General features: G+C 43.7%; 2 protein-coding genes and 1 pseudogene across 4 annotated transcripts; 2 read left to right on the forward strand and 1 right to left on the reverse strand.

Moving 5' to 3' along the window:
* Positions 1-9,686: 9,686 nt before the first annotated feature.
* On the forward strand, positions 9,687-80,627 carry SIAH3 (siah E3 ubiquitin protein ligase family member 3; the record flags this gene model as incomplete). The annotated part of the gene is made up of 2 exons (XM_084235805.1): positions 9,687-9,836; positions 79,959-80,627. The coding sequence occupies exons 1-2, from the start codon at positions 9,702-9,704 to the stop codon at positions 80,625-80,627; spliced, it is 804 nt and encodes a 267-aa protein (XP_084091931.1). The 5' UTR covers positions 9,687-9,701.
* LOC311172504 (guanine nucleotide-binding protein G(q) subunit alpha-like) lies at positions 53,516-55,320 on the forward strand (annotated as a pseudogene). The gene is made up of 2 exons: positions 53,516-53,914; positions 54,642-55,320. The product of its transcript is annotated as a guanine nucleotide-binding protein G(q) subunit alpha-like (transcript).
* A 49,010-nt stretch (positions 80,628-129,637) lies between the features above and the next one.
* Positions 129,638-140,212, reverse strand: CBY2 (chibby family member 2; the record flags this gene model as incomplete). Of its 2 annotated transcripts, XM_084234728.1 has the most annotated exons (3): positions 129,638-130,858; positions 139,184-139,264; positions 140,138-140,212. In XM_084234728.1, the coding sequence occupies 3 exons, from the start codon at positions 140,210-140,212 to the stop codon at positions 129,638-129,640; spliced, it is 1,377 nt and encodes a 458-aa protein (XP_084090854.1). The 2 variants fall into 2 exon arrangements, with proteins under 2 accessions (XP_084090854.1, XP_084090855.1); XM_084234729.1 differs by lacking the exon at positions 139,184-139,264.
* Positions 140,213-144,179: the final 3,967 nt, after the last annotated feature.

Consider the following 144,179-nt stretch of genomic DNA (forward strand, 5'->3'; position numbering starts at 1 on the left):
GGATTTGTTTTATAAAAACAATGTTATATCTTGTTTTTCCTAATTAAATAAACACTGGACGTTTTTACATGTTATAAAAATTATTTGAAACATGATTTCTCTCTTCCTCCTGTCCCCTCTGGCTATGCAAGCTCTCTGTATCTTTGTAGTATAAATTTTTTTAAAAACCCACATTTTTTCTATGGAGTTTCTTATAATCTGATTCTGTTAGTTGAATGCCCATGTTGTTATTTATGTTCTCCTATCCCCTCAATTTCCTAAAAGTTGGTATCTGAATCTATACATTTGACCTGAGTCATCTTTGTTACTTTCGCAAGAATGTTTTGTTGAGTGACAAGGCAGACTTTCCAAGAACATTTTGTGAGCCATGTATAGATGTTTCAGGAGACACGCACAACACCTGGTTGTCCTTCTATGAGGTCAATGCCACCAATGACCCCTGCCCAGATCATTAGTTGATTTGGAATTTCAGAAAGGAGATATACTTATGTTACCATTATTTCTTCACTGTTTAACTGGAGTACTTCTACAAAGTGAGACTTCTTCTCATTGACTACTTAATTACTGAGATAGTTCATAAAAGAAAGGCAGGATGGATGCCTTAATGTATTCCCTTTATTTGCCAGTTATCAAAATAATGTATTAAGTGCCAAGCATGATCCAAAGGGCACTAATTAGTTTTTTCAGTATCATTTTGAATGCATGAATGTAAGCATATTTGATGTTTTTTAATCCATTGAGTTATTCTTCTTAATTGTGTTCCAACTGTCCCAAATTCAGCCATTGGGTGTCTACATTGCTTTCTGGGTCCTGACAGAAACTTCAGCATTTTTTTCTAGTTTTTTTTTTTTTTAATTACTTCCTCACTTTATGGTGTGATAAGATACTCCAGGGTCATTTCACACATGTCATTTCATACATTTTCTGGAACTAGCTATTTCTTCCAAGAGATCTGGTTGTTTATTTATAATTGGAAGAATTTATATAGAAACCACAATTGGGGTCTTAAGGTACTCATTTTCCAAGGTCTTTTCTGTGGTCAGAACTCAGAAACTTTGCAGTGCATTCCTCCTTGTTCTGCTCATCTGCTTCCTAACATATGATATACTATTGCAATGACTGCCATTCAATTTCAAGACTGCATTATTTTCCTTTAATCTCATCAATCTTACACCAGTGGCTCCATTCTCTCATGCCAATGACACCAATCTAATGAATCATTTGCTTCACGGTACACATACACCTGATTATCACAGAACGCAATGCTTCAAAGTAAACACAAACACTAGTGATATCACAATTTCTACAGACCAGCAAATTAGATGCAGTTTTGCTGCACAGTTCAGGGTTGGTCCCTCACAAGACTGCAGACCAAATGTTAGCATGAGCTGCAGTAATCTGAAGACTTGACTGGGGCTGGAAGATCTACTGTCCAGGGTCCCTACACTATGGCTAGGAGCTGAAGCTGGATGGATGCTGGGTGTTGACTGAGGACTTCCAGTTGATCTTTTTATGAGCCTCTCCCGAGGACTACTGGAGGGTCCTCACCACATGATTTCTGGCTTCCTTGAAAGTGAGTTATTTAAGACAGCAAGGTGTAAACGGCAATGCCTTTGATGATCTAGCCTCAAAAATCACACATTGTCATATCTATCATATTCTATTGTTATAAGTGAATCAGTTTGTCTGGCTCATAATCAAAAATAAGAGAGTAAGTCTCCACTCATTAAAGGGGAATGTCAAAGAATTTTCAGGCACATTTCTTCCTGGAAGTAACTTATTTATATTGTAAATGTAAAACACATTCACACCTTCCAAAAGACTTCCCCACATTCTCATTCTTTTATATCAGCTTGAAGTCCAGGATCTTGTTCCCTAAATCAGGTTCGGGTGTGGAGGAGACTCCTTAGCTTTCCTTGAGTGCAACCCCTTAAGAACAGCTCCTCACAATTTGAAGACCTGTGATCTGAAAAGTTAAAAGTTATTTGCCATCTACACACACACACACACACACACACACACACACACCAAAAAAAAAAAAAAAAAACATAATTGTGGGACAGGCACAACTCCTACCCCCATTCAAAACTGGGGAAAATAGGAAACTCACCGGAGTCTCTGACTCAGTGCAATTTTGAAGTATCTGTCTGGGCCAATGTTGGAAGTTTCTTAATTAGAACTCAAGGTCTGAAAATGAGTCTCTATAGCTCTGTAGCTCTTGAGCTTCCACCCTCTAGGTCATCCTTTCTTTTTCATGAGAGGTAGTCCATGTATTCTGATGAATAATTTTCTCAGCTTGCTTCCTGCCTATACAAGCTTCGTAGTCCAACGGCCTCTTATTTTAACTGATTCTGCACCTTTCAAGCTAAGCTTATGCTATTTTTTGCTGATTTACTTCTCTTAAAATCTTCATGGACCTCTTATGATTCTAGTTATAATCCACTCACAAAAACGCACCCACAAACTCTTCTAAAATAGACTTTTTTTTTTACATTTTAAAAGGACAGGTTTATTAGGAAAAGGAAAGATGATGTTAGCATAGACACAAATGGGCAGAAAGACCTGCTGCTGCTGCTGCTGCTGCTTTGCAAAGGGGAAATGTTTCTGAAAAGAAACACCTGCATAGTCAGAGTCAGGCAGGAGAGCTGCCAAAACAAGACCTTGACCTTTGGCTTCTACTAACAGTCTTTTCAAAGGCCTTCAACCTCTGACCATTGCCAATTCCAAAGCCACTTCTAAATTATAGGAGTTGTTACAGCAGTGCCCTACTCCCAGTACAAATTCTGTATTAGTTATCTATTGTTACATGAAATATCACCCTAAAAATTAGTCGCAAAAGCAACACTAGACATTTATTCTGTTATAGTTTTTATCGATTAGGAATTTGAGAGCAGTTCAGTTGGGTAGTTTCTCATGAAGTTGGGTAGTTTCTCACTAAGGACTTTGGCTGGGGCTGCAGTTTCATCCGAAGGCTTGATCAAGGCTGAAAGATCTGCTTCCAAGGTGTCCATTTATCTGAATGGTAAGTCGGTGTTGGCTGTTGGCAGGATACATTAGTTCTGTTCCCTCCATGGGCCTTTAGGAGGGTTGATGGAATGTCCTCATGGCATGAAGGCTGGCCCCAGAATAGGTGGGCCAACAGAACAATAGGGAAACTGCAATTCCTTTGAAAATCTGGCTTTTAACATACACCATCATTTCTGCATTTTTCACTGGAAGCAAGTCACTAAGCCTGGCTCACATTCAAGGGAAAGAGGATTAGGATCCTTTTTCTTGAAGGTGGTAAAATATTTTCAATCTTCCACAAACATTACCACCAACAAAATAACTACTACAAATAGTTACTTTTTTTTAACTTCTTTTTGCTTTAGAGTATATCTCACTAAATGAAGATTTATAGTCAAATTACAATGTCCCAATGTCACTTGAAATCATCCTTTCTGTGTATATATGCAACCAACGTGCAAAACAGTTGATTTGTTAAATTTTATTTTTTTAAAGATTTATTTATTTTTGTACAAGAACTGGGGTATAGACCAGAGACACAGGAGGGTAAGAGGATTCACCAGAGACAGAGCAGGGAGCAGAACAGGCAGACAGACTGAAATACACTGCTGAGGGGAGCAGCAGGCGAGACAGGAGAGGTCTGCTGCGCCATGTGGGTTTCTCCCTGGCCAGCCGGGAATCGAACCCATGCTGCAGAGGCTATGGACAGCTTCACACAACTGCGCTCAACTGCCTGCGCCACCAGGAGGCCCTAAATTTTAATTTTGACTTTGGGAGATTTCTTTTTGCTTTGTTTTATCTATTCATGAAATACTTTCAAGGTTTCAAAATCAAACTATGGAACAAGATATGTTTGGGGAAGGCTAGCTTCATTTCTGTCCCCTCTACCCTCTTCCCATCTACCCCCTATAAGTAACTTTGTTTTCAGTTTTTTATTTATTCTTTCATTTTTTGAACATAAATAGAAAATATATACATATCTTTCATTCTAAGATAAATATTTGCATGTTAAGTATACTTTTCTTCACATATCATTTTTATATACCAATATAGCTTGAAATTCATTCCAAGGCAGTATTTGAAGAGAATTGTTAATTCTTTTTATGGCTACTTCACACCATTACATAGATGTATAGATTTTATCCCATCAGTTCCTTGTGAATGGATAATGTGGAGGTTTCGTCTCTTACTATTACTGATAGTGCTGCAATGAAAAGCCTTATGCATATGTCTTTCTAATTCTTTTCCAGAAACACATTTTTCTAGCTATAATTTTGTCCATATAAGGACAGATGTAACTTAAATCATTGAAATCTATTTCTATTGTGGACACATAGGATTTTCCTATTTTTTCCAGTAGTACAAACGATACAACAATGAACGTCCGTGTACTTAAATCTCTGAACACAATTCTAGTTAAAAGTCAGAACAGAATCCTACAAATATAGTTAATAGGTCAAAGTTTAAGAACCTTTATAGGCTGTGGATACAAATTATCAGACTATTTTCAAGGGAAGGATACAACAAGTTTACACTACCAGAGGCAGTAAGTCTCAATGTTTGGCACTGGTGAGATCTGGGTTCAAGTTCTATATTTCCCATTTGCTATTTGAATGAATACACCAGTAAATTTTCCTGAACCACGGCTTTCTCCTCTAGAAATGGGGAGAATAATACTTATGGGGTTATTGTGAAGAGAAAAATTAGATATTTGACTTGTGCTCAAGTACATATTGAGTACACTGGCCAATATTTAATATAGTGCATGACATATACCAAACATTAAAATGTTTGTTATCACTGTTCATATCACCAACAAATGTGGATGTCAGTTTCATAGTACAGTCAGCATCACAGGATATTATTGTTTAAAAATAAAAAGTGTTCGTTTGACAAGCAAAAGGTGCTATGTTGTTTTAATTTTCATTTCTTTGATTTCTAGTTCTGAAAATTATTTTTTCTTTTTCTATGTACTCTGTTTATATACTATGTCTATTTTTATATATAATTTTAGTTATTTAAAACACATATACAAGAGTTCTTTATTAGGAATACAAATCTTTTGTTGTCATTATTGCTGCAAACATATCCCCAATATTTTGGCTTTTTGTCAGTTTCACTCATTACACATTATATTAACATGCAAGCTTAATATTTTATGAAATCAGGTATTTCCCTTTCTGATTATTTCAATATACTTTTGAAATCTAATGAAGTGATTCACTTTTCAGAAGTTTCAAAAGGCCTTCCAGGTGGCGCAGCAGGTTGAGCACAGCGCTGTGAAGCTGTCCGCAGCCTCTGCAGGGCAGGTTCGATTTCTGGCCGGCCAGGGAGATACCCACATGGCACGGCAGACCTCTCCTGTCTAACCCGCTGCTCCCCTCAGCAGTGTATTTCAGTCAGTCTGCCTGTACTGCTCCCCACTCTGTCGCTGGTGAATCCTCTCACCCTCCTGCACCTCTGGCCTGTACCCCAGCTATTGTGTAAATAAATGTTTAATATAAAATAAAAATTCAAAAAAAAGTTTCAAAATGCAACTCTGTGCTTGTTAATACTATGCTAGTATTATTTGGGACCTATATCTTAATACAGAAAAGTATGCTGATCATAAGTTCACAATCTGATGAATTTCCACAAAATGGTTATTTTTATTGTATTCCTTTACCAGGACTGCCATAACAGAACACCACAACTTGGTGGTTTAAACAACAGCAATCTTGTCTCACAGTTCTGGAGGCTTCAAGAAGTCTTAGATCAATATCTGAAGGTTGGTTCCTTCTGAAGACTATGGGGGAGAGTTTGCTCCATGTCATTCCCCTAGCTGCTGGTGTGCTGGCCATCTTTGGTGTTTCTGTTAATGTGTTGTCCCAAGTTCTGCCTTCATGTTCATGTAACATTCACATGTGCATGACTCTCTATCTGCATTCCCCCTTTTTATAAGAACACCAGAGCTCACACTAATGACCACATTTTAGCTTGATCACTACTGAGCTAACCCAATTTCCAAATAAGGTCAAATTCTGAGGTACTAATGGTTAGGACTTCAGCATATCTGTTTGGGAGAAAGCAATTCAACCCACAACACTCATGAAACTACAACACAGATCAAGAAAAAAAAATCTACCTTTCTAAAAACCTATCTCCCTTCCCCTTCAATCTTCACCCCTTGACAAGGTTACCATTCTTTCTTGTGATTTCCCGCACCATAGATGACATTTTCCCTGTCCCTGAATGCACAACATGGATCCTTCAATGTCTGGTTTCTCTGCCTAAAAATTCTACCTGTGAGATCCATCCACATTACTGCACTGTTGCATTTAGCGTAGCTTATTCTTCTCATTTCTATGTACTTTTAACAAAAGGAGGAAAAATAATTTTACTGTTGATACTTAGATTGTTTCCAGTTTGTAACTACTGTGAATACACTACTATGAAAATCCCAGCACAAGTTTTTGATGAACATATACTCATATTTCCACTGGGCACATGGAACAGTCAAAGTGACTTCATGTTTAGCTTTACCAGATGCTCCTACACATGTTTTCAACATAGCTTCCAGCTGTGTATGAGAGTTTTGCTTGTTCCATGTCCTCATCAGCATTTCATGTTGACTTAAACAAAAATATTTTTGATGATAAGAAGAAAGAAAATTAAGGAAGGAGGAAAGAGAAAGAAGCAGAAGGAGATGAAGACGAAGAAAAGGAAGAAGAGGAAGAAGAAATCTTCCTGCTAAAGTTACTATGAAAACCAGACATTGGGCTGGTAATTTTACCTATATTATATAATCTCATTTAAACTTGTAAATACCCTCCAAGGGAGTTACTAGCGTCCTTTTACAAACGAGAAAACTAATTATCAGCGTGATTAAGTAATTTGCCCAAAGACACAGTACATAGCAAGGTCAGGTTTGATCCAAATTTGTCTGATTAGCAAAACCAGAAACTTTCCAGTCCAGATAAATATAAATCTGGTTGCTGTGGAAGTGAGTGAAGACCTAGGCATCATGTTATAACACGGGGGGGATTCGTGTGGCTATTGCATGACCACTTTAGTGATAAGAGGTGGACACAGCTGTAAATCTCTACCTGCAGGCTGGTTTGCTCCATCCTATTTTCCCTTTAACGTTAAACAGGAACATTTGTTATTAGGTTCTGCTCCAAATATTGCCCAGTGAATGATTATTTTGAAGACTGACTCTGAGAACAAATGGGTGTTCTTAATATTCTAAAGAAGATATAAACCAGCCCTGAAGTAGTGAAAAAAGCAAGGGGTCAGGTCTGGGGCCAAGGAAAAGCAACCCTAATAGACCGCCTGGCGCCGCTCTCACCACTAATGCTCACCAGCACTCCTGAGCCTTCAGCCACACTCCCAGGCCCTGTCTCTAGGTAACAACACCAGGAGCATGGACCCTTAAGAATAAAGCAGGAGCCAAGTTCACTTGTATTACAAACTCTGCTGCATCACCCTCGATGGTAGAGTGAATATCAGGGAGGGTAAAATGCTTTATGGAGCAGGAAGGTCAAAACATGTTGCCAAATCATCCTCTGCCCAAGATACTCAGTGGACTCAGCAGTGGGAGGCTGCGCTGAGACAGGCACTGGGCTATATCTCCAGCTACAACATGTTAGTTTTCACAAATTCCCTGAGAGAAATAAATTTCTGTGCTCTCATTATGACAAGTGTGCCTAAGTGAGGTTAGAAAACCTATTGGAGGCTACACAAAGGGAGAAAGAAACAACATGACAGCTCCAAAGGATGAAGAAAAGGGGAAATGTGGACTTTTCTGAATTATGAATTGTGTTGTTAAGGAACCTGAGGGAGTAGAGGGGGTATACGCTCACTTTTTTTTTTTTTTTTAATGTAAGGCAATAAAAAAACACCAAATAGTTTCCTGTTGAACTGCTGAAAGTTTGTTCTGGAATATGAAAACTTTAGAAAGTGAATTCTGGTGTCGTGAGCCAACAACCCTTATTTATGAACCATATAATGATTGGGTCCAGGGACTCATCTCCTATAAAAGTATTCCATTGATGAGGTTCTAATCAGTTTCAATATTGTTACTTTCTAGTTTTGTGCCAGTGCAATGATTTTAGAAAATACAAAATTTTCATTAATTTGCTGCTTGGCTTATTTGTCTCTTAAAACACTGGTTTGATTTTAAATTCAAGTTAAACTGCGTTCTGAGTTCAAAAAATCCGTGTACTTTTTCCCCTCCCTCTATATTTAAATCTGTTGGTTTATTTGACTGATCAGGTCACAGACATAAGCGTCCCAGCAGTGATTATGCGAGCATACATTACAATGGAAGCCCTGTAGTCAGAGCAGGGCAAGAGCCATTCAGGAAGGAGCAATGGGCTGACACTGGGTGCAACTGACACGGAGGCACCTTCCCCAGGCACACTGGACCTGGACTGAGGTCTCAATTTAAAAAACAAAAAATTAAAACAAACAAAGAAGAGAGACTCATTCACTTTCGCTGTTATAGTCAGAAGGCTCAGTCATCAGAGCTCCTCCCAAGACTTTCCAAACACAGCTCAGGAGCCTTTCTTCCTAGCCAGTGGGTGGGCTTGGAGGAACCCCAGTCCCATTCTGGAGACAGGGGGAGTGCAGTCTGAGGACTGAAATGCCCTCTGCCTGCTCCAGCACACAAATGTGCTTCTGGCAATCACAGAGACAAGCAAATGGTGTGGTATGGGTGCTCTTAATCTCTATTTTATCGTCTCCAACAATTTAGTGGTTAATTAGCAATTTGCTGCCCACCGATATGCAAATGAGTGACAAGCAAAGGCCCTCAGCATCTGTAATTATTTTGCTGATTTACAAGCCACTTTCCTCTCTTTGTAGGTTTTTCTGTGTGTGCATTCATGCATCAAGGATTTCATTATTTTTAGAAGCATACTCTGCGCATTTTATGCTTTAATATTTTCAAGCATCAGTAATTACAGTAGTATGGATATATATTTTTGCTCTCAATTCCAAACGCATTTTATTTCTCTGGAATACTTTTCTTTTGATGAAGAGGGGAGAGTAAGATTTATCAAGGGGCTGAAATCCAAATTGCCGAAAGAGAAAAATCAGAGCGCAAGATTGAAAGATGCACATTTCTGCAGCTGCCAAATCCTTATCTGGAATCGGAGTCGTCTTGTAATATTTGATTTTCTCCCAAGCAGCTCCTGCAAGTCGAGCCACGATCTGCGTTATCCATCTGCCTACTTTGGAGCAGGGTGTTTTACTATTTGGCGGTTTAAATGCTTTACGTTTTCGCCAGCGCATTAAGAAAGGCTCTCATGTTAAATTAAGTCAATTAATAAATGGAGACACATTAAGCAATCAATTTTGTCAGCCTATCTCCCCAGCATTATGTATGGTTGGCTGTAATCACAAGATAAATGCAATGTGCTGATCTATGGTAATGTTCAATAATACATTCTCCGCCAGGCTCAATTCATCAGGGAGTTTCGGTAGGGGAGGCATTTGTTATTGGCTGTCTCTGCACCTCAAGGATAACATTTCTGTCCTTTTGATTGGCCGCCTCACTGCTGCAAGATTCTAACCGTCTTATTTTGATGATGAATATGAAGGCACGCTAAGCCGGCTGGAGCGGAGTGTCTCAGAGGCTGCGCTCCTTCCACAGCCCAGGGGCTCATCGCTTCCTCCCGCTGCCTTCCTGTGCCCACAACCCCCCAAAAGTTGTGATGCTTTTCTTTACCCAGTGCTTTGGGGCTGTGTTAGATCTCATTCACCTCCGCTTCCAGCACTACAAGGCTAAACGGGTTTTCTCCGCTGCTGGGCAACTTGTCTGCGTCGTAAACCCCACACACAACCTAAAGGTGAGTTGTTCTCTGTCGTTTGATGTTCGGGCTGCTGGGGCTCCAGTCCTTGCGTCTCCGCGTCAGCGACCCTCCGTGCACGGGAGCTCCTGGCAAAAGCTCGTTCGCGGTTGCTAGGAAGGTGTTTGTACCCAGAGATGGTGCCTCCGCTCGTTCTAGCTCGCGGTGACTGTGTTGTTTCCCTGACTGGCAAAAACAACTGGAGTGATAGTCTGATTCCCTTTCCTCGCTGTCAGCCCCAGTCTCCGGTGGGGGTCAGAAAGGACAGCAGCAGGGGGCTGGCGGCAGCAGGGGGCGTCCCCTTCTCTTTCCCAAATATTTGTGGACAAGTGTTAGGAAACACTCAAGTGCTGAAAAGTTACCCAATTTGCATTCTGTCCCATGTGTTTGGGAAAACAGGCAAGCTCATGGATTTTTGGAAGCTGCCAGCTACCACTGAAGTAGTTACCCTTGAGGAAGCCAGACCTGGGAGATAGCTAGGGGCCTCTTTCTGGAAAGTGTTTTTCCTTATGTGAGTGTGTGTGTGTGTGTGTGTGTGTGTGTTTGAGAGAGAGAGAGAGAGAGAGAGAGAGAAAGAGGGGGGGGGGGATGTGAGGAGTTTGTCTTCTTTTCTTTTTGCTAGCTAGATGTGCCCCTTGCACTGAAGACAGGAAGAGGTAGATTTGTTTTAATTGTATAATAATGAAACCCTCCCGGAGCTGTTTTGCCTGAATCACTGCAGGTGGCTGTGGGTGCTGAGTTGCCTGAGGCTGCTGAGTTGCGCATCTGGCATCACTGACTCTGTTTTTGTGCCTCCAGGTCAATGCCTTTTAAGAGAATAGCCAAAATATGAGGTGGGGGGAGGAGAGATACACACACCGCCAAGACTGATGTGAAATGAATGAAGTGACCTGCTAGGAGTGGTGGGGGAGAGAGAAGGCAGTGTGGCAGGGTAAGGGATGGTTGGAGGACCCACTGAACTCCCCAGATGTGAAATGAGCCAGCTTAGCTCTGTACTAAAACAAAGGACAGCCTCCTTGGGACTTGCTTTCCTTACTATACTCAGGGCTTGGTGACGGGGAAGGGCAGGTCTGCTGTGTAAGTGCTGGAACAAATCTCTGAGAATAAATCTGTCCTCTTGTTTGGGGACAGGAGGAGTGTTACTGGTTGCTCATCACTTTATAAACTATAGTCAGACTCTTTCAGCCTGATCCCTGTTGGTCAGTACTGATAGGTGCCCCAAAACCCCCATTCCCAGAAGTTCTCAGGAGGGAAAGCTGCCTGGGCTCCTGGGGCAGCCAGATTACGTGGTGATGAACTGCCCTGGAACCCCTACAGTGTACCTGAGCCGGGAACTGGCTTTCCTTGTACCCAAGCTGTGACCAACACCTTCACACTCAACAGCTTTCTTGCTCCCTTTTCTCTCACGCTCTCTTCCTGTCTCTCCCTTCATGCCGCTCTTTCTTTTTTCCTTCATGGTTTAGTTCTATAAATGAAAATTCACCACCAGCCATCCTTAGCACAGTGAGTATATGGTATACATATTAAACTATGATTTTGAATTCCATTTTATGGGCACTTTTGAGCCCACATTCAAACTTCCATTATTTTGTCACTTTACATTAGTTAGTTCCCTGTGGCAAGAAATTTTGTTTATTCCTGTTTTGCATTTTAATACCTTTAAAAATTGTTTATGAGACTTAGCATTTCCAAAGTTTGAATTTATATGGTTCATTGACTGCAGCTGATTATGCAAGAAGGGATGCTAAGATCTTGGAGTGAATGGGGTGAAAAACATCTGTGTGTACTTCCCAATATCCGCCTGGATATTGACAAAAAGTCCTGCTGCCTGGACACAGGAGTCCAAAGTAAGGGCTGAAGATCCTGGCTCCTTTCTGGCCAGCTGTGTGACCGCCAATGACAAGCCTCTCTGAGCCTTCTCTTCTTCACTTTCAGAATGGACTTAGAAATGTTTATCCTGCCTCCTCCACTACTGTGTGAGGCTGAGAAGGGATATGAGAAGTGGATGTGCTTTATAACACTCTCCTCAAATTAAAAAAAAAACAAAAACAACATGTATTGCACATCATTTTGTAAGGTTGCATTTAGGAACTTCCAAAGTTGTCACATAAAACCTTTAGCCAACTTAGAAATCATATAAGCAGTAAAATAAAAATAGGTGACATAGCTTTAAGAGGCTATTTTCCATGGTTCACATTTTCACATATATTCTCATCTGACTTTTCATTTCCCATAAAAAACCACTTAGAGATTTTGCTCAGGGGAGCATCACCACAGGTAAACAAAGCATTCGGAGTGCTGCTAATGCTACCAGGGGGCGGGCAGAGCACACAGGATTCACAGAGGCTGCGCCAGGCAGGGAGAGGTCTCTGCAGCCCAGGCCTCCTCTGTGGAGCTCTCAACAAGCATCATGTGCTCATCCAGGGTCCAGCTGGTCTATCGGGTGAGTTTTACCTGCTCCTCAAATCTGAGGGCTAGCAGCCATTTGCAGAGCTTGAAAGGAACAATTCCATAAGAGCATTGCTAACCTCATCACTTATATTAAAAAGTGTATAAAACCTCAAAAGAAAAGTGCTCCATCTAAGCATTAATCTCCATAGACAGACCACAGAAGCACGCCTTGGATGTAATAAGCTGTGATCCACATAGGGGGGAAATTCTTTTTTAAAAGCAAAAAAAAAAAAAAAAAAAAAAAAAAGCTGTGGCCACGTTAACCCAGAATAACTATTGATCTGTGGTGCTTTCCTGCACTGTGTATGACAGGCTGGTACATGAAATGGTGACCAAGGACAGAGACTGCAACCTTGCCTCCAATTTTCTAGGTTGTATTTAACTCAAAGAGGGCTGGGAAGCCTGTGTTTTTCTTTGTGGAAGCATTTTTGCACTTTGTCCTTTCCTGGGCTTTCTCCAGAATGCTCATGGTGCTTTAGGTCCTGAGGCAAGCACTGAGTTATCATCAAAATTCACTTATGGAGCAGAGAAAATTGTGTATTTACCATGCTTCTATAGGTCACCTTCATTCTCAATCTTATTATGGCGATTACTCAGTAGCGTGGGGTTCCTGCAAGCAAGCTGATGCGTTTCCTTCTAAATGGAAGGCAGAAGCCTTCCAGGGAATGCAGACATCCTGGTTAAAGCCATTACCCCCCTTCAGCCCTCCATAATTAATAGGGACATTTAGAGTAGCTGGCCTGGAACTTGAGGTACCTCAGCTCTAAAGCAAAGGCCAGGCAGGGGAAGAAGAATACATTGCAGAGCACCTCATTGGAGTATAAGTGTTTTCCTGTGTCTGTCTGTCTGTAGGGATGGCTCCTTGCACAGAGTAAGGCTCCAGATGATGGCCTCCATTTCTCCTTCCCACCCCATAAAAAGGAGCCAGTGTTCCTGGCTGGCTGCCGTCTGCATCTTCATTCACAGAGGTTACTGAAATGTGGCCAGGAAGCATCAGTCTGGCACTGCTGGGGCTCCAGCTCCTTGTCCTGCTGCAGCACTCCCTTCTCCCTGGGGTTCTTTGCTTGTTTCTAAATCAAGAAGGCTGTCTTTTCTGGCTCCTCTTCCAAAGGCCTAACTGCTTCTATGACGCCCAGCCCTGGGCAGGCCTCCCTTCTGTCCAGTCTCGAGAGATGCCCTGTGAGAGGTGGGCTGGCAGTTGGCGCACCCAGGCTTCTCCAGGGAAGAGTCTGTAGGGGTTGTCAGAGACTGTCTGGGTCATTCTCAGCGCCTCCCAGGCTGACTAGCTGAGCTGAGACCGGCTGGGCCACTTCCTCCTCTTAACCACAGTCCTTGATAAATGAGTTTCTGAAAGAAGACCAGCAAGATGCTTTCTGGCAAACTTCCTCTAGGCCCTTCCCTGTACCAATGTCATTGCTGAGACCCCCAGTGCCCTCCTTGGCATCCAGGCATACGGGTATATATAAGCTCCCCACTTCTCCTGGGAGGTTATCCCTGCCTTCAGCCAGCCAGACCAGAGCCGTTCTCTATTGTAACTGATCAGGCTTGGGCTTACAGACAGAAACACACACACACACACACACAATGGGAGAAGCACATGGGACAATGATGGTTTTAATTTATGTCCCTAACAATTATTAAATCTAAAATTAGAGCACTTTAGTACCACCACATGAAGCATCCAAATGCCTTTCATTCTAAGTCCGTCCTGACCTGTGTGGATGACAGTGGAAGTGACATTGGGGGTGGGGAGCCCTGCCTGGGGGAGGCATCATCAAAGGAGAGGCCCAGGAGAGATGTGTGACAAAACTAAACATCACCTCTACCATTTGTGGGATAATCTTTTGAAATCGGGCCACTGGGGGGCTTTCACTAACTCAGCCTGACACAGCACAGCAGGCAGCTGAATGAAGGCTAAAGACCCAAACGAACATTGTTTTTAGAGATTTAGAGGTGGCCTTGGAGTGCTCAGCCTGAATGCCTATTTGAAAGCAGTTAAAGGCTTCTGACAAGATTGTTTAATAGCTAGTGTGTGGGCTATTCCACACATTGACACAACCACCTCTGAGGTCTCAGCCCGTCTTCGGGAAATTTCCTCATCTTCCTTGTGCTGCCTAGGGTTCTCAGATGGTCCTTAGAGGTACCTTAGAGGGTCCAGGAAAGGATTGGGGCGGGGGTGGGGGGCAGCGAGGCTGGTGATGTTCCTGCCGTGAGCCTTATTCTGAAGGCCTTCCCTGCAGCCCTTCCAGCCCTTCTGATTCTGTGAATGTTGCATGACACTCCACTCTGCTGGCACGGAGCAGCCGTGCGGCTTTTCTGGTTAATGGTGATTGCAAATGAGACTCTCGAGTCACATAACAGGAGCCCCAAACCCCAGCAGTCATTGGGTTAGCCGTGTGCTAGTGTTGGAGTTGGCGAGAAGGCTGAAGCCAGCTCTGAGAGCAGGTGAGCCGATTACCCCTGCATTGCATTTAAGCAGCAGCCCCAGGCCAGTGCTGTGGAGCTCCCTTGACCTCGTCCCTCCAGCTACAGGGACTGTTTGGAAGAAATTAGAAAACAGGTACTAAAAGCTTTCTTTGAAATCTCTAGAGAGGGCAGAGTTATTTGGCTGGCTTCCCTGAGGGAAGGTAGAATATTTTCCTAGCAATTAACAATAAAGAAAAAAATTAACTGTCTGTGAAGGTATTTTACCCTTAGCAAAGTCAGCTCAACTCCACTGACTCTGCTCCCCAAAGGGGACAGTTGACCTGTTTAGACACTGAATGTCATGTGGAATGGGTCAGCTGAGAGAATGGAGACCTGTCCTCTTGTGGGGCTCAGGGCATGAAGGGAGGGTGTCAGAACTGGGAGGTTAAGCCTTATTTTACAGTCAAGAAACAGAAGCCAGGGAGGGGAAGGGACTTATATTTGTTTCCTAGGGCTGCCATACAAATCACCACTAACTGGGCTGCTTAAAACCGGAGAGATGTCTTCTCTCACAGTCAGGAGGCTACAACTCCAAAAGCAGGGTGTCAGCAGAGCCTTGCTCCCTCCAAGGCTCCAGGGAAGAATCTGTTCCTTGCCTCATCCAGCTGCTGAGGGCTCCATGTGTCCCTGGGATGCAGCCACATTACTCTCGTTGCCTCCTTCTGTGCTTCCTGTGCCTCTCCTGGACTGGACTGCATTTAGGGTCACACCTGGATAATGCAGGATAAGCATTCCCTATCCCGCCCCGGTACCTTATTTAATCATACCCTTGCTCCAAGTTATAGGATGTGATTATATCTTTTGGGGGCCACTATCAAATCACTACAGAACTTTTGTTAAGTTAGCCTATTTAGTGACAGATTTGGACCAAAAGTGGGCTTCCTGACCTCAGAACTATATCCCCTGCACTGTCCAGGTTGCCCTCAAGTTGGCCAAAACTAACCTTGCTTGGGTGCACGCTGTGGGAGCAGGAAATTGCAAGGCCCCCTTCCTGTACCCCATCAGCCTGCCCGGGACCAGCAGTCTGACCCCGTGTGCTATGCCATGTACCCTGCCATCTCCCCTGCCCCAGGGGGGGCAAATTCATAGCTCTGCATCATTCATCCTCCCTCATCCCCTCACCCCCTCCATAAATCTTTTTCAAATTAAAAAAAAAAAATACAATTAGTATGACTGCATGTCCATTATATGTTTAAAATCAAGCAATAAAGAGATTGAAAGTCAAACACTTAAAAGCTTCATGTTTTTCCCTTGGTGCATATTTTAAAAATCCACATGATTAATCTGAAGAGAAGCAGCGGAAGGGATAGAGGGGTGCAGAAAAGCAGCACAGGCTTGAGGGAAACAGGCCTGAATTCAATTGCTGACTGCCACTTGCTGCTGTGTGACTTTGAACTAATGACTCAGCCCCTCAGAGGCTCTATTTCCTCTTCTATTAAAAGGAGAAAATAATGCCCACCTCCGATGGTGGCCGCGGGGATGAATGAGCTCACACAGGAAAATGTCTGCCACAGAGGCGAGAGCAAGGAGCCGCAGTTACTGTCAACGCGGTCATTATGTTCATTACAATGAAAGAGGCTCCTTGGAAGCTGGTTCAGCTCCCCACCAGCCCACCTGGTTGTCTTTCTCCGCCTTCCCTCCCCCTCTGCAAGCCTCCTCGGTGCTTGCTGTTACTTGGAATTTGTGAATTGCCCTTGGCCTTGGAGAGAATTTTGAATAGAACAATTTCTTGCCTTATATAAAATCAGATTTGTCCTTAATGCTTAGCTTCAAAGCAAGTGCTGAACTCGGGTGTTGAGCCCTGAAGTCCGAAGGGAGAAGGGCCAGGACTCTGGAGAGCACAGGGCCCACAGTGGGGCCAGAGCTGAACGAGGCAGGGTCCTGTCAGTCACAGAGCCAGGAGCCATGCAGATAAGTCCCCTTCTCCACCCATCCTGAAACTTGCCCTCATGACTAATGCATGACTGCTTTTCATTAGCGGCAGCTGAGGAAGCACACGGGTAAGTGGCTCTGCGAGGGGCACTGGGCTTGGGGTGTGGATCTGAGGCTGAGTGACACAGAGCGATTCAGCAGGGTGGATGGAGGAAGGTGAGCACTCACTGCATGCGGGGGAGGCTGGGCATTTCCTCTTTCAGTTTTTCTGCCTCCAGGAAGGAGCTTCCCTCTGAGCAGGGCAGGGATAAAGGGAGGGGATGCTCTACTGATGCTGCCGCCCCTGGAATCCAGGGGTACTCAGACCTTTCTAAGCAAGAAGGAACTCCTGGATCCCACTGTCATCAGAGAAATTTAAAATGTACTGAGCTATAAAAAAAAAATTAAAAATAAATAAAAATAAAATGTACTGTGCTAGGTTGATAGGCCTGAGTCCCATCACTCCAACCTGAATATCTATATTCACACACACACACACACACACACACACTCTCACATGATGATGAGTCTGTGATACCAGCCTGTTTGGATGCTGCGCGGTCTCTGAGTAGTGGTGCAAAGTCACAGGATGCAGAGCCCAGTGGATGGGAGATCTGGTTCCCAACACTTTGGAAAATAGGGATGAGACAAACAGGAGCCCCTCCCCCTCTGGGGCTGACCACTCCTGTCTCAGAATGAAGACCAGGGGGATGGTAGTGCTGGAAAGGAGAGAGTAAGCCCTGGAGAATGGGTTTTGGAGTTAAGACAGTTTGAATGCAGTGCTGACACTTCCCTGCAGTGACCCCTAGGCCCACAGTTCCTCGCCTGTAAAATGGCTGCCATGGTGGGGAACATGATGTTCATCAGGTGCTCCTCCTGGCACGGGCGCATGCACACTGCTCAGTCAGCGGTGGTCATGACAATGAAGTGGAGCCCTTTGGGGATGTTACCTGATGCACCAGGGGTGACCAAAGCTCTTAGGCTGGGTTTGTTTGTATGGCCAGACGTCTGCTCAAACTGGATGTTTGGAGGGAGAAAGGGGAGAGGCAGCTGTAAAAGACCTATCTGTTGAGTGACCAAGATTTTGAAGCATAGTGCAAACTAAGCACCAGAGTCCTGCTCTAGGCGAGGCTCCAGCACAAGGCCCAAAGCGGCATAAAGGATGTAGCGGCTTGTGCAAGGTCACAGCTGACGAGGGCAAAGTCTGCTCGCCTGCTCTGTATTCCAGGCCACCTAGCATCCTGTGCCATAGCTGTGGGGGTGCAGTGTGGTGAAGCATACCCCCCTCTAACATGGCCCAAGGCAGGCTAGAGGTCTTCCCGGGGGCCCTTGTCCTCAGGACTGCCAGGTTGTAAACAAGCCAGGCAACACTGGGGCATTTAAAAGGCAAACGGTCCCTGTGCCTGCAGTGCTGGCACATCTAGCAAGGGTGGGGATGAGGCTCCAAGTGCCATCACCAGAGCCACAAAATCATAACTCCAGACTTTCAAATAACAGCTGGATCAAGTTCAGCTACAAGAAGCTACATTTTCCTCTTGACTGTGGGCCCAGGATGAAAGTGCCATCAGAAAACAGATCTGAGACTGGCCTAACATGTTTTGCTGAAGAACAGGGTCCTTGTGGATAATTCCGAATGGTAGTCTAACTGGAAATGTCAGTTTCACTTGTAAGACGCTGTATCTCTTAATAATTTCTTGGTCCTTTAATGTATTTTTAATCACGAATCCATGATCAGGAGGAGCAGTATGCCACGGGGCTGTCTCCAGCCCATGCACCAGGAACTCCAGCCAGGAAGGAGTGGCCTGTGGAAGGGACAGGCTGGGTGCCCAGGAAAAATCCCGAGAGCGTCCTGTAGGGAGGAGAAAGGCCACTGCAGGCTGTGTTTGCAGAGGGAAGGTGGGGCAACCTGGCATTACGAAGGCCCCACTGAGATCAAATCCAGATCAATAACAGATTTTCCGAAAGACTGGCCGGCAAGTCTAGCCATCTGCCCAGCTTTGTAGTCAGACACCATGGGGCCTCAGCTCTAAGTCCTAAGCCCTCATCAAGGATGTGCTGTAAGTCTGAGGCCAGTAACCACTCAGAACCTCTGCTGGCCTTTCTCTAAATTAGGATGGGCTTACACTGGGCCCATTGTAATGCGAGCTGGCGACCCTCCTGATGCCTCAGACAACAGTTCTCTACTGTCTCGTTTTGCACACGATAATAATAATAACAACCACAATGGCTACCATTTCTTGAAGGCATGCTATGCTATGTCCAGAGACTGTTAAATACTCCGTATTTAATTCTCACCAGGAGGTGGTATATTATTATCATTCTCTATTATACAAATATTACAGGAGAAGAAAAAAGATGGAAGGACTTGCTCAAAGTTACACAGATCTTTGTGGCAGAGACCTTTTAAATTAAAATCCTGTGCTTCGAAGCACTTCTTGGGATGTCATCCCTTAGTGTCCTTTTCACAACAAACAATTGAGTCAGCTTGCTGGGTCATGGGACTAATAATTGAGTGTGTTATATTGCATTTTAAAATATTCAATGGGGGTCCTGTCATATTTATACTGTATATTATACACCAAAAACACCCAGAGATACAATCAGCTCTTGGGTCAATCTTGGGGGGCATTCTAGAGCCCTGGGGTTCTCTGTGCTGCCCATAGAATCAGTCCCTGTGCCTATGGCAGTGACTTTGCTCACTTCTACCTGCTTCCTGGAATCACCTCCCCCAATAAACTACTACATCCAAGTCCTGGTCTCAGGCTCTACTTTGGGGAACCTCAGTTAAGTTAGCTACTAGCTAACTTTCAAAGTTATTACCTAACTTTTGTTGAGCACTTAGTAAGTGCTAAGCACTGTGCTAAGTGATTTGCCATTTCTTAAATCTTCAGAGCAATGCCATCAGTCTGTCCTCAGTTTACACAGGAGGAAGCTGAGGCCCTGAGAGAATAAGTAACTCATCCAAGGACACTTCGATGAGCAGTGGAGTTTAGTTCATGCTTTTAACCTCCATATTATGCTCTTTCCCTGTTGACCACAGAATTAGTTGCCTACAAGCTTCTACAAAGCTTAACTTCTAAGTCCAGAATACACACATATTAAGATTTGCATAAACTAGCTCAGGGGACACTTTGCAACTTTACCTCAATGCCCAATTCTAAATTATCTTGTAGAAAGGGAAATTTGTGCTCTGTGACCATTGAAAAAAAATGGGTTATATGGTTTGACAGGTAGGCAGAGCATCTAAAACTAACACTGACCCCCAAATCTGGGACATGCAATTATGCTGTCTCTACCTGACCTGCTTATCAATGACAGTTGAAGCTATTTGACCACATCCAAAATGCAAATGCCCCCTAAGTGTGGGGACAGCTCAGACAGGCCGCTTTTTCTCCGAGAAAGAAGAAATCTTTTTATACAAAAGCAGGTGTGCATGTCACACCTGTTCACTAAGAGGTCCACAGGCTTTTGAAATTTCTCATTAGCAACCACACTTTATTATTAAATTTATTTATTTATTCTAAAATCAGAGAGGAACAAAATTTTAATGACTATTTTCTACTTAATATAACCAGCCTGTCCTTGAATTTCTGGTAAGCCCTGCCTCCAACACCCTTCAAACATTCCTCTTTCCAAAACCTCTGTGGGAAGACCCAAGTGAGGAATGTCGACATGAGAGGTGAGTTTATAGGAGGAAAGTAAGGAGCTTGTTTCCAGTGTGGTAGCTGAAGAAACGGGGACCAGGTTTATACTGACTTTGGGGAGCAGGAGGTTTATACCAGCTAGGAGCTATGAAGGGAAATCACCAAACAAGTAATGTGTCCCCAGCCCCAGCCCCCTATGAAGCCTGCTACCATAGTACCCCTCAGGATTATGGGCTGGCAGGCACGGGGTGATGCTAGCACCAGTGCCTGTGTCCTGCCCAGACAGTGCAGGACATAGAAGCAGGCAGGGTGATGAGCACATTATGAAAATGCCTCATTGAAGCCAGAGTGATACATCTGCTTATGGTAACTAAATAAGCACTAGTTGGACCTTCTCGGAGTATTACCGAAGCAAGTGCCAGATACACCAGGTTCTCCAAGAATCCATGAGAAATTAGCAATGGCAAGGAGAGCTGCTAAGGATGGCACTTATCACCCATCCTTGAAAATGATTGGCCATGGAGGTTTCCTTAGAACTAAAGGGGAGGCTTTTATCAATGACCTTGGCTTCTCCCTCTGTTACAGGGCAGGGTGAGGGGTATCCCAGAATCCCCCATACCTGCCTGCTCTAAATAGGTTCTGCCATCTGCTGCATAAAGACAAATCATACTCTATTGCATAAGACCTCCAATACAAAGGGACTTTAATACAATTACTGTGTGATAAAGAGGAGAGAAAGAAGATAGTTAAAATAGTTTCCAATTAAACACCCAAAGTTACCCATCCCATAGTGGGTAAATGCTTAGCCATAGAGGTTGAATCAAAGCAGGTCCCCTGAGGCCTGAAAGCCTGCTTGCAGGGAAGGTGGAGAATGACTCAATGCATATGCCCAAAGCTACGAGTTAGGTCGTTTACATTCACTGAATCTTGTGTTTGTTACCTGGGTGTCCCTCACATATTTCAATTCTCCCAAGGGGCTAGGGGTAGAAAAGGGACTGCTGGAAAGCTGTTTTTCCCACATGAGCTGGAAGACCAGAGACAGGATACTGTTAAGGAGGCCGAGACACAATTCCAGACCTGAAGCTTCACAGCAGCTTCAGGAGCACTAGAAACTTCACAGGAGCACTAGAAACTTCTGCTCCTCCCACCAGACACCAGGACCGCAGATGTATGCATATTTTCCACTAATCAATCAGAAAACAAAGATGACAAATACAATTCTCTTTTACACTCTGAGGTCATATGAATATGTCCAAGCAAGCAGGAGTAGAGTCTGTAGAGAAAACCAGCAAGAATTCCAAGCAAATGGTTGCTGTCAGGGGTGTGTGCCCACAAGAAGCAGCCCATGCTGCCTCCTCTGTGAAGCCCTTCCTGATAACCCCTCTTCCTGGGGAAAATCAAACCCCCCTTGTTCTGCCTCATGGTCCCTGTATTGACTCAACCCAGCCCTCAGACTTACTCTTCAAAGTCACATGCACATCTGTGTCCCCAACCAGACGAGGCATCCCTCAAGGGCTCTGAATCCCCAGGACTAGCATAAATGACTTGAACTTAGTAGGTGCTTAGCAAATACAGGTCTAATCATTCGATGGAAGGCTTAGGACTGTAAGAATAATGCAACATAGGAGAACTGAATGGGTCATCAAGGTAGAGACTCAAGAACAGAGAGAGATGGATCCTGCTTCTTGAGGCAGGCCCTGTCCCTGGAAATTCAGTATGAAGACAGCTAGATCAGGTCAGAGCCAGACAAGCAGTGGGGCTTGGTCCTAAGGCCCCAGATCCCTCCTGCTTGAGGACAGTGTTGGGTTTCTGAGCCTAGAATGAGTCTGGGTTCAGGATCAGGGTCAGTGATACAAGAAAGTGTGATTTGAAGTGTTGGACTGTGAAGCCATACCTCCTGGAGTCAACTCCTGCCTCCTCAGCTGTGACACAGGATGTGAAACTTAGCTTTCTGTGCCAAGGTTTTCTCATCTATAAAATGGGAATAATAGTTCCTGCATCCCAGTGTTGTTCCCATTTCATGGATTTAACTGAATTAGTTAAAATAGTAAAGTGCTTGGAACAGTGCTTGGCACGGAGTACATGCTACATGGGTGTAAGCCTTTACTCCTGCTGCTGCTGGGGTTGCCATCACTGGAAGTGAGGCATGTACACTTAGTTGGCAGGTTGTAATGGTTATGTCTCCAGAAGGCCTAGGTTTGGCTCAATGCACCGGAACGTAAAGCGCCTCTCCCAGCCCAAGGTAGGTTAAGCTGCTGAGTCACAGAAACCCCCACTCAGAATAGTCCAGCCTTTCCTAATAGAAGGAAAGAGGGCTCCAACAGACTCCACTATAGTGCAAGGCTGACTCCAGGCAGCCCAGCTTTGGAAGAGAGGATTAGTGCCCCTCAGACACTGAGGTGAGAATGCAAGGGGACAGGCCCTGTGAGGATGAGCAAACTCACAGCCCTGAGCCCAGAGCTCCCAGAGTGCGGCACTGTAGCCTGAGACCCTTCTCCTGCATCTTCTCCTTGGTTTTCCATCACCTCTCAGATGGCCCCTAGACTCAGAACACGTAGGCTTCAGGCCTGGGGGCCTCCTCCCTCTTCTCCAGGCAAGCAGAGAAAGCTCGAGGGAGCCCCTGGATGTCAGTAAACAGGTCTGTGTGATTGCCGGGCCTTCACAATTGGACAGCCTTTTCTTTCCCCCCGATAGAGATAAATGTTGATAACTCAATGATGATGAAAACATTGTAAAGTGCCAAGCACAGCATGTTTAGTTACAAAAGCCAGGAATCATTGCTTCAGCCTTGCCGCTAAGAAAACTGGTTGTTGAGTCCAGGATAATTCTAGTAAGAAATTGGCATTCTGGGATTAATTGTTTAGAATGTAATGACTGCTACAACCCAAACTAATGAGAACAGAAGGCAGTTTCCAATTTGAAATTCAGGCATGAAATAGGCTTTGCCAGGCTGGTTGATGCAGAAAAAGAGAGTAGAAGGACTTCTTTTTTTTTTTTTTTTTTAACCTCAGTACTGGATAAGCAAAAAATAGCAAAACATTTTGCAAGAACAGCTTCTGAGAAGACCAGCCAAAAGTCTGTACAGAAGCCCCAGGAAAATCCTTGATTGATTATTAAAAGCCTGGCTGAGCTTTTCCTAGAGGCCCTGAGCAGCTTAGGGACAGCAAGGCAAGGGTGAATCATCACCGCACTGGGGGACAAGGAGTGGGGCAGAATCATCCCTGACACTTCATCTCTGACCTTCAGTGAATCACCCACCTCCCCTTTCTGTGTCTGTCCCCTCCTGTAAAACTGGGTTAGGTAGCAATACTTACCCTGCCCACCTCAATGACTTATGGTGAAGATCACATGTGAAAATAGCTGGTAAACTGCTCTACAATCTTTAAATCACAGTGTGGGTAGAGACTATTGTTTGGATAAATTACTCCATTTCTTATCCTTTAATTTGTTTATTTAGCCCTGCCTTGTTCTTAAAAGGATGCAAGGCAACCTGCCTATTTTTTTCTAATTTCTTGCAGAGCTCTAAGTGCCATGAGAACAACTGCTATAGCAAGCAGTGACTCAGTGTCAGAATAGCATGAGATGCAGGATCATTTGTTGGGTCCACTGGACAGCAGCTGGGAAGAGCTGAAGCCTTGCCAGGACTTCATATCAGTGAATGCACTGTGGATAGAGGGGGGTGAGGGGGAAGAAAGAGAAGAAGCTCCAGGTTCTTGTGTCTATTTATTGAGCTCCTTCTGTGAGCATTTATTTATTTATTGAGGGCTTGATATAGGGTGTTGTGTTCTAATGGAGAGATTAAAAGGGCCCTTCAAGACCCAAGTTAATGGTACCGCCTGGGAGAGGTCCCAAGTTCCTCACCAGTTTCCCAGTTCTCACCCACTTGCCTCCTATCTCCATCCCGGCCTTCCAGCTGGCATTGGTATTAGAGATGCCACCTGAATTCTTTCAGCTAACTAGAAGGCCTATTTATCAAGGTTTCCCCAAGAAATGAGGACTCTAGATCACCTGCTAGACTTAAGTGATCACAGGAAGTTCTAAGGGAGGATTTAGACCTGATGCTTTTAGGACAAAGCCAACGTAAACAGAAAGTCACAAGTGTTGCTTGGGGATATGGTGATATTGGAAATCTTGTCCATTGGTTCATATTGATGAGAATATGAAATGGTGCAGCCATTGTGATAAACTAGTATGGTGGTTCTTCAAAGAATTTAAACTGGGATTACCATATGAAAGGGTTCCTGGACCCAATTGCAATATGGGGTCTGTAGAGGCTTCGCCATACCATACTTGGACCTGCTGGTGTCCAAGAATTCAACTTAATTCAGTTCAATTCGACATGATCTACCCAGAGATAGCATCAGACTCCACAGGTAAAGGGCTCAGTCTCCTAAGTCTTCCCTGCACCTCAGATGCCAGTCTCAAGTTCAAGCTGTTACCTGTGCTTCTGACTGAAGCACAGGGAGGTTCCCATGACTCCCACCTCAGGTTTGATTAATTTTCCAAAGTGGCTTACAGAACTCAGGATATCTATTTACCCATAGATCAATGATTTATTACAAAGGATATTATCCAGGAACAGTCAGTTGGCAGAGATGCACAGGGCAAAATATGGGGCAAAGATGCAGACCCCCCAAGCCTTCCAGGAATGCCACTTTTCCAGCACCTTCTCAGTGTCTCTCTGAACACTGTCCTTTTGGGTTTTTATGGAGGCTTCATTACATAGGCATGATTGATTAGCTCATTATCCCTGGAAGACTGATCTCAATCTCCATTCACTTTACCCTCCTCAAAGATCTGGGGATGAAATTATAAGTTCCAGCTCTCTAATAACATGGTTCCACTGGCATTAGCTCCATCTTTGCATACTTCCAAAAGTCACCACATAACAAAAGACAACCTCATCACTCTCAACATTTAGGAAATTTCAGGGCTATTTTGTAGTCATCTGAATGACCAAATATATATTTCTCATGAAATCACAATATTGAACCCCATGGCCCAGCAATTCCACTTTTGCATATATACCACAAAGAATTGGGAACGGAGGCTCAGACAGATTTTGCACATCAATGTTCACAGCAGCATTATTAACAATAACCAAAAGGTCGAAACAACCCTAGCATCCATCGAAAGATGAATCCATAAAGAAAATGATATAAGCATAGAATAGAATATTATTCAGCCATAAAAAGGAATTAAGTTCTGTCACATGTTATAACATGGATGAACCTCGAAAATTTGCTAGGTGAGATAAAGCAGATACAAAAGAACAAATATTACCTGGGTCCAATTATATGAAATATCTCAAGTAAGCAAATACAAAAAGATGAAAAGTGGATTAGAGTTGACCAGGGACAATGTGGAAGTAGAAATGGGGGGCTATTGCTTAATGGTCAGAGTTTCTGTTTGAGGTGATTAAAAAGTTCTGAAAACAGAGGTACTGACTGTACAACATTGTAAATGTAATTAATGCCGCTTATTTTCTCACTTAAAAATACCAAAATGGCAGGAAAGAAGTCCTCACAACCAGGAGAGGGATCATCATGGGTGTGTTTGTCCATCCTGAACATAAAGGCTCTAAATATGCAAGGGAATTGCTACTATAAATAGGGATTTTTTATATATATATAATTTAAATATATAAATATGTTTATATATAAATCATACACTTATATATAAATGTAAATTATATTTATATATCTCAATTATATTTGAATTATAGAGCTTATATTTATGTATTTAAATTATATAATATTTATATGCAATTTAAATGGAATATTTATATAAAATTTAAAATGTTTATATTATAAATTATGTAAATATAAATAAATCACATGTAGTATATATACAATTTATTAGCAGACCTGAGAAAGGCCGTGGTCTTCTCTGAGGTAAAAAATGCAGGAAGGGAAGCAAGACTGTATTGCCTCCAACTAATAGATGGAGCAAGTGGTCAGAAAAGGCATTACCTGGGGAGAGCACCTGACTGGGAAGGGACCTGCTAGAGCCTTGAGGATGCGGGGAGTGTTCTATATCTTGATATAAATGGTTCCTAGGTCATGCATATGTTAAGTGCACCAAGCTGCACACTTTAGATTACTACACTTTGCACATAAGCAGTTTGGACTCAGTCAGCTTGGGCTTGCCAGCTCTGTGCCCTCAAGCAAGTTACTTACCCTTTTAAACCTCAATTTATTCAAAGCATAGTGGGAAAGAGCAACATGTCTGCCTCCAAGCTCTGTAGAGAAGGTGGAAGAAGTTAGTGATTCTCTATTGTCTTAGCTCCATTGGCCACTATCAAATTAGGCATGCAAGCTGTTGCTTATTAAAATGCTTACAAATTTGAAATAGTTATTTATTTAAGGTATAGTTTTTCTGAATGCAGCAAAATGAATTTTTTCTGTCCCAAATGTTCCCCCTTTGTAACTATTGCATCAAGATTGCACGTTTTCAATGACTTCTTTTAAACTGCACTTGCGCTAGGGTGTGGACTTTCCTGCACTGTAAGCAGGTTTCCCTTCACGATCAGGCATTTCAATGGGGCTGGAATTCAATCCTAAGGGAAACCAGAGCACGCTGCTAAAAATGGCTTATTGAAAAAGACCTTTATTGCTCTCGTGGTAGATTTCACTTCGGCCCGATAGAGACCTGGTCCTGCTGTATTTGATTCCTATGGTGATATCCTGCCTCTAATCTAATTCCAACAGAAGTTCAGTAAGGGTGGAGAGGAGATTTAGAGTAGGCTGGAATAGCAGTATTTGAGTCTCACAAAACACACGTCTTCCTTAATATACTGCCATTAAATTATGCTGTTCTCTAAACTTAATTTCAAAGGATGAAGTAGCCTTTGATACCGAGTCCTAGAAACTTCTAGAGTAGTGCTTATACATTCATCAGTCTTTACTTGGTGCCCACAAGTACAGGGGACCATCCAGGTGCCATGAGAGGAAATTAAGAGGATCTTGGCCCTTGGAGAGCTAACTGGCACGCCTCTAAATGAGGCATCGGGAATGTGATCTTCAGCATGGAGATAGGCTCAACTAACCACAGAGACCAAATGCAGACAGGAGAAGCAGAAGAAGGTCCTTGACAGAGGATTTCCAAAGGCCAGCACAGTGGGGGAGATTTTGCTTAATCTCCTTTAGTCCTCCAAACAACCCTGCAAAGCAGTCCTTACATCCTCATTCTACAGATGAGGAAACTGAAGTTCAGAGATGCTGAGACCTGGCCCAAAGTCACAAAATCTGTAAGTGGAGGCCAGGGGGGCTACATCATGTGTGGAGCTCCTTGCAAAGTGAAAATATGGGACCCTGTGTTAAAGAATTCAGAATTTTATGGCAGTGATAGTTGTGCATAAAATCAATCAGGGGGCCTTCTAGGCTTGGGACTCTGTGTAGCTGCTCAAGTTGCATGCCCATGAAGCCAGCCTTGTGTGGAGAAGCTGTGAGAATTAGGGAAGCAGAGAGGCAGGAGGGAAGGAGTAATCTTCATTAGAATGTTGATAAAATGAAGTTAATTGGAAAAAGGATTGTCACTTTGGTTTTGTGTAGTCGAATGCAAAACTACCCTGGAGATGCTTTTAATTAGAACAAGGTATAACCAAGCCACACCCAAAGCCTATGGGACTCACAAATCTGTCCTAGGAGCAAGATGGCTATTTGGAGTTGAGAGAATCCAGTCCTTGGTTTCATTCATTGCTGTCTAGAACTTCCTCGATCCTTTCGAAACTAGTGACCTTCTGGGCCATATCTAGGCCTGGACTAGAAAGGTCTGCATAATCGTTTGTCTTGTAGGAATAAGATTAGTTGCGAAAAACAGAATGATTAAGTGCCAGTGGCTTGAACAAATAGAGGTTTATTTTTCTCTCAAAACAAAGTCTAGGAATAGAGAGTTTCCAGTCTACGTCCAGGTATTGGCCTCACTATGATTCTCTTGACCTTTCCCCCAGGGTGTCACCTCCTCATGGCAAACTACTTACTGCAGCTCTGCCTTCTTGACTATATCCAAGACAAACAGAAGGGGGGATGAAAGGGAAAGTAAGACCTTTCTCAGAATCCCCATCTCCACTGGCCAGGGTTGGGTCATACAACCACCAAGAACTGCCAAGAAGGGGGAGAAAGAAAAAGTAGTGATTGGCTCAGAGCTGGAAGCAGCCACTGAGGTACCATGAACAAAAAGAACTTATGATTAGCCATGGAGGGGAGTAAATAGATGCCAAAACTGTTGGTCACTTTGTGGACTAAACTAGAGCCATGAGTTCCATGTGGATGTCTCCCGGAGAGAGCTGGAGGGATTCCAAGGTCATCGTTATCTGGGTGTCAACCTGGGGTGCCTCTTACCTTACCCCAGAAATGTGAGGAGTTAGCAATCTCTGAAGCCCATGTCCTGTACACTGAGTCACTTACCTCTTCCCTTTAGGGTACTTAAAACCCACACAAAGGGCTTGGGTCTTTCCAAGCATGCCACAAACTCCAAGAGGGCAAATTCGTCTTCAGTTTGAAAAAATGTGCTTAATGTCAGCTGTGTTAGGAGTGCTGATTGTACTACAATCCATTAGTGTATAGCAAAACCTGCAAAACAGGTCTGAGGGGGATGTTAAGAGACAGCACAGAGTGCCTACAATAACAGCTGGCAGAGCCAAGGAGGGCTTGCAGGGGTTATTCATCCATCCATCTACCCATCTGCCATCCATTCATCCATCCATCCATTGATTCAAATATTTTCTTAGCACCTAAGATGTATGAAGCATTGTAGGGTAAGGAAAAATGTCAGGCTTTTCTGCCCTCCCGCCATCAGTATAGATGATGGATCCTTGTGGTCCTGAATGCATGCCTGATGGCGGGCACCTGGAATAGGGTGTGGGCATAGGTAGATGGGATTCACCTGGGCTGAGACTGGGCTTTTAAGGGCGGCATCACGGGGACGCCAGCAGAAGCCGAGAGAGAAGCAAGAGAAGCAGAAGCTGAGAGAAGGCCGGAGGGCCCAGAGCAAACACCTGCTGGGGGCTGGGAGGCCTGCCAGCCTCCCGGCCCCACAGCCTGCCGTGTACCTGGTAATCCCAATAAAAAGCCTGCAAAACCACTGAGGACTCTGACTCCTCCTTCACCCGGTCTGCTGGATCCTAGAAAACCTGCACTGTGGCCAGTTCCTGCCCATACAAGCATTGTCCTAGGTTCTGAGAATGTACTAGTTATTGAGATAAACGGGTCTCTGATCCGATGGGATTTACAATCCAGTCCAAGCAGGAAGAAAAAACACCCAAGTAAATATATCAGGTTAAGGTAAACACTTTCCAGAGAATTAAAAGTGCTTCTCTGGACTGGGTCCTCCAAGAAAGTCCTCTCTAAAAATGTGGCACAGATACCTGACTCTGAAAGAAAAGAACATTCCTGAGAGAAGCCCTGCATGGTTTGGGGAAAATGCATCTGGCTAAGGAAAAAGCAAGAAGCAAAGCAGGAAGGGGTGTCGAGGGCTAGAGGGAGGAAGGCAGGGACCTCTAATTGCAGAGGGTCCTGGATATCTCTCTCTCTCTCTCTCTCTCTCTCTCTCTCTCTCTCTCTCTCTCTCTCTCTCTCTCTCTCTCTCTCTCTCTCCTCTCTCTCTCTCCTTCTACTGGCATCCCCGTGACACCGCCCATAAAAGCACAATCTTAGCTCAGCTGAATCCCATCTACCTATGCCCACACCCTATTCCAGGTGCCCGCCATCAGCCATGCATTCAGGACCGCAAGAATCCATCATCTATCCTGATGGCGGGAGGACAGAAAAGCCTGACATTTTTCCTTTCCCTACAGGAGGCCAGCAGCAGAAAGGCTATCCAATGGACAAAGCAGGGTAATGAGAAAGGCCACAGGCTGTGTAAACTGGGGCACTTGTGACATAAAGGAAGGACAAAGTGCACCCAGATACAAAGGGCCTTCAAAAAGGGCCCCTGCCCTAGTCCCGTGGGAGCTTCCAGGAGGAGGAAGGGGGTGAGTAGGGAAAGACTTCCAGTATGTTAGCAGTGAGGATGGTCTAGTGGAGACACAGATGGAACATCAACATATCCAGAAGAGAACGCCGAGGACCCCACACCACGGAAGGGGCTGTGTGCTGGGAAGCACAGAGTCCATCTGGGAGATCAGTAAGAAGTAAAAGCACAACTGGACTTCCATTTTGGGGTGCCTATCAGGGCCTGCCTGTTGCCTTGCCTGCAGGTGTGCACAAATGATTACCGAATGAACAGACTGTGACTATGCCCGGAAACCAAGACAGCATGAGGGAAAGTAAGTTGCAGCAAGAGAAAGTGCTACCTCCTGCATCACTTTTGCTCCCCAAGATATTTCATTAAAGACAATGACTTTTTCTTACATTACCATCAGCAGGGAGGGTGAACTTAGGGAAGCAGTAAGCTGGAGCCCTGACTTACAAAGGTGAAAAAGGTCAATTCCGATTTAATGCCCACCACCATGAGCTGAAGCTGAGCACATTCCCGCTGAGGCTCCTAGCCCCAATGAAATCCATTTCCCTGCCCCTGTTTTATAGTGAGGAGTGCGGTGAGCAGATCCTCAGAAGCACTACAAACACTTCCCTGCCTTTTCTCCATCACCTACATTCCCATTTATTAATGCGATACTCCCAGAGTCCAGATAATGATTTAAAAGCTCTAATTTTGTTCCATTCTGAAGCCTGTCTGCCATCAAGGCTGATTGTAATGAGATTTGGGAAGGAGCTGGGCTCTTAGCTGAGGTCAATTCATCTCTGGGAGAAAGTGCTACCATCAAAAACGCCCAGGAATTATTAGCACTTAGAGGACAGCTGAAGAGACCTATTAATGTGAGATGCCTGGGGAGTCCTGAAGTGTGAGGTGCAATTATATTTCTTATTTATTTCCCCGATTTCATATTTAAGGGTGAAGAAAAGATAGGTAGGTAAAATCTTGTGAAAATCAATAAATATTTATTATGCACCTATAATACTGTCAAACCACCTTCCCTTCGCATCATGTTTCAGAGCCACGAATATGAACGCATCAGCACACATGTTAGTTCTTTCAGCCCTGGAGGCAGCAGAGGATGTCCTGCTTTCTCTGGTTCTTGTTGTTTAATAAATGAGGACTCTAAGGCACAGTTTCTCTAACTATTGGCAGAGCTGGATTGAAATTTGAATTTTCAGTTCTGTCTTTACAAGTCCATCAACACCACTTTCTAGGTGTACCAGGCTCTTTGTGATGGGGCCTGGGTGACCAGGAGGTGGGCCATAGTCTCTTTTCTCACAATGGTTCTGAATCTGCCTACAAGTCAGGCTCATCTAGGACTCTTCAAAGGAGAAAACAAAATGCCAAGACCTTAGTCCCATCTCCAGAGATTCTGCTCTGGCCAGGCCCAGAGCCTTTGAGCTTAAAGAATGTAAGAGAGAGAAGGAAGACCACGATTAAGAGACAGGTGGGAGCTTCAGGGGCTGGGGAGAGTTGGGTCTTTTTTTTACTAATAGCAAAGCTTTATTGACAGCAACGTGAGGCAGGTTGCCTGCCTGCTTCTGGGCCTGGTCACATTCAATTCTGGTAACAACTTTTTGAGGCAGGAAACATTATTGACACCTTTAGGGAACTTAATGTGGCACAGTGAGAGAAATAAAAGGTTTGGAACTAATAAGAATTGACTTCAAAACCAACTTCTGCCAGTTTCTATTTGTGTGATTTTGAACAAGTCACTTAAATCTCTTCATGTCAATTTGCCTACTTCGTGAGATGGGATGTAAAAACTTGCCTTAAATTCTAGGATGAATTTCAAATACAAGAAGGCATTTAAACTTTGTAGGGGCAACTAGTAAGCTATAGAAACCATCCCATTAAGAACTCATCCCCACCCAGAACCCAGAGGCTAAGAGTCGGCCAGCAATTCCCTAAGGCCAGGCCCAAGTCTTGGTGAGACGGACACCCTCCTTTTGATACAGGTTAGCAGCATACCCTGTTCTGGGGGACCAATAGGACCCAAGCCCCAAATGAACACTTTCTCAGTTGCAACTTGCCTTGAAGCTCTGTGATCTCTGGCCTCTGCCTTAAAGTGGGGGTAGGATAGTGCAGGTTGGAGAGAAATAGGAAAAGCTTCCTGGTATCTTTTGCTAGTACAAGTTTTGGACCAAAATGTTTCCAGTACTGGAGGAATCACAGAATAAGCTCCCTAGAGCCGAAAGTTTACATTCATCTAATTGGAGAATTTTAAAGCTGGAAGGCATATCAATCGTAGGTTTCGTGAAAGCAAGGAAAATTGGAAAAACTCCAGAGGTGGAATGAAACTCAGGGTTTCTAAAGTAGTGGCTATAAAAAGACATGACTGGGAAACTAGGGCAGACTCGCCTTGCCTATAACTATTCTGAGGATCAACTGAAATAGTGGACTCCTGCTTTAAATACGTGGAAGCAGTGGTTCTCCTTGCTGGGGAATTGCCTGGGGATCTTTCACAAAACTCCAGATGGAAGGGGGAGGTGCGGAGGGGGCACCCAGACTGATTAAGTTAGCACTCTAGGGTGGGGCCAGCAGCAAAGGCTCCCAGGCAATTCAATTGTGCAGTTAGGACTGAGAAACCAATACTCTGAAGTGCCATGCAAATAGGAGTTGTAATTAGGTTATTATGCAAGTAGACCCAGGATTATTATGAATTAGAGTGCCCACCTTCAACTGAGGTTCATTTTTAAGTGCTAACAGCTTTCATCTAGAGCAGAAGGGACCAGTTAAAACTAAGGAAGAGCTCTCTGTCTAAAGGGGGAGCCAAGGAGCTCCTATTACGCCTCGCCTCATCTTAAGGCACTAGGGCCGTCTAAGCCCAGACAGCCATGGAGGATCACATGTCCTACAATTTTCATTTGCTCTTTAATAAAGGAAATATATAAATAGAACCACACAGAGATAGAATTTAAGGATGAGGCCAGAGTCCACGGGGGTAGAGGTGGTGTGTGAGAACAAGGCAGCTTTGAAACCAACTCCTCCTGTTTCAGAATAAGAATGAGTTTCTATCTCACAGGCTGACTATGCAGCTCTCACACAATAACTATTTGTCACCTGTCCGAGGACGATGACTTTTACAGTAACACTTGTCTGACTATATCAAAAATACATGTTCATTTTCAAAATTTGGAAATTAAAAAATATAAAAAATTAAAACCAACCATAATTTCATTATTTTTGCCTTTTTTCTAGTCTCTATACATATAATAAATGTATAATACATTTATAAACAATATTCCATTTCTATGTTGAATCAATTTATATATAATTAAGCAATTTTATTATGTATTATGTACTTACATATAAAATATGCAATACAGGCTTCCTCTGCTACTAAACATAGAACACACCTATGAAACCTTTTATAAATTGAAATGACATAAAATGAAGAAGCAGTTGCCATTAATTTATGTGGTAAAAAATAGTCTTTAAAAATTTATTGTTATTTATTTAGGCAAGGGGTGTGGGGGGGGGGTGAGAAGATTCACCAGAGACAGAGTGGGGAGTAGAATGGGTAGATCTACTGAAATACACTGCTGGGGGGAGCAGTGGGTGAGACAGGAGAGGTCTGCTGTGACATGTGGGGGATTGAACTCATGTCGCAGTGGCTGGTGATAGCTTGATCATGCTGAGATTTTTAACCCCTGCACCACCAGGGAGGCTCTCATATGGAAGAATTTTTGAGTACACCCAAATGTTCCAAATAACCTACGAAATCAGACCAAATAGCACACAAAAGCTAAAATAAACTAACACATAGTAAAGCACATGATCAATACATAGCCTGTATAAAGTCGAAACAATACATGTAGGGTTTCACTTACCAGAACTGGAAGACAGGCCAGCACACTGGAGGGCTGAGAGGTGGTGATGAGAGGGTGTTCAGTTGAGTCCTCAGTGGTTGAGGTGGTGGAGGTACAGGAGACTGGGGTGTAGGAGAGAGGATGAACTTCTCATCACTGTCTGAGTCCATCAGAGCAGGCAGGTCACTAAAAGCCACACCTTCTGTGTCTGTCTGTAGCCTCCGTGTCAAAGGTCAGGGTTCACAGTCTACTTAATAGGGCCATGTAGGAGGCTTGATGTATTCAGTTTGCTTGATCACTTAGCCTCAGACATTTTTCTCTCATATGATTCTTTGTAGGCCCCCAAAACATCCTGCAATCCTGCCCTAAACCTACATGCCCTTTCAAAATGAAAGCCACGCATTCTGCTATCACCACAGCACTGTCAAGCGCACATAAGGGCTCATATTTGCAGCCACTCACTTGGGTTGGATTGGGTTTTGATAATGTCCAGTTTTACCTACAAGCTCTCTTGGATTTTTCTGATACTTTAGGACACATTTTGCTAGTGGATATACACTATAAATCGAGATTAAGTACAGATGCTCAAGATACAGTTCAAACCTATGGAGGCTTGATGTTGAGGTGCTGAGTGTAGCTCCCCGGGAAGGGGCTTGGCGGTCGGTGCCACTCTTGCTGCTTGGGTGCACACTGCCTCTGTCACGGCCGCTGCAAAACAAGTGCTGAGTGCCATTTTCATTTTTCACCTTTAGTCCTCAAAGCAAAATCCTCTTTGTTTCTCTTCCAGCATAACCAGGTCTATGGCGAAAGTGAAGTGACATCAGGCGAATTTTCCCAAAGCAGGGGATACCTGTATATAGCATAAGCAGTACATATGACATAATATCTACTTAAAATATAATGCAATTATATGTGTTATAAGTAATATGTGTCAAATATCTATTATGTATATAATTTACTTGGTAATGAAAACTATCTTGCTTTTTCATGGCATTAATCACTCCTGAGTAATAATTCAGAACCAAAGCTTAGATCAGAAATGATTTAAATTCAGGTGCAATTTATTCAGTTGCATGGTAAGTCCTTTTAACTCAATGTGTTTGCACATGATGCAATGTACTGCCAGCTACACTTTTAAAATATAATGAATGATTTAAAATATAACAAATAGGGAAATACTTTACCTACAAGAAATTTATAATGGAACTGAAGAACGAATCCCCAAATCATAAAAAAAAGTCCCTAAATCACATTCCAGAAAGACTGCAACTTTTTGCTTATTGCTCCCAAATCGTGGGAATGGGATGTTACATATTCTGAGTTGAGACCCCCAGTGTTTTCAGAAAGCAGCTGAGCAGAACACGGGGGAGGCAAACTTCTCTGAGACACCCTGGGTCCCCTGTGTCACTTGCAGTGGGGGACACAGAGCCCAAGAGCATGTGTAGTCAAAGCTCGGAACACACGGGAATGATGCATTCCCTGTAACCGCAGCTGATGGCCCTCATAAATCACTCCCAGCTCTTCCCTAGGCCCTCAGCCCTGCTCCATGGAGGGTGGTGCTGGAAGATAAGAAGCAGAAATCAATTTGGCATGTGAAAAAGAACCTCCAGGTATTTCACAGTGAACATTTGTGCCTGTTCACTCCCCTACCCCAACTTCCTGTACAGCAAGCCCTCGCTTCTGTAAATTTCTGCTCACCCTCATTGATTATCAACCCATAAATGAGAACAGTTATTTCCTGGGGGCCATATCTAGGTGATGGTATAATTAAGAGGGCCACAAAGTCATTTAAATAACACTTGCTAGTAATTTGCATCTTTGTTACAGTTAATTAGGACGACAGTTAAAGTTCTCTCCAGAGGATTTCCATCTTGAAGTCTAATTATTACAGCGGTAATATTTTTGGCAGCCTACTATGTGTCAGGCACTGACACTCAAGGAGCTGATGGTTTTGTTGGGGAGACAAGAAATCAAATAAATGGAATACACTGTGACTGGGTGATGAGCACCTATATTCATTTCCAAGGGCTGCAGTGACAATGTGCCACAAATTAGGTGGTTTTAATAACACAAAGTGATTGTCTCACATTTCTGGAGCCTAGAAGTCCCAAATCAAGGTGTCAGCTGGGTTGGTTCCTTCTGAGGGCTGCAAGGAAGAATCTGCTCATTGCCTCTCTCCTAGCTTCCAGAAGAGTCAGGAGTTCCCTGCCTTATAGACGCCATTTTCCCCGTGTCTTCACAGAGTCTCTCCTCTGGATATATCTGTCTCTGCACCCCCACTTCCTCATTTGATAAGAACACCAGTCCTTCTTGGATGAGGGTTGACCCCAATGACCTCATTTTAACTTGATCATCAGCAAAAAACCTATTTCTAAATAGGTCACATTCACAGGTGCTTGAGCTCAGGACTAGAATATTTTTGGAGGGACACCATCAACCCATCTTGGTACACGTTTTTATGTACAAAGCACAGAGACAACCCAGAGGAAGGAGCAACAGGAGGGAGAGTCTGGGAGGAGGGAAAGTGGTCCAGGCAGAACCAGTTCTCTCTGCAGGAGTGTATGTAGGATGTTGGCAGAGGAGGAGGTGATAGTAACAGAGTCATGCTGCTTGGAAGTGCTCTAGGATTACTGGGCACTCTCACCCTGATATCGGTGAGGCTGGGGGGAAATGGAAACTCCCATACCAAATGTCCACACACTTCAAAGTTATAAATCAAGCCAACACACTCTTAGAAAAAGATAGGCTATGTTTGCCTATCGTTGCAAACATAGCCCTATGACAACCTGGAAGGTCAAGATCACATTTACAGCTTCTGAATTCTGAGGAGGTCCTCACCAGGATACAGTGGTATGAGGAGAGCCAGCCTGTGGTACACAGTTCAGAGGCAGGCAGGCAGCCCCACGGTGTAGGGTGACCACCCAGGGCTGTGGGGAACCCGGCTCCACACCACCGTGCCTGGCATAGGGCTTCCTTTCTCAACGTTGTGCTTGCGCAACAACTGGCCCTGGTTTCTGAGCCGTCACATCCACATAGCAGCAGGGAGGGAAGGACAAGGGCTCATGTACTGAAGCTGTTTCTCATTAAAGATCTTTCAACAAAGCCCAACCAACATCTTTCATTTAGATCTCCATGGTCACCCCCAGCCCATCTATATGGCTGGCAAAAAAAACAAACAAACAAACAAACAAAAAACAGCACTGTATAGCTCGGCATGTTATGATCTGCAACAAAACTCAGGCTTTCTTCTGGAGGAAGACAGGGAGAATGGATGCTGAGGAGTCACTGGCAGTCTCTGATATGCTAATGCCCATCGTCAGGATTAGGGACACCTCCTCTGAGAAGGACCCCCATGCCTTGCCCAGGCTCAGTCACATGCCTCTCAATTCTCTCTTCATGGCTTTAGTTCAGCATTTAGTTAGCACCTTGTAAAAGGGGGTTTCTTATGCATCTCTCCTGAGAATATTAGCATTTAGGGGACTAAGATTGTGCTTCATTCATCTCTATGTCCCCACCATCCTAGCACATGACAGGGACTAAATGTAAAACACTTTTTGCTTGGATTACTATCTTAATGTGATTGCATGATAAGGTCCTATCCTAATCCCTGGAATTTGTAAATGTTACTTTACATGGCAAAATCTTTGCAGATATGATTAAGTTAAGGCCCTTGAGATGGGGAGATTATCCTGGATTATTGGGTGAGCCCTAGATATAGTCACATCTACCCTTATAAAAGAAAGGCTGAGGGGGATTTGACACACCGAGGAGAAGGCAATGTGAAGGCAGAGCAGAGATTTGAAGGTGTTGGTTTTGAAGACTAGAGTCTTAGAGTCACAAATTAAGGGATGGCAGCAGCCCCCAAAGCTGGGAGAGGTGTGGACTGGATTCTCCCCTGGCATCTCCAGGCACACGGTCCTGCCAACTCCTTGATTTGAACCATCGATACTCATTTCAGATTTCTGGTCTCCAGAAAAACTGAGAGAGAATAAATTTCTATTGGTGAAGCCATCAAACATGTGGTCAGTTGTTAGAGCAGCCACAGAAAATGAATGCACTTATTTACCCTTTAAAAATTCATTATTTAACACAACCACATAAATAAATAAAAATAAGTATATGTACACCTATCTTAGTCTGGGTTCTCCCAGAAGTGAATCCCATGGGAAGGACATGAAGAAGCGCCCTGAGGAAATGCCAGCAGCAGCGTGAGAACAGGAGACAGAGGGAAATAGCCCTAAGGTGCATGAGGTCCTGGGGCCTGTGGGAGATGAGCTGGACATTCCTCAGAGCCGTCTCCTCAAGGAGGAGAAATTTGGGTTTTTCTCCCCAGTTTCTGCTCATCATGTGTCAGTAGCTATCCCAGGGGCAGGTCACAGGAACTGGCAGGAGGAAGGCAGCTGCATGTTTGGGAACAGCAAGTGCCAGAGGATGGGGGCCGGACACCTACAGCCCTGCTGCAACGTGTGTGACAGCACACAGCTCCCACACATGCAGGGGACAGGGACCAGGACAGAGGCGGAACGCATGGCTGGGGGCTCTGAGGTGGCATTCTCAGCTCTAAACTGGGAAGAGGGATGTTGCCTGACTCACAGGCTAGTTCAGAGGAGTAAAACAAACACACACACACAATTATATTTATGTAGTATATAATTATGTATAAGTTAAATTTTAACATATGTTAAATATATTAAAGTGCTTGCAATGATCCAGACACTATTTTAAGTGCTTTATAAAAATACCTCATTTAATCCTCAGCAAGACTAAAAGGCCGGTGATATTATTCCTATTTGCCTATGAGGAAATTATGGCATAGTTAGTAAGTAGCAGAGACGGGAGTTGCTTCCTAGTGCAAATTCCTAATCATTGTGTCGTGTTGCCTCTTTTCAATGAAATGAAATTACCTGATACTATGAAATAATTACCTGGCTGGTAAAAGGTGCTCTTTGTTACAGTTATTATCATGTTTCTTACTGCTGATCCTATGCTTATTGCATGCACAGCAGAGGCGCTCCTTCCCCACATGGGCTCATCATTCTCTAAGTCCCCTTCCCTCCCTGCGCTGCGCTAGAGTGGGTGAGAAACAGTTAACACCACCCACAGTGAAGGGAGAACCCCTCGCTGGATGCAGTGATGTCAGAGCAGCCCCAGCTAGCCCTCACAAGCCCATTGAGGTGAAACAGGTGGAGGTGAGTGAGGTGCTGTTAGCACTCTGCTTCCAGCGAACATAATTATGGGGTGCGCCCAGAAGTGCTGCTGTCGGAAGGGTTATGTTGACATTTACGTCCGGATAAATGCCATTCCTCAAGGGTTTTATAACTCAACTGTTCTAATTTATACCAAGCCTTTTAAAAATAGATGCATATAGGGCCTCCCCGGTGGCGCAGCGGTTGAGCGCTGGGTTGCGAAGCTGCCTGCAGCCTCTGCAGCCGGTTTGATCCCCGGCTGCTCCCCGGCCACTGGAGGAGGGTCCCACATGGCGAGCAGACCTCTCCTGCCGCCCGCTGCTCCCCTCAGCAGTGTACTTCGGTCCTTCTGCCTGCTCTGCTCCCCGCTCTGGCTCTGGTGAATTCTCTCACCCTCCCGCGCTTCTGACTGTACCCAGTGCATGTATAAACCAACCAAACAAACAAACAATAAATAAATAAATAAGACATGCCTCTAGAAAATTAAAAAAAAAAAAATAGATGCATATACATAATTTTCCAGTCCACATGGTAGTGGAAATAAGTGGCTGTAAAACACCTCTTCTTTTGCTGGGATATTAACAGGTTTTACTGGATAAGTCTGACTACTTCATCTTTTGGGTCCAGCTAGCAGGATTCTAAGGGGAAGAGGTCGGCACACATGGGGATACCAGGTTGCCAGGCTGTGGGCATCATTGCCCTTAGCTTTTGTGAAAGGACGCCCTGAAGTAGGGGCACAAGACAGCACACAAATCAGAGGAAGTTTCGACTTCACCTGCTTCTGGTGTCAGTCAAGGCATAGCAGAGTGGTAAAGCAGAAGGCCTGAGATCCAGCCTGCCTGAGATCCAGCCTGCCTCTCTCCACCTGTGAACCTAAAAGTTTAATTTCTGGGCCTCCCTGGTGGTGCAGGTGGTTGGGCACCGCACTGTGAAGCTGTCCGCAGTCTCTGCAGTGCGGGTTCGATCCCAGCTGGCCGGTGAGAATCCCACATGGTGTGGCAGACCTCTCCTGTCTCACCCGCTGCTCCCCTCAGCAGTGTATTTCAGTCAGTCTGCCTGTTCTGTTCCCCACACTGTCTCTGGTGAATCCTCTCACCCTCCCGTGCATCTGACCTGTACCCCGGTTCTTATATAAATAAATTTTAAAAATATTAAAAAAAAAGTTTAATTTCTCCATCCCTCAGCTTCCTCATCTCTAGAAGAGGCTTGATGATGATTCCTAAGTAACTCATAGCTTTGCTATTAGAATTAAATGAGATGATGAATATAATGAGTCCTGGCTCCTGAAAAATGTTACACAAATCCTATCTGTTGTCATTTTTATTGTAAGGGTCCCCATATTTCCATGTCACCTTAATAGTCTGTTGGTTGTGTGACAGATGAAGAAACCAAATCTCAGAATTTTAATTGACTTGTCTAGACTCCGGAGTCTCATTACAGGCTGAAAAAAATGGAATCTAGGGCTTTTTTTTTTTCTTATCAAGCCCTCTGAGAAAGCAGTGTGAACACCTGTAAGCAGCAGGCCAAGTCAGAAAGCATGGGCTAACCGGGATCTATCTATCCTCTATCTAAAGAGAATGAGGTTTATTTTAAGCACTTAGCTCACCTGATTGTGAGAGCTGGCAAGTCCAGAATCTGTAGAGCAGGCTAGAGACCCAAGAAAGAGCTGATATTGCAACTCTAATCAGAAGGCAGCGTGCAACCAGAATCCCCTCTTCTTCAAATGATTTCATTTTGGTTTCTCTTAAAGCTTTCAACTGATTAGATGAGCCCCACCCACATTTTGGAGGTAATCTGCTCTGATTGTCAGAGGTCTACTCATTTAAATGTAAATCTTATCAAAAAAATACCTTCACATAAACATCTGGATTGGCTTTTGGCCAAATACGGTGTTGGTTTTCCTGTTAAATATCCTTTGGCACTCAGTGCTTCCCTTATGACATGGCACTTATCCTTTGTAATGCTATTACTTAATTATTTGTCACTTTCTCCCACTGAAATGTTAGCTCTTTGGGAACTATTCTCCAAAATTACTTCTAGAATGGAGGGATGGATGTTATGGACTGCATGTGTCCCTCTAAAATCCATATATTGAAACCCTAATCTTCACTGGAATATTAGGAGGAAGAGCCTCAGTTGGGGAGCTCAACCAAGATGAGCTTCTATCAACCAGGAAAAGAGGGAGAGGACTCTCACTAGACACCAAATCTGCTAGTACCTTGCACTTGTGTTAGGGGGAGAGGATGTCCTGAGCTAATCCCATACAGGCTTTGTGGACTCCACCCCCACTCCAGACTAAAGCCATCAAGACATTGGGAAAGACAAATTCCATCACCACCAAGGGAGAGTGGCTGGGACCTGAGGGTGGAGTTAAGCAGCCAGGTTGGATATAAAAACCAAACACGCGGGCCTTGGGCGGGCTCGCTGTCGCTCGCCTCCTGGCTTCACGGCTCCTGGCTTGCAGCCAGCTCTGAGTGCCATTTGGGATTCCAGATCGGCGGATCGGGTAGGACACATTTAAAACTTTGTCTCCCACTTTTTTCCTTGAGCTATACATTTTTTCATTTTCCCTCCCCTTGTAAATAAACCTTTTATTAACCTTTCGCATGTGCCAGCAGTAGAGCATTGATGTCCTTTTAAGTGCGCGGGTGAGGACCCACAGTCAGGCACCCCGTTTTGTATCGGGGCTGCCCTATAATACTTGGACTTCCCCAGCCTGTGGAACTGTGAGAAACATATTTAAACCACCCACTTTATGGCAGTCTGTTATAGCTGCCTATACTGACTAACACATGAATGAATGAAAGAATGAATGAGTGTAAGGTTAGGCAAAGGAGCTTTGCATGTAAGTCCCCAGGAACAACGTTCTCCCTTGTCTTAGTCCACCAGGCTACTATAACAAAATATCCCAGGCTGGGCATCCTGTGAACAACAGGAATTCATTTTTCACAGTTCTGGAGCCTGGAAATCTGAGATCAGGGAGCCGGCATGGTCAGGGGAGGGCCATCTACAGTACTGCAGTCCTCTTGTATCTGCACTTGGTGGGAGGGGAAGGGAGCTCTCTGGTGCCTCTTTTAGAAGGGCACGAATCCCATCCATGATGCTCCACCCTCATGCCTTAAGCACCTCCTCAAGGACCCCCTATGAATACCATCACATTGGGTATTTGGATTTCAACGTATGACTGCAGCGCGAAGACAGACATTCAGACCATAGTACCACGTCTGGGGCTTCTTCTCTTGGGGCCTTCACCTCCATCCTACCCTCTCCTTCTCCCCTTCTCAACTGCAGGAAAGCAACATAGAGTAAAGAGCTGAGGGCAGCAGATGCCAGGTCTCGGTCCAGAGCAGATTCATCATGCTCCCACTGGATGGTGCTGACATCAAGGTCACCATGCCCTCCCACTTCCCAGCAGCACGATAGGAACAAGGAGGACTGACTGGGCCTCTGGACACTGGTCACTTCCTCCTAAAAACAGACTATGTTCTGCGTTTGCCACCCAGGAAGGACCAGAACCTTTCTCTGCTGCCCGCACTGGAGCCCAACTTCCTCTAATGATCTTGGTCCCTATGTGTACCATCTGCAAAGGCTTTTATGCTACTAAAGCATCAGAAAATCCAGGGAATTCCTGCTCACTAGTCCTGGGACCTTGTTCTCATTCAGTGAATGCTGCCTCACCTGGGTACTCTTGGGTATCTATATATAGATATATCTGTCTCCGTATGTGTCACAGAAAAGGATGGCATTAAGGAAACCATACCCTGGGCTCCCAGCGAGTCTGTCATAATAATGATCATTATTATCATTATAATATTAGCCACCCGCTGCTCCAGAATGACTATGAGGATTAATGGGATGCTGTTAACAAAGTACCAAGAGTCCTTGGGGAGAGCTCTTTAGTAGGCACTATTTTTAACCTCCTTCAGGTGAGGGGGAAAAAGGCTAAACTAGGAATGGGACCTCATCCTTGCCACAGCCCTGCATGCCCTACCCCTATAGGTAGGTGACAGGGATCTGGGCAGACCTGGGGTCAGTCTGACTATAGCTTTGTCCATAAAATAGGCTCACAGGGCTGGTTCATGCTCGCCTCTGGGGTTTGGGTGAAGCAGTACTCAGTTCATATAAGTGAATGCCTCTGAAAACTAGAAAGCCTGGGAACATGTTCCCAGCCTTGGCCCTGCATGCTCAACCCTCGGGTCAAATTTCTGAACCAAACAACTTGGGATGCCACTGGCACACTTCCTCAAAAGTCCCTGTGTCTGTTCCAACCTGACGCACTGTTTCTTCTCCTCCACCAGTGTTGCAGGGGGTGTCCTTTCAATGAACAGTTTGGGGCCCTGAAAAGGATTACATGGAGAATCTAGCTCCTTTCCCTGAATGTGTGCTCAACATCCACACCCAGGTGATCCAGCCCTCCTCAATAGATGGTGGAGGAGTCTCTGAGTTTCAGATGGAGCATTCCCACAGGCTTTCAGTGCAGAGTCACACCTGGGCCCTGAACTCTTCTCACAACAGGAACAAGTTAAAAATGCTCTGGGGGCCTCCCCGGTGGCACAGTGGTTGAGCGCTGGGTTGCGAAGTTGCCCGCAGCCTCTGCAGTGCTGGTTCGATCCCTGGCTGCTCCCCGGCCACTGGAGGAGGGTCCCACATGGTGCGCAGACCTCTCCTGCCGCCCGCTGCTACCCTCAGCAGTGTACCTTGGTCCTTCTGCCTGCTCTGCTCCCCGCTCTGGTGAATTCTCTCACCCTCCCGCGCTTCTGACTGTACCCAGTGCTTGTATAAATAAATAAATCAATCTTAATAAATAAATAAATAAATAAATAAAAATGCTCTGGTTCCCAGAAACAGAATCACCTTCCCTTTGGAAGACTGTCTCCAAAATGACCTGCAATCCCTAGGTCAGCAGATGGGAATATACATAAGAAGCAGAAGTTAAATGAGCACAGAAAACTCCAGGAAAGGACAGTCCCAGAGAAATCGGAGTGGGTAACAACACATGCCGTTATCTCCTACCACACATGACTTCCTGAGAGAAAAGGAAACAGCACTGATACGGGTTCATTTGACCGCACTAGAAGAGCTTTTCCAAGATGTCCTATTATCTATCAGCAAAGTCTAATTACAGAGTTTTCAAAATCTAGTTAGGCTGAAAACATTCCTGTCTCTTGGGCAATGCCTTATCATGGAAGAGTACCAACTACTATTCCAACTACTAGTACCAACTACTATGAGCAGCTGAACTGGAACTCAAAACCCAGCTTTTTAAAGCTCATGCTCTTAACTGCTTCCTTATTTTACCTCACGTGGGTGTATTCCCACAGAAGCCACCCAAAAAGATATAGATAGAAACTGCATTCTCTTTCTGACTTTGTGCCTGATTTCAGGAAAGTCTGTCCAGGCCCTTTAAGAGACTATATGTGCAGATATTGTATGTGCCCTTTTAGATACTGTCTGTGGAGACAGAACCAGGGGCCCACGGGATGTCAGTTGTTTCCTATCTCCAGAGCTGCCTGTAACTTAATCAGCAATGACAGTGCACAAATTTTAGCAGTGGAATTAGTTCTAAGCTGTCATTCTTGTAGAGTATCAATTCTAGATTCCCATCAGTCACGAGTTTAGCAGCATATTGTTTCTCTAAGGATTTGCCTCTCTCTCCAAGCCCAGAAGTGGAGAACTGACCAGCTCCAGGCAAATGCACTGAGCTAAAATTCCAGTCCTATACTGGTCCCTGTCGAGGCATTTTTCTATTTCCAGGGTGTGATCTGTTTGATTCCAGGACATCAATACCCCATGTCTAAGCCACCAAACACGGGCAGCTGGTAGCACAGTTGAAAAATGCCTCCTAGATTTAAGTATCCACAGTGGTTTGCAGCAGGCACTACATCAGCCCGACAACACACCAAGAGTTGAGATATATGTGAGCTCCTGGTGCAAACCATTCCTCATCCAGGCCTGGCCTGAAAGCTGGACTCTGGTGCGAAGCAGAAGTTCATCCATCCGCTCAGCCAACTCGCATTATGGAGCACTCCTGTGTGTGACAGATGAGGCTAGGCCTGCTTGTCTCTCACCTCCATTAGAAAGTGGGGGACCCTGGCACTTCTTGGGGGAGAACACAGCTCAGTTTCCCAGGAGGGCTCAGAACATGGATTGCTGGGCACACTGGTTCAAGCTGGAGGATTGTCAGCTACCCTCACTGCACCGCGCATTCAGCTCGTTGCTCCAGACACTGCTCTGGTTTAGGATTTGGGTGCTGTGGATTGGGACTAGCTCAAACTGGGAGCCCTGGGTTGAGTGAAAGTCCTGAGCCAGGACTGCTGACAGAGAATGCCTAAATGGAAGCATTTTTTGTCTTGTTGTTGCTTTTCCCCATTTCTCTCTGTCTCCGTCTCTCTCCTCTACATTATTTTAAAAATAATGTTTACAGAACTAGTATATGCTCTGTACAGATGCTTGCAAGATATTGAAAACTACTAAGAAACAAGTTGCCTTAGAGGTTACTGCAATTAATATTCTGGTGTATGTGCTTGTAGTAAATTTTTAATGCATTATGTGTAATTGTATTTTTTTAATAAGAACAGTATTAAGTAGCATTAGGCATATATACCTTATGTTGCTTTTGTTTTTGTTTTTTTAAAATAATATATTGTAAACATTTTACAAGGTCAGTATGATGGTAGGGTCTTCTTAGGTAAGTGCTTTGGGGACTTTTCAGCCCAATATTCCCTAATTTGAGGTTCAGCCAGGCTAGAGGAAGATGGTCCAAATTACCAATTCTCATGGCTAGAACTTTCCTTTCAGCCATGAAGCCACTAGTTCTGCCTTGATCACATGCCCTAACTGGCAATTTCTCCATGAGACCTAGCTCTCAATCTTCAGGGGGCATATACAATTTATCTGGGGCATTTGTTACAATGTCCAGAGATTCTTATTCCACAGATCTGCAGGCACAAAAACATGTTGAGTACTTGTAATGATTTCTAAACCATAGTCTATAAATTTTCAGGGTAGTCTTAAGTGTAGAACAGAAATTATTGAGTCTATTTAAAGGTCTCAGTTCTATGGCACACCCCACTCCATATCAACATCCCTCCACCCTAACTTCCAGCTGCTCAGCCAATTACCGTAAGGCAGCAGCCACTGAAAGGTCACAGGTTATGCCTGGCAGCCTCAGGATTTATGTCCACTTCAGGACTCATTGAGGTTCATCGACTTCTTTTATGAGTCAGGACCAGGCAGGGATCATTAATATTGTTACAACAGGGTTGGAAGCCCATTTGTTCACCACGTGGAACACAAGAATGAAGGCAGAAATGGAGGGCACCCTGGCCTCAGAGACTCCTTGCTCTTTTACATGAGAAATGAGCAAGAGTCTTAAATATTTCCATAATTGCAACATTAAATCTTAACATTCTGTCTGTATAACTTAATTTTATACACACACACACGTATGTGTGTGTGCCGCACCATGTGGGTATCTCCCTGGCAACCGGGGATGTGTATGTGTGTGTGTGTATAAAGGTTCCCATTCTCTCAAGAATGGAAACTTAATCTTAGTCAAGTTGGAGATTCTCCACTTTTGTCTAGAGTCATGTCCAAGTTTTGGGTTTTTTTGTTTGTTTTTTAAAGACTTATTTATTTATGCATACAGGAACTTGGATATAGGCCAGGGATGCAGAAGAGTGAGAGAATTCACCAGAGACAGAGCAGGGAGCAGAACAGGCAGATGGACCAAAAACACTGCTGAGGGGAGCAGCGGGCGAGACAGGAGAGGTCTGCCGCTCCATGTGGGTATCTCCCTGGCAGACTGGGGATGGAACCAGCACTGCAGAGGCTGTGAACAGCTTCACAGCACTGCACTCAACCCATGCACCACGAGGGAGGCCCATGTCCAAGTTTTGAAAGGTGTATGAAGGGATATTCTAGTAGATGTTTGACAATCAGCTCTCCAGGTGAAAAAATTGCATATAAATATTTGTTTACAGCTTGTTGTAAGTTTTATAGATATAAAGGATGTGTGACAATTCCAAAATAATAATAAAATACCCAATGTTTTTAACATTGTATTCCTTATAGTCACACAAAATGCCTTCATTGGCTTTGCTGGACTTTTGTTCAGACAAATTGAGATTGCAAATCAACCACCATTTGACGAAATTGGATTACAATGACTTTTGATGAATGTGGGTGATTGGGAAATGAATGTTGTTTGATATTATTTATTATGTTAAGATAAATGTGAAACAGTGAGGGTAAATGTCAGAATATCACCCATCAATGATGTGAATGACTTCTTAGCTGAATTAGACAACTTCAGAATACTAAAAAATATTTACTCTATTTTTTTGTCATTTAACACAAGGTTAACAGTTACATATACTTGATACGCTTACATGTAACTTGTCTTAACATTTTTCTCCATCACTTTCTTCAGTCTATACAAGATAATCAACTAAATAGAAAATCAAGCCATTATTTGTAGCATCTGTTAATTTCCTTAGTGAAAATACTCCCAGCATGGCTAATTTCAGGTTATTGATGTGGTTTTATACATGAACTTGGGAAGAGATGCTTACCACTATTTAGTATTTCCACCATACAGATAGTTACAAAGACATATTTATGGATACGCAGATAACTTCAAGAATACATACAATAGTAAAATAATTAGGAAATGATGAGCTTTGAGTACTTAAAGCTTTGCTTTTAATATAATTTGCCTAGTTATCATTTTATCAAATTTAATTTTAATACCGCTTGTGTTAACAGCAGGCTCACAAAATTCCTAAAGCTTTAACAATTCATTTTTGTAAGCAGATACACACTGGGCCTATGTGCTGTCAGTGGCAGTATTTGGTGGATATTCTTTCTCACTATTGTCATCTATCCATACTGACAGCCTAAGAGTTCTTGCTGCCATCTGGCCTCTGGTCTTTGGTCGAGGCAGGTTGCTGCTGTGCCCACCTTCACATACACTAAGTCTTTTCCAGGTCCATAAGTTCTCCCTCAACTCACTTCTCTGCCCCCCTTGATGTATGGCATACAGATTTTAAAGCTCATTAGGAGGGCTGGGATTCTTTTCTCCATGATTATACAGCATCAACTTTCTGCTCTATTAAGTCTAACTAAATAGATCTAAATGTATTGGGGTCTATTCTTGGACTCTTTGTACTGACCCACTGACCTGCTTGGTGATTTCACACTTCAGAATCACACTGTTCTAAACACTGTAGCTTTATTCTGTGTGCTACAATTTGGTCAGATAATTTTTTTCACTCCTATTCACTTTTCAGTAATATCCTGAATATAGTTGTAGGTTTATTTTTTCATGTAAACTTTCAACTCAGCTTGTTTGCATTTTTTCACCGATTGGCATGTTTATTCTAATACTGTTGAATGTCAATATATTTATAGTATTGAACCATACTATTTATGAATAGATTATACTTTTTATTCAATTCTTTGTATTTTCAGTAGTGTTTTAAACTTTTTTCTCATACCATATGTTTCACGTACAAGTAATACCTATTGTTATTAATATGTATAACTACTTCATGTTTGAATATACGAGTTATTAATTTATATTTGCTAAATTTGTGCTGTACTAAATTCTTTAATTTTTATAATAATCTTCCAGTTAATCCTCTCCTTTTCATCTTATATCTTTCTCCTGTCAAACTGCCTTGCTTACTACCTGTAATGTTAAATAATAATAGTACAATGGGGCCTCCCCGGTGGCGCAGTGGTTGAGTGCTGGGTTGCGAAGCTGCACGAAGCCTCTGCAATGCCGGTTCAATCCCCGGCTGCTCCCCGGCCACCGGAGGAAGGCCCCACATGGCGCGCAGACCTCTCCTGCCGCCTGCTGCTCCCTTCAGCAGTGTACTTCGGTCCTTCTGCCTGCTCTGCTGCCCGCTCTGGCTCTGGTGAATTCTCTCACCCTCCCGAGCTTCTGACTGTACCCAGTGCTTGTATGAATAAATAAATAAATAAATAAACAAACAAACAAACAAACAAACAAAACCAAGAGTTCTCCTTTAAAAAAAAAATAATAATAGTACAATGAACATCTTTGACTTATTCCAGATTTCAGTAATGTTTCCAGAGTTTTCCCATTATAAATTAATTATGTCAGTGTACTTCTTAAGAAAGTTCCTATCTAATCCTATTTTTAAAAGCAATTTTATTGAGAGAAAATTCACTTATCTTTTATGGTATATAATTTGATGATTTTTATATCTTCACATACTTGTGAAGCCATCATCACTACCTAATTTTAGACCATTTTTATCACCCCCAAAAGAAATCCCACATCCATTAGCAAGCACTCCATCCTCCACTCTCCCTTCCCCCACCCCAGCCCCTGACAGGCACTAATTTACTTTCTGTCTTTTGTGGATTTGGACATTTCATATAAATGGACATCTCATATAAATGGACTATTCTGGACATTTCATATAAATAGACTCATACAGTGCATATCCATATCCAGGCTTATCCATGTTGTAACATGGATTCATACTTCACTCTTTTTTGTTGACAAATATTCCATTGACTGGATATATACCACAGTTTATTTATCATTCAATGACTATTAGTTTTAGTTGCAGTGTTTGACTCTTATGGATAATACTGGTATGAATATTTGTGTCAATGTTTTTGTGTGGGCACAGCTTTCATTTCTCTTGGGGATGTACCTGGAGTGGGTTTTGTGATAACTCCATAGAATTATCACTGCCAGAAAAGTTTCCAAAGCAGCAATATATGGGGATTCCAGTCTTTCCACAGCCTCACCAACACTTGTTATCTGTCTTATTTATTTTACCCATCCTAGGAGTGGTAACTCATTGGTTGTGAGTTGCATTTCTCTAAGAGCTAGTGGCATTGAGCATCTTTTCATGTGCTTATTGCTCTTTATATAGCTTCTTTCAAGAAATGCATATGCAAATTCTTTAGCCAGTTTAAGATTAGGTTTTTTTGGTTGTTGAGTTGTGAAAATTCTTTATATATTCTACACACAAGTATCCTCTCAAATAGATGATTAACAGATTTTTTCTCTCATTTTTCACCTTATCATATGTCTTTTCAACCTCAAGGAGGATAATTATGTCATTTTTTGCTCTATTTATATGGTGAATAATATTAATAGCTTTCTCAATATTGAACAACCTTTCATTCTGATAGGAAACCTACCTTAGCCAAGGAATATTATTCTTTCAATATGCTGCTGTACTCTGTTACAATTCTATTTAGAATTTTACATCAATATTCATAAGTGAGTTCAGTCTTTATTTTCTTTTTGTGTTGTCTTCATTAAATGTTTTTATTAGTATTATGATGATTTTCTAAAAATAAAATTCTCTTTTGTCTGCTTCACAGTTTAAATTAGATAAGGATCATCTATTTGGTAAAGATCTGGTAGAACTGCTCTGTAAAACCATCTGGATGCTTTGGGGGAGGGCTGTAGGAGAGAAGCAATAATTTTCTCTATTGCTTCTTAGCAATTGTTATGTTTAGATTTTCTATCTTTTCTGAGATTACTTTGGTTAATGCATTTTTGCTAGAGAAATATACATGTATTTGCATAGGCTGAAGCAAATCAGTGTTTTGTAATTTTTACAGAGTTCTCTCTCTGAACTGATTCTCATCTCATATTACTACATTGTCCTTTAGAAATGACTTGGGTTGTTTTTTGGGGGAAGAGAGACCCCATTGTGTGTCCAACCTCTGCATACTATCCCCAGACGAACAATTTAAATATGAAACAAGAAGTTAGATCCTACTCATTAAATCCAGATTCTCCATGCAGGACACTTGGTACATGTTCCACCTCATCCATAGCTATTTCCCTGCCTTCTTGTCATGTTCACTTTAAGTGATTCCCTGATCAAACACATGACAACCAAAACTTAGTAAGTAGCTTATTTCTAAATTTGAATAAGGTCTACAGTTAGGTAAGAGTATTGTAGCAATTCTATTTTCCTGACTTTGATCATTGCAAGATGTTAATTAGCATTAAATGAAGCTGAATTAACAGTAATGAGATATCTCCAGTATTTTTGCAATTTTTCTATAAGTCTACAGTTAGTTAAAAATAAAACATAATTTAGGGCCTCCCCTGGTGGTGCAGGCGGTTCAGCGCCACACTGTGAAGCTGTGCGCAGCCTCTGCAGCGCCAGTTCAATCCCTGCCGGCCCGCGAGGGTCCCACAAGGCGTGGCAGGCAGACCGCTCCTGTCTCGCCTGCTGCTCAGCAGTGTATTTTGTCAGTCTGCCTGTTCTGTTCTCCACTCTGTCTCTGGTGAATCCTCTCACCCTCCCATGCATCTGGCCTGTACCCCGGTTCTTGTATAAATAAATAAATAAATCTTTTTTAAAAATTAAAAAACCCATAATTTAAAAATAACTAATGTTTTACATAAAACTTGAAAGTACAACTTTACAGCTTAAGAGTGTATTTACAATGTAAACGTTATCTTTGCTTTTCAGAGATAGCCTTGTTTGAATTAATTGTATTTATAGTAACAGTGTATTAGTAATAGTAATAATGAACGTGTCTAATGAAAATATAATGTGATTCTATTCTTTTAATGCAATATATGAAACCAGCCTATTTGTAAAATGTTCTAACCACAGCTTACTTTTTTGGAATAAATCTGTTTCAGTTTACAATTGATACAGGGCAGCAAGGGGCACCAAAACTGGCCAAGGACACTGCCCAAATAGTTTTCCAGTCACTGGCTGAGTTCTTTACCCACACATAAAATTGTGAGACTACTCAGCCTCAGGGAACCAAAATAATGAGATTTATTTAACAAACAGGGAAAAAACAGAGTTACTGAGGCCACAAATGGCCTTTACCTCACCCAAAGCCATGTCCAGTGTTTTTCAGTTCTAAACAAAAGAAGCTAAGGCGATGTCTTCCTGCCACCGAGGATGCAGAGCTCCTCTCCCAAACTAGAGGCCACGTGTCCAAGCTGGTGTCTTCCTGCCTCTGCCAACCTGGAGCATGCAGCAGCCAGACTCTAGGCCAGGTTCTGACTCACAAAGACAAGGGAAGATGCAATAGGAGATGCTCCCGGAGCTGCCAGGATGTCTCAGCACAGCACCAGACAAGTGACACTCAAGACAGCAACTGCAGCAGCCCAACGACCCAGCAAATGGCCGCACACACACACTCAGAGAGGCTCTGGCTCTGAGTCTTCGCCTTCTCTGCCAGGCTGTAACCACAGCAAAACTGGCAACAGTTTAAAATTGCAAATTGCAAAGCCCCCGAACTTTTCTTCTCCCAGGTTGGCTGCTGGAGGCCTGCACCTTCAGAGGGGCTGCCAACAGCCTTCTGGAAGATCAGCATGGTGGGGGCTGGAATCTGACCCAAATGTTGACAATGCAAAAAAACCTAAATCCCGAAGACTGAACCTACGCCCCTCCTTTCTGCAGTCACTTATATTTCTTATCACCCCACCCCAAAATGTGATACTTTTTAGCATTTTCCCCTGGAGCTATCTATCCTCACCAGCAACCCTCTCCAAGGGGCATGACCAGTAAGTCTTTTGGCTTCAGCCACCAGTTGCACAATTACTTGCACGGGAGGCGACTGGAGGATCGCACCCTGACTGGGCCGGGCCTTGAAGGGGTGCGCTCTAGCTGGACTGTGGGCACCGCAAGGGTGGAGAGCTCCAGCGAGCTGAACCAGGCAGCAGCGACCAGCCAGTGCACGGAGCAGGGAGAGCCTTTGGGCGGCAGGTAGCCGCGGAGAGCCCGGCTGAGGGGAGCCTCAGCAGCGCCCGAGAAGTGGGGGACCAGAGGGCCTCCAGCTCTGGGGGAAGGAGGCGCGGGCTGAGCGCGGCCGGCTTTTCTCGCGAGCTCCGCCTCCAGCCCGCGCCGCCTCGCTCTCCCCTGCAGCCAGCCGCAGCCGCTGCTCTCACGAGCCCACTGGTGGCCCCGGCCCCCTGCAGCGGTCCCCGTGCTCATCCGGGACGCACGCGTCCCCGTGCTCATCCAGGACGCACGCCGGGGCGGGCGGCGGAGGCGCGGAGGCCAGGGCTGCCGGGGGAGGGCGGGCTGGAGGGGGTGCGCGCGGGCAGGAGGGGGTGCGCGCTGGCAGGAGGGGGTGCGCGCTGGCAGGAGGGTGTGTGCTCAGGCAGGAGGGTGTGCGCTCAGGCAGGAGGTTGTGCGCGCTGGCAGAAGGGTGTGCTTGAGTGTGCCCGCTGGGCGGTAGTGGAGGCACTTGGAAGAATGACTCTGGACTCCATCATGGCCTGCTGCCTGGGCGTGGAGGACAAGGAAAGCCACCAGATCAAGGAAGAGATCGAGTGTCAGCCACGCCTGGACAAGAGGAAAGCCCAGCGGGAGTGTAAGATGCTGCTGCTGGGGCGGGAGAGGGTGGTAAGAGTATATTTATCAAGCAGATGAGAATCATTCACGGGTCAGGATACTCTGATGAAGACAAAAGGGGCTTCACCAAGTTGGTCTATCAGAACATCTTCACAGCCATGCAGGCTATGATCAGAGCCATGGACACACTCAAGATCCCCTACAAGTAGCAGCGCAATGAGGCTCACGCACAATTAGTTGGAGAAGTTGATGTGGAGAAGGTGTCTGCTTTTGAGAATCCATATATAGATGCAATCAAGAGTTTATGGACCTCAGGGAAATGCAAATCAAAACTACCATGAGATACCATCTTACACCAGTGAGAATGGCACATATTAAAAAAACTAGCAACAACAAATGTTGGCGAGGGTGTGGAGAAAAAGGAACTCTTCTGCACTGTTGGTGGGAGTGCAAACTGGTCCAACCACTGTGGAAAGCTGTGTGGAGATTTCTGGACCTACTAAACATAGAGCTTCCATATGATCCAGCAATTCCACTCCTAGGTATTTACCCAAAGGACACAGAAACATCAATTCCAAAGAACACCTGCACCCCTATGTTTATAGCAGCATTGTTTACAATAGCTAAGCTTTGGAAACAACCCAAATGCCCAAAAATAGATGACTGGATCAAGAAGATGTGGTACATATATACCATGGAATATTACTCAGCATTCAAAAAAGATAAACACATGCAATTTGCAGCAACATGGATGGCGCTGGAAGGGATCATGCTCAGCGAAATAAGCCAAAAAGAAAAAGAAAAATACCGGATGGTCTCACTCATAGCAGGAATCTAGAAAACTTAAATAAGGGACCAGGAAAATGAATAACTATAAGATAGTGAAAATCAAAATCAACAAAAAACTATGAACCAGAGACACTTTTAGGGGGGCGGGAGGGGAGGGATTGGGGTCAGAATGACCCCAATTGTATGGGGAATATAACAATAAAATTTATTTAAAATAAATAAATAAATAAATAAAAGAGTTTATGGACCGATCCTGGAATCCAGGAATGCTATGGTAGACTACGACAATATCAGTTATCTGACTCTACCAAATACTATCTTAATGACTTGGACAGTGTTGCTGACCCTGCCTACCTGCCTACACAGCAAGATGTGCTTAGAGTTGGAGTCCCCACCACAGGGATCATAGAATACTTCTTTGACTTAGAAAGTGTTATTTTCAGAATGGTTGATGTAGGGGGCCAAAGATCAGAGAGAAGAAAATGGATACACTGCTTTGAAGATGTCTCCATTCCATGTTTCTAGTAGCACTTAATGAATAAGATCAAGTTCTTGTGGAGTCAGACAATGAGAACCGGATGGAAGAAAGCAAAGCACTCTTTAGAATAATTATTACATACCCCTGGTTCCAGAAGTCTTCACTTGTTCTGTTCTTAAACAAGAAAGATCTTCTAGAGGGAAAAATTATGGATTCCCTCCTAGTTAACTACTTTCCGGAATATGATGGACCCCAGCAAAACACTCAGGCAGCTCGAGAATTCATCCTGGGGATGTTCCTAACCCTGAACCCAGACAGTACCAAACCTGTCTACGCCCACTACACATGCGCCACAGACACCCAATATATCCATGCTGTCTTTGCTGGCATCAAGGACTCCATCTTCTACTCGAACCGGACCGAGTGCACTCTAGTCTAATTGTGCCTCTTCAACACCACCCTTCCTTCCCTGGTGGGCTATTGAAGCTAAACAACAGGGATTGTATTTCTGTGGAAAACAATTTGCATAATACAAATGTATTGCTCTCCTGGACTCTGTGTGAGTATATCCACAGAGTTTGTAGTAAATATTATGATTTTATTTAAACTATTAAGAGGAAAAACAGAATGCTGAAGTATAGTCCCAACACATTTCTTCTCTCTCTTTTTTTTTTTTAGGCAATACCTTGTGATTCTATGTATTTTAAATTTTCAGTCATACATTCACAAAGAGCATGTTTCTCTCTTTTCTATCAAGCAAAATGAAGCTGATTTCACTTTTCCCTAACCATACTGTAACCTGTGGCTGAAGCCAAAGACTGTCACAGGTGGTGCCCCCTGGAGGATAGATAGTCCCAGGGAAAATGCTAAAAAGTATTACATTCTGGGTTGGGGGTCACCTATGAGAAACATCAGTGGCTGCAGAAGAGGGCATGGATGCCTTCAGTCTTCGGGATTCAAGGTTTTTGGAGTTTCATTCAGCATTTGGGGTCAGCAGATTCTGGCCCTCACCCTACCAATCTTCTGGAAGGCTGTTGTGGGCCTCTGAAGGTGGAGGCCTCCAGCAGCCAACCTTGAAAAGGAAAAGTTTCTGAGGTGGAAGCTTTGCAAGTAGGCAAACAACTGAAACTGTTCCTGGTTTTGCTGTGGTTACAGCCTGGCAGAGAAGGTGAAGACCCAGAGCGGGAGCCTCGTTGATCTGCGTGAGTGTGGCCTTTTGTTGGGTCACTGGGTTGCTGCAGCTGCTGACTTGAGTGTCACTTGTCTGGTGCTGTACTGGGGTGTCCCAGCAGCTATAGGAGCAACTCTTGTCGTGTCTTCTGTTGTCTTTGTGAGTCGGAACCTGGCCTAGAGTCTGGCTGCTGCATGCTCCAGGTCGGCAGAGGCAGGAAGACGCCATCTTAGCTGCTTTTGCAGCTATTGTTTGGGAGAGGAGCTCTGCTTCCTCAGTGGCGAGAAGAAGCTAGTCTTAGCTGCTTTTGCTTAGGACTTGAAAAGATTGGACTTGGCTTCAAGTGAGGTAAAGGCCATTTTTGGCCTCAGTAACTCTGTTTTTCCCTGGTTTGTTAAATCCCACTGTTGTTGGGATTTAATTGTGCAATTGTGCGCGCAGGTGAAGAACTCAGACAGTTACCAGTAAACTATTTTTGGGCAGTGTCCTTGGCCAGTTTTGGTGCCCCTTGCTGCCCTGTATCAATACTTCCTGATTTCTCCCAGGTTACAGTGGCCTATCCTAGTTCCATTCTTAGTCAAATTTCTCTTTCAAATGATACCGTCAGGACAATGTCATTCAATTTAAGCCATCAACATCAGCTTAATTTAACAGTCTATAGTTTTTGCTGAAGGATAAGTATTAAAACTATGATTTTAAATGTACTACTCTGGACACACACTTTTTTTTTTCATGTAAATAGACTGTTTTTGCCTCACTTTGGGCTGGGACAATGGAGTACCATCTAACCATTAAGTGTTATTTCTTTTGGATTTCTACTTTCAGCCATACCTTGGTTGCTCAGAGCAATGTGCAGAATTCAGTAAGACAAGGGCAAAGATAAACAGGAGTCCATTCTTTTGAAATACCATGTGCCATTGTCTTTCTTCCATTCCCTTTTTTCACCCTGTTTTTATATTGCAGATGCAAAAATATATGCCAGCAGACACTACACTACCCCAGTGTCTGCTACCCAGCAACTTTTCATAGGTTGTTCTTCATTTTTTCCCTTTGTTCAAACTTTTCCTCTCTATTTCTCTTAGTGTTTGGGCCACAGTTTTAACTTGACTTCTACTAGGGGCATGTGTTGCCAAAGCTGGCTTTTTGTAAATCAAAATGAATAAGAACTTAAACAATCAAAGCTGGTATCTTAAAATAAGAGTAAGACTGAAGCCTAAAATAAATGGCTGAGAATGATCCTGAACAGTTGTCAACTATAAATTTAATTCTTGTGGTTCATTCTTTTCTTTGCTCTTAAGACACATTGTTCAGCATCCACATTCCATGTTGGGTGTTCAAATCACAGGGTAGAAACGTGTCCCGTGTGATACAACATGAACTCTGCTTGTCACTATTAATTCAAAGTCAGTTTTACTCTTCTTTTAAGTTCTTTAAGGTCGAGTAAGTCTGCCAAGATCATTAGTTGATAATATTATCCTGACATCATTAATTTTTTTAATCTGAAGTTACTACTAGTTTACCACCTTTGGGATCTTCGTAAACGGGTGACTGGTTCAATTGGAAGTCTTAAGTCTTAAGGAAGACTTGTGAACTCAAAGTAACCTCAGTGTCCTGGAGAACATGCATTTATGTAACTGAACCTACCAGAAAACATGTTTGGAATTCCCTATGTGCAATGTTTCAACAAATGCAAAAAATATAGTGCATGTATTGATGAACTTCTGTCATTGAAGAAATTTAAGAAAATAAATCATGATTGTTTTAAACCTGCTGGGAAGTTAGAATTAGGCCATAACACTGGTCTCATTTTAACTACAATACTATTTGGCAACAGCCTAAACTTCCATATAAATCACTCTTTTGGAACAACAAAGAGAAAGAAGAAAATTAATGACTTACTAGATGACATACAGAGTTAGTAAATGGTAATGGAATATTCTCATTCTTTATTCTCCCAACCTCAAACTACACAGGTTACTTTTTTTTTCCTTTGCTCAGAAAGCACCTATAATTTAATTAAGAGACAGTCTGTAGGTATAGTGCAATTATGAATGCTATAATCATTGTACATACATCTTGATATTGCAGCATCCATACTGGCTTTGTAATCATTAATATTTTGGCAGATTGGATGTGCTGTATGGGTATATATCTGCATAGTTGTATGTCTTATACCTAATTCATATTTTGAATAATGTTATCTTATTTACTTTTTTAAGAGAGGAGAATGTAAATTTTTCAGTTTATTTCTGCCTAGGGATATTTTTTTTTCATTCAGAAAAGAAAAAAAAAATCTTACTATCATACAGAGCAGTACTAGCATCATGTGATATAAAATCAGTAGAGGTATACGGATTATTAAGACCCAAAGGCAATTTCATAGCAAAATACATAAAATCAGTTGAAGCTTTTATACATAAAATCAGTTGAAGCAAACATGGAAACCAACTTTGTAGAACTTTTGCCATTTGACCTAGGATTGGAATATGAGCTTTTATACAATTCATATTCTTATTTTGCAAATGCACAGCTTAGTATTACCTCTCTGATGGCCTTTATTAGAAAGGTTTCACTTCATCTTAGGGTGCATAAGAAGATCCCTTCTCTTGAGAAAGGAAAAAATTGATCACCCTAGCTGCAGTGATGCACAGAAGCCTAATTGTATCCACACTAGTCAATCGAAACTAAAGGATTTTCTTTTTTGTTTCTTTGGGGTTTTATTGAAGGGGCTGGGGCAGGATAACTTTGTATAAAACTTTGTAGAAAAACAAAGTTTACTCATGCTTTATATTATATTATGATTGCAAGCATTCTAAGCATGTGCCTTTGGACTCCTCTTGTTGATGCTCTAGGTAATGGAAGCCAGAGGCAAGTTTTATGGTGACTTGGGCATGTCTCATTCAAAAACAAAAACCTTTCTTCAGAATACAAAGGCAAGTGGCCATTTCATGACTCACTTAACACTGCAGTGTACCAATTTACAGATGATTTTTTTTCCCTTTTTAGCGTGACAAGGCAGTTTCAACACACAGAGAATTCCTTACTTATAAATTGGAGGTTTGTACTATGCCTTACAGAGCTTAAATTCAGAAGTTTATGCCTCATATCTGACAAAGGGAAATAACCCACCCATTCAAAAGTAAATTAATTCCTTAAAATTTTTGGATTTTTTATGTAATGTACCCATGTAAAGAGCTCTGTTGAATGTCATGAGTAGATTTGGGTGGGGGGAGGTGAATTCTTAGGATTTTATGTATGTTATTTACTAGCAGATGAAGCTAACAAGGGTATTTGAAGAACACCTGAAACTTGAATTTTTTTGTATATTAACTGGTTGGCCTAATAATTTTTTTAAGAAGTTAATTCAGCTAAAGGGCAGTTTACTTTTTGTTCTTCAGGCTATCTTGATTGTCAAGGTGTATGAACTATGATTTTCAGATATATACTGCCACATGATTGTAAATTTTAGTTTCAAGTTAGGAATTGGTAAAAAGCTAATTTATGCTGGATTTGGGCCAAAATGACTAATGTGCAAAAAATAATAATAATGGGAAGAAAGGGCTGCATAACTAGACACTGCAAAACTCAGATCTTGGGTGGAAACAACCTTCAAATTACCTTCAAATTTCCCTTGGTTTTCAGTTTCTCAAAAAGAATGAGCAAAATGAAATATAGCAGAATGTTAAGCCATACAAAAATATAGAGTACCCAAATATTGTTATGTATATTGCTCTATTATTAAAATTAAATAAGGGTTTAAAACCACTTCATTGGTAATTGACAGCATCTCAATTGACACAAATAAGCTGTGCTTGGTATATGTTATTTTCTTCCAAAGATGTTTATTTGGCTAGAAATACATACAAAAAAATAAAACCAATAATGTTGTATGTTTATCAGATTTCCAGATTTCCAGCATATGTAGTGTTACTACATCTGTCTTGGTAACTATGTCTTTGGGATTTCATTTTGGTTCCATCCAACTCAGAGAAGAAATGACTTACCTGTATGTGATTAGCTAGAGATTTTGGAGCCAGACACCTGCTGTTTAGCAGCAACTTTAGTAGAGTCTAAACTTGTCATTTATTCTTCTCACAGAATATCAGACTACTTCCTGCTGTCTGCCCAACTACCACTGCCTTTTCAGTAACACTCCTGCCTCTAGGACCATCTGTTCAAAGTATGCATATATACCTAGCACATAGTAGGTGCTCAAATATTAATTTCCTTCTTACCTCCTCTGTCATGTATTCTCCATTTCCCCATATGATTCCAGCCCAATAGTAAATGACATTTACATGTTACAAAAACATCTATTGGGTAAAATTGGATCTTACTTGGATAAAGGAATTCTAAGATTCATTAAGCCTTGGTAGGCAAAAAACAATAAAAAACAGGGAAAAAGATATACTTTACTATGATATTTTTAAGTTTAGCAAAGAAAAAATGGAAAATTACTATGTAATTTTGTTCAAGTTATTTTAACTGAAATAAGTGGTTTTAGTGGATTTCTTTTCCTCAAAGAACTTCTAAATACAACTTCTTGCTGGATTCCTCCACTTGTCATCATGTTGGGAACCCTTACTAGACCTAAGTATTTAGGAAGTTTTGTCAGAAAACATTTTTAACTTGCAGTATTTAAAAGAATCTTATTTGCTCTTCTTAAAATGTTATTCAAATACATGTATTGTCTATTGTTTGGGGTGGGAACTTGTTTTGCAAAAAACACCTAATGTTGTATAATATTGCACCAATGATCTTGCTGGTTAAAAATACAGTAATTTTGGACAGAAGAATAAAAAAAAATACGTGCATTGCTACAAAAGGGTTGTAAATAATTGAATAAGAATAAGTATATGCTTGCACATGTCTTTGCTTTTTGTCCACGTAAATATCCTTCCCTTCTCCCTACATCCTACCTTTTGCAAAGGTATCCCTCATTTGTCCTTCAAGGTTCAGCTCAGCTTATGCCAACTCCATGAGAGTTTCCTAGCCAGATTTCTCTCATTGACTCTCCAATCAGCACCCTACACTTATTTCTATCATAGCATTGACTGCGCATGTATTATAGATATCACTTTTCCATCTTGTCCCCCACCTAGACTGTACCTTCTTTAGGAGGCAGACACTAGATCTTATTTATCATTTTATCACCGGGATCTATCATAGCTCCTGGAACATGGTTGATAAAGTTTCATAAACAAACTAATCAATAAAGCTAAATTCATACACTCCAGGTTTAGGCACATCAATAAACAAGCATCACCAGATCACCTATTATATACCCATCAGTGGCAGGAATAAAACAGGAGTTGTACAAAGTGCAGCCCTGTAGCCCTCACTTTCAAAGTACTTTATTAGAGTATGTGACTCCTGCCCATACTCTACTGAGCAGATTTTATGGTCTTGGGCTGATTCAATCCAGATCCCCTTATAGCTTACTTCATGCATATAAATTTGTGATGGCAACAAGCTGAAGGCAAAACTGGAGCTAGCTGGGAGCTTGGTCTCTGATGACTGTATTAGAATCTTATATTCCCCAGAGCTTTCCCAACACCTATCCCAAGACACCAGCTGTGTCTCCTCTGACAGCAAATGTGGTTCCCCATCCAGTGTATGAATTTCCTGGCTAGGAGTTATCTTAGTAATCCAGAAGCTTTTCCATTCTTCTTTCTGCCTGGGGACCATACTTCCAAAACCAAAAGAAGGATTAACTCAATATCTCCTTCCCTGCCTCACCCCACCTTGCTTTATATTCTCACCACCCACATTATTGGGTCAGAGTCCAATGTCTGCAAAAACTGGACTCGTATCAGCCTGCCACATTATTGAATTGTCTTACTCTTTGTGCTAATCTTCTGACTCATTTTCTCAGATAATGTCCCAGTCTCTATGAAAAGCACTTTCCCCTCCTGCTACCTAAGTCTTGCAGAGTCAGCATGGATAGACAGAATCTCCATCAAAACTCAGCCTCACTGCACCTTAGTGTCTTCACCAGCTGGTCAGGACTAGTGCCTGGAAAGTAGGCAATAGCAGCCAGGACATTACCCACCAGGTGACAAGCACACCTGACCTTACTATATTCAGGACCACATGAGACACTAGGTATAAAAACACTTTTTAAAATGCTGAAGTGATGGTTTAAGTAATAGTGCTTAATTGGAGAGATGGTATAAGAATAAATAAGGGAATGTGTTATTAAATACCTTGCAAGGCCCCAGTCCCTGCTGTGTGAACAACACATCTGTTGTAATTTTTAGTCACTAATAATAGCAGGTGCATCATATGCAATACAACCTATGTATCATGGCCCTATATCCAGTTTAAGGAGCTAGTCAAAAGTGTGAAAAATCCTCCCATCTTTTCCTCCCATATCTTGCTTTCAAGCTCTGATGACTCTGTTGCCACTTTCTAGCCTATTTCTCATTAATCTGCCCAATCCTTATCAGTCCATGAAAAGACTAGCTCTTCCCCTCACCTAAGCTGTTCCCCACTCTCTAGGATTATTCTCCTCTCACCCCTCTGCCACCCAGCTCCCATCCCTTGTTTCTGGCCCCTTTCAAGGGTCTTCCCCTGCACAAGCTTTTTCCTGCAATTCAAGCCATTTGGTACTGAAGGGCACACAGCCTACATGGCTCCATGCACTCTTCCACTTCAGAAACCTCTGGCTTCACATATGGCAGGTGTCGGTGAGCACCCTGATGGCCAAAACAGCAATGTCTATGGCCACATGTCCCTCAATACATCACCATGTCCAGCACATTCTAGTTACTCTAGATGCTGATTGAGAAGGAACCTGGAAGGAAAAGGCTCTGACTTACAATCAAGAGTGGACACAGGCAGAGTCTGGCAATCCCGCGAGACAGTCATAGAAGTGAGGCACCATCCTCCTCCCTGCCTTGAATAGGCGCCAGGATAGGTCACCCACAAAGACGATGTCTATCTCATTACTAATTCAGTCCCCGTGGAAACCCTTGCCAGGCCCCTTAATTTCTTGTGTTAAAACAACAAACGAGGTGACCCCAGCACAATCTCTAATAGGTAGCATGGGTCAACAATTATTCATTTGTACTAGTGCTTTTCGCATGACGGGCTGAGATGAAAATTTGTCCTCTTCCTGGCAAGAGCTATAAATTAGTTTTATGCTACTGTTAAACCCAGAGGCAAAAAGGGGAAGGGAATGGAAGTGGGGGAGGGCCAGCGAATAAGGCCTGACTGCTCCCGGTGATGGAGCTACTTCTTGAAGCGTTTGGACAAGGGAGGAAGGGGCAGCAGAGGACAATGAGATTGGTTCACAAAAGAATGCAGAAGCCCTAAAAAAAGACAGTAAATTCTCTGAGGATCTGAACTGAATTTTATTTTTCTTTTTACCCCCAATATCTGGCAGCTCTGCTGAATGAATAAATAAATGATTGAATGCAAGCATGAAATGCGTCTTAACTGGGTCTGAATGAAACCAATTATGACTTCTCAAAGGCCAATGGAGCCAATAAAAATGGTGTTAGTCTACAGTTTTTGACATGCATTGTTCCATAAGCTGTTACATGGGGGAGAAAAAGCTTACAAAACTATACATCTAATATTTAGGCATTTATACTAAAAGGCACTGAAGAAAGTATACAGCAAAATGTTCACAGCAGTGCTGCCAGGAGGGTGGCAGTCTGAATTTTCTCCTCTCTTCTTTATGCTGTGCAGAATTTTCTAAATTTGGGGGACGATAATACGTCTCCTCTTATCAGAAAAAATATTTTTAAAAACTCACCATCAACTCCTAGTTATCTGTGCTAGAAAAAGAGAACAGGGGTGTAGATCAACTACAAGATAAGAAAAATCACTCATGCTTGACTTCGGAATATGTTACATACATTTTTTTCTCCCAGAAGATTTATCTTCCTAATTATGCTTTGCTCTTTACTTAGTATTAGGATTAGTTCTAAGTCCCTGAGCTCCCTTGTCAAGTAATGAGCTGAACTAGATGGCAGGGAAAAGTCAGCATGAAATGAAATTAAAAATGAGCTACAGATAATCCACAGGCAGATAATTGAGCAATGACTGCACTTAAAGAGATGGGGTAGGAAGCCCTGGGGGGCTCAGTTCCTGTGCTTCGAGCTCACACTCCCAGGATCATAACCCAGCTCCACTATTGCTTGACCAGCGGTCCTGAGAAAGTCCCTTCTTTCTGTGTTCTACTGGCCCTAAGTGCAAACTGCTGGTCTAATCGGACCCAGACAAGGATTAAATGAGATGATGTGTACCATGTGCTTGGCACAGACCCACTGCAGTGTCAGGTAGGACACGGATGTCCTGGGCATGCCCTCCCAGCATCGACATCCACTCAGTGTTTTCTCCCAAACAGGTTTCTGGATTTCACCATTTAAAACACATTTGAACATATTCCTCATATCCTCTGGAAGGGGGGAGTATCCTCATTCTCATTCTCATTTTACAGTGAGGAAAGCTAAGGCCTGGAAGTAAGAAGAGCTGCTATTAGTTTTGTAAGGCATGGAAGGACAGGGGCCACAGCTCGTTGTCCATGAAGCTTCCTGGCCCTGTGCCCTGCTGCTTCCCCTCAAACAAGCCTGGGCGCACCCCTGTGCCTCAGTTCCCAGGGAAATTTGAATTTCATCCTAAACCCTATTCATAAAGACTGGTGAAGATTTGCCAAGGAATTGTTGCTAAGTGCTTGGCCAAGATCAAAAGATGTGAGAATGCCAAGTTCTAGTAAAGGGGAGAAATTGAAGAGACTCCAGTTCACTTTGACGCCTTGTCATGAAGCTGGTGCATTAGCAGGGCTAGGATCGAGGACTTGTCATTTCTGTATTTTATGGAGGAAGGCTTAGTGCCATTATCAGCTTATCTTCATTTTGAAATATTCTCCAATATTAGATTCATGAAAGAATCTTTTGGCAGTGATGGAATGGGGAAAGAGATGAGAAGGAAGATAAAATCATTTCCAACTCCCTTTCCTTTACAGATAATTTATACAGAAATCAATTGCTTTTAAGACCCTGAGGGTGAATTCTAGCTTTTTCCTCACCTCCCATCCCAGATACCGTCTCTTTCCTCTTACTTTCCCTCCACTCCCACTGTGTTTGACATTGAAAAAGGAGAAATAAGGGCAATTCGTACTCAGATCTCTGCAAGAACTGGACAGGATACCACAGTGCCCACTCTACTGTCTCTTCCTGGCCCAAATCATTTGTTCCCCCTTCTGGAACAGCCAGGTCTGTGAAGATAGGAGCTGGGTTTGCTTTGTTTACCATTTTATTTTAGCACCTCCCACAGCACATGGTAACTGCTCCATAACTATTTGTTGAATGGACAAGTGAGTGAGTGAATGGGTGCATGAGTGAGCAAATTCACTATGTAACAGCAGAAGGACATGGAAATCAATGGACCTTGCTATTTGCTTATGTACTGCTACTTAGAATTAAGAGGAGGGAGCTGCTTCTACATTCTGCACATAAAAACCCAATTAAAATAAATAGGAAATTATGGGCAGCATAAAAAATAGAGAATTTATTAATTAAGGCCAAGCTTTCTCCTTAAAAGAATGAATTTAAATACTGTGAAAAGAAAGAAGATAAACCAACTTTCCATTCTGTGCTTAAAAGTTCCCTCAAAGCTCTACTCCCCACCGGGACCCCAAGGTCTATGTTACCAATATCACCAAACTCCACCAGGTACAGTACTTGACAAATCCAGTTGTTATCTTGCAGAATAAGGCAGTCTATTGCATCCCTTATGAAGATACACTGAACCCTGCAAAGACTTGGAGGTTGTTAAAGATTCAGATTTAAGAGGAATGTCTAAGGTCATTAAGAAGTCACTATCAAAAGAGAGGGGATGCCCAGCAGGATGCCAGTGGACCGGTAATCTCTGGTCTAGCGTTTCAAAGTGTGATCGTGGCCCAGCAGCTTGAGCAGCCTTGGTGGGGACGGACCAGGGACAATATCAGCCCAGGTCCAGATTTGCTAAGTCTCTCTGCAGTTTTCCATGGTGCCCCGGTGATTTACAGACACATTGCAGTGTTTGAGGATAACTGGCCAAGCCTGCTTCCCGTGGAGTCGCAGTGAAAGTTTTGCTGCTTGTGAAACTGTAAGAGATGCTGTGGGATATTTATGTAAGTGTGGGGTATAAAGTCAAAGCTTTGCATAAGTCTTCCTTCTACAACATCCCCTAGAATACAGAGAAGAGCAGAGAGAGGAGGAACAAGTCCTGTCCCTGGAGTGTTCTCAGGGCGACCCAAGCTGCAGGCGCTGTGCAGGCTGCAACAATTCTAGCCTGCAGTTGGCTAAGCCAGAGCCGAGGGACTTTAATCACCTCCCCCTTAGGACAGTAGGAGAGTTAGGAACGCTTGCAGAAAGTAAGCACCCTCCAACAGGGGGATATATGAGCAAAATAGAATGGTTGTTCAAATGTAGCCAGGGTGAATTCTGGAAAGAAATACATTTATGGGGACAATTTCAATTGCTTTGAAGTGCATGGGGCTAATGAGCTTAGTGGACACTAATAAAAGAGTTCCTTAGAGACACAGGGTGACTGTAATAACACGAAGATGAATATTGGATGAATGAGTTATTAGGGATTGGTCAATCTGTTAACCTCCCAAGCCCGGAGGCAGAAATTCTTCCTTCCGCCTTCCTATGCCGTCCCTGAAAGCCTAAGATTTTTATTAAATATGTTCCCAGCTACTGGGAAAGCTTTTGAGTCAATAAAACACCTGCCCCTCTCGCTGATGGGGATTTACTTGGAGCTGTCAGCAGCTATTCATGACACCGTTGTTTCTCAGCTTGGGATGAGGACAGCCTCACAGCAGAGCAGGAAGCCATTTATTCAGCCAGATGCTAACCTCCTCCAACCCCTTGGCACTCTGCAGACTAGTTGCAGCCCTTAACCGTGATCTAGTCTCAGGACCAAAGGACATCACTGCACTGCCCCAGCCAGGGCTGGGTGCACCTGCAATGCCTTTCCCCTGGCGGTCTAGACCCTGCTTGTCCCTGGGAGAGTCAGCCATTCCATCTTCTAAGTCCATGGGCCTCTTAGGAAAGATTTGAGTTCCCCAAGCTTTTGTCAGGCAACCTACTGTGTGTTCAGGCATCATTTGGCCCTCAGGGCATTATCCTGTGTGAACTGGGTTTCTCTGGATCCCAGAGCTTGTCCCTCCTGTGAGTCTCATCCCCATTCTCCAGCTCCCTAACTATTAGTGTCACAGGCAACCCAATGGGAAAATGAGGGGCAGGGGGAAGGCTTTCTAAGGCTCTTCCTGTAGTTCTGTCAAATATGCCCACTTAACAGTCATGTGGAGACAGGGACCACACACACCTACCTCCCCTTTCGTCTTCTTTTTCATGGATAGCATGTCGTGAAGAACAAATATCTTCAATCTTCACTGTATATCTCAGTGAAGTTTTACATATATATAAACATCCATAAAACCATCACTTAGGAGAAGGTCTAAAATATTTCCAGACCCCCAGGGGCTCCCTCATACCCCTTCCCAGCCAATATGCCCCCATGCAAAGTGAACCACAGTTCTAGCCTCTAGCACCACAGATCAGCTCTGCAGTTTTTGAACTTCATACAAATAGAATCATTCAGTATGTATTCTTCTGATCTAGCTTTTCTTTATTCAACACACTTTGAAATGTCTCCACATTGCTCTGAGTAGCCATTGTTCATTGTCCTGTTATGAATTCACACCCATTATGGGAATTCACCAGCACATATCCCTTTAAAGGACGTTTAGCTGGTTTCAAGATTTGGGCTATTATGAACTAATCCGTCTGTGAAAATTCATTTGTATTTTTGAACACTTAAAGCTGAGTTCTGTCAGGTGCTAAACATAACAACAAATAGCCTGAGATTTAAATCTGCTTCGACTTTGAAATCCAGCCTACCTCACTTTCATGGATGCTGGTGACTACACAAGACTCCTGGGCCAGAAACGAAGTGCAGTTTTTACTTACAACAATAGCAGTAGACAGAGTATTCACTCGTTTGCACCAGTTCCCTGAGACCCAGTTCCCACAGGATAATGCCCTGAGGGTCAAATTATGCCTGAACACACAGTAGGTTGCCTGACAAAATCTTGGGGGACTCAAATCTTCATAATGGGCTGTAACTACGTTGCCTTTAGCTCCAGAGAGAAATATGGTCTCTGTGTCCTAGGATGCTAAGCAAACCTGCCCTTCCTTCCAGAGAGAGATGCTGTCTGTATATTTTAAGGCTGTTCACTATAAAAGCATCCTTGAAAACAGACTGGAAATAAGTATATTAAGTACCTTGCTTATAAGATGTGCAAAAGTGCAAAAGATAAATGGGGAATTGTTTTCCAACCAGTATAGTATGTCCAGGATTAGAACTGCCAAGTCAAAGGGGCTAGTATATGTTTAGCTTAATAGATATGCCAAAAGAATTTCCCAAAGTGATGCTACCGATTTACACTCCCATTAGCCATTCATGAAAATTTCCATTGCTCCACATCCTTATCAACACGGGTATGGCTGATGACTTTCGTTTAGGCCATGCTGGATTGTCCATGCCTATATTTTTTTCAGAAACTCTCCCACATAGCAGGGCTGCTCCAATGTTATTTATAACGATGGTTCAAATTATAATATTGCCTTCACTGAATTTTCATTTGCCAACTATATAGCAATAGCCACAGGCCAAGTGAGTGATAGACAGGGTAGGTCTGAGGTTCTGGGCAAACAAAAAGAAACAGGGCAAATCTCTCAAAAACATATTTTAGAGGCCTCTCTGGTGGCAAAGGGATTGAGACACAGCACTGTGAAGTTGTCCACAGCCACTGCAGCACGAGTTCGATCCCCTGCCAAGGAGCTACCCACATGGCACAGCAGACCTCTCCTGACTCGCCTGCTGCATTCCGCAGCAGTGTATTTCAGTAGAGCAGCCAGTTCTGCTTCCCACTCGGTCTCTGGTGAATCCTCTCGCCCCCTGCACCTCTGGCCTGTATCCCAGTTCTTGTATGCATACATAAATCTTTTTTAAATCATATTTTAAAGATAGAGGGTAGGAAGTGATTCCTAAGCAGGGAGAGCTGGTCTTAAGGGAAGTTAAACCATTAGCCATGTATGAAATTTTGGAATGTAAATTGGTATCATCACTTTGGGAAAGTTAAGGGAAGCCTCTGCAATGCTGTCCAGTCCCTGTTACCGTGGATAAGAGGCCTGAAGGGAAAAAAAAGGGGTGTGCTGGTGGGTAAAGTGGAAAGAAATAGCCAGAAATGCTCAGAGAACCGTCTGACTAAAATGCTGTTGCAGTAGGGAAGACAGACAGTACACAGATAAATATATGACCTATACTATGTCTTTAATGTACTGTGCTGGATATAGTATAATATGTATTATAGTTATACAGTATTGATAAGTACTATGAAGGGAAAATAAAGTGGGGTAAGAAGATCAAGTGTTTTTTTAATAGGTACCTGAAGGACAGCTTCAGAGTGGATATAATAAAGACATGTGAATGAAGTCTGAGAATTAGCTACATCAGTATCTGGTAGTGTTCTAAGCAGAGATTCTAAGCAGAATAGACAGTGCAAAGGTCCTGTGGCAGTTTTGTAGACATCATGTTTTAAAACAAACAGCGCAATAGAGCTGACCTACTCAGAGTATCAACACCTGAAGGAGGAAGGTGCTCTGAGGGGTGGGTAGGTGATGGGGAGGGTAGAGAGTTCCAGTACAGAGCTAAATTTGCTGGGTAGCTATCAAGGTGTCTTCAATAAACCAAATAAGGATGGCATGTGACCTGGGGCAGCCTGGCATCCAGAATGTCTTGCCCATGGCACACCTTGCCTACTCACAGCCTGCTGACAAATCTGCTTCTGATCTTTGCTTCTGCACATGAGCCATTTTCAGCAACCTGGAGCTTATGGCACTGACCACTTGCCTTAGTGGGCCCTGTTCCCTAATGGTGGGCAACACCTGCAGTGTTCAGATTGGGTGAGGTTGTGATCCCAGCAATGCTCAGACACTTCCCTTGAGTCACTCCCATGGTCCTGAAGTCTTCCAAAGGAAATACTTATAGTTAATGTGGCTTCAGTCAATTAAATTATAACCTTTAAAGTGCTCACACAGGCCCTAGTTGCACTTTCCAACTGTAGATATAAAAGTCTGACCATGAAAAAGTTGCTTTTAAGAAAAAGCCTTTCATCTACAAGATGCATGAAACTCATTAGCATCCTCCAAACTGCACAGATGAAAGCCAAAGAATAAATGAAGCAGGAGCAGCATCCTCTGACAGTGGTTTGACTACAGACCCACCCCTAACATTTGCAGGACTCAGGGCAAAAGTGTAAATGAAGATCCACATACTGCAGGTCTAAATTCTTAAAAGTAAAAACCAAGGTGTAAGAGACTCTTAAATTATTTTCCACTCTCCTACCTTAATAAGTATCTCTTCATAATGGTCTGGAGGCACAGCCCCCAGTCAGCAACCTGTCTCACTTTTTTCCTAATGGGATTTAATCTTGCATTGTAATGAGCCTTATGCAAAGGCAAGTGGACACCGCAGCCCACATATCCAAGTTCTGCTCACAGCCCCCTTGTATAGTTACCCTTGACCACATGTCACACTCCAAGTAGATGGATCCCAGCTGAACTGAGAACCACTGGGTAGGGCATTCCAAGTGTCCCAGATATCTGGGTTCAGGGATCCGAGGTGGCCACAACCCATTAGCACCTTGGTGGGGGCACAGCTGGAGGAGAACCAATAATTCTTGGTTAAGCTAAAGTTAAACTGAAGTTACTTCCTGTGACTGTTCACAGAAAATGAATAAGGCTGTCTGGGCACTCCAGCCTTTTGTTACATCAGTGGTCATGTGAAGGTGCCCAAAGAGAAAGTGGGTCGTGAGCAACCTAGGAGACCGGCACACTTCCTGGGAGGATCCAACAGACTGCCCTTCCCAGCAAATTGTAAAAAGCAACCTGCTATGAAGAAAGGGAATAACTGAGCCATTGAATAATAACCTCGGTAAAGAGCAAAAGCAGAAAAAGTCCCTGTCTGGCATGAGAAGTTTCTTCTTGAAAGCTTTCAGCCCTCATGGTGGCAGCTCCTGATCAGAGCCCAGTGCATATCCTGTGTCCCATCACTGCTGCCAGGAGAACTGCCTGCTGCGCCCATAGCTATGAACTCGTGTGAACATGTGCAACAGCTGAGAAGGATAAGTAGAGGACAGAAACTTCAGCAAAGACAGACGGTCCTTCTGTGGACATGATGCAGAATAGGGCTTCATTTATGAAGCACTCATTCATTCATTCAAACAACAAATACTTACAGAGAGAGTCCTAGAGCCCAAACATTGCAAAGTGCAGGATTTGCCTATCACCGCACTGAGCAAACTAACACAGCCCCTGCCCCTCAATAACTTCTATCCTCATTAAGGAGAGACACGCTGGGTCTCCTCTGGTGGCGCAGTAGTTGAGTGCTGGGCTGCGAAGCTGCCCGCAGCCTCTGCAGAGCTGGTTCAATCCCCGGCCACAGGCGAGGGTCCCACATGGTGCGCAGACCTCTCCTGCCGCCCGCTGCTCCCCTCAGCAGTGTACTTCTTCAGTCTGCCTGCTCCGCTCCCGCTCTGGCTCTGGTGAATTCTCTCACCCTCCCGCGCTTCTGACTATACCCAGTGCTTGTATAAATAAATAAATAAATCTTTAAAAAAGAGAGAGAGAGAGAGAGAGAGAGACTGGGGGGTGGGGAGGAGGGAGTAGGATCAAAACAAGGGGGGTGGGAATTGTATGGGGAATATAACCAAGATGAAAATGCACACATTGTGCAAAAATGAAAAATGATGTAAAAATATATAAAATTAAAACAAATTCTGAGATATCTGAAAATGTAATGAAATTTTTAGTTGTTTAAAAAGGAAAAAAGGAGAGACCATGAACTATTGATTTTCAATATGAGTTGAAATAGTGAACTGTTATGGACAGATTTTACTGCTGCTTGACTTCTTGGGGCAGAGAGGGAGGTCGTATCCCCATGTTAAAGGGGTGATGGTCTCAAGTGGACACCACCAGCTGGAAACCAGCGTGATCCTCATATGTGAGGCTGCCTCAGTGAATGCTCCAAATATGTGTCCAGTACCTACTGCATGTTCGACATTGTGCTAACAGTGAGGACAGGTGAACAATGAGTTTCCATTCTGAAGGCACTAAACAAGCAGGGATAGGTAGTATATAAACCAACTAATGCTGGGTGGTCAAAATCCTGTACCTAGGAACTAAAGAAGGGCCCTGGGACCTTGAAGACTAAGTCCTAGTTTTTGCTTTCAGAATGTCATCCATATATTCCTTCCCAGCCAGTCCCATAGCCAGGGATGTATTTATAAGAGAACCAGATCCATCAGGAGACTTTTGAGACCATACAGTCAGTATCCATGTAGAAATCTATATGGATCCTTTCTTATCTTTCACTTATGGATTTTGGTTTCAAAATTTTGTCCACCAAAATGTTTATTCTTCTCTTTTCGCAGCAACACTCATTTCCCTCTATTCTAATTGTTTTTTTTTTAAAGATTTATTTTATTTTATTTATTATTTATTTATTCATACAAGCACTGGGTACAGTCAGAAGCGGGGGAGGGTGATAGAATTCACCAGAGCCAGAGCAGGCAGAAGGACCGAAGTACACTGCTGAGGGGAGCAGCGGGCGGCAGGAGAGGTCTGCGCGCCATGTGGGACCCTCCTCCGGTTGGCCGGGGAGCAGCCAGGGATTGAACCGGCGCTGCGGAGGCTGCGGGCAGCTTCGCAACCCAGCGCTCAACCACTGCACCACCGGGGAGGCCCTATTCTAATTGTTAATGACATGTATAGCTACAGATTCGAGGCTCCTGTGCATTTGCTACCACTGCCTTCTAGATCATATTATGTATTTTTCATCACCAATAAATAGACTGTGTATGCAGTGTTATTTCAGAGGTAAGGGTCTGATATTCTAAGAGATGGTACCAACCACTATATGCCCTTGACTCAGTGAGGGTTAGCAATATATAGTGAAGAAACTATCTAAAATACTTTTACCAATCTTCATAACTTGAAAAGCATGAATTTTATCCAGAACAGTCATTTCTAGCCTCTATCATGCTGATTAATAAACTACTAATTTCACCAATGAAAACCTCTGTGGAAATGTTAATTAGCAGCATCTGGTGTGGATCAGAAATATAGATAACAATTGAGGAATTGTACTCATTATCTCTGGAATACAGCCTTTAAGCTAAAATGTTAGGTGATCACCTTGAAGTGTGAATTCCTGATTAGGGAATTGACAGCCTCTCCAGTATAGGTTAAAACGTACACAATTATACCACATTGTCTCTATTAAAGTATTTTGAGAACAATTATGGGCATGACCATGCTGTCCACATGAAGATCTCACCCACCTGCGTACCAGGTATGGTTAAGAACTCTTATCTGGTTTGGGGAGACTTGCCTGAGGCATTTTCTATAGACATGTGCTATTCTGGGTAACAAAAATGCATTGTTGCTTCCTATCTCTGATTAACATATCTCATCGTTGTCTCAGAGTCCTCCTGAGATTTGTGCACTCTGTATAGTCATGCTAGGTTTCAGGGAAGAGAGGTGGGAGGCAGGGCACTCCAGGAAAATGGCATGGGTTGGGCCTCCCTGGTGGCGCAGCAGTTGAACGCTGGGCTGCGAAGCTGCCCGCAGCCTCTGCAGTGCTGGTTCAATCCCCAGCCACCAGATGAGGGTCCCACATGGTGCTCAGATCTCTCCTGCCATGCCCGCTGCTCCCCTCAGCAGTGTACTTCGTCAGTCTGCCTGTTCTGTTCCCCGCTCTGGTAAATTCTCTCACCCTCCCGCACTTCTGACTGTACCCAGTGCTTCTATAAATAAATAAATAAATCTTTTTTTAAAAAAAAATGGCACGGGTTACCATCAGCCTGCAGCCATGACTGTCCTTCCCAGAAACAGTGAGAATGGATCTGGGAGCAGTTACAATTACTCTCCCTTCTCAGCAGACCTGATTCCCAATATGGTGCAGGCCTTGATTTTATGCAGAAATGCAGATACCCCCACTAGGTCTTCCTCCCTGTATGTGAAAAGCATCGATAGCATCACTGCCATTCTTGCTTCAGCCAGCACTGAACACCCCAGTCAATTAACTCACAGACAAGAAAACTCAATGCAGGCTTAAAAATTGGGTGCAAACCCTCCTTTAGCTGAAATGCATCAGCATGCCAGTGTTCCTGGAAGCAGACAGAAGGACAAGGCCATCCTCTAAGTGATGATTTTCCTGAGACAGGTTCTCTCCTTGGATACCAGGGCTTGGAGAAGTGGCCGTTACCAACCATGGCGGTGTGGCTTATCGAATTAAGGCAGGCGGTTTTTAAATTCAATTACACCCTCAGTGGAAATGGTCTCACTAATGCTTGGAGAAAGAATTATACCCAGTCCATAAAGCCTAGCATTTCTAAACCCGATTTTGTGCATTATTCTAAAGGTTAACTCAAGATCTCTCTTCCAAATGGAAAGTTAAATACAGCCAGTGGAAGAAAGGCATCCACTGACTGACTGAAGGCTTTATCAGTCTGTAAGAGTTCATTAGTTTTAATTAGTGCAATCACTAATGTTGCATTAACAGTTTAGTGAAGGAAAGTAATTACTCACGCATCCACTGTATTAGATGGGAAGATTAGAATTCATTTTCCAAAACGATTAGCATTCTGCCAATTAAAAGAATCCCTTCGCCCTGCCAACAGCCCTGTGACCTCGTTCACCCAAGGAAGTTTAAACAAAACATATTTTGCATGAGAAGATGGAGCACAAAGAAATGAAGACTTAAGTCTGTGCTTCTCAGGGCCTTGGCAGGCACCAAGGGGCACCAGTCTCCATGAGTATCCAATGCCTCACTCTATTTGCCTAGTCACTCACTTCACTCTTCAGATTATATTAGAACCCTGGCCACTGTGTTACTCCCACTGCAATTAAAAGCAAAAAGACTAGTGGAAGGTGAAGCCAAAGGAAGCAACGGGGGTGTCTAGGTGGAAGGACCTCGAGCCCAACGGCTGGACACTTGTGGGGACTTGCTGCTAGTCCCACCTTGAGAGCCAGCTTTGACTGCTGGTGGGTTTGGGGTCATACTGCTGCCTGTAGGAGCTCCCTAAACCATGAGCCTGTGCCCCTTGGGCCCTCCTCCTGACTTCCACAAAGCACTAGGTGCCACCTCAGCACCCCAGTTTGGTTTAAGAGACTTGGGCTGTATGGTTCAGCTGCTCTCCAACACAGCATGGCTCACCTCCTCTCCATTCTACCAGGTCCTACATCCACCAGCCACTTGAACGTCTCATTTCTTAAATACCCCATGTACTTTCAGACCCATCCCCTTCAAACCTGCTATTCACGCTGTCTGCAAGTCTTGCTTATTTTGTTAAAAATTTCATCCTTCAGCCTTTTCACAGTGTTCATATAACTTCACAGTGGCTAGAAGAGCTGTCTCCACCACTACATCCTGCATTTTGCATTGTTATAATTTATACATAATCATAGTATCCTACTGAGGCAGGAACAAAGATATTATTTCATTCAGTATTCTCAACCCCTTGCACATGTAGGTGGTATATACATTTTTGTCAAATGGCTTAATGAATATGGATATATATTTACCCCCCTTTTCCCGTCAGCTTCATCAGAGCCCAGCCTAGGAGATCCAAGCCAGGTCTGGTCAGTGAACACTACAGAAGAAGAAACTGAGATATCTACATATAGGTGGACATTCCTGGTCACATGTTCATCTCATTCATCACCATTTCCAAAGGAAGTCAGCCCTTGTTGGGTGCATCTCTGGGCACGCTCTCTTTAGTGTTTGATTGGGATTAGCCAATAGGAGGCACTGACAGGAAGGGGCCTCCCTGGTGGTGCAAGGGGTTGACTCTCAACACTATGAAGCTATTGGCAGCCACTGTAGCAGGAGTTCAATTCCCAGCCAGGGAGCTACCCACATGGCGCAGCAGACCTCTCCTATTTCATCAGCTGCTCCCCTCAGCAGTGTATTTCAGTAGATCCATCTGTTCTGCTCCCTACTCTATCTCTGGTGAATCCTCACATACACACACCCTGTACCTCTGGCCTACACCCCAGTTCTTATACGCATAAACAAATCTTTAAAAAAAATAACGAAGGCACTGACAGGAGACTGGCGCAGAGAAGAAGGTAGGTCAAGGTATTTCTTTTTTTTTTTTTTTTAAGATTTATTTATTTATTTATACAAGCACTGGGTACAGTCAGAGGCACAGGAGGGTGAGAGAATTCACCAGAGCCACAGCGGGGAACAGAACAGGCAGACCGACAAAATACACTGCTGAGGAGAGCAGCGGGCACGGCAGGAGAGGTCTGTGCACCATGTGGGACTCTCGCTGGCGGCTGAGGATCGAACCGGCGCTGCAGAGGCTGTGGGCAGCTTTGCAGCCCAGCACTCACCTGCTGAGCCACCAGGGGAGGCCCGGTCAAGGTATTTCTAACCTACTGTCATTTCACATCTCTGGATGGGAATGTGAGGATGTTCTGTCACTATGGAGCAGCATTGGGACAGAACGCCAAGTACAGTATTAGGGTCTCCAGGTTCCTATGGTGACCTGTGCTGCATCCAGAGTGCTCTCAGGTGTGAAGGTCACCTGACCAGGACGGGTAAACTAAGGCAGAGGCCGCAAAAACTCTTCACCCAAAAATCAAATCTAAGTAACAATGCCCTTTTGATATAATACTTGATATAGTATTAAAGCAGCTCAACAGAATTCTCATTTGATTTGGGATATTTTGCTGATGGAGAAACTTAATCGAGGCTGCTGGATAAGCAAACAATGAAACAGACCAGAGTATGCTGACATCAAGCCTGTAATCTTCCCAGCTTATGAGCTATGTCACTTCTAACTGAGCTAGGCACCATACTCAGCTTCATCTCTTAAGAGCTGCGTGACTTTGGGCAAATAACTCAACTTCTTTGCATGTCAGGTTGCACAAGAAGCCCAGGATTCACAGACTCCATCCTGAAGTGTGTGAGTCCCCCATGGGATGAGAGGGACCCTCCCCCAACACACACCCTTTGACTAAATGGACATGCCACCAGCAGGAAGAGGGAAAATAGTCAGATTTAATATTACCTTTTTTTTTTTTTTAAACAATCTCACACCTGTGAGAATGGCCCATTTTTTTTTTAAGATTTATTTATTTATTTATACAAGCACTGGGTACAGTCAGAAGCACGAGAGTGTGAGAGAATTCACCAGAGCCAGAGCGGGGAGCAGAGCAGGCAGAAGGACCGAAGTACACTGCTGAGGGGAGCAGTGGGTGGCAGGAGAGGTCTGCGCGCCATGCGGGACCCTCCTCCGGTAGCCGGGGAGCAGCCGGGGATCGAACCGGCGCCGTAGAGTCTGTGGGCAGCTTCGCAACCCAGCGCTCAACCGCTGCGTCACCGGGGAGGCCCTAATATTACCTTTTAAGTAATGAAATTGATCTTTCCTGTGAAGGACTGAATGAAATAATGATGCAGGGGGAAGAAAGATCTACTTCCCACAGTTCCCAACACAATGCAAATGCTACCTAAGTTAGTTCCCTTACCCATTGTTAACACAAGGGTTGTTAAATCAAACTGATCACTAGCACAATTCTGAAACGCAGCCTGTTCCTTCATAGTTGAAGACACTGTTTCCCTCGAGGCAGGTGGGTCTGGTGGGTTGCAGGATGGGTAACAGCAGGCTGCATGGTAGTTATCATCCAGGATGAAGGCAGAAACTCCTGGAAGGGTCCCAATAGCTCACAACCCAGCTCTGCAGCTAGAACCCCGGGGACTGGGAGTAGGGGAGACAGAAACTGGAGCTAAGAGAGAGCAGAGCTAGTCTGGCCCCCACATAGTGTTCCAGGATGGTCACACTATGATGGTGCAAGTGTGTACCTTGCATGCCCTAAAGAAAGGGAATCTAGCCAGGTCTCTGCTGTAAACACACTCTGAGTCCAAGAAGATAGAAACTCTGGCAGCAATGGTGGGTGGTGATCATGAAAGACAGACCTTGGGCCTCATCCTCTGTATGGTAGGAAGGATGCCCAAAGACATCCAAGTCCTGAAAGGGCTTGGGGAGCTAGGGCAGGAGAACGGCTGCCACAGAGAATGCCCTGCAGCATGGATATCTCCATTGCACAGCCCAGATTCTGTAGACTAATTAAAGAAAAAAAAAAAAAAAGAACTAAAAGAATGAAGGAGGAGGAGGCTGGAGGTGCAGATAACTTTGGGGGTGGGGGACCTTCTGTGTTCAGAGGCAGAAGGCATGAAAATGAATCCTAGTCTTTTGTTTACCAGCTTTGTGACCTCAGGCATGTTACTACAGAAGCCTGTTTCTTCAACTGAAAAATATAAATCATAGTCTTCATGTCACACGGAGGATTCTTGTCAAAGACAGAATTAATTATAAGCATACTAATGTCTGTGCCACCCACACCAAGAAATGAGGTGTTTATTTTGCTCAAGGCTGTACCCCTAGTGCATGCAAGTTCTGGCTATAGCCGCTGTTCAATAAATGTTCACTGACACCTGGTCAGAAGTTGCCATCACGCCTGCTGGTGCTTTTGAGGACATTTATGGGCACAGTGTCAGGAGGAACTACAGGTCAGAAGATTCTCAGAAGTGGAGACTTCCTGGGGCCGAGCCCCTGTGAAGCTGCTCCTAAGCAGTGAGCCTGAAACAAGGCAAAAGTGTGCCCGATGGGACAAAATCCCAGGGGTCACAGTTGAGGCTCCATCCTTGGATACTGTGCCCCAGCTGTACACACTCAACTCTGCATCTCTCTATATGCCTTAGGCCCTAGGAGAAAGGCACCTAAGACAGCATGATCCCTAGAAGCACCGGGAGGACAAATAGGCATTTACTGAAATGTTGTTCTAATAATAATAGTAATGATAAAAGAGGGGTTAAAATCTATTGACCTCTACTGTCTACACAAAAATATCAACAATATCAAAAATGCAAAAAAAATTGATTTTTTGTTTTCTATGACTAATGGCCATCATAAGGCATGTTATTTGAGGGCAAAATTGCTTGTTTGAGATTCTTATTAAAGAATCAGGAAGGCAATAAATATTGCACTTTTCTGGACTGAGTTTTCAGAATCTCAACTATTCAAGGCACCAACTGTGTCCCTCATTTTGTTTTTTAATGTAAATTAGATTTGGAAAATCTCTTCTTACAGGAAGAACTTTTTGAAAGGGCTATTTATATTCACATAAATTTAGATTCTCTACTGAAATAGAATGACTCAGAGAAGATTTAACTACATTTCAGCATCTAAATTTGGTGAAACATTCAAAACAATAAATTTTGTCTCAAAAATATTTGTCAAAACAGATAATAACAAGTGTTGGCAAGGATGTGGAAAAATTAGAATCCTCATACTAATGGGAAAATAAAATGGTTCTGCCACTTTGACAGAAGGGCCAGCAGTACTCATTTTTTAAGAAATAAAACCAGGGGCCTCTCTGGTGGCACAAGGGGATAAGATGCAACCTATGAAGCAATTCTCAGCCACTGCAGCACAAGTTCGAGCCCCGGCTAGGGAGATACCCACATGGCACAGCAGACCTCTCCTGACTCACTCACTGCTCCCCTCAGAGTGTACTTTGGTCAGTCTGCCTGCTCTGTTCCCTACTCTGTCTCTGGTGAATCCTCTCACCTCCGCACCTCACACCTTTGGCCTGTATCCCAGTTCTTATATGCATAAATAAATAAATCTTAAAAAAAATAAAAATAAAAATAAAAATAAAACCATATGTAACTGTATTAGAGAGTCTGCTTTTTAACACTTTGGACACAGGGGGAGTCTCAGCCCATCTCACACTGGCCTCCTACCCACTAACATTCTTCTCTTCCTCCTGCAGTATGTGTCCAGCTGCCGAGCAGTCACTCAGAGCGCACCAGAGCAAGGGGGCTTCCCGCCTCACCACCTCACCCACCACCACCGCCACCAGCGCCCCCCCCACCACCGCCACCACCACGGCCACCCCCACCACCTCCTCCACCAGGAGGCAGGGCTGCACGCCTCCCAGGTGACACCCTGCCTGTGCCCCTTGTTCTCCTGCCAGTGGGAAGGCCACCTGGAGGTGGTGGTACCCCACCTGCGCCAGATGCACAGGGTTGACATCCTTCAGGGAGCTGAGATAGTCTTCCTGGCCACGGACATGCACCTCCCCGCACCGGCCGACTGGATCATCCTGCACTCCTGCCTCGGCCACCACTTTCTGCTGGTGCTAAGGAAACAGGAGCGGCACGAAGGGCACCCTCAGCTCTTTGCCACCATGATGCTCATCGGGACCCCCACCCAGGCGGACTGCTTCACCTATCGCCTGGAGCTCAACAGAAACCATCGTCGTCTCAAGTGGGAGGCCACCCCCCGGTCTGTCCTGGAGTGCGTGGACTCGGTGATCACTGACGGGGACTGCCTCGTCCTCAACACCTCGCTGGCCCAGCTCTTCTCTGACAACGGCAGCCTTGCCATCGGCATCGCCATCACCGCGACGGAGGTCTGCGCCTCGGAAGCGGAGCTGTGAAGCAAGCAGGGGCTGGGCGCGCACACGGCCGCTCCCCGCCGAGAAACTCTGCTGGGCCGCTCGGGTCTCCGAAGGCCAAGACTCCAAACTCCTTTTTACTCTTCTCCCAACTTCCTTCCTGTCTTTTTTTTGTCTCAGGTACCTCGTGGTATTTAGTATTTGTTGGCCATGGACGCTGTATTATGTCAACACCCTGTGAGTCAAGATCCCAGTGTGATGTTTGTCCTGATTTGTTGGGATAGTTTTGCAGAACCTTTAAAATCAGAACGGTTATTTCCTGCGACTCGCATCTCCCTTCCTCGCTGCTTCCAAAAGGAGCAAAAGCCCCTGAGGCCCCGAAGTGGACTGTCGCAGTTGGGAGGGGACTCGCTGCCCCCACCTTTTTCTTCTTCCTCTTCTCAGTCTCTTGCAAAACAAGGTGACTCTGTGTGCGTGGACACAGCGGACAGCAAGTTGGGAAGGGGTCCTGGCCAGCTTGGAAATATATTTCAGACCAACCAGATACAACTCTGCCTCCTTCCTGGGTTCCTCAGGGCCAGAGCTAAGCCGCTGGGACACGAGGAGACGGTGTCCTCTGCAGGGCAGGGCTCTGGGCTGGCGGCGTGTCACACTGGGTCCTCGGGTTGAACCCAAGCTTGGGGGAAGTGGGCAGATGTTGAAGCCTCTTGGAGGGCTGCCTGTGAATCATTTCCTGCTCGGGAATCAAAGTCCTCAAGTTTTTGGTGCTTTCTTGCAAACCTTTTTTGTCCTCCATTGAGCATGTAGCAGAAAAAAAAATGGGCACAGTGTGGACAACAGAGGCAACTGAAAAAACAAAGGAGAAAATTAATCTTCCTCCTCTGAGAGGGTGTTATCTCCTCCGTGTTTTTATCAAGTTATGGCAATCCTGCCACCAGGCTGGAGCACTTCAGTATCCTGCAAAGAACCTGCTTTGCTCTATCAAGCTCCTAAGCCAGAACAGACTCGGCATCAAACTCAAAGAGCTCAGGGGCTGTGCCTGGGCCCTCTGACCCGGAGGCTTGGCCTGGTGCTCAGCACCTGGGATTCCTTTCCTTACTTTCTTAAAATACTCTGAGGGCCCCATTCAGCACACAAACATTATCCCTGGTAAAGTACAGACTCAGCACCCTTTTTGCAGTGTGAATGGAAAAGCCACGGAAAATCCATGTCACCCCTCTATATCTATAAAATCCATGTCACCACTGCTTTCTCTTACTTGGCTGTCAAAATGATGCAAGATCTTCTTGCAGAAGTCTCTCAACTGTTCAAAGAAAGGAAGCAGGTTTAGTCACCATTGTCTCTTCTGTCCAAAATTGAATGCCTATAAATCTTCCCAGCAGGACCTCTTTCTCCTCTTCGTGTTTTTTAGTTGTTGTTGTTGTTGTTGTTGTTTTTGGTTTGGTTTTGTTTGTTTATGCCCTGGTCACTCTCCAGTCGCTGCAGAAGTATGGCACCCAAACCCCACAGAACGCTCACGAGAACTGAGCAGGCCTTTCACCAACAAGACATTCCTCTCTGTGTCCTGTTCCCTCACCTCAGTCATCTTGGCTGCATCCTGGCAGGCCTCCCAGTGAGTACTTAGTTTCAGGCAGGCTGCCCTGGCTGGCCATCAGCCATCTTTTCTCCACCAAAAAAAAAAAAAAAGAAAGAAAGAAAAAGAAAAAAAAAAGATGCTAAAACAAAATAACCCAGTGATCAATCTTCCAGCAGCCCATCCTGTCAATCCACAATCCCAGCACCTGGAGTGTGGTGCTAGTGGATAGGAGATTTAATAGGCAGCCCCCTCTAGTCACACAGTAATGGCTGAGACCTCCTGCCAAGGTTTCCTTCTGTTAAAGGCCCAAGGGGGCAGTAAATATTTTGTCACTGACTGAAGCAAATGTCAGGTCTGAAGACCCCAGGAGAGCCTGTAACCTGCTTGTTGTTCCAGAACATCCCACCTGGGCACCAGCTACCCTTTGGACCACTGGGACCCAGCTATGGCTGGTTGGCCAGTGCTGAGAGAGGGTGGATCACTTAGCTCCTTACTTGACCCCCAGTCCGCTCCCAAAACTTCACACCTCCTGGTTGTCAGCCTGATATCTCCGGGAAAACCCACAGCTCCTCCCCAGGTTCCTGATGCTCAACCACTCTGAAAACATTTCTGTAGCATCACAGGTATCGCAGGTAAACAAACAAAACCTCAATAAGAACAAAATTACTCTTCCCAGGGTCTGAGCAGGCATGCAAACATCACCTCTGCTTTCTTGGCGTGCCGGTTACCTGAGCAGAATGAACTGGGAATAATTTCAGGTTCTTATTACTGTATATAAGACTAATATGAAAGTGATCCCAGATGAGACGTGGTATTTTTGGTTCCTAGACCTTTACAATAAAAGGAAGAAATGTGTTGCTTTCTTCCATCTATGGTGCTTCCCCACATGTGAAGAACTGAAGAAAACTCAAACTCAAAACTGTATCGGGGATAGAAAATGATAACAAGAAAGCACGCTGTATTGAGCCTCCTATTTCACAAAGGGCTGAGTCTCAGTTTAATCCTCATCAATTATTTGAGTGTGCTTAAAAAGTAGATGCTGAGACACATGAAATGACCTCCCAAGGTCACATATCAGGTGTTGGGGCCATGACCAAGTGTGTTCTTGAAGTAGGAAGAGACACCCAAAATAATCAGCAAAGTTTCCTTCTCATTAAAGCACTGTGGGCCTGGTTACTTGGGGAAACAGGGAGAGACTGCAGTGAGTTTGCTTTTGGTTCAAAGTAGGGGGACTGGGTGAGGCAGAGGGACCCAATACTTAGTCTTCAATGCCCTCTGGCCCCATTCCAGACTCTCACAAGAGTAAGGAATCTCCTCATTCTCAGATTCCTATAAGTCTTTCCTACACAGAGGCTTGGGATCTGATTGTTACCTTCATATATAGGTGGTGACTTAAAGACTCAATCTCTAAGGAGTATTTGCATTTTAAAAGAAGGCCTAGGGAGACAGCAAAGCTTAACAGCAATAAATAGGTTAGTTAACAGTATTTGAACTTCAGCCACTGTGAGAATGACTTTTTCAGGAGGTGTGGAGAGAAGACCATTGCTGTCCTTGACACTGAGCCAATTTAAATGCTTCATGCTGAAATGAAGGACTATACTAAGAGAGTCTCTTTAACAACTAGTCTCTGCATGAACTGATAAATAGAACAGAACCCACCACTACCTCTAGCTTCCCTAAACATTTTAGACATGGATCAGGTTAATAAACACAGCACTCATGGCTAGAATTTATTGAGGGTTTACTATGTGACCCAGTAGGCCAAATATTTTGACTATATTGTCCTACTAATCCATGACAACCTTATAAAGTAGGCATATTATTATAGCTATGAGAAACAGCTAAGAAAGGTTAATACACTTGCTAAATAATGGTAAATAATGGTAGACACAGCTAAATAATGGTAGACCTGGGCCATTTCCAAAGTCCAGGCTTATGACCAATATCAACCATGTCATTTCTATGAATTCAGGGACTCAAGGCTCAGAAAGACCCAGTCATAAAGACAAATGACACAGAAGACTTTTAGCATTTAAGTACTAAAAGTACTCTTTTGTTTGTCTTTTTTCCCAAGACAGACTGATATGCTACAGCTGACTTCGTTATCGACTAGTCACTCTTTTAGGAATTTTGAAACTGATTGCTAAGCACAGCCATTATTAAAAATTACATTATATAAGCTTACAAATAAGTTATATTAAAAATAAGATAAATACTCAAAACTCACTTTTGAATTGTTTCTCTCCTTTTTTCAATGTCTGTGCTCTTGAGGTATTAACATCCATCACATCTGTACAACAAACATACCGTATATTGAGGTGCTACAGCACGTCTCTCAACCCCATATTTAGTGAGATCAAGGTAATAGCTTGAAGTTGGCCGTGGTGGTTGTATTTACACCATGTAAATTAGCAAACGCTTTAAGTCAGGCTTTTCTCTCTCAAAGAGCTAGTTGTTGAACATTTGTCAGCACACCCCTTCCTGATCAACGCTGCTGCATGCAGGGTAGGGAGAGAGGGCTTTGGAAGAAGCTGGAGGCCACCATGATAGGGCATAGATGACAGCCATGCCAGCCAAACAGCAAAGTATTAGAGAAACACAAACTGCTCTGGGGAAGAGACTCAGGGGCTTCTAAATAGCTTCAGGGGCATTCCCCGCCTGACTCCAGGCCCTCCTCTACTGCTATTATTGCAAGAAGTTGTGTCTAATACTTTTATGGTTAATTATGACTCCATGAAACCAGGCCATTGGCAATGCCAATTCAAAAAGTCTAACCAATGCTACACAATTGGCATCTCCTGCTCTTTGTTCTTATAAGTTATTTTTCTTACCTCTACATAGTGGCCAAAACCTAATCTACAGAAACATTTTATTTTGATATTAGAAACTGGAAATATCCAACACCTGAGAGGCACAGTGAGCAGTGGTTTCAAACATCACATAAAAAGTGTGACTGCAAAAGAGGGACCCCAACATGGCTCAAAGCTGAGGGTCAAGGAAGTTAATGAGTCAAGAAATGGCCATGAAGGATGAAGGCCTGCACCTTAACTTTTCTACTTTTGCTACCTGACTTAATCACAACCCAAAAATAAGGACCCTGTGGACAGTCCATCCCCGACCCTGGCCAACGTTCTTTCTAAATGGTTCCCACTAGAACAAAGTCAGAGGAAACGCCAGGCTGAGTGCCGAGACATAGGCAGAGTCTCCAAGGCAGGCAGTGAACCCATAGCTCAGAGCCCAGAGCTTTCACTTCAGTGATAGAAGAAGTGAAGCTTATGGAAGCTTCTACTTGAATTCAATGACTCATGGAGGGGGAAGGAATTGTGACCGCCCATCAAAGAATTGTGCTTTGATTAAAGTTCAGCAACAAAAAACACCAAGAGTCTCCTAGGTTGTTAGACTTTCAGATTATTTGTCCTGCAGTTTCCCTTCAAGAACTGGTGAGTTCTCCATTGTTTTAACCTGAGAATGGCCAGCCAAGAAAAACCTCCCTGAAAATATATCCAAGAGAACTGTTGTAGATAAGCATTGATTTTTTTCCCCCTCCCAAATTTGATTATCACTTGGGTTACCCATGTGGATTAGAGTTTGTCTTTTCCAATGTTGTATGAAAATATTTTACCTTGAGTACTGTACTATAAATACCCTCCCTCCCTTTTTAAACTTTTTTAGGGTATTGAGCTAAGAAAAAAAAAAAAAGGAAACTGAGAATCACTTTATTTAACCTGCATTGATGTATATGTACTTTTCTAGGCTTTCTTATGATGTTCAAGGCAATGAGAGGTAAACTCAGAATGCTACTTTATCTCTACCTTGTCTCCCATGAAAAAATGTCATTAAATTGCATTTGATATTGTTTCCTTGAACCCTTTGGAGTTGTTTGTTGCAGTTTTATTTTCCTCCTCCGGCTATTGTGTAAAATGAGGGAATAGAAATGAAATGCTATCAGAAAGTACAATTATCAGAAATTCACCAGCTGCCACAGTTGACTTATGTTTCATTATCTTCTTCCCCTTTTCATTTTTTGCTTCCATTTTAAAATCATAATTTGATGTAAGGAAGAAAGTGCTACTGGAGCTGAATAAAAGTCCTGGTAACGGATTTGCACCCAGTACTACATTAGCATATGGTGTGGCCCTCAGAAGAGGGGCCAGAGCTGCTCTTAGTGAATGGCAAAGAAAGAAAAAGGCCTTCAGCACCTCCTCCAACCCACTGCCCCTTATCTCAGCTCTCCCCTGCCTCTGCCTGACAACAGTGTCCCTGGAATTCACGTCTGGGCCTATCAGATCAGATGTCAAGGGAACCTTCATGGTTTAATTCTTTAATTTCAGGCCACTGTTAGTTACTCACAAGATCAGGATTGAGCAAGAGTTCTAATCCTATTGCCTGTCAATTCATTTTAACCTCTATCTTCTTCCTACCTCCTTATTCCCAGAACCTGTTTCCTGCTCTCACAAAGGCTTAAACAGAGAGCCTTGAATTGATCTGAGTGATCAACTGACCACATGGCCAGAATGAATATTCATCAGCTGGGTTACTTTTCAGGCCATGTCCCCTCTTGGGATAATTCTGTCTCCCGTGGCATCCCAGATTCTTGCTTTTAACCTCACAATACCTGCAAAGACATGAGGGTGCTAGAGAGGGACTCCACTGAAACAAGGGAGAAGGTGAGCCCCCTGAAATTCAGGAGGGAAGGAAGGCCCAGCCCCAGCCCCACTCCCAACTAATCTTGGGTATTATTTCTCTTACTTCTCTGTGCTTAAGGATGATTGGGAGAACTTGGGGTCCTCAGAAATAGAGATTCGGATGTAGGAGTTGCAGAGGATAACCCAGAACTCTGATTTTTAACACTCTCCCCGATAGGATTCTGCTGAGGGTGGCTGGCTTCCCTTCAGATTCTCAGCCTCAGGCCTGAGCACATAGTGGAGAAAGTGGCCTCAGGAAACAAAGGACTGGACAGTCACCTGAAGAAGACAGGCAGTCCTTCTGCGAGAGGGAGAAAAGCAGGAAAGGAGGTGACAGAAATGGCCACTGTTACGTTCTGATGGACAAGCAGGAAACACTAAGTGGAAGTCCAAAAAGGAAGGAGGGGAACTAGGCAGGACTTCCCTGTAACTAAGCTCTGAAGGGAATTCTAGTCTCCTCTCATTCAGGTTGGAAGTCAAGGGCAGGGAAGAGGGCTGTGTAGATGACAGGGTGCTCTGTGCCATGACCTATGACCAGGGTTGGTGACACAGGCCAACGTGGTCCCCAGTACTGAGGGTCACACAGTGATAATCCCGCAATCGAGTGCTAATGAAGGGACTATGTAAATCTTCCAGGTGAGCATAGAGGGGTCCCATCCTGTAAATCCCTGCCAGGTCAGGACAATAATTTACATTTAAATCTCTGCCTGATAGCCCTGACAGGGAGTTATCTAGCAAATCCCCAGGGAGGCATTTATTTATCCTGCAAATCTCTCTAGGATGCCTGAGCAGGGCTCACTATTTCAGGGCCCTCCATGAGAAATGTGAATTATCAGGCCACTTTCCACCGCAGCTCAGAACTAAGCCCCATGTAAGCCATGCCTATGGGGTGAGAAAGAAAGAAATCACTGAACTAATTTCTCATTACCCTAGAGGTAGAAAAGATAAATTCTGCACACCATCTGCAAGGAGGCCAATGGGAAAAGCATCTATTAAGGATCAAAGTTGGGGGCTTGGATTACCACCCAGCTAGGAGGTAATTGAATCTTCCATTCTCTCTGCCTCTCCTGGCTTCCAGTTCCACTTACATTAATACACAGGGGTAGACATTTCTGGATTTTTAGATCTGACTCGACATATAATTCTAAGAGTGACAGCTTTAAATAATAAAATGCAATCAAACAGAATATAAGCATCCCAATACATCAAAATGCTTTCAGATCGTTCAAAAGGTGAGCCCATAGCTCATCACATGGTTTTGTTTCCTGCAAACATAAGAGAACTCAAGGAAGGTCTCCTGAAAGGCTGTATCTATTCCCTAAACATCCCTGGCATCTGGATCTGCATCTGCACCAACTCAAGAGAGGTGCTCGAAGGAGAAGGAGAAGCAGAACCCATTATCACTGGGGCTGATTTAGAGAAGAGGCCACAGCCTGAGGGTGAGGCTGGGGGGGGGGGGGGGGCGGGGAGGAGCTCCAGAGGAGGAAGAGCAAAGAACACGTCTGCTTAAGATAATACAGGGCACCCAGTTAAATCTGAATTTTAGATAGACAACATTTTTTTTCTGTAATATTTGGGACATAGCTATACTAAAAATATATATGTTCACCTGAAATTCAAATTTTAATTGAGTGTCCTGTATTTTCATTTGCTACATCTAGCAACCCTAAGAAGAAAAAGTCCATAAAATGCACTCATTTTATTGTGGGTACAGGTTGTTGTTCTCTGTAGCAAGCACTCAGGAAGGAGGGTCCCCTGTTACAAACTCTGCCCCTGATCTGGAAGCCAACTGTATCGCCAATTCCTGCCAGCCACTGGGCTGAGGCATCATTTTCCCTAGGGCTGTCACCATATTCATGGTGGGCCTGTTTTCTGAGTGGACCCAGATGAGCTGAAATTTACCCCTGCTTCTTAGTAAGACCATGATGAATTTAGATCCTAGAATCTTGGGGGCACATGGGCAGAGGGAAACCATAATAATTCAGAAATAGTCCCAACTCTTTGTGCACCATTAAGAAGAGCATGTCAATACAGGATGTGTGGGTGACTTTAGCTTGGGCAGCAAAATATTATTGAATATTTACTGTATGTTGAACCTGTTGAAAGATACAAAGAGGAAGAAAGATCTGGTTGCTGCCTTCAAGGAACTTCTCAGTATACTCAAGGAAATGAAATAAAAGCACTTACACCTGTCTTAAGTACTATCAAGCAGTCCAGCAGAGTCTAAGATGTCATCCTGTAGTAGCCATTGGTTTATTTGCTTACATCCATAGATTTTGCTGTTAAGGAGTCAATGACCCAAATGTATTTAGAGAGTTTATTATTTACAATAAGAACACTGTGGTCCAGGTTCCTTGGGCCCCAATTCCAACAGGACTATGCAATGAGGACCATGTGTTGCCTGCAGAGAGTAGATGTGCATTATAAGAGAGGAATCTAGGATTAGGACTCTCTGATCTTACATGCAGTTGCTATCAAACCTGCCTATTCTCCCTCTGGGGGTACAGAGGGGAGAGAGAAAAAGAGAGAAAGAGAAACAGACAGAGAGAGAGAGAGAGAGAGAGAGAGAGAGAGAGAGAGAGATTATTTCTATTGCCTTGGAATATCTCCCTGAGGAGAGATTGCCTTTATTTTTACTATCCAGGAATATAAATGTGTTCTCTGAGTCACTGTCTCTTCTCCATGTTCATATTAACATTCCTGAAAAGCTAATTCTGAAGCATATGGCATTGATGCCTAGACATGTAGAAATAAGAGATTACAGACAATTGTTGCCCAACAGCAACACACAGTCTTATATTATGAAGACTTAATGAAATGATTAAGATTTTATTTTTTTATTTTTTAATAAATTCTTTTTTCTAAAGATTTATTTATTTATCCAAGAATTGGGGTACAGGCCAGATGCGTGGGAGGGTGAGAGGATTCACCAGAGACAGAGTGGGGAGCAGAACAGGCAGATGGACCAAAGGCACTGCTGAGGGGAGCAGCAGGTATGACAGGAGAGGTCTGCTGCACCACTGATTAAGATTTTAACTGGCACAGTTTGAGAAGGAACTTGATGGCAGCTAATAAAATGTTGTATGGAGGAAGAAGAACATGATGTTGTCAACGAAGAACTTGCCAATAAAGTCCAAGATTGGCAGATGCTTTTGGTAAAGGGCCAGATTATAAATATTTTAGGTTTCTCAGGCCATATCCCTTCATTGCAACTATTTGATTCTGCCATTGTAGTATAAAAGCAGCCTTGGATGAGTGTATGTGGCTGCGTTCCAATAAAACTTTATCTACAAAACTGTAGCAGACTGGATTATTCCCATGGGCTACAGTTTGTCAATTTCTACACTGGAACACATAATTAACATTCAAACAGTTGGAGTGGGTGATCAACTGTAGGATATGGTAGAAGAGATTCATCTATGGGAAAGAAAGTGGGATGAAGAAACACCAAAAAAAGGGTAAAGACTAATAGACGAAATAGCTAGACTAAAATCTCTGTACCAGTGGCCCCAGAGAGCAAAGGGTAGCAGAATATGCCAAACCAAGATACAACTATAGGAATTAAGGGTATGTTGCCCCAAAATATGTTGCTTTGGTATATTGATTATTTTGAGCCACAAGCACTTGAAAATCAGCAAAGGCAGGTGGGGGTGGGAGGGAGCATTCTCTGAATTCCCTTTCTCTATCTAAATACAGATCCTCCAAAAGGAAAGTAATTGTCATAGATACCCTTCCTGGGAATTTTATCAACCAGAAAAGATTGACTCATCAAAAGAGACTAGAAATCAATACCAAGTCAAAACAAACTTTGTCACAAACTATGATACTTCTATCTACTCTTCTAAGAGCCCATTCATCCTGAGATAGCTTAGGTGAATTAAATTGCAAGCTTGCAGAAAAGAGTTGCCCAACATCTTGTTTAAATAGGTGGGCAAGTCACAAGCTGACAGGCTGCCACCTAGCAACTTGTTGAAACAATCTATCCCACCCAACTCACCAAGGGTGCCATACTTAGACAAAAGGTGCGACAGCATGGCTAATGACTGTTTCATGATTTCCTTGAGGCCAAGGGTCAATGGCACGCAGTTACTGAAAATCTTGACCAAGAGTAACCAGAGTTCCATTCTCACACCCCTGGGTGGAGACTTAATGAGACTTGTGACTTACAAAGAAGCATGTAACCCATCTGCGCATGCCCCAGTGTAGTCCAGGCCAAAACATACTATGATACTGTGTGCTGCTCCCCTCTGCCCTACCCTGCCATACCCACCCCTTAAAAGCCCTCTCCTTGTTCCCTTAAGGAAGCCAAGATGGAAATCTTCCCTTCTAGTACTGCTTCCCTTGTGCTTGAACATAAGCCTAATAAGCTCTGAATGTCTGATCTCTGGTCTCTTTGTTAAATTCTTTCTTAAAGAAAGCAAAGAACCATGCGTTTGGTAGCAATCCTTCCTAAAAATCATTTACCCTCCCCTAAGAGGCCTATGTCCCTCCTCCCCTTTCCCTATTAAAATGGTATTTAGGGCCTCCCCTGGTGGCGCAGCGGTTGAGCGCTGGGCTGCAAAGCTGCACGCAGCCTCTGCAGTGCTGGTTCAATCCCCGGCCACCGGCAAGGGTCCCACATGGCGAGACAGACCTCTCCTGTCTCGCCCACTGCTCCTCTCAGCAGTGTATTTCATCGTCAGTCTGCCTGCTCTGCTCCCCGCTCTGGCTCTGGTGAATTCTCTCACCCTCCTGCACTTCTGACTGTACCCAGTGCTTATATAAATATATAAATCAATATTTAAAAAAAATGGTATTTAATCCTGAATTCAAAAGTCATCTCTTTGGGTTGCTCATTTTTCTTGTGTGTGCCCAGTATATACATGAGTTAGCTATCTTAATAAATTTCCATTTTCTTCTTCTTAATCTGGTTTTCATTCTAGCATCTCAGCTAAGAGCTCAAAAGGCTGGAAGGAAAAGTATGTTTCCTCCCCTACAACAGTCAGATGTCCCTGCCACCAACTTGCCATAACATTAAACCCCTAAATCATAAGAGGAGTCCTAAATGTCAGGGAAGCTGGGAACACAGGTTTTAGCAGTCAGGATCTACAGCTCAGGAAGGCAGACTGAAAGCGATTAGACTCTGCACCAAGCAAGCCAACTTACATGATCTGTTACAGTAAAGAATGAGAGACTTAGAGTTCCAGAAGTGAAGCTGGGGATTTAAGCAGTTACCACTGGGATTATCTGAGTTGTGGATTGTCTCCATCCATGCTGGTGTGGGCTGGGGAACAAGGGTTGAATAATTGAAGTAAGAAGCATCAAAACCCTTAAGTCGACTGCATTTTGCCAATAGACCAATTTCTGAAACAGTGAACTAAATCACATGCTAAGTGCCACATGTAATATTTATTGCTTTAAGAATCCCATTGTGGATGCTTTTGCAAAGTGAATAACCATTCTTCTATATTTCTTTCACGTGAAACTGGATTTAATAGATTGAAATTTCTTAAACCAAGGTACACCATCCCCTTGGAGCCTTTTAAAAGAATGGAACATCACAAATCTGATGCAAGGAAGTCATAAAGTCACAGTTTTGACATAAGAGGCATGACATAACCGCAAATAGAAACTGGCAACTGTCAGCGCCTTCGTTAAGCTCCCTGTCTGCCAATTAAGAGCTGGAACTCATCGGCTTGGACATGGAGGGGAAAATCTGCATGATCTGGGTGCCTGGCTGTGTCCGCTTAGCTGCTGAAGTCCTTGGAGTATCAACTCAAACACGGGCCTCGCTTCCACATGTGTGCTATAAATACTCGCTGAGGTGCTGGATGGGAAGCATAGGTATTAATGGCCTCATAAAAAGCAGCACGCACATGGTAATTAATCCCTCAGACTGTCCCCAACGTGCAAAGCAGAATTGCTATGGTGGCAGCAACTCTGATTTCTGATTTCTTATTCTTTTTTAAAATTTTTGCCCAGAGAGCTGGAGGCCAAAAGCTGCATATTATGAAAGATTTCTCTGCCAGCTCACTCAAATCTCATCTCATAATGGAGATTGCTTCTCGTTAATAGATTCATGTACTCCTTCCCCAGTGCCTTGTCAAATAATAGCACAGACAAAGCAATGAGAGCAAAGTCTACACTCACAGACATCTCACAAGTCCAGCAGTACGGAGGGGCTTGTTTATTACCCTGTCTGGGGCAGAATCAAATTATTTATGGACCATTTAGATGCAAATGTATCATTCATTTAGCAAACACGCTGCATATGCAGACAATTTAGCCAAACAATGGATCAATAAGGACATCCTCACTAATCTTCCTATATCAACCTTACCTTTTCAAAGGGGATTTGGATTTTCTCTGAATTGATCAAACTTGACAAGTAATTTCTAGCTAATGTTCAGGCTAGCCTCTTCTCTCTTCACCATCTGTAGGTGAGAAATCCTATTTTCTGCTAGTGACGAGGTAATGCAAAAGGCTACAGAAACAGGTTATTTAAGGAAGAGGAGGAGATTTTGTGCCCACTACTATGTTGCCACAGAAAATAAAACCATTCTGAAGGATCTGTTTTGTTTGGCTGCTTTGAAAGTACAAAAAACGTTTCCATTGGACACACACCCTATCCACCCCCCACCCCCACCCCCCGCCCCCGGCCCACATTTATGCTTCCTGAGCTGTTGAGGGAAAGGAAGCTGTGAACAAATCTAAGCCACCTTCGTACAAAGAAAGAGTGTTCTTGCACACCCACTTGGAAGAATCCCTGGCTGGGAATTGTGAAAGAACCACTGCTGTTCTAACAACTCTCAGAATCAATGAAAACCCTATTAGGAGAAAGGACGCCACATTTGAGATCTCGCCTCATCCTGGAGTTTATTATCAAAATGTCAGCTTGATTCAGTTGTACTAAACAATTGGGTAAATGGGAGAAAAGCAAGGTAATAAGCCCAGCAGGTCAGAGATGTAAAATGGAATTAGATGAGTTTTTCTATTGTGGGCTGGGAGGGAGGGACTGAGGGCCTGCACTGCCTTTCTGTGAGCTTGGAAGATCAGTATCTCAGTATACTAATCTCACAAACTAAACCCTACCTGGGTTTCTACCCTGGTGCCGGGCAGATGACATTCTTTAAAAGCCATGTTTTTTCTTTGTCCACATTCGAATGGAGAGGTGAGGGCTGTGATCACCCATTGCCTCTTCAAGGATCCCTAACCCCACAGAATCTTCCGCTGAGACCAGACAATTCCTTGGCCTGGTCATTAGGACACCATAATTAAATTTCCAACACACCCGTTAGCCAGCCAACACCCAGATTCGACTGACAATAATAAAGTGGCAACGATGTGTACAAAGGACACCAGGCTAAGTTATTTTTAGATTTCTTTTTTTTTTTTTAGAAGTGGGGTACAGGCCAGAGTCTCAGGCATTGAGAAGATTCACCAGAGAGAGCGGAGAGCAGAACAGGAAGGTTTCAGTAGAAACACACTGCTGAGGGGAGCAGCGGGCGCCATGTGGGTTGCTCCGGGCCAGCCAGGGATCGAACTCACACCACAAAGGCCGCAGACAGCTACACAGCGCTGCTCTCAACCCCCTGCACGACCAGGGAGGCCCTCTTTTTAGATTTCTTAAAGAAAAAAAAAAAAACAACCTTAACACTTTTTTATTAATCCAACAAATTTTGTAAACAATTGGCTAGGGTATAATTCTGTGAATTTTAAATAGAGTTCATATCAAATTAATTGTAATTCACTTTCACCTATCCCACTTCTATTTCTCTGTACACACATGCACACGTACACCAGCCTTTTCCAATCCATCTTGACACTCTCTTGTTTCTTCCCTTATGTCATTGTTTCTCAGTAACTTGTACCACATTTCAGAAAATCACATCACAAAAGAGGGTATCGCTCAACAAAAATCACATCACAAAAGAGGGTATCGCTCAACGTATTCTGACTGCTGTATAAAGTGCCCTCGGGCCCCCCTGGTGGTGTAAGGGGTTAAGTCTCAGCACCGTGAAGCTCTCCGCAGCCACTGCAGCAGGAGTATGATCCCAGGGCAGGGAGGTGACCCACATGGCACAGCAGACCTCTCCTGTCTCATCCACTGCTCCCCTCAGCAGTGTATTTCAGTCAATCGGCCTGTTCTACTCCCCACTCTGTCTCTGGTGAATCCTCTCACTGCCAGCCCCATACCTCTGGCCTACACCCCAGCTCTTGCATGCATAAATAAATAAAATTAATCTTTTTTAAAAAAATAAAGTGCTCTCATTCTAACATGTTGTACTTACAGTTGTTGACTTCACAATAATCTTAACATAGGCAGAAACATCTAAAATGTCCAGGGTACAATTTAATAAGGTTAAAAACCAAGGCCCCACTCCTTGCCCAGCAGGCAGGTTTGGAAGACTTGACTAGATAAGAGAATTGATAAGGTTGCCTTGGGGACAAGGCCATAAGACACAGGACTAGGACCAGAAAACTCACCCAGCTCCAGGAATGCAGAATCAGAGGCCTTTTCTGTGTCAAAGATCCTTCAGCGGATAACTGGTACAAACTGGCACCCCAAGTTTGAAGGTCCATGAGAACAGAGCATAAAAGAGAGCCTCAAATCCCTCTTTTGGGGGCAGCTTCTCCCATCTCCCCCACTGCTACTCTTAGCAGTGTTTTCCAGTAAATCCACCTTTCCTGTTCTCCACTCTCTCTCTGGTGAATTCTTTCACCCACGTGCCTCCGGCCTCACCCCAATATTTCTCCCCACTACACATTGAAATGCATGTTGATTATAAATGACTTCTTTTACATTTCTCCCTTGTATTACACTTAGTGTATTAAATTTCTGATGTTAGGATAATAGGCTGGTTATATCACTTAGGAAGTTCATTTCAGGTGTGGTTATATAAATAACACTCTCTCAGAGTATATGTTTAATTTTTCCTTTCTAGGCTCACACTTCTGTCCAAATTCTTACCTAGATAATAACATTACCATCTCTACCCTACCCATTCTCTGCATCTCTAATGTCAATCCGCCCTTTATATGCCAGGGAGGATCACACAGCACACGTCAGGGTGTGTCATTCTCCTCCTTCATAGTCTTCAGTGGCTCCCTGCTGACTTGACAGGCAATCCTAACCCTTGAGGGTGGCATATAAAGCCATCAACAATGGGCCCCTGCCACCTTTCAAGCCATGTTCCTCCACGTGTCCCACCACACACCCCATGCTTCAGTAACTGACGTGCATTGACTCCTCCAGAGCTTTGCTTTCCTCTACTTGAACTCCTTTCCCCTCCCATCAAGACAATATTATCCAACAAGTTGCAGTGCAAGGGTCACCCTTCAGTGAGCCTTCCCTGCACCACAGGCCCCCGAGACAGCCTGGGTAAAGTAGACTGCGAGCTGCTAGGATGAACTGCCTGACCTCCTGTTTGAAGAGGGAGATTGATTCACAGACTGGCAGGTTCTGTCTCAACATCCTGCTCAAACAACTTGTTCCACCAGCATGACCAAAGGCGCTGTACCTAGATGAAAGATGCTGTACCCTCACCAATGATCATTTCACAATTTCTGGAGGCATGAAAGCTGAGGGCCCCAGGTAGATAGTTATGAAAATCCTGATGGAGACTGACTGAGGTCTCACCAGCACTCCAGCCCACACACACCTGGGTGGAGACTTTAGATGCTAATGTAACATGAAATGAATGAAGGCACATGTAGCCCATCTGCGCATACCTTAGCCCAGCCCATAACATGCCGTGACACTGCTCCCCTCAGCCCTGCCCACCCCTCAAGAACCCTTTCTGAGCTCCCTTCAGGGAGTGAGGCTGGAAATTTCTCTTCCCATCCTGCCTCCCCTGTGCTCCTGCACAAGTCCTCAACAAACCATGCCTGGTCTAGCCAGCACTCTAGAGAATTCTTTCTACTTGAGGGTCTCTAGATCCACATTTGTTGGGGCCCACTCCTCCTGAGAGCCTCACTTACGCACCAAGGAGCCCCAGAGTACCAGTCCTTGCTCCATGTTTAGTTGTTTACACACTTCTCCCCTCCAAAGGTGTGTGTCCTCGGAGCTGGCACTGTCCTTTATCATTGCCTCTCCCTCATACTGAGCACTTTGACAAAGTGTGTGTTTATTATGCTGAGTTAAGACAGTGAGTTCTAAAAAAAAAAAAAATACATTGAGTTCTGCTTCAGCTCAACGTAGTTCTGGAGGAAGATCAGTTGGGCAAGATTGAGTGGTGGGATGTCTCCATAGCCCTATTAATAGAATTAAATCCAGTGCTTAGAGCTCCCTCCAGAAAAGGCACTGGACATTTCTACCCTAGTATTTCCATTAAAATTAAAAGCATACATCAATAAAACAATGAGAACTGAATGCAGCATCGGTCCATTCAACTTCAGTGCTCTGCACCATAGCAACCCCACCACCATTATCCCTCCTGCTCCCCCAAAGTCCCTACCACTGCTGGAGTCAGGGTGATGCCCCAGCCAATGTTCTTCCAGCTAAAAGTGGAATCCACACTACATATTCAGCAGTTGGCTTGGGCCACAGGCACCCATGGGTAAAATGCTCCCCACAGTCAATAATGATGCACCAGCACCTGCAGGGCCCAGCATGCAGCCCTGCTATTCACCCCTTTGTGGGCCTCCCTGGTCACATAACCCCGATGTGGGCCCTGACCAGTACACGAGCCTACACTGATGACTGCGGCTCTATCCACCTGGCCTACCTTTACACTGCCTTCTTCCTCAAACTCGTTTCACCATTTGCCCTTTTCCTGCTGTTCTCCTGCTTCTCTGCCCATCTTTCAGGCTATTGACTTGCACTGCGCCCTCTACCTCCAGGACATTCCTGTTGCCACCTCTGCCAGGGCTGCTCTCCTGCCGCCCACTGCCTTATCTGGACACATCCTACTCTTCTTGTAGAGTCTCAGGAGGCTTTTCCTGACACCTTCCTGTCGAAGGCTCAAGCTTCAGCAAATCCCCCTTCTAAGGCGCTCCCTGCCTCCTGGGTCTCTGTAAAAATCTGTCACACTTGCAGCACCTTGCTTTGTGTTTGTCTTTCCAGGTTTGTGTCTGCTCCCCATTGTACCTGCGGGGTCCCACACAGGGGCTGGCACACAACAGAAAAGCAAGAACTGTTTGCTGAATTGAAATGAGCTGCTTGACCCAGTGGATCAGAATATTGTCCGTGAATGTCTATCACTTGCCAGACATTGTTCCCACAGCCAAGGAGGGCAGAATCTCTGCTGTAAGAGTCTTACATTACAATGGGAAGAGATAATTTTATCTAAGACATAAACAGATGAAAAAAGAATACAATTACTTCCAACAGTGTTTGGTTTTTTATGTTTAAATCCTCTCTTTCTTCATTAGCTTGTTTAGGTTGCCAAAGTTACATAAGAACCAATTTCCTTGAAGCCCATATTGCCTAATACCTGAACAAAATGAGAGTGATTGTAGTCAGGAAGAAGCAAGACTAACCTTTGGGTCGACAGACACGGTATTGCACCTGCCCACAGGCTGGACTCATCTCTTCTGCTATCAGTGTATATATTAGCTCCAGTTTTTCAATCCCAGTTACTCACAAATCTTTCTGTCTCTATTTGTAAACAGGAAGTTGGGGGGGGCCATCAATTCTTCAGCCCTGCTCAAGGCCCAGCCTATCGCAGGAGCTCAAATAATATATGTTATTTTTGATAAAGCTGAATTTGAAAGCTAGTATACAAAGGGAAACAGAACAAAGAGAAATTTAACTTTTGCAAATTCTGTGAAGATAATTCTACATTTTCACCCCTTGGCCTTTCTGGCAGTATCTATTAGGTTCCTGTTGACAGTCTTGAGGACTGGCTGGTGTGACACTGGTGCAATTCTGTGTCACTCCACTATCCTACTGACAGAGAGGAAGGAGAGGGGGAAAGTGGACCAGCCATTAACCCTAAGGGGACAGGAAGGCAATGGGAGAGATGAGAGAGGTGATGAACTGGGGAGGAAGAAACAGAAACTATTTAGACCAGATGAGTGCTTCTCAAGTTTTGGGGTACCTGATTCACCTGAGCATCTTCTAAGAATGCAGGTTCTCATTCCACTGGACTGGGTAAAGTCATATTCTACATACCTGACAAGCCCCCCAGGTGACACTTGAGCTACTGAGTCTCAGAACACACACTGTGTAATAAAGTGAGGACTTTTTTTTTTAATAAATTTTATTTTTATATTCCCCATACAATTGCAATCCCCTTATTTTGACCCCAATCCCTCCCCTCCCCGCCCCCCACCACCCATAGAGTGTCTCTGGTTCATAGTTGTTTGTTGATTTTGATTTTCACTTTTTTATAGTTATTCATTTTCCTGGTCCCTTATTTAAGTTTTCTAGATTCCTGCTATAGTGAGACCATCTGGTATTTTTCTTTCTCTTTCTGGCTTATTTCGCTGAGCATGATCCCTTCCAGCACCATCCAAGTTGCTGCAAATTGCATGTGTTTATCTTTTTTGAATGCTGAGTAATATTCCATGGTGAATATGTACCACATCTTCTTGATCCAGTCATCTATTTGTGGGCATTTGGGCTGTTTCCAAAGCTTAGCTATTGTAAATAGTGCTGCTATAAACATAGGGGTGCAGGTGCTCTTTGGAATTGATGTTTCTGTGTCCTTTGGGTAAATACCTAGGAGTGGAATTGCTGGATCCTATGGAAGCTCTATGTTTAGTAGGTCCAGAAATCTCCACACAGCTCTCCATAGTGGCTGGACCAGTTTGCACTCCCACCAACAGTGCAGGAGAGTTCCTTTTTCTCCACATCCTCGCCAACATTTCTTGTTGCTAGTTTTTTTTAATATGTGCCATTCTCACTGGTGTAAGATGGTATCTCATGGTAGTTTTGATTTGCATTTCCCTGATTACGAGTGATGTTGAACATTTTTTCATATGCCTGTTGGCCATTTGCATTTCCTCTTCAGAGAAGTTTCTTTTTAGCTCTTCTGCCCATTTTTTGACTGGATTATTTTCTTTGTTTGTGTTGAGTCTCATCAGCTCTTTGCAGATTTTTGTGATCAGTCCTTTATCATTAGTGTTGTGTGCAAAAATGTTCTCCCAGTTGGTGGGGTTTCTCTTTGTTTTTGTTATTGTCTCTTTTGCTGTGCAGAAGCTTAAAGAGATGACTTCTAAGCCTTCTTCTATGCTGGGATTGAGCCTCTGATTCTCAGAAGGGCTAGAACTAGGTGACTACATTGACTCACAGGAGCTGGGAAGAGGAGTTTCTATGCAGTATGGCAAGTGCCAAAAAAAGAAGATTCTACTACCATATAAGAAGGAGAGGATAGATTTTGGAGGATTGCTACTGCCCCTACTAAGTGACAGTAGCTCACCACTTATCAACTGCTGGGCACTGAGCTTAGTACTTTATTTGCAAACTACTACTCTAAGTGGGCACTTGTCACTGCCTTTTTAGAGTTGAGGCTTACTTAAGGATACTTAAATAACTTGCCCAAAGTCACCCAGCTTGAAAGTACCCAAATTAGATTTTTTTTTTTTTTTAATTTTCTAGAGGCATGTCTTATTTATTTATTTATTTATTTGTTTGGTTGGTTTATACATGCACTGGGTACAGTCAGAAGCGCGGGAGGGTGAGAGAATTCACCAGAGCCAGAGCGGGGAGCAGAGCAGGCAGAAGGACCGAAGTACACTGCTGAGGGGAGCAGCGGGCGGCAGGAGTGGTCTGCGCGCCATGTGGGACCCTCCTCCAGTGGCCGGGGAGCAGCCGGGGATCGAACCGGCACCGCAGTGGCCACGGGCAGCTTCGCAACCCAGCGCTCAACCGCTGCGCCACCGGGGAGGCCCCCAAATTAGATTTTGAACACAGCAAGCTTGAACCCAGAGACATAGCTGATTATCACTTTGCTTTAGCCATGTGACTTGAGCTCAAGTGAAGAGTCCACCTCCTTGTGGCTATGTTCTCTGGAGCATACAGTAAGTGCTTCATAACTGTGTCTGTTATTATTATAATCAGCAGCAGCATTACCGATAAACTTTGAAAACACAAGGTAGGACACCTGAGAGGCTTAGAAAGCTGGAGGAGGCGAGTTTCATTAGGATGCTACTGACACTCTTGGCCAACACTAAATCTCTGCTCATGGAGAGTTCTGACCAAGGAGTAAGGCTCCTGTTCTCTTGCCCTGAATTGGTAATCCCTCCTCTTGTCAAAGCAACAGTGGGAGCAAAAATTGAGCTCAACCTCAGAGCTCTCATTTTCGTCACATGAAGCCACAAGGAATGGGGCAGATTTACTGTTGCAGAAAGGGGACCAGAGAGACCGCGTTGACTGCTCAACAGTCAGTCAGCTCCTGCAGGGCCACACAGGTGGCCGTGGGTCAGAGAAGACCATACAGGCTGGCACAGAGTCAGTGATACGGTGAGCGGAGGGAGGTATTCACTTCAGGAGCAAAATTTAAGGACATACCAAAAAATCAGTAATCGAGATAAATAATATTTTAACAGAATACTTTAAAATTAAAACTGGTACAAAAATTCATGATTACAAATATATATATACCTTCACACACCCTGAGAGGGAGTTCCTTCCCTGGCCAGCTTTGATAGTAGGCCAAGCATAAGAAAGGAGGTGTGGTTCCCACTTTCAGGAACTTGCAAGTTTACCCTGAGGAAACCAGGGAGCAATCATCACAATACAATTGCTTACTTGGCCAAAGGAAGTTGGAGCAATATTTATCGAGGGTGAAATGTCAGGATTGGTTAAAACTCTTCAAAATACATGTGCACTTTAATTCAGCAATTCTGCTTCTGGAAATTTCTCTTAAGGGACTAAAAGATATGTGCAAGATACTTATCATGTGTTGTTTATAAGAGAAATCTTGGAAGTCACTTAAATAGCCAAGAATGAGGAATTAGTTTTAAAACAAAAACAACATTTTTGTATATTAAATACTATTCTACCATTTTAAATGATGCTTTAGAAAGTTGTTATGACATGAGAACAAGATTAAAGCGCACTGTCAAATGGAGAAAGTAACTAAAGAAGTGCAGCTCTTCCTCGAATTATGATAAACCCATCATAAGTTGACAATATTGTTAAGACAAAAATGCATTTAATACACGTACACCTGCTAGAGCTCACAGCCTTGCTGTGATGCCTAGAACATTTACATGAGCCCACAGTTTTTCCTGGGCTAGCAATATGCTGTATGATCCTCTCTTGTGATGCTAAGTAGCAGCAATGAGCCACGGCTACCCAACATTCACATGACCACAAGGGTAAACAACAGATTCTCTACAGGGTACTGTGTTGCCAATGTTTTTAGGATATCATGTTTTGTGTCATCGCGTCCCATCATGTCTACAAAAAGTATGGTTTCTACTGACTGCCTATTGCTTTCACACCATCATAAAGTTGCTAATTTTTAAGTAGAAGCATCATAAATAGGAACAGTCTTAAATATATGAAAACCACCATAAAGAATAAAAATGATTACTGTAGGAAACAGAGGGATTATATGGCATTCTATATTATCTTCTGCATTACAATAGTTTCTCAAATGAGCTGCTCTTCTAATATCAGATCTTAGCACACTCAACTTCTTTTAAGAAACAACAATCTATTTACAAACTACTAGAGGCCTAAAAGGAAGGCGATGCATGCAGAATGCTGTCCCCGAGGGTGGAAGGTGTCAAAGAGGGAGTGAGGAGGGCAATCCAGGGAAGGTGATAGGTGCAGGCTGTGGGGGCACAGAAGACTCGCTGGAGCAGGGGTAACTGGCTAAGTATGGCATCTTCAACCACGCTCATGGTGAGAGATAAGGGGCACAGAGCCAGGGAGGAAAGCAGAAAAGCTGTCAATTAGAGAAAGCCATGATAATCTTAGATCCAGTGGACAAAGGATCCAGTGACCTACTCTATCAGAGGTGGAAGGAGCCACAGTCCTAATTCAGAGGCTGTGATGAAAGTTCCAGAAGCTCCTCTGATTAAAACTGCAAATCCACAACTCTCTACCTAATCCCTTGGTGAAAATGAAAGATTAGCACAAGTTGCAGTCTTGATAACTCCTTCTATCCCTTTAAGTTACATGTAAAATTTCAGGCATCTCCCTGGAGACCCCAAGCTGGGCTGTAGCCATTGCTATCCTGCTAATTGGAAAACCATAATAAGAAAGTAAACATTGCCGATTCTGTAATAACCTGAATAATGGAGCTGCCTGTCTTTTGCTCCCTGATTATTCTATCCGTTTACTAAATATACTTGCAGAGTTTGAAAGGATGAATGATGGGGGCTATTGTAAGCCCTTGATGTCACTGCATTTTTCATTATATTAAAACAATAACATCTGTAAGAGGGGAGATCGTTTTGTCAAAAAACCTCCAGACTCCTATGGGCTGGGATGGAGGCTTTGCAAATTTGAATGACTCCCTTTGGGGACATAAAGACGTGCAGCTTTCTTTGCCCACGACTGAATAATTAAACCATAGCAAGGGGAAGAGGCAGCAAGAGCACAGGTGCCTTGGTGAGGCTGTCTCTTCTTCCACCCTTTTTGCTCCAAAGCATTTCACATCTGGCATCTGCCATGTCATAGGGGGCTTACACTGGACAGAGGAGGTGAAGCAGAGTCCGTGAGGCAAGGAGGGGTTGCAGTTGCTCCAACCAGCAGTGGATGCTGCCTCCCTCGGCCCCACCCTGGTCATAAGATCCAGAGAGTCTATATTCTGCCTGTTTCACCTGGAGAAGACTCAGCCGTCACCGGCTGTCAAAGAAACTGTATTCCCAGGCCCAGGGTGGCCCTTATTAGTCACATGACAACACAGGGGCCTAAGGACCTCTACCACAGAACCCGATGAGTTCCTAGCTGATATTTCCCTAGAATTTTCTCTAAAACTGTCCTGCTTTTATTGCTGATTTCTATATTGCTAGAAAGGTATGGAAATGGACTAGGCCTATGTTAGATGTTTACTCTAGTTCTTTCCACATTTTTTCCCCTTACATTAACTGCACAAAGTATTAAACATCCCAGGGCTATGAAAAGAGTGGACAATATTAATGGAAATATAATATAGTGATGTCTTTTTCAAAGTATCCAATTTAACACACTCAGGAAAGGCATTAATGAAATTTTAATGAGAAGTCAGCTTGCAATAATTTTACCAGTAATGATTATCTTCATTCCAAAACCATTTGAATAAACGTCTCCAAAGTAATGCATGTAGAGTGATATGTATTACTAAGAAAGCCAGTCCACAAATAGGCCATGGTGGTTATTTTTGACTAAGAGCGGCAGAGGGTGTTAACTATGAAGCTAAGGTTTTACATGAAGGAATACATTTAATAGCGTCCTAGTGTGAGATGAAATTACAGGTGCGCTCATAAGTGTAAAAAAGAAGGATGCTTCTGACCATGTAAGGCAGATGTCCATGGCACTGCATACAGCAGATGATACCATTTCATTTGACCTAAAGAGGTACTGGACAATAAACCACATTCGAACTGCAGAGAGTGACTAGGCCCAGGAATAAGCCAGAAGCCGCCCGGCAAGGTATACATTAGCCTGCAAGTGAGGAGAGAGGAAATGCCAAAGCATGGATGATAGCCAGGAAGGACAAAGAGGATGCTGCCAACAATGGAAGGTGACCTTGACATTGTCCTTCGTTGGGAATAATACCCAAGATCATCCCATTTCATAAAACCCTGAATGTTGGAGATGCACAAAATTTTTAGGAAGAGGGCCTCCCCGGTGGCGCAGCGGTTGAGCGCTGGGTTGCGAAGCTGCCCGCGGCCTCTGCGGCGCCGGTTCGATCCCCGGCTGCTCCCCGGCCACCAGAGGAGGGTCCCACATGGCGCGCAGACCTCTCTTGCCGCCCGCTGCTCCCCTCAGCAGTGTACTTCGGTCCTTCTGCCTGTTCTGCTCCCCGCTCTGGCTCTGGTGAATTCTCTCACCCTCCCATGCTTCTGACTGTACCCAGTGCATGTATAAACAAAACAAACAAACAAACAAACAAACAAACAAATAAATAAATAACCATGCCTCTAATTAAAAAAAAAAATTAAAAAAAAAATTTTTAGGAAGATATTTTTCCAAATGTGTGGAATCTCTTCCACCCCATAATAAAAGTTGAGGTTTCTTAGAGGGTCATTCTCAAGATTTATTGGGCAAATGAATCAGCTGGGAAAATGCAGGTTCTGACTTGATAGGTCTGGTTTGGGGCTCAAGATTCCTCATAGGTAATGTGGGTGTTTCTAGCCCTTCGACAGTACTTTGAGGAGCAACATTGCACAGCTACCGGAAGCCAGGTGCTGTATGCATTCTTTATATTTGCTCCTCACAATAAGCCCCTGGATAATTGCCACTATTTTTCTCTCCATTTGGAGATGCAGAAATGCAGGCACAACTAGGTTATGTAACTTGCTTAAAGTCACAGAGCCGATAAAAAACAGAGCCCAGATTGGACAAGCCCAGTGCCAGAGTCTGGTTCGCTTTGATAGCTGACTTGTAAAACTCAGGTGTAGTTCTACAGATGCAATTCCTCAGACACCCCTGCCCCACTATGATACATATACATTCAACTTTCTGCCTGTAGACATTTCTTCAACCCATTTATATGATGACATTTATCAAGCAAGTAGTTTGAGACAGGCCCTGAGCTAAGTTCTAAGTTTGCAGAGAGAAGGCCCTGCCTGTAAGAGCTAAGAGAGGCAGGCAGGACTGGGACAAGAAAGGGGACAGTGCTGATGTGGAGTCCCCTTCCCTGGGGCCATAATGCACATGAACTCTACACGCATTCCAGCGTGGACATAGTTAGGTTCTTGTTTTCTTCCTTAGATGGAAAGAGAAAGGGTAACTAAGATTTTTTTTTTTATCAAATGACTATTCCACAACAGGCCTTATACCCAGTGTACCTCATTTAACCCTCATGATCAGTGTGAAATATCTGCGCTATTTTGCCCCACTTAAAAGCTGCCTGAGGGGCCTCCCCTGGTGGCACAGCGGTTGAGCGCTGGGCTGCGAAGCTGCCCGCAGCCTCTGCAGCGCCGGTTCGATCCCTGGCCTCCGGGGAGGGTCCCACATGGTGCGACAGACCTCTCCTGCCGCGCCCGCTGCTCCCCTCAGCAGTATATTTCATCACTCTGCCTGCTCTGTTCCCCGCTCTGGCTCTGGTGAATTCTCTCACCCTCCCGTGCTCCTGACTGTACCCAGTGCTTGTATAAATAAATAAATAAATCTAAAAAAAGGAAAAAGAAAGAAAACTTGGCTAATGCAATGAAAGGGGGAGGATAACAAATACATTAAAGAAAAAAAAACTTAAAAAAAAAAAAGCTGCCTGAGGTCACGGGGCTAGCTGGGTGGGAGGTGGTATTTTAACTGACCTCTCACTGACTCCAAAGTCAGTGTTTTTCACATAAGCCACAGTCCCAGTTATATACTGCTGCAAAATTACCCCAAAACTTAGTGGCATAAAACACCCATTTGATGATGCTCAAGAATTCTGAGAGTCCTTGAGCATAATCACATCTGGAGGACCCAATTTGAAGGGGCTTCTTCACTCACAGGCGGGATGCTGGATCGGGATGGTTTAAGGATGAGTTTGTTGAGCTGGGACCATCATTGGGAGTGCCTCTACATGGACTCTCCAGCATGGCTGTCTCAGGTAATCAGACATTTAATCACGTAGGCTTGGAAGTCACATAGCATCGCCTCACTTTTCTCTATTGGTACATGTGGTCACAGAGCCCACTCAGCACCCTGAGAGGTGACCACATTTGAAGATCCCATCAATACTTTCACTCAGGAAGTTCACCCTCAAATGTAGCTCTTGCCTTTTGGAATCACAAAGACTTGCAAGACCGAGTGAGAAGTAGTTAAAAATAAGACACAGAGATATGGAAGGGACCAATAATGGATTGGGGCTTTTATTCTGGGAGAAGTGGGAAGAGAAGGAATTATAAGCATTTTTAACAGCAGAGTGACATAATATAACTTGAGTTTTCAGAGAAGGGTCCCAGCTGTTGTTTTGAGAAGAGACTAGAATCAAGGAGACCACATATGCTAGAATCAAGGAGACTACAAATGAGGCCAGCACAGAAATACAGGAGAAGATGGTGGTCAATTCCAGGGAAGAATCAGTGCAGGTGAGCAGATACAATCAGATTTGAGATGTACTTTGAAGATAAAGTGAAAGGAATTCACTGCAGATGAGCTGTGGATGTGAGAAGAGTGACATAAAAGGTGACTTCCGTATTGAACCTTGGCATCTGGAGACAGAGTTGTCATACCCAAGATGAGCAGAGCAGAATGGAAAGGAAACATGAGTTCTGTTTTGGGTATGATGTGTTCCACCAGATATCCAAGAGGCTGTGTCAGGTGGGCTATTTGATGGTATTGGCATAAACATTTGGAGAAACCACCTGAGTGGTGTCTGGAATAATACCTGGATATTTACAAGTGACTGCCAACAGGAGCTTCCTAAAGATATGAAGGCACGGGTCAAAATAATATAGCTAGTAATCTAAGGCAATCAATTAATCACTGTGCATTTTCTGGCCCTCTGCCTTGTGGCACACTGTTCCAGTCACATAAAGAATGGGGCAGATGTCTCAGACACAGATGTTTCCTTCAAGGTATTTTAACCCCCAGCTGAACTGACAAAAGCTGCATTCAAGTCAATAAACTCATAGATGTGTGCAAAACACAGATTATGGGCTGAATGCAAAGGAAACACAAAGAAGTACTAAGACAGGGGTGTCATCTACAGTTAGAGGGAAAGAACATGGACCTGTGAAAAGTTAAGGTGAGATCTATGAAGTCACAAGGAAATCAATGAACTAATGTAAAATAAAAGTAGAAAAATGCCCAGTAAATGGCTTCCAACTCAGGATTTGAATTGAGTATATTGGGAATTGAGCATAAAATTGAGAGGCTGGGTACCTGCGTGGGTTTCACTTTGCCCATAGTGAAGCTCTAAAACAGTCCACCTCTGGTTTTCATAAGTCTTCAAAGACATGATGCTTCTTTTTACTGGTAAGGAGTTTGGGAATATTTTCATATGTAACCCTATGTCAGTGGTTTTGAAATACCAGTGATATGAGGATTTATAAAAATGCAGAGTCCTGGACCACATCTCCAGGGATTTTAATTCATAAGTTATCTTCAGTTGGGTGGCTGAAGGCTCTAATAATCCATCCCTGCAGCTACATTAGGAATGAGCAGAAAAGTCGCCAGGTCCCCCAGGATTAGATTTGGGGAGGGTGCAGCCAACAGGACTTAAGGGACCTCTGCTTTGGTGTCAATCTCTTATACTTGATGATTGATTTACTGATTTACTCAGAACTCATGGGTCTCCTTTTCGACTGCATATCATTGTCACATTTCTCACTCTAATGAAACAGAAAATGAGAAATATGATTTCAATCCATTTTCTGGAAAATGCAATAGAATATATCAAATCTAAGACTGTTGCCTGTTTCTCTTCAACAGTGAAGAAATAAAAGCAACCACTTTGGCTGAACTCTCCTCCCTGCTTTTGATGTATTTTAGGTGTTGTAATTTTTTAAGTCAGTCTGCTTACACTCAATAATATGACAATATCAGCCCCACCCCACCCTGGGCTATTTTGACATATCTATCCATGCAAGTGCTTTTTTTTAACTATTGATCTCTATTTACTTACTGACCACCTAGTTATAATCCACATGTTTATTGTAATTGTGGCTCTTTGAAGGGGAGGAGTAACAAGTTCATATAAGCACATGTCTCCTGGGTTCCAAGTATTGGACATAACCCTGTGGGTTCATTGCTGTAAAAACCCTACAACAGTTCCTAAATTGTCAGAATCAAAGTCAAGGTCACAGTAGCCCAGTGCTTTCCTTATACGTATGTCTGTTTAAAGAGACCAACTTTTGGAACAGTGTTGACCTTGAGTATTTTTAGTTTGTGAAGGATGAAGAAACAGATCTGCTCAAGTTCACAGGCTAATATGCAGTGCTGCTAAAATTTGAAGCCATGCCTGTCTGACTCCAAAATCAATTCTCTTTCCCCTTTTTTACCTCCTGGCGAACACACCAAGATCAACACCTTTGCAGCTCATCCTTTTCCCCACAATCATTCAAACTGCGAACTAATGACAGATCTCTTACCTCCTCAGCTCTAAGTCAATCCAGAATCAAATTTAATGGCAAATCTCTAGTACTGAAGAACTGTATTTTACACACACAGAAAAACAGTCCCAACAAAAAATTTTAAAATCCTATTGCATAAGGGGTAGGGAAGAAATTCCAGGAATGCTTTTTGAAGACGATACATAAAATGTTTATACATATGTTCATGGTCTTCAGCATTTGTAATCATGGCATCACTCAACCCTTTAAATCACTCTAAATAAAAGCTGCCTTGAATCCTTGCCTCATTCTAACTTAACAGCATCACTATTACAATCTTGGGCTCTAGAAGATAGATTGGGGGGGAGTAAATGAAGAAAGGAAGCAGAGAAAAATGGATGAAACGCTCACTGAAATCAGCAAAACAAACAGCTAAATTGAGTGCTTTTTAATCCAATATATTTAAGTAAGAATCTAATAAGGCCTGGTATTCATCCCTGTATAGTGTGCTACTAAGAACTCAGCAGGTTCTGATTATATATATTAGATGCTTTCTGAAATCCTCCTTCTCATGGTTATTCAGACTGAGACTGAGCCACACAGAGGTCATTAATGCTATTTACTGACTATTGCTTATTCTTCCTGCCCTTTGAGCAACATGTAAGGATTGTACTTTCTGGTTTTCTGTGCTTGAATCAGACCATCAGACCAGTTTGGGCCTATGAATTATGTGTTATTTCCAGGCAGAACCTTTAATTGCAAGAATTCCAGGCATTCTTTTCCTCTAGCATCACAAATGACAGTTCCAAGATGGTGGCTATCCTATCATTCTCATTCTAGGTCCTGGAAAGATAGCTATGGTCAGACATCCCTTGGCTGGGATAGGCATGTAACACATAAATATCTGTCTACATGGCCCATTATTTATGTGTGAAAATTAAACCTTTGTAGTTTAAATCACTGAACTTTAGGAGTTTTTGTTACTACCACATACCCAAACCCATCCTGACTGATCTAGCAAACAAGTTTTTGAGCCAAGAACAAGCAAAGAAAGCAGGGACTTTGAAGTTGCAAGAAACCCTTTGCTGGCATCACCTTTGAGGAAGATGCCAAAGATTTCTGCTGTCCATTAAGGACCTTTATTTCTGGAACGCTGCAATTTGAAGGCCTTATAGAAGCCCATTTGAGCTTAAGGACCTTCTCAAGATTCTGAAGGGAGTGCCGTCTAGTACCTGATAAACATCACAGCTCCCTGTAGAGGTATTCAATAGACATCATCAATACAGACTGAAAAGAACTAGCTAGCTGGAGCTAAGATAGTGCTGCCCTTCTGTCTGTGCTCTCACTTCCACTTGGTGTTGGGATGACAATTATGCACCCTGGGGCTGGATGGCTCCGGTTCAAATCCTATGTCCATCATTTACTAGCTGCATGACCGACCGATGGGTAAGTTGCTTAATCTCTGCTGTTTTAATCTTTGAAGAGGAAATAATACTACTACTGACTCATGGGTATAAGGAATTAATGAATCAGTATAAATAAAAAGCTTGAAACTGTGTCTGTTACATTATAAGCACTACACAAGAGATAGCCACTATTACTATTACCAATTTATTGTTAATGGTATTGGTAGTTAATTTTTTTCTAGCTGTCAGTGAATCTCCTTTTTCATTAATTAGATAAATCTGGCATATAAAGGATTTTTCATGACATAAAAACACATTTAAGTGTAAAAAATGGATTTTAAATATATTTTTCCAGTTCCAAAGAACTGCTAGCCTTTCTCTTGTGATCACTCAGGTGACAATGCTTTGGCAGACTTTACTCTAAAGCACTGTGCTGCCACAGCAATGCCCATGCAGCGAGGCAGCCTATGGTTCACCACATTTGCTACTGTCTATTGCTATAATTGGCGTGGCTACTGTTCTTGGCTTCAGATACCCTCATTTTAAGAGTCCTCCTTGTCACATAGTATCATCGGTCCCCAATATGGTGGGACATATTGAGATGTTCAGATCTCTAGAGGTGGATACCTAACTTTTAACTGCTGATTGGGCTCAGGGTTCCATTTCATTCAATGATGGTGGGCTTAAGAGTTATAGGGAAGCTCGGGGCACAACCAAATGGTGTGTGGACATTTTTCAGTTAACACTACTCAGTCCCTCTTGACATTCCTAGTATCTGTCACCAAAGCATCTAACACATTCTGTCACCAAAGCATCTAAGACACTTTGGAGGAATGCCCAGAGCTCAACATGCTCACAAACACCACGTGCTTCTAGAAAATCAAGTCTCCTTTGCTAGCCCCCAGCTGTTCTCCGAGGAGCTAGGGACCTATCACATGGTACTCAAAATGTGAAGCTCTGACAGTCCCATCCGAGTTGGGAAGTTTTGGCAGAAATTATCCCTGCATCCTCAGCCCCCTCAACTTTAGTTTTGGTTTCTCACCCAAATGTGAGTCTGCCTTATGGATTACAGTGTAAAAGAAGCAAAATAATTAACCCTAGTTTCATCCCTGGGAAGTTTAGGAAGCTCTTTATTTTTTTTTAAGTCAGATGATCAAGGTAAAATCCATATCCAATAATAATTACTCTTTCTAGCTCTGTTGTTTTTATTTTTTTTTATTTTTTTTTTAATTTTCTAGAGGCATGCCTTATTTATTTATTTATTATTTATTTATTTATTTATTTATTATTTGTTTGTTTGTTTGGTTTATACATGCACTGGGTACAGTCAGAAGCGCGGGAGGGTGAGAGAATTCACCAGAGCCAGAGCGGGGAGCAGAGCAGGCAGAAGGACCGAAGTACACTGCTGAGGGGAGCAGCGGGCGGCAGGAGAGGTCTGCTCGCCATGTGGGACCCTCCTCCGGTGGCCGGGGAGCAGCCGGGGATCGAACCGGCTGCAGAGGCTGCAGGCAGCTTCGCAACCCAGCGCTCAACCGCTGCGCCACCAAGGAGGCCCTCTGTTGTTTTTAATCCAAAGATTCAGAGCCTTCCTCCTCAGGCGTCCTCCTGGGGATGCCAAGAACTTAGGCCACAAGTACAGCTCAGGTCTCTGGCTACTTAGGCCTTGCATTTTTGACCTTCAGACAATTGATAAAAACTGCTTCTGAACAATTACAAGTGAAGAGCATATAAATTTCAGTTTTCTATTAAGTTCTAAGAGACTGAAATGGCACTCATCAGAGCACTTTACATATGTATCAATAATGCCTTTTTATTTTCTGTATTCCCCATGCTTTAACATCTGGGGTCTTGCTGACCATGGAGGGATTGGCCTTCCCAGAGCTAGCCAGTTCCTAACACTGCCAGCAAGTGTGCCCTTTATATGCAAATGAAACAAACAAAGCCCACACTCCCAACACCTCTTCAAAGGACTCTTCCATACTAAGCCACTATCTCTCACCCTTATCATCCTCCGTTAGGTACCAGCACCTGGGGATACCACCTATACTCCAGAACCCAGTGAGGTGATTCAAACTAGCCAATCCTAAGTCTGCTTCCCTTGCCTTGCTTTGCATTTCCTGCAGAAACCATAATAAAAGTTCTTGCCAGCAACTCACCTTGTTCTCTCTGCTCCCTGGCCCACCCTGGTGCTGTCCTATGTGGCCCTGCATGGCCTGATATGACTCTTAGGGACTGTGAGTAATAAGCTATCACAGTGATCACCTCCTGACGTGTTGCTCTCATCATACCCCAATAATAATAAACAATACATTTTAAAACAATATACATCCACATGCTATGGATATTTTATGAAGTGCCTTGTCCAACAGGCTACTTGAAGCTCTTTGTAATGGCAGGACAGCTGTGACTCTAACTCAACCATAGTGCCATTAAAAATGCTTACAGAATATAGAGAAACAAACCAAAGAGTCAGATAAAGACAAATTAATAACAAACCCTAGAAATCTGGCTGTGGAACTGAAGCTACCAGAGGGGCAGGGGAAGAGCAAAGTGGGGAGAGAGCACAATGGACTACAGTGGTGGACTCTGGGTGCTTGGGTGGTGGGTGAGGTGTGGTAACACCTAAAGGGAGAGATACTATTCCTCCAAAACCCAAATAACATTATAAATGGATGTTAACTCAATAAAGAAAATAGTAAGATAAAATGTACAAGATGTAAAACAAAATGTATAAGATAGTTGAAAAAAAATGCTTAGGAAATGGTTTTGTGAAAGTTAATAAAAATTCACACATTTATATGTTTGCTGAGCATCTACTATGTACCAGGGAGTACCAGAGATTCAAGAAAGAATAAATGTGGTTCACATCCCCAAGAGATTCCAGTATAAAATACCTAGTACCAACATATGACCTTATATCCTATAGAATGTATAGGCAGTCAATGCTTCTGGGTTCCTAGTTGTGATGCAAGTGTGGTGGGGGAGGGGAGCTAAAGAAATCGATAAAATGAAGGATAAATGAAAAATCCTTTTGCACCAGGAATATCTTCTTTGTAAGATTTATTTTACTTATTTATGCACACAAGAACTGGGGTGTAGGCCAGACATGTGGTGGGTGAGAGGATTCAACAGAGGCAGAATAGGGAGCAAAACAGGTGAATCTACTGAAATATACTGCTGAGGGGAGCAGCAGGCGAGACAGGAGTGTCTGCTGCACCAAGTGGGTCAGCTCCCTGGGATCAAACTCATGCCTCAGTGGCTCGCAATAGCTTGACAGTACTGAAACTTTAACCCCTGCTATTTTACTTCTAAAACTGACAATCACTAGAATGCCTTGTTGAATTTGTATGCTGATTCACTCAGATTCATGAAGATAAAGTGGAATAAAATAATCATGGGATGAAAAGCTGAAGGGACTTCATAAAAGGGCATGACACAAGGGTGGACTTAGTTATCTGGGGGGAGATGCAATTCCTTCTCCTAAATTTATGGGGCTTCATCCGCTGACACTTGTCTGCTCAGAGGGGTCACCTTTCTGCAGTATGCACGAAAACACTATTTAGGCAGGTCACCTTGGGCCTAGTAGCCTTTGTTAAAAGTCTGTTTCACATACTTCCAACGATTTTCCAGGTTTGATGGTCACTTTGACAGAAGAAGTGGCCAACAGTCTGGAAAGCAATGCCTTAAGAGTTAGGGTATACACCTCACTATGGGTCATGCTTGCACTGTCCCCAGGCCCAGGATAATCCATGCCTTATCTCTTTGCCACAACTTGAATACCAGCAGCAGCACATCCAGAAACACCTATCCTTCTGGCAGCTGACTGGCAACATAGCCCCACCAAAATCTTAGCAGATGATGACCAAGCATTAAACTTCTGGGGGGTACCTGATCTTAATAGATTGGGGTGTGTGTGTGTGTGTGTGTGTGTGTGTGTGTGTGTATCTATGGAAATGTCAAATGCTTCTCCTAGAGTTTGAGGGTCTTATTTATAGGCCTGAAACTGAAAGAGGCAGTTCTCTGGAAACAGCCTGTCTCACCCCTGCAATCCTGCCACAGTCAGGTTCCGGATGCCAGGTGGGACTTTTAGCCACTCCCCACTCTGCAAGGGAATCGGCGTCTGTTCAGCACAGACAACTCTCACAAGTGGCATTTCTAGCTGGGTAAAATGCCCTGCAGCAAAAAAGAGCTGGTGCTAATTTAGTGTTCACTTCTCATCAGCTGAAATGTTTTTATTTTTGGAGGGAATTGGTGAGCCATAATTATTATTGATCTCTGCGACAGCAATCAGAGAAAGATTTCGTGTGCCCGCCAAAGAGCAGGACCAGAAATAGATGCAGTGTCTTTCTCTGCCAATCAGAGTTGTCTCTTGCTCTAAGTTGATTTCATAGCTGACTTGCCATTTAAAGAAAAAAATAAAGTTCTACATAGTGAATTTGGCCACCCTAACCCCTCCTTGCCAGTATTTATGGAGTGGTTGCCCAGGCCCCAGCCATATAGTCTTAGAGAATGTCTTACCTGACTTTCAACAGATGGATGTTAATGGGGTATTTATTTACAGAGTAAAATTAAACTGGAGCTGCATCTTAATGCTCAATTTACATAATCAGCTTTGTTCTGAACTGATGAGCTGTTTTCAATAGCACTTGGGACCTTTCAGTCACAGCTGCCTCAAAGCAGCAGCCACTGAGAATAGAGATTAAACAATTTTCTAAAGCTGGAAGTCTTGATGAGGATCTATTATCCCATCCTGGAGACCTCATAATTTCTCCAGACACTGGCAAGGGATCAAAGATCCGTGTTAGCTTCTTGCCATGGTTTGGGATCAAAAGAAAGATGTTCAATTAGCATTTGCAAACAATTACAGTCCCGGATAATCTCCATGCTTCCCCTCACTTCTATAAAATTTACGGCATTTCTATTTTTATAATGCTCCACTCCAAATAACACACATAGTTACCAATGTGCCACACCGTGTGTTTGGGGGGCCTGGGGAGAATCTTTTTAATGATGAGCTTCATTGTAATATCTGGGTACACAGGGCTGGTTTCCAGGGAAAACAGATCATAGTTGAGACAACTTGGTGCCTAGAGGGGCACAGGAAGTAAAGGCTCCACAGGGCAGCTGTATTGGCAAGATCAGACCCTTAAAAAAGAACTATTATCTCCTTATCCCAGGCCGGTCCAGAGGGCACAGACCAAACACTTGCTGTCCTTCCAGCCCACCTGGCCTTGAACAATCCCCTGGTGAATAGCACAGCCCTGAGAAAAATCATAATAGCAAACAAGGAGGTTTTTAAAACTCAAGCTCTTTAGTTTGCTTCCTCTTGCAGATGAGAAAGTAATTAGGCCAGTGAATTAAATGGAATAACCAGAATTGGAACACAACCTGTCTGGCTCCAGAATACAAAAGACTCACCCACTGGGCTTCAAGCAGTTTCTGTGAGCAAATTGTTCTTTCATTCCTATTAGTATACCTGAGGTGACCAATTTTTAATAGTTATAAGAAGAGACTTAAAATGAGACTTCCATTCCTCAGGGCTATCTTTGCCAATGTCGGTCTTATATTGGGCAAATACCTAAAATCCTTAAAGGGGAGATTAATTTACATTATTTGTTAATTCTTTCATCTATTCTTTCATTTATTCATTATAAAAGTTAAGCAATAAAGAGGTCAGCAACATACACTCTGAGGAGTAAGCAATGTATACAAGCTGAATCCCTACAAACTGGAGATATTGCAATGTCAACTGTTTAAAGAAACTCCAGTTCTAACAGAAAGGTCTGTATATATGAAACATACCTAAAGTCTATCAGAAACAACCAAATATAGCAGGAGAAACATTTCCCTGGGAACTAGGGGTCCATAGACTCTTTCACTCATTAGGCATGAGACCCCTCAACTCATGGACCTATGTTTCATACTGGGATAAATGGCTATTGGCTCATAATTAAAGCCCCACTCATAATTAAAGCCCCACTCAATTCCACACAGAGTTCACAAGTGCTCTAGATGACCCAGGGAAAAACATGAGATCAGAAGGTGGTCGGGAAGGCGAGCCCAACATAAATAGGATACAAAGCCAGGAATGGTCAAACTCACAGTTTGACTCCCTAACTTCTCACAGGGGTACCTTTTCATGGATTCAGCCAGCTGGGGGGCCACAGAGTTTTTAAAGAGACACACTTCAGTCCTTTACCCCGTCGTGTCTTTGTGCACCAAACCATTTCTGCCTCTTACTGCTTTACTAAAACTGGCCTTGTCTGTCCCCTGTCCCAGGATCCGGCTCTCTGCCTTAAGCAATGAGCACTAAATGTTCAGTGATTTTTCTCAGATGCAGTTTCCTTTTTCATTGGGGGCATCTAGAGGTAATTTCATTTGTGTTTCTAAATGGTGGCAATTTCAGATCAACACAGCAAGTTAAGAAAAAAGTGACCACTGTGCTAGCTTAAATGGTGGCCCCCTAAAGCTATGACCATTCTCTATCAAACCATGAAAGCGACCTTATTGGGAAGAAAGTTCTTTGGAGATATAATTAACTGAGGATCTCGAGGGTCCTTAAATGGGTTACCTTAAATGGTCTACCAGATGGTCCCTCAATCCAATGACAAGTGTACTTAGAAGAAACAGAAAGGGAAAAGGCACAGATAGAGAAGACCATGTAAAGATGGAGGCAGGGATTGGAGTGATGTAATAATGATCTGCCAGAAAATGAAGGAGACCAGGGAGGATGCTCTTCTAGATCCTTCAGAGTTTATTTGTGCCCTTAGACAGCTGATTCTCTCCAAGTTGCATCCACTGTTCTTCGTGGCACACTTCCCCACCAGCCCCACATGTCTACACTGGGAAGAATGGAGCAATGCCAACATTATATCAAAACCCCAGATTGGGAGGGTGGATTGTGAGGAAAACTCAAAAGAATAAAATTGAAAGCTCCAAGACATGCTTAAGCGAGAATGTCACAATTTCCTAAAATATTGGAGAAAGGTTTAACATAACAAAGGGGAGTGTTGGAATAAAGAAATAATGGAATTAAAATGAGAAAAGAAATACTTAGAGGAATATGTGACTGCATGAACTAAAATTAGTCTACAAAATGATTTCTATAGGTAGATGATAGAAGACCTGTCACTCAGAACGGTCTAAGCTAAATTCAGGAGACACAGAGGAAAAGTGAAATGCATCACGTGGGCCATTATTCAAATAATTCAGAAAAAGAAAGAAAACCATTCTTTTGGATCAAACATTTCTCTCATCTGAAAAATCTGCATTTGATCTTTGTATGGATCAAATTTACCTGACGGGCCTCCCCTGTGGCGCAGCAAGTTGACCACAGCACTGTGAAGCTGTCTGCAGCCTCGGTAGCGCAGGTTCGATTCCCAGCCTGACAGGGAGAAACCCACATGGCGTGGCAGACCTCTCCTGCCTCACCCACTGCTCCCCTCAGCAGTGTCTTCAGTCCGTCTGCCTGTTCTGCTCCCTGGTGAATTCTCTCACCCTCCCGTGCCTCTGACTGTACCCCAGTTCTTGTATAAATAAATATATCTTTAAAAAAAATTTACCTGACAATTGTTTGTCTATTTCTTTGTATAAAGTCAGATTTTTAACTGCATTTAACTTTCCAAGGAGTACCTAGTCGAGGACAGGGAAACTTCCTTTGCCGGAAGGACAATCAAATTGCCATATTGATTTCAGCACACTCCAGATTTGACTTCTGGAGACCCCAGGCTCATCTGTTCTTCTATCATCAAGCCTAGGTGTGTGGTAGCTATACACCTAAGTTTGTGTAATCACACACTGTGATGTTCACACAATTTCAAAATCACCAAAAACACATTTTTCAGAATATATCTCCATTATTAAGCAATACATGATTGTATAGAACTATAAAATGTTCCCCTTCCCTATACCTTCCCATCATATCAAGGGGGGGTCCTGTATAATAATAGGGGCACACAACTGAAGATTTCAGATTTCAGTTAAGAAATATTAAAGAGGGGCCTCCCCGGTGGTGCAAGGGGTTAAGCACTGCACTGTGAAGCTATCCGCAGCCACTGCAGCATGAGTTCGATCCCCGGCTAGGGAGCTACCCATATGGCGCAACAGACCTCTCCTGTCTCCCCTCTGCTCCCCTCTGCAGTGTATTTCATCAGTCTGCATGTTCTGTTCCCTACTCTGTCTCTGGTGAATCCTCTCACCCTCCTGCACCTTTGGTCTGTACCCCAGCTCTTGTAAGCATAAATAATCTTTTTTTAAAAAGTAATATTAAAGAGACCTTTACACCTTTCCTGACTATTCTATTAACACCAAACACACTATCCAGTCTATAGCTCATTTCCTACTTCTTCCTTCATTACACTGAGCATTAGCTAAGATCTTCTTGCTTGCATGGTTACTTGTTCATTGCTTCTCTCCCCTACTAGAACGTAAACTTCAGGTCTTCCCTGTTCCATCTTGAATTCCGGCACACTAAAAAGTCTAAAACATAGTTAAGTATTTAGACAATATCTGGTGATTTTTTTTGTGACTAAGTAACTGTTAGCCCATTGGTACATGACTCATTAGCATGTCTTTCTCACTCATGACATATATTTTGGTCAGTTTTTCTTCTTTGTTTTGGATATTCCTAAGATAATACTTTTCATTTTTCTTTAAAAAAAAATATATAGGGCCTCCCTGGTGGTGCAGACAGTTGAGCACAGTGCTGTGAAGCTGTTCGCAGCCTCTGCAGCACCGGCTCAATCCCCACCGGCCTCGGAGCAACCCACATGGTGGGGCTGACCTCTCCTGCCTTGCCCACTGCTCCCCTCAGCAGTGTATTTCAGTTGGTCTGTCTGTTCCTGTCCCTTCTCTGTCTCTGGTGAATCCCCTCACCCTCCCACACATCTGGACTGTACCCCGGCTCTTGTATAAATAAAAAAAATAATAAATCTTAATAAAAAAATAAAATATATATATATATACTTACAAAATATGCACTGTGATTTTATATACATACTGTACTCTCTTTATGCTGAATGATAACAATATGCCAAGCATATTCATATCATCAAAACTGTTTCTATATTGAAAGATATTAGCCAGAGGGCTCTTGGGCAATCTCTCTATCAGGAGTCATGTAAGAGTCAAACACTGGTAATATAGGATAAGATTTAGAGTTAGAGTAAGCTCTCAGGTCACTGTCCCCACCGCTGTCTCCATAATAATATTTTTGTCACAGTGCCACTTTCTATTTTTTTCTATTTAAGCCATTTTTTCACTACATTTTAGTGTATAATTCTATACTACCTTTAAGTATCTAAGTTCTTGGATACTGAAATTATTTGCTGTTGGAGAATGTCTAGTTACTTTGAATATGGAAAAACCCCTAGAGCTCCTGAGTTGGACAAATGAGACAGACTACGATGATCACTTCTTCCATGTATAAAATGGTCAGGTCTGTTGTACTCAACAAATGGTGTGCGGACATGCTCTCTGATCACACCCTCCCAGAGTGTAGAGCATGACTGTCAAAGGCAGTTCCTCCCAACCAACAGGGCACGTTTATCAAAAAGCACTGTTGTCATTCTCTGACTTCTCTCTTACTCAAATACCCAGAAGCATCACTGTCTCTCTCCCTGACCACTGTTCCACCGAGGATAGTCAGTGAGGTAAAGAAACCATAGTGACTGAGTGATGATGCCCTATTAAGAGCCCCTAAGGAGCCATCTCATCCTAAAGAGCCCTAATACGGAGCCCTGGGTGAAGTCTCCTGAAGCTGTTGGGCTCCATTTATTGGAGCCCAACAAGAGGACAAAAAAAAAAAAATGGAGCCCAAATTTGGAGGACAAGAGCATGTACTCCAAATTTGTATGCGTGTATATATGTGTTAAAAGATCAAGATGTGAGAATTTTACAAACGCTTGATCTTTACAAGGCAACACAATTCTCTAATCTTGACTCTGTACCAGTTTCTTTATAGATAGATAATCTGGAAATGGCTATTTTCTACCAAACCACAATCTACAAACCCTAACAACTAAAATAACACTAAGTCCTCAGGGCTGCAGAGGTGGCAATATAAACTACAGTTTCCTTTCTAATGCAGCAATTCTCACTTCTCTCTCTGCTTGGGATGACATGTTTCCTCTCATGTGCTGCTGTTAAAAACAACAAAGACCACTGAGAGTTAGAAAAGTGTGTTCCACATATTATATCGATTTTTTATATTGGCTTTAGCATTCTCATATTTTGGACTCAACACCTCAGAATCTAGTGCTGGCAGACAATTTAAATCAGACTTATTAGCAAAGAACATGAAAGCACTGGATTTTTAGCTAAGCTGCTAGTACATGAATGAATATCAAAGCTGTCCTCCATGTTTTCCCTTGAGGACCTACTGTGTGCTGGATACCATGCCGGGCAATAGAAATTTCTAGATGATTAATTTTGTCCTCAATGAACTCTCAGGTTGAGATGAAGAATAGATACAAAAACTATCTCTTGGTAACACAATAAGTAATCTGATAAAAAAAAAATTCATGATCAGGGAAGGGGAACAGGAAATTCATGATCAGGGAAGGGGAACAGAAAATTCATGATCAGGGAAGGGAAACAGGCTCTTGGTCCCTGAACACCAGCCTAACCTGAAAGGCTAGGAAGCCTTGCTAGAACAGATGATTCTCGAGTTGAGTTTTGGCAGATGAGTAAGAACTGCAAGGTACAAAAGAGGTCAAAGAATGTTCCTGAGACAGAAACTACCACATAAACCAAGCATGATATTGACAGGGCTGAAGACAGTTCCATATTGCTACTGCGCACATCAGGGAGGAGAGGAGGCAGAGCTGGTGCGAGGAAATTGGTCTGAGCAGCTTGGATTTTATTTCACAAGCATTTTCACACCTCGCACACAGAGTCCATGATACCTGCATGGAATATAGGGGTAAACAATGAGGCAGCTTACAGCTAGATCACCCTTTGAGTTAAAGGGATCAACACTTTTGCACACCTGTAATGCCACCCAGCATACTGGTGGGGATTCAGCAGGAAGATTCAGCATTTTGAAGGAGGGCTGTAACAAAGCCAGTTATATTTAAATGGTTTGCTCTGGTTGCACTGCAGAAAATGGATTTACTTAGGATTTGACCATACTAAATTAAGTAAAGTTGATAAGAGTCTGGACCAGTGGTTATAAGATAAAGAGAAAGGGACACACTTGGGAAACATTGAGGAGATAAAATTGGCCAAATTTGGTAATTCATTACATGCAGGGAAAAAGGGAAAAAATAGAATCTAGCCCTGGGTTCTTGCCTGGCTATTGAATGAAGGTATAAGTACATAAATCTATTCTGTCCAAAAAGATAAAATCTTTTCCCATTAATCACATCACACATAGAAAACTAGACGATTTGTTTTTTGTCTTTTAAGATTCCCTACTTCAGACAAGCTTTGACATCCTCTCATTTCCCAGTCCTGACTACCAGAACAAAACCCTCAAAAAGATACAATTTTTTTTAAATCTGGTTTTCTGTGTGATGGCCTAATATTAAATTCCCCTTAGTGGGGGCCATCTGTCAGATCTTACAGACAGGTTAGGGGCTCTTCTCAGCATAGGCGGCCCCTTTGCCTCTATTTTCTGCAAAACTTTCAGGTCTTAAGACATTGGTGTAGGTTTGGTGTTTTATTTTTTAAAAAGATTTATTTGTTTGTTTGTTTGTTTGTTTATTTATACAAGCACTGGGTACAGTCAGAAGCGCGGGAGGGTGAGAGAATTCACCAGAGTGAAGAAGGACACTGCTGAGGGGAGCAGCGGGCGGCAGGAGAGGTCTGTGCGCCATGTGGGACCCTCACCTGTGGCTGGGGATCAAACCGGCGCTGCAGAGGCTGCAGTGGGGAGGCCCACTGGTGTAGGTTTTAATTCTTTCAATTGTCCTTGAGAGTGACGCAGCCTCATCACTTGACCAATATTAGTTCGTCATGTTGCAACTCTAGGGAGCACCTTTCTAAATAGTTTTAAATCGGGCTTTAAATATACAAAAACATTAACTTCAATGTTTCTTAGGAGATGCAGAAAATGTTTAGAAAACCAGATCAGTACCTGTACACTGAGTGCATCAGGCCTGCTTCACATCCCAGACAAGCCAGACCACCAGTAATGTTGAGTTGGATGCCCCAAGAATTGTGCAAAATTCTCCTATAAACTTAAGAAACATAACATTGTAGTCTGAGTCTTGTTTGGATCAGACAAACAGTAGGAGAAATTTTAGTATGGCCTGGGTACTAAATAATACTCAAGAATTATGATTATTATTCATCAGACATAATTATGATTAATTTGAATAGATATGACAAAATGGCACCTATATAAAAAATGAAGAAATCAGCAATTAATCTTGAAGTATTTATGTGACATCTGCGATTTGCTTGAAAAACACTCTACCCCACTCCCCATGGAAAAAAAAAAAGTTGGGGGAATAAATAAAGACAAGCCATGGTTGATTTATAGAAGCTGCATAATGGACAATAGAGCTTTGTTGTACTTTTCTATATGTACGTGAGCAAATTTCCATCATAAAGTTTTGTTATATTTCTACTTCAAACATTGATTTCAACTATTAGATTTGAGTTCTTAGCATCATGATAAGCCTGCCTGCATTTGTTTTAGCAATGAATTGGGGCTGTGTAAAAGGGAAATTGTTTCCAGTCATTGACCCTGTTGCAGTAATATAATAATCACAGCTACCGTTATTTAGTGTTTATTACAGTCCAGATGCTGAGTTAATCATTTTGCATACATTAATTTATTCAATCGTCACAATAAATCTGTGTTTAAGAGCATAAAAAGGAGCTCAGATGCTGGCTTTAGACAGCTCTTTCAAGACGACAGGGAAAAAAATTATTCTAGGAAAACAAGTGGAAAAATCCTTAGAAGTCTTTAAGACCATTTACTGTGAATAGTTCTAACTTCGACCTATATTTTTAAAGATATACAGAAAAAGCCTAATGGTCATTATAAGAATGACTAACATTTACTGAACACTTACAATGTACTAGAAACTCTGCCCTAAGCACTTTCCATGGATTAACTCACCTGATCCTCACAACCACCTCCACAGCAGCATGGCAGAGTGAGGGGCACAGTGGTCCTACCATCAAGAGTGGAATAAACTTCACACACTGGAATCAGAACTGGCCATGTAACTTGTTCTTGCTTGTAGAACGTGGTCAACAAGAGTAAGCACGGACCAGCTCCAAGCCAGCATTTCAAGAAGCTTTTTATCCCACAGATTTTTCTCTCTTGTACCCTTGCCTCTGCCCTGAGATTAAGCTTGGGGTAATTGGCTGGAGGATGAGCCCCCACATGGAAAGGGAAGCCCTCAATTGACAGGGCAGGGTCCTGATTGACAGTAGGCCTAGCATTAGAAGCAGAGCCTCCACAGTGCATGAGCTACCCAGTAGGAAGGAGAACTGCCCATCTGAGCTCAGCCTACCCAAACATATGACCGTAGTCTCAAGCCATCAGGTTTTGGAATGGGTTTGTGATGCAATAATAGCTAATAGATATAAGTAGCTGCCATTGTTTTCTCTAGAAGAGGAAACAATGACACAGAGAGGTTAAGTGGCAAACCCAGTGTCATACATAAGTAGTGGGACTGGGATACAGGCCCAGAAGTCTCACTCTGAAGTCTATGCTGGTGGTACAAGGCAGTTGATGAGCTTCACTAAAGTCAAGGAACAAGGTCAGAGGTTGCTGGGCTTTGACATCAAGCAGCCCAATCATGGCCAGGGAAGATTCATTTCAACCACCTGCAAACCGGTGTCTGCCCCCATTCTCGCTCTCTACTCCAAGTACATTGTCTCTAGAGCAATGCTCCCCTTCCAGGAGGAAAAATCTCTCTTTTCTGGATGTAGCCTCCAAAAGACAACAGGATATTTGGCTAAATTGTGTTGAATTCTGAAGGATCCCAGTGGGCACCCTGAGAAGCAGTGACATGATAGCTGGATTCTAAAGGTCAGAATAATATAAAATATTGCCCACACTTAAGCCAAAGGCCCATTGTAAAGTTTTATTTTATCCTACAGACAAGGGAAAGGTACTGACGAATTTCAAACAAGGTAATAGCATTTATACATTTGAGAAAATCAGTCTGGTTGCCACATGGAGAATGGGATGGTAGCAACCTTGGAGATTTGAAAAGCACATCAAGAGTTGGAGCAGTCGGGCCTCCCCTGGTGGCGCAGCAGTTGAGCGCTGGGCTGTGAAGCTGCCCGCAGCCTCTGCAGTGCTGGTTCGATCCCTGGCCACACGACAGACCTCTCCTGCCATGCCCACTGCTCCCCTCAGCAGTGTACTTCGTCAGTCTGCCTGTTCTGTTCCCCGCTCTGACTCTGGTGAATTCTCTCACCCTCCCGCGCTTCTGACTGTATCCAGTGCTTGTATAAATAAATGAATGAATGAATGAATGAATACATCTTTAAAAAAAAAAAAAGAGTTGAAGTAGTCACCTAGAAGATGACAGCGCCCAGACTGGGATGACACCCATGGGAATACACATGGAGGGCCTCGGGGCAATTAAGCAGCTAAAATCACCAGGACCTGGTGATTGAGTGAAGGAGAGAGAGAAGGTGAGGACATCCCAATCACAGGTCTATCAAAAGTAACTGACAATGACGCAATTCTATTCCATCACACACAGTGCTCCTGGGTGATAACTGAACAGCTTGTGAAAGAGATTTGGACTTAGTGTTCCCACAGCATGAGGATTTCTAATGGAGAGCTCTGAATCACCCTATCCACAAAGAATCAAGGCAAGCTGAGAGAAAATGTCATAAATTAAACACCCACTTGTCTTGACAGCATTAAAAATAATCTGTCACCTGCTCCTAACTTTGTTCTTGGTTACAAAGGCCATTGTCTGAGTGAACAAAGAGGGTAAGGAATCTGGAAAGAACTGGTTACCCAAAGGAAATGGTAAGAGCTCATGCTGGAGAAGACTTGCATGTGAATGCGAAGGGGGTGGTAACTCGAAGCACATGCACACTGCCGCTACAAAAACTCAAGGGCTCAAAATTATGAATGGAAAAACACTGTTTTCAGCAGCTGCTCTTGGTGTGTTCAGAATATTCTGAAAATGACCTGACTTTTCTGTAAAAGCCAATTCTCACCTGATGAATCAGGAATCCAAATCCAAGAACAATAAACAGATGGTTATTGAAGTGAGCGGGTCTCTGACTTCCTCCATCAGACACCTTGTCCCTTTTTACCTTCCCTCCCAGCTGCTTCAGATGTGCCCAAAGCAACACAGCACTACAATGAGCTTTCCTTCCATGCAGATTGGAGTCACTTCATTTGATGCTAAGTTTGACAAAAGGGAAAAATTCAAGAATAAAATCTGAGCATAAAAGAAGCCTACATATGGGGCTTCCCCGGTGGTGCAAGGAGTTAAGATGCAACCTATGAAGCTATCCGCAGCAACTGCAGCATAGGTTCACTCCCCGGCCAGGGAGCTACCCACATGGCGCAGCAGACCTCTCCTGACTCGCCCGCTGCTCCCCTCAGTGGTGTATTTCTGTCAATCTGCCTGTTCAGTTCCCCACTCTGTCTCTGGTGAATCCTCTCACCCCCCACACCTCTGGCCTGTACCCCAGCTCTTGTATGCATAAATAAATCTTTAAAAAAAAAAAAAAGAAGAAGCCTACACGATTGTTTTCAGAGTTGTTTTGATTCTAGATCCTACTGTTGAAATTCTCTGCTACACTCTGATGATGATCTTGCATGGGTGATTTTCCTACTGGAATTCCCTACCTCAACTAATTCTGAGGGACTTTAGTTTCCAATAACTAGCCAGTTGCTAATGTCCTTCTCTTCTTGATTTAGACCCTCAATGTAGGGGTACCAGATAGGCCTATGGACAGGATTTGGTCAAGTCAAAAGGACTACACTTGACTTCAGCAACTAAGAGTCAGTCAGTCAAACAGGGCCAAATGGGAGAGGATAAGGTAGTATGCTTAACTCTCTGAAGACAAGTCTTATGGGCTTAGAAGCAAGCACTTACCTGGAAAGAGAAAACAGTCTTAGCCATTAGAATAAAGACTTAAGGTTTGACCAGATGGTGAATGTGGAAAGAACTGAAAAAGGAAGAGATATTAAAAGGAAGTTCTCCTTCAGGAATGAAATTTCATTTCTGTTCTACAAGAGGTTAGTGCCTACTAGAATGTCAGCTAATCTGTGACAGATTGCACTATACAATGAAACACTGTCTTGAAGTAAATCTCCCCCACTCCATAAAAATGGCATTTTATGGCTTGTCTTGCTAAATTTTTCACCCATTTAGATTCTGCCTGCCAGAGACAGTTGACATTGTTAAATAGTATTAAGTCCTCTTAATTCCCTCAGCTTGCAAGAAAACCTCCAACTGCTATTCTGGAGATTAATCCAAGTTAAATATTTGTAACACAAACATGGGGAGAGCGTGCCTTTTGTCTTCCAATTGTCTAGAATCACAGAAATCAATTTGGTTTCATCAAAAAAAGAAAAACCCCTACACCCTAGGGTTATTACATTGACTTAAACAAAGCATGGTGTTTCACGATGCCCTGCATGATGTATTTACCAAATTCAAGAAGAAAAAATTGTAAAGGGCCAGAGGGAAATTAGCAACAACTTCCCATTTTTCAGATTTTGGTACGGTAGGGGGAATAATTGCTCAGACTCTGCATGTACATCGGTCTCCTTCTGCCCTAGTGTACAGAAGATTAGATGTGTAGTCACTGGCTGGTGAGACAAAATATTCCTATCACTATTCTCCCTCATTTGCAATCTGATGCTGTTTTCTATAAAACTCAAAGCCATTTTTAATCTTATTTCTTCAAGACCAGGTTTATATGACAGTATGATCTCACTGTCATGAGTTTGAGATCTTTAGTCATTAGATCTGCAGTCAAGCCCCCAGTTTAGCGCTCGCTTACTAGCTGGCTAACCTCTGGTAAATCATTTGCTGCTCCAGTTTCTAGCATAGAGGGTTAAATCTCAGTGCTATCACTGCCATGGCCTGAGTTCGATCCCCAGCCAGGGAGCTGACCCACATGGCGCAGCAGACCTCTCCTGTCTCACCCGCTACTCCCCTCAGTAGATCCACCTGTTCTGCTCCCCACTCTGTCTCTGGTGAATCCTCTCACCCCCCACACCTCTGGCCTACACCCCAGTTCTATGCATAAATAAATAAATCTTTAAAATAAATAAAATCATTCAAAGGGGAAAAAAATGATAATGCCTGTTCACTAGTACCAAGGATCATGGGGGTGACGCCAAGTGAAAAATGATGGGCAAAAAGCTTTGCCAGTGTGGGCCACTGTTTTTGGCTCCTCTCCTGGAGTGTTTGCAAGGCTCAGAAGCCCAGTCAGCAGGCAATGGACAAGGAGTGAAACTATTTCAGTATTAAACTCATGTCTCTACCAGCAATCATGTCTCCCATGAGCAAAATGGGAATAATCCTTTCCCTCATATGTGCCTACTCCCTTCAGCTACTACTAGTGAATGGAGCATTATATTGAGCATCAGGCAGCTTCACTCACCCTACCCCAGTGATTCCTAAACTTCTCTCTATATAAGAATTATCTGGGAAGCTTTTAAACATCCTAACTTCCAGTCATACCCAACACCAACTAATCAGACTGTCTACAGTGAAGTCTAGGTGTCAATGTTTTTCAAAGACCCAAGGTGATTCCACTACACAGCAAAGTTTGGGAATTTCTGCCCAAACCCCTCCTATAGTTACCTGAGACTATCAATTTCTTAGGTCTAAAGTGTACCCAACTTTGAAATGGGAATTGAGCCTGGAACACCAATACTCGAGCCTCTCCACCTCATTCCAGTGAACTGGGTAGCACCTACCCCACCTCTTGTATCCAACAAGGAAGTGGAAACCACGAGTAATCAGATGGAACCTGGCGGGGGAGGGGGACAGGAGGTGAGTGTGGGGCTGGGGATAGCATAGAACAACTCTTCCCAAACTGGATGATCAGCAAGTGAACATAAAAAGAAAGTTCAAATCTAGTAAAAATTGAGCAATTCTGGTTTCACCAAAGTTAACAAGTTTCTTTATGGTAGTGCTTCTCAGATGCTTTAATGTGGAGTATGATTATGAAGCCAGAGAGCATGCCCAAGTCCCCCCTCTCTCCCTTCATTTTCGCAGAGCATTTCAAGGACTAGTGTTTCAAGGAATATATTTGAAAAACCTAGAGGAGCGTTTAGAGTGCGTTATGGGGACTTTGTTCCCTGGAGGACATTGGGAAATGTCTGGAGACATACTTGGTGGTCACAGCTGGAGTTCAGGTGACTTATTATTGGAAGCTAGTGGGACAGGCCAGGGATGCTGGCAAACAACATCCTACACACTGGACAGAGGACAGCCCTCACAACAAAGAGCTATCCAAGCCTCAAATGTTAACAGTTGCACAGCTGAAAAGCCCGGTCCTAGAATGACTTTTCCCACAGGCCACCAGTCACAACACAGCCTCAGAAATTGAGGATGATGAGAGAGCAAGAAAGAGGAGAGAAAGGGAGGCAATGAAAGGGGAAAACATACAACAATGAAGGCTGAGGTAAGGTAAGGCAGAGACTAGGACAACACGGGAGAGCCAGATTCACAACTGCCAATGCTTGGAAATAGCCAAGGTCTCCTTCAGTGGGTGAATGGATAAATGAGCTGTGATAGTCATACAATGGAATATTATTCAATCTTAAAGGGAAATGAGCTGTCAAGTCATGAGAAGACATGGAGAGATCTTAAATGCGTGTTAAGTGAGAGAAGCCAATCTGAAAAAGCTACATACTCTACTCTATGATTCCAGCTAGATGACATTTGGAAAAATGCAAAACCACAGAGACAGTAAAAAGATCTGTGGTTGCCAGGGGTTAGTGGGCAGGGAGGATTTTTTAGGGCATGTGCAACACTCAAGAGAGAATCTTAATGTAAACCATCAACTTCGAGTGATTGTGAGGTATCAGCATAGGTTCACTGAAAAATGTACCACTCTGGTGGGATGGTGGGGTGGGGTTATGAGGTTCTTCCTGCTCAATTTGCTGTTAACCTAAAACTGCTCAAAAAAAAAAATACTAAAAAGAAAGAAAAAGACAGCAGGGCAGCACACTGGTGTTAACTGGCCCCAGCCTCCTCACACCTTTATTACTTCTCTGAGCTTAGGAAGGCCAATAATTCTGCTCTTCAACAGGCACAAACTGGTGGGTGAAGGCAAGGAACACAAATGGAACCAGGAGATTTTCTTCTATCAAGTGTTCTGTGCCCCAAGCTGATGCTGTTGTGCATCCTGGAGGCTTCAGACCCTACTGGGTTTCTTGGGGTCCTTGTTCTTGGCCGGCATGAAGGCATAGAGCTCCTCGATGAGCATCTCCATGCGTGCAGTGACCTCGGTCACAGTGTCAATGACCAGCTTCTGCTGCAGCTTCAGTTTGTTGTTCTCCCACAGGGCCTTGTTCTCCTCCTGGAAGAGCCTGTGCTCCTCCCGCAGCACATGCAGGGCCCTGTTCTCCTCCTGCAGAAGTCGGTTCTCCTCGCGGAGGAGCTGCAGGCTCTGGTTCTCCTCTCTCAGGGCCTGTAGCGCCTGGTTCATCTCTCTCAGCAGCTCCAAGGACTGGCTGTTGTCAATCAGTCCTGGGCCTGCCTTGCTTTCTTCCTCCCCAGAAGACCCACTCAGGTTGTTGACCATCTCACGCAGTGCTCGGAGTGTCTTGGAGTCATCCTGCGCAGTAGAGGGCCCCTTGGGGTCCTCAAAGGGCAAGGAGAGGCCAGGGCCCTGGTCAGGCAGCAGCCCGGGGCCGTGGGGCTCCTCGTGAGGTAGAGCTGCTGACTGGTTTTCCTCCACAGGTGCTGTCTTCTCATCTGTCTGGGCCCAGTAGGCCTTTCTCTGTTCCAGCAGCTGCTGCAGGGCCCGGTTCTCCTCCCTGAGGAGCTGAAGCGTGTTGTTCTCCTTGCCGCGGTGCACTTGCAGGGCAGTGTTGTCCTTCTTTACCACCTCCAGGGGCGTGTTGTCCTTGTGTAGCAGCGGGGAGGAGGCCCTGCTCTCCTCCCGGCCCGGGGCTACCTTGTGTTCCTCCCAGAAGACCTGCAGGATCTTGTTCTCCTTGCGGAGGGTCTTATTCTCCTCCCGAAGGGACTTGTTCTCCTCCCGAAGGGACTTGTTCTCCTCCTGCAGCAAGTATTCCTTGGCCAGCCTCTTGTGATGCAGCTTGTGGTGGAAGGAGGAGGAAGGAGAAAAGTAGGGAGACTGCAGGCGGCAGTTCTCATTCACCCAGCGCCCATCTTGGAAGACAAACATCTCATCACTGAGCTGAACCCGGGGAGGGTTGTAATCCAGCTCCAGGTCCACCTGGGAGGTGGGGCGCTCCATGGGGTCCAAGGGCACAGAGGAGAAGCGGTTCAGTGGGTAGGAGTGCTGGCTGACCACCCTGCGGCTCAGCCTGGGCAGGGTGGCCTGCCTGGAGCAGCGCGGGGTGGGGTACAAGTTGTGGAGCCTCAAAAAAGGCTCAGCTGTGCCCCTCTGTGGGAGAGAAGGGGGGCCCAGAGTTAGTAAAGGAACTGGCACACCCCCGGCTGGCTGACGGATAAGAGGGCAGGATAGTACACAAAAAACCCAGTCTGATAGTCTGGCCTGGCCACAGTGGGGACTGCTGCACTTGGCTTCCTGGGGGCCTCACAGGGAGAGAGAGTTGATCCTCATTATTCATGGCAGTTCTGCTCTAGAGAGTCAAAGCAAACACCAAATTAGTGAATGCTGAGCCATGCTCCTAGGAGATAAAGGTGAGTTTCCTGCCAGCATCTGGTCACATTTCCCTCAACCAGTCAATACTAACCTTGTTTTATGTGTGTTTCTGTTGAAAGGCACCTCAATTAATAGGTATTGTTGACTCATTAACATTGAACTTTTGGGCAATGGTACTATAACTCATGTATAAACAGAGCTTATGCAACATGTGTTTGCTCTGTAAGGCACATCATTGCTTTCTTGTGCTTAGAAATACTAGACAGTACTTGGAGACCATCTTAGACAGTAAAATCAATAAAAAGCCCCCAAATATGAAAAACATGGCATTAAAACTATGTAAGGACTACATTAAAACTATGTAAAGGCTTAAATAAGAATGCTCTCAGCTGGGGAACATGTGTATCAGGTGACTCAAAAGTTTTCAACACCAAGAAGTACCACAGGTGCTCATTTTAAGGTTCCCAGAATTTTCAATGAGTAAGCAAATTCAAAAATACAGAATCCGTGAATAACAGGAACTCTGTATCATGGAGGTGAAAGGCATTGGTTTTGGAATCAAACAAATATTTTGAGTCCTGGCTCAACTACTTCATCAGTTACAAGAATTGAGCTTGAGTTTCCACATTTTAAAGCTAAGATCATCGTAACTACTGCCTTGCCTCATAGAGCTATTTTTAGGATTAAAAGAGATAATATATGAAAGCACTAAGCATGGACTCTGGAACACCTCTGCCATCCTAGAGGAGGAATAAATGCTGTTCTCAAGCTACCCTGGGCATAGGTGTGTGCCCACAGTTGGCCTGGGTAGGGGTAACATGAATCACTCCAACAGCTGCCCAATTTGCACTGTCCAGAATGCTGGTGCTGTTGGCCAGCCCAGACTTTTCTTCTGCCCATTCAGACTCAATCTCCACTCTTAGCCACCCAGTCCTTCCTGCAGCCTGCTGGACATCCAAAAGCTCATTGCTAAATTCAAAACAGAATCTGGCAGGTAATTTTGGAAAGGAAGAGCACCATGACAGACATATTGCTGAGTAATGAGAGTTCATTAGTGATGAGGACAGCAAAGGACACTGAGGAATTCATAAAGAATTCTTGATGGTGGCTAGATGCTGCCAGACCACCATACAAAAAGGGAGTCATATCTACACAGCTTAAATCGAACACATTAGTAGCTCTCACACTTCCTAGAACAGAAGAATCATCTGAGTTTTAAATACAGATTTTGAAGCCTCTGACTGCAAGACTGAGGCACATTGTCCAGGACATGGGTCAGAAATCCGCATTTCTGACCAGTTCCCTCAGGTGATCCTGCTGGAAGTGGTCAAGACTGTTCTAAGGCGGGTAGAAAGGGCAGTTTGCCCTGGTGGGGGTAATGTCACAGGTAAAGGCCCTGGGGCTATAGGATTCTTGTCCTGGTCTGTCACTGAGGGGCAGGGTGAAACCCAAGGCCTCGCTCAATCACTCATGTACTTTTTCACTAGTAGAAAAGATGGAATCAGACTCAACAATCTTAAAAGTGCCTTCCAACACTGCAAAACACTGCAAGTCCATGAAATGTACCTGAAAAATGGAAATAATAACATGTGCCTTCTTAGTTCACAACATAATTGCAAGGACTGAATAACATAATGACTGCAAAAAGCGTTTTTAAAATTGCCAAGTGCCACAGAAATGTGAGGCATTGTTATCAAGAAAAGTAGATTTCACAAATGGAAGAATTTGGAGATGTATTCAAAAGTAGTGAACAGGTATTCTAGAGAAGAAGCAACAATTGCAGCAATGAATTTAAATAAAAATAAGATCATGACAGCTCCTTCTAAATATACCAACGCATCTCATCCAACTACATCACAAAGCTCTCCAAACAGCAATTCCTCATTTCTTTGGTTATTTTCACAATTTTGCACATAGAGAAAATAGCAAACAAGTCAGCTTATCTACATTATATACATGCATATATGGAGAGGATAATTTGTACATTGTATATAAAGTTGGTTAGAATTCTTTAAGAACCAAAGAGCTAAATAAATAAAAGGCACAGTTCTATGTCAATAAACACATGCCATTAACTTTCTAAGGATGTGCTTAATCTTCTGGAGAGCAAGAGTATGACGACATTCTGCAATCGAAACTTTATTTATGTTAAGTAAATCCAGCCTCCACGGTTTTCCCAGTTCTCAGTAGGGAAAGCACACTGGCTGTTGTGGATGGACTTGTGTTCAGAATGAAGCTCACTGTGGATATCCCACACTGTTTCAAGGTCCCTTGATCCAGAAATCTGGAAAGATTAGCCACAGTCACTAAGGAATGACTAAGTCTTCTAAAGGTGTAAGACTTCAAAGTCACTGAGTCCTCTCCAAATCAATGTAGGCCTCTATCTTGACAGAGTCTTGCTGTACAAAATATTACTAGGCAATTGTGGTTTTAGTCAACAGTGTGTATCCCAGTCTTGAGAAGGAAAGGGAAGAAAGTAATATTGAGGGCCTCCCTGGTGGCGCAGCGGTTGAGTGCTGGGGTGCGAAGCTGCCCACAGCCTCTGCAGCACCAGTTCGATCCCCAGCCACCGGCCGAGGGTCCCACATGGCGCGCAGACCTCTCCTGCCGCCCGCTGCTCCCCTCAGCAGTGTATTTCGTCAATCTGCCTGCTCTGCTCTCCGCTCTGGCTCTGGTGAATTCTCTCACCCTCCCGCGCTTCTGACTGTACCCAGTGCTTGTATAAATAAATAAATAAATCTTTAAAAAAAAAAAAGAAAGAAAGAAAGAAATATTGAGCCTCAGCTTTATGCTAGGCTCCAAGCTGAAGATTCTACCTACTAAATTCCTCCAATTCTTTGACTTAATAAGGTATTAGCATTATTCCCACTTTACAGATGAAGAAACAAACTCAAAAAAAAAAAAAATACTAAAAAACCAGCTCTGGTTCACTCACTGACTCACATACTCAGGAATGGTTCCTTGAAATTTCATGTGTGAAGCACCATGGGGAATCACCAAGAATTTATCAAAGAACTTGCAATACTCGATTTTACGATGAAAAATTTCAGACTTATAGAAATACGAAAGAATAGTTTAATAAAGTTCCATGTACCCATCAACCCAGCTTTAGCAATCATCAATTCAAGTCTACACTTGTTTCATCTCACTTCCACCCAATTCTACAACCACTCCACCACTGGGTTATTATCTTAAAACAAAGTATAGACATTGAGTCATTTTATCCATAAATACATCAAAGTATATTCTTTTAATATAACCACAGTACTGTAATCATCCCTTCAAAATTAACAATGGGCAGTTCTCATGCCCATCTGTGACTAAACAGGTGCCTTTCTTTTTCTTTCTCCTTTTTCTAATAAAACTATCCTTTTAAAATGTAAAGAAAATAAAATTTAAAGATGATACCCTAATATCAGCAAATACCAAGTCAGTGTTCAAATTTCCCCCATTGTTTCATTTCAGTACTCTTCTTGATCCTACTGAATATCCAAAGTGGACTCATTAGGACTCTATATCTGTTCAGAGTACCCTGTCATACAAAGTAACAACCTTTATATCTTTCTAGTCAACTTCCATTATTCTACATCCACAAATCTGGACTAGATAGCCAAGGAACTTTAACTGTTGCCTCAACAGAAATGTACTAAGTAAAGACCTTACATGTGGGTGACAGATACGTAGCTATGCACACTCTGGGTGTCTGGGCCTTTGTCCATATGCATACTATCAGGTGGCCTTAGTCACATCCTCTCAGCCTTGACCTTAGTTTCTATTTCTGTAATAGTTAAAGATTGATGGTGTCATTTCTACATGCCTTGTCTAACTTTCTCTGGTCCAATGGACCTGTGTTGGTAAATCATTACCACTATGGCCACAGCAGCCCTCTTTTACCAACCTAGTTGGCATCCTGTTGCCTTCCTTAAATGGATAACTCTTCCCAAGAAGAACTTGTCCCTTCTCTGTTCCCTGCCTATAGCATCTAATCCGGAAAATGTTGATGGCCTAATAAATCCCCTTTGCATGCTTCCTAAGCAGGAAGCCAAATCCTCCTCTTATGACTACTAGCTTTCCTGCTATCTCCAAACAGGCAGTAACCGAGCCTAGCATTGCTTCATGGCCATCTCATAGATAGAACATTTAAATATTTCTTAACTTTTAGTAGTTACATATTTGTTTTAATGGATATTAGAAAAATATACCTATAGTATTAAGGCCAAACTAAAGTATAGCAGCACCTTTTCTATTTTTGAAAGTGAAAAGACATAAGGAAAAATACTAAATACCCAGGGATTTCAAGATATGCCAAGAATAATGATTAAACTTTAAGCCAACACAAATTCTTTCACCAGATCTAGCTGGATTAGTCCTCAAAGGAAAGTTCTTTTTGGCTTGTGAAAACTCCTCACTCTGATTGGTCTTGCACCAATTCTTCCTCCACTTTTATGTCAATGAATTAACATTGATTTGGCATATGGTCTCAGATTCTGCCCTCAGGGAACTTCCAGTCAATTTAGAAAATCAATTACTAGCACCAATTATTCTTGGCAAAAATGAGGGGAGGTCAAAATGCAGCAAACATTGACATAGGCAGTAAGGCAGGGAGAACAGGACTGGACATCGTAAAACCTGAAGAGAGTGCTGACTCTTCACTGCTTGAGTACATGACCTTTTCAAAGTCCAATATCTGAGACAATGTCATTGCTTCAGTTTCCATATCTAGAAAATATGGAAGCAAGTATGATTGAGATACTCCTTGTGTTTTTGCAGGTTGTACAATGCCCAACTCTAAAGGGTACTATTCCCAACTGTTTTTGCAGATCACAATCCATACAATCGTCACAGCAAAGCCAACACCACCTGCCCATGTGGTCCATGTAAAGAGATGGGGTGAGAGAGGGCAAAAGAGAATGATAAAACCAAAATCTCTTACTGATGCTAAGTGATGTCTGAGGAACAGGATCCCCTGAGTGGGTCCTTCTGGGATGGAGTTTTTGAGGTTGATGACCTCCTACCTAAAGGGTTTGGGGGAAAAACTGGATAGTGATCAGCCAGGCTTAACTGATAAGCACTGAAGCACTTCACTCCTGGAAAAGTGCAGTTATTGCAGATCAGAAAAGATATCCAAATGCCTCCAGTAAAGTTCATGCTAGTTGACTAAGTTCTTAAACACCTATTTTGTCAATATAACTGAAGATTATTACTATCAGAGATTATTTCACCATCTGAGGTATTTTTCAAGTGTGTGAAGCTAAGAGACCCTAGGCTCCTAGAAGAGTCAGATATACTACAAATCTGCAGGTGACACAGCTGCTTCTCATTATCAGATTTTTAAATTAACTCAGTTCCCTGGTTAATTGATAAAGTCAATGTTGGTTTTGTATGCTAACAGGTAAAAGGATAATTCATAGGTAAAAGGATAATTCACAGGTCAATATGATGTTTGATAAAAATACAACATTAACAGCAAAGAATATAAAATGTCATTATGTGATAGTTTTAGCTAATTGTTCAACACAGACTCTCCTGAAATCTTCCTCCTACCAGTTACAAAAATTGGCAGAGATATGGTATGCTAGATTCCATAACTTATATAAAGAACAGGTCTAAACAAAGGAGATTAAGTAAAAGACAATGGGTGGGATGAGGGGCGCACTGGAGGGTGCTATCAGAGCTTATTCTGATCTTGTGAAGCTCCTTCGTTAATGATCTAGCAGTAAACAAGGCCTTCATGAAATTCACAAGTCATCGGGGAATGCCTGTGAGAACTGAATCCTTATGTACAAAAAGAATCATAGGTCAGCTAGCTTGAGCAGAAAATAACATTGATGGCTTGCAAGTTAAGCACTGGAGGGAAATAGATCAGAAAACACAAATATTTAATGTGAGAAAGAAAAACTGGAAATCAATACGACTTGAAAAGACCTAGGGTGATAACAAATAGCAAACCACAGGCATTTGCACTGTAATTGAGAAGCCAAAATGCCCCACATGATTGGGAGCTGGGAGGCCAGAGGCACTTTCTGGAGACTGAGAGCAGCTGCCACAATTCCCTTCTAAAATGAATGGCCTTTACCCCAGAATAAAGCAGCATGTGGCAGATGCATGCACAGAGCTCAGGGGCAAGCAGCTGAGATGGGGGGAGAGGAGGGACTCTCTCCCAAAAGCAAGAGAAGTAGAGAGCTAGGATGTGGCTTGGCCCAGCCTGGTGGCATACTGGAGAAAGTAGATACTGACCTGGGTTCTTGCCCCTAATTCTAACTCTGCCATTGCCAATGGGGTTCCTGGGGTTCCAATTCCCCAACCCAAACAATCTCTACCTCACACTTACATGGCTCAGTACCCATCACATGATCAATCAATGCTCAGTCAATATGCCTTTCTCCCCTTGTTAAACAGATCAATCCTTCCCCGCAGCCATGCACCATCTCATTTAGGGAGGTCCAGTGAGCACATCGGTCTCACTCACAGCCCTGGTGGTGGCACAACCAAGATCATCTAAACTTATAGACACCCACTCTCCTCCCCCAGAGCACCAGCCTAGAGCCACCCAGCAGGTGTCTGAAATGTGATGCTTGACTTGTGCCCCTGTGGCAGGTATACTCATAAGGCCCATGTGTGGCACAAGTGCCCAGGCAGCAGGTCTCCTCTCATTCAATGCCCTCCAAGACCCCAACAGCAGCACCAGGTCCTGCAGCACAGGCAGTCGATGGCCCCAGACCAAACTTGAGCCCTCTTAAACCCCTCCTAAGTTTTGCTCAACTTCTAACCTCCTTCATTGCTGGGTTTCTTTCTAGGAGCTGGCCGGAGAGCTATGCTAGAATATATGGACCACTGTTCCAATCTCTCTATCACACCACCACTCTATTGAGTCCCTTCCCCACCCCCAACCCACCTCCAGGTTGACACCATCTTCCTATCCCTTCTGCAGAATGATATGGGCTGTGAAGAAAGCAAGGAGAAACACTCACCCTCAGGGAAGTAGCAGCAACAGAACTACAGATCCATTTCAAGTGGGGAAAAAATCAGAGTTAAAATAAGTCCTACAGCTATAGGAACCCCGCAGGCAAGTCATCATGTGTAGTGATCAGGAGAAAGCTAGCTTATATCCTGACAAAGTTTCATGAGCTGAAACAGAGATGTGCTGTCCATCACAGTTACAAAGATAATGTGGAAACGAATATCCAGAGTGGGCTTTGCTCCTCTTTTTTTCCCTCCTGCTGATTTTTTGTCCAGATTGTTATAATTTCCACTAGCTGTAGAAAGAACATGGAAGGTTTTCTGATCTTGTTCTGAAAATACTTAAGGGATGACTTTAGAAATATACACACACACACACACATGCACGCGCGTATGTGTGTATATAGAATATATGATCCCACTGGCAATCCCTAGACAGTTTTAGACAGTTACCTCTGCACTGGACTCCTCCACCCTACATTTCAGCCCCTCTGGTTGCACTGCCATGGTCTTCCAACAGGGCTTTGGGTGACTCTGGAGATGCAAGGCTGCCCCCTTTGTGACATAGCAGCAATGGAAACACCCAATCAGGTGGCCCTACTAAGGGAAGGGCTGCTTAGTGAGAAACCTGAGGATCTCAAGGCAGCCCAGACCATCATTCACTGGTCTTCATCCTGAACGCCTCCTGTTGATCTCTCTTACTCTCTCTTTTTGGTATATAGAAGGCCTTGATTCTCTTGATGCCTATACCCACTGGTCCACATAATTGGTTTCTACTCATGGATTCTGTCATAATCATTTGATTCCAGTTCTAACTCGCCCCCAGAAATTCTGAGTGGTTTAACAATAGCAAGCACCAAAAGAACTAATTTTGAGAAGACTGGCTTATTTCAGCCATAGATATTTCAAACATTAGGGTAGGAAGTTCTTATAAGATTGCCTAACCCACCTGCCCCGATTCAAGGAACCAGGAAGTCAAGAGCCAGAGTGGTAAAGTGGCCTCCCCTGGATACAGGAGGCTGATCCACAACTAGAATCAGAGGCCCTGATGATTCTGCTCATTTTACATCTTGCCAGAGTATTGAAAGAGGAGGGAGGTTATTCTGGCTAACAGGTTATATACCCTTCTGTGATTGTCCCTACCTCAGGTAGAACCACATTGATAGGAATTTCTAGGTTTTCAGCTCTGGTATCTCTTTTTCTTGTAAAATGTGGGCTTGAGTGCTGTGGAAGAAAGAAAATAAGATTTCTGGGCCTCCCTGGTGGTGCAAGGGGTTAAGACACAACCTATGAAGCTATCCGCAGCCACTGCAGCATGAGGTCAATCCCCAGCCAGGGAGCTACCCATATGGCGCAGCAGACCTCTCCTGACTTGCCTATGTTCCCCTCAGCAGTGTATTTCAGTCAATCCACCTGTTCTGTTCCCCACTCAGTCTCTGGTGAATCCTCTCACCCTCTCCCCACACCTCTGGTCTATACCCCAGTTCTTGTATGCATAAGTAAATAAATCTTTAAAAAAAAAAAAAAAAAAGAGGGCCTCCCCGGTGGTGCAGTGGTTGAGTGCTGGGTTGCGAAGCTGCCCACAGTCTCTGCAGCACCAGTTCGATCCCTGGCTGCCCCTGGGCCACCGGAGGAGGGTCCCGCATGGCACGCAGACCTCTCCTGCCGCCCGCTGCTCCCCTCAGCAGTGTACTTCGGTCCTTCTGCCTGCTCTGCTCCCCGCTCTGGCTCTGGTGAATTCTCTCACCCTCCCGCGCTTCTGACTGTACCCAGTGCTTGTATAAATAAATCTTTAATTAAAAAAAAACCTTTAAAATAAAAAAAAAGAAAGAAAACTTCTGTTTCCCACGGCCTCATTTGCTCACCTGAAAAACAAAGGACTTTCTACTCATTTATCCCCTCTTCACAACTGTACACATTATGAGAATGAGTCTAAAAGAATGTGTAGATATCTGATAGGATGCTTTTATCACTCTCTGCACAGAAATTAAGGCAGGTATTATATGTGATACAAAAGCCCTTCCAAAGTCTTTGAAGCAAATACCTGTACCTCATTGCTTTTCTAATGTTATTTCTATCTGAAGCCAAAAACCATACCAGTGTGAGGTGCCAAGTATAGCTCCTATGCAGAAGTTGGTCACCAAAACACTCAGAACATTCCAGAGGTGACATCACAAAACAATATATTTTTCGGGGCTCATGGTCTCGCTGAGCTTCACAGGCAGAAATACAGCATCTGACTTTTGGTAACAGCTCTCACCCTGTTGTCTCCACAAGGCTGGTCAGGGTGAGTGTGACACACAATAGCCCAACCATTGTCCCCTGTTTGATCATCTAGCGGCCCGTCACAACCCCAGGCCAGGCTGAGCAGAGACCCCCAGCCTCTCTCCTGAGGTGGCATCTTCTAGATGGAGTTAGATTACTCAAGAAGGAAGAAACCCAAATTGAACACTTCCCAGACCAGGACAGAAAATATAGTCTTAGGTGTCTTCTGACACAGACCAACTGCCCAGTTCTGACACCAACTAGGCGACCTATCACTCCGTTCCAGTCTGACACAAACTGCCTGGAGCCGGTGTCCGTAAGTTGAAGGGCTCCGGCCCAAAGGACTCAGGAAAACACTTTACTTACAATTATAGTTTTATCACAAAAGATAAAAACAGGAGCAACCAAGTGGAAGAGATACTTGGAGCAAGTCATGGGGAGAGACTGCAAGGTTCCATGCTCTCTCAGGGATTGCCACCCTCCCGGTACCTCCACGTGTTCTCTAACCCAGGAGCTCTTCAAACCCTGTCATTTGGGGATCTGGATGGACAATTCATTACTTAGTCATGGTTGATTAAATCATTGGCCATTGGTTATTAGAACTCTCCAGTGGAAGTATGGGGGACTAAAAATTCCAAGCCTCTAATCAAATAGTTGATTCCTCGGACAACCAGCCCCTCATAAGCCTAAACTCAGTGTAAAGGCAGGACCGGACACAGTGCAGGTTTTCTGATCCCATGCAGACTGGGTAAAGGAGGAGTCAGAGTCCTCAGTGGTTTTGCAGGTTTTTTATTGGGGTTCACCAGGCATATGGCAGGCAGGGGTGCTGGCTGGGGGGCTGGCAGGCTGGCAGGCCTCCCAGCCCCCAGCAAGTCTTTACTCTATCTGGGCTCTCTGGCGTTGGTTCTGCTGCTTCTCGGCTTCTCTTTCGGCTACGGCTTCGGCTTCTGCTGCTGCTGCTGGCATCCCCGTGACGCCGCCCTTAAAAGCACAGTCTTAGCTCAGCTGAATCCCATCTACCTATGCCCACACCCTATTCCAGGTGCCCGCCATCAGGCATGCATTCAGGACAAGGATCCACCATCTATCCTGATGGCAGAAGGGTAGAAAAGCCTGACATTTTCTTTACCCTACAGTCCACCCCCTCAGGGTTTTCTGCCATACAGTCTATACATATATATACAATTTTCTAAGCAAACAATGCAGCCATGGCCCACAAAAGCAAATACATCAAATATAACAAAATACAATATAACAAAATACAACAGAACACAAATAAGTCCAGGCAGGGCACCAACCTAGTGCAAAAGACAATTATTGGTACCAGCAGATGAGCCACCATATCTGCTGCCGAAGGCACTGCTCATACAAGGGAGGGGAATCACTCACGGCATCTACTATATCATACCAGGAGCCGTCAGGCTTCCTGGCCTTCTCTGGCTGTAGTCTCGGCTACAAGCCACACACAGCATCCCCCCCAGGATGCACTGGCTCTGGGATTGGCAATTTTATTCTGTTGGGAGTAATCACCAACCCTCAGGGTTTCTGTCTGCAGTCGCTCCAACACTCGGCCTTCATGGCCACCCATGCGACTCACAGACCCCTGCTCTCAAGCCAACCCACTGCACAAGCACATGGGTCGGGGATCCAAACTCTGCATTAGGCTTGGGCTCCACCCCAAGCCACATTCCCCACCCGTCCCCCAAGGACAGGTTCCTCAGCTCCTCACCCTCACTCAAGAATGAGCAGGGCATCACCCACAGGTGATTTTACGAGACTCACAGGGCTTCAGCATACCCAGGCTGCTTAACAGCCGCTTAGGGCTTCTCAACTTAGCATCAGTACCAGCTTTTGCCTTCTTAGTTGGCTTTTCTCCTCCACCTGGCTGCTGGGCATAACAGGCTGCTTTTGGCCATCTAGGCCCACTGGCCACCCCCAGATTCTCAAAAAAAAAAAAAAAAAAAAAAAAAACAAAAAAAAAAAACATAACCTGCCAAGGTCCTCTGCCTTCTGGCGGGATTGTCAGTCCAAGTTTATCAGTCCATGTCCAGCAGTTGAAGTCCATTGGCCTCTCCCTGCATCAGCACCGGAGAGTGATAAATCGTGGTCCTCTCCTCCCCGAAGATTCTGCTGCCTCAGGGGTCGTTGGCCAGTCTTTTCGGGTGTCATTGTCTGGTTCTCTCGGGCGTCTCCTTCACGGCAAGTCTCGTCCTGTAGCTCGTGGACGTTGTCCACCTTCTGTGCCGCCATGGCGCCTCCAGCGTCATCACAGGCAAACAGTCTGTTCTCCTTAGTCCCTCCAGGTCTTCCGAGGGCTCCAATACCCATCTGCATGGATCTTGCCGACTTACGCCAATTGTAAAGGCCAGACTGGGCACAGTGCAGGTTTTCTGATCCCATGCAGACCAGGTAAAGGAGGAGTCAGAGTCCTCAGTAGTTTTGCAGGTTTTTTATTTGGGGTTCACCAGGCATATGGCAGGCAAGGTCTTCACTCTATCTGGGCTCTCTGGCGTTGGTTCTGCTGCTTCTCAGCTTCTCTTTTGGCTACGGCTACGGCTTCGGCTTCTACTGCTGCTGCTGGCGTCCCCGTGATGCCGCCCTTAAAAAGCACAGTCTTAGCTCAGCTGAATCCCATCTACCTATGCCCACACCCTATTCCAGGTGCCCGCCATCAGGCATGCATTCAGGACAAGGATCCATCATCTATCCTGATGGCGGAAGGGCAGAAAAGCCTGACATTTTCTTTACCCTACACTCAGGTACCTGCCAAAGGGGCCCCTTATGAATAACACAAGGGGCTACTATCTGGAAGTTACAAGGGTTTTAGGAACCAGGGACAAAGACCAATGTTTTTTTTTCTTTTTTTAGGTAACATCGGTTTACAACACTGTATGTGATTTAGGGGTGTAAGTTCATACCTCAGATGTATGTCACACCACCCTCACCACCAAAGCACCATAGAGCACTGGGCCTCCTCCCAGCTGTTCCCAACCCCTTTCTTTTTTTTTTTTAGAGGCATGTTTTTTTTATTTATTTGTTTGTTTTGTTTATACATGCACTGGGTACAGTCAGAAGTGTGGGAGGGTGAGAGAATTCACCAGAGCAAGGGTGGGGAGCAGAGCAGGCAGAGCAGGCAGAGCAGTACACTGCTGAGGGGAGCAGCGGGCGGCAGGAGAGGTCTGCACGCCATGTGGGACCCTCCTCTGGTGGCCGGGGAGCAGCCAGGGATCGAACCGGCGCTGCAGAGGCCGCGGGCAGCTTCGCAACCCAGCGCTCAACCGCTGCGCCACCGGGGAGGCCCCTCCCAACCCCTTTCTAGACAGCCCTTCAACCACCAGCCCAGCAGCCTCAATTCTTCACTCATATTTCTAAGGTTTGTATTGGTTTATATTTGTCAGTTCCTTTGTTTTCTTTCTTTTTCTGTATTCTACATATAACTGAAATCATCCTGTATCTTTTTCTTTCTTTCTTCTGATTTATGTCATGTAGCATAATCCCCTCCAGTTCCATCATGTTGTCACAAATGGCAAGAGTTCATCTTTTCTTCACAGCTGAGTAGTAGTCACATATATATCCATTTACTATATTAAAAAATGCATCAAAACCACAACACTGGCTCCTGGGCTTCATGAAAGGGGCAGCCCAGCACTCTGTCCTCGATTCTGTGAAATCATTTTCTTGTAGAAACTGCTAGTGGGTGTCCTCTTATATATGTTTAGCCTCTTCCCAGACAGAGAGCTCCAATTCCACATCACTGTGCTATATTTGGGTCAGGTAAGGAGGGTCAGTCAGCATGTCCAGGGACACGGACATTTATTCCATAATACTGTGTTACATGGGCAAGTCACTGACCTCTCAGAAGCTATTTCCTCAT

Source organism: Talpa europaea, assembly GCF_964194135.1.
Source record: "Talpa europaea genome assembly, chromosome: 6".
In the NCBI taxonomy this organism is placed as follows: Eukaryota; Metazoa; Chordata; class Mammalia; order Eulipotyphla; family Talpidae; genus Talpa; species Talpa europaea.